The 114,779-nt window shown below is 39.9% G+C and overlaps 4 protein-coding genes and 1 pseudogene across 8 annotated transcripts; all 5 read left to right on the forward strand.

Moving 5' to 3' along the window:
• The first annotated feature begins 36,586 nt into the window (after positions 1 to 36,586).
• On the forward strand, positions 36,587 to 40,923 carry LOC131228892 (C2 domain-containing protein At1g53590-like; annotated as a pseudogene).
• Positions 40,924 to 42,784: 1,861 nt separating this feature from the next.
• LOC131229112 (geraniol 8-hydroxylase-like) lies at positions 42,785 to 47,222 on the forward strand. The gene is made up of 2 exons (XM_058224986.1): positions 42,785 to 44,260; positions 46,067 to 47,222. Exons 1-2 carry the CDS (start codon positions 43,310 to 43,312, stop codon positions 46,691 to 46,693), a joined length of 1,578 nt encoding a protein of 525 aa, XP_058080969.1. The 5' UTR covers positions 42,785 to 43,309; the 3' UTR covers positions 46,694 to 47,222.
• A 7,954-nt stretch (positions 47,223 to 55,176) lies between these two features.
• Positions 55,177 to 67,950, forward strand: LOC131229470 (3-oxoacyl-[acyl-carrier-protein] reductase 4-like). 2 transcript variants are annotated; one of them, XM_058225431.1, is made up of 11 exons: positions 55,177 to 55,580; positions 59,390 to 59,532; positions 60,724 to 60,777; positions 61,011 to 61,091; positions 61,184 to 61,229; positions 61,312 to 61,406; positions 61,495 to 61,527; positions 65,360 to 65,494; positions 65,603 to 65,696; positions 66,642 to 66,753; positions 67,439 to 67,950. In XM_058225431.1, exons 1-11 carry the CDS (start codon positions 55,388 to 55,390, stop codon positions 67,500 to 67,502), a joined length of 1,050 nt encoding a protein of 349 aa, XP_058081414.1. In that variant the 5' UTR covers positions 55,177 to 55,387; the 3' UTR covers positions 67,503 to 67,950. The 2 variants fall into 2 exon arrangements, with proteins under 2 accessions (XP_058081414.1, XP_058081415.1); XM_058225432.1 differs by having other exon boundaries at positions 55,179 to 55,580; positions 66,642 to 66,724.
• Positions 67,951 to 70,227: 2,277 nt separating this feature from the next.
• On the forward strand, positions 70,228 to 76,730 carry LOC131229165 (probable zinc metallopeptidase EGY3, chloroplastic). Its single transcript, XM_058225045.1, has 6 exons — positions 70,228 to 70,898; positions 71,434 to 71,631; positions 74,153 to 74,377; positions 74,474 to 74,712; positions 74,826 to 74,980; positions 76,232 to 76,730. Exons 1-6 carry the CDS (start codon positions 70,356 to 70,358, stop codon positions 76,585 to 76,587), a joined length of 1,716 nt encoding a protein of 571 aa, XP_058081028.1. The 5' UTR covers positions 70,228 to 70,355; the 3' UTR covers positions 76,588 to 76,730.
• Positions 76,731 to 92,302: 15,572 nt separating this feature from the next.
• Positions 92,303 to 98,021, forward strand: LOC131229113 (transcription factor bHLH74-like). Of its 4 annotated transcripts, none has more exons than XM_058224989.1 (9): positions 92,303 to 92,379; positions 93,841 to 94,274; positions 95,148 to 95,357; positions 95,441 to 95,506; positions 95,586 to 95,654; positions 96,506 to 96,577; positions 96,679 to 96,861; positions 97,280 to 97,367; positions 97,454 to 98,021. In XM_058224989.1, the coding sequence occupies exons 2-9, from the start codon at positions 93,927 to 93,929 to the stop codon at positions 97,474 to 97,476; spliced, it is 1,059 nt and encodes a 352-aa protein (XP_058080972.1). In that variant the 5' UTR covers positions 92,303 to 92,379; positions 93,841 to 93,926; the 3' UTR covers positions 97,477 to 98,021. The 4 variants fall into 4 exon arrangements, 3 of the variants coding, with proteins under 3 accessions (XP_058080972.1, XP_058080971.1, XP_058080970.1); XR_009163180.1 differs by lacking the exon at positions 92,303 to 92,379 and having other exon boundaries at positions 92,388 to 94,274; positions 97,454 to 97,556; positions 97,598 to 98,021; XM_058224988.1 differs by lacking the exon at positions 92,303 to 92,379 and adding an exon at positions 92,388 to 93,370.
• The last annotated feature ends 16,758 nt before the right edge of the window (positions 98,022 to 114,779 follow it).

Consider the following 114,779-nt stretch of genomic DNA (forward strand, 5'->3'; position numbering starts at 1 on the left):
ACCTCAACTGCCGAGTCGCAACCCTATCTAATGCAATGCAATGCGATCGTGTTAGCCGAGTTCTTAGTTAAGTCCATTTATCCAGCAGATTTGGAAATCTGATACACCTCACGTATCAATGCCCTAAACTGATTGCGAGGCCAAGGCCCCCCAACGTATGAGGCCGAGACCCCGCGATCCTTGATCCCATCGGATTTTTTCCATCCCCGACTTCAAGCACATGGGGGGTGCTGAAATGTGGGATCGCTCGCGGTCACTACGGGGAGGCGCGTCACCCCAGCGTAGGCCGACAGCTTGGACACAGTGTCTCATTCCACCATGCCCGGCTCACGAGACTGTGGATCAATATCTCATTCGTTATCGATGGGCTACAACGGTGGTAGGGTGTTCCAGATTCCATACATAAGTGAGCAAACATGGTTAACAAACAGGGTTGGACAGTAAATAGGCTAGACCGCACGAGTCAAGCGAGCACGTGACGGACGACATCGAGCACAAGAGGCCCATGTAGTCGAACTACTGCCGTCCATGCGCACCCGCCCAAACCCATGGGTTTAGCCCTGGGTAGCCCTACCAATGGGGCTGCCGTCTCTCCTCATGTTTCCTAACCACCCAAGGGTTTGAGAACGAATCATAACATGCCCACCATCAAGGTTATCAACTAGCATAACAGTATCATGTTCACAGACATCTCAACATATAATTCAAATACTCCTAACAAGCAAGATACAACATTATGAACAAGGTGCATGTGAATGGAGTAGATTAGGGAGGAAGTTAAGCACTTCCTACACCTCAACGGATCAAATTCACAAGAGTAATGAATCATGCACACTATGAAGCAACACATATGAGAAGAAATCAAACAAACATGAGCATGTAATCATCCATATATTAAATCATGTGAGGGGCAAGTTCAACATCAAAGGAGAACTAAACATGCAATCCATACAATTTCAACAAATATACCATTCCTAGGTTTGCTCTAGATTCTTCATTTCAACATCCCACATAAACAAAATCATTAAACTCCTACTATAATTGGTACTAAGCCACCTAAGGATAATAGTCCGCACCTATGAATCGTTGAGATCTTGGAAACGACCTAGGAGGGTGGATTTGGGGTCAATCGGCTGGAATCCCTAAAGCACACATTTGCATGTTAGAAATTCATGCCAATCCCTTCTCAACACAAAAGTTTTAAGAAAAAAGGATGAGGGATCTTACCTAGACGGTCAACGAAACGATACTTATGGTTGTGGTATAGGATTTTCCTTTGGAGAAGGGATAAGAAGTTGTAAGATTGAGTTCCCTTGGGCCCACCTCGATTTATGGTCCACCCTTGCTCTCCTTCACTCTCTCTTTCTCTCCTTGCTCTCTCTCTCTTCTCTCTTTACTCTCTCCCTCTTTCTCTCTTTGTCCCCTTTGAAGATGGAAAATCGTATGAGAAGAGGGGTGCCCCAAATGAGGCCCTTTTATAATGTCAGATTTGGTGTCAATGGCCCCAAGTGTTAGCTTTTTACTGTACTAACCCTATGGGAGGATTTTTCTAGCCTCTAAGGCCCACTATGGGGTGTACAAGTCAATATACACTGTTGGATAGTTGGCCCTAATGATGATCTACGTATGTATATGATCGGCCCGTCATTTAGATGCGTCAATCGATAGATATGATTATAAGTTTGTTCAACGGTCACTGATAGTCGATCGGGGCCGCGCCTATACGGATATGAGCAAGGAAATATCCTCACTCCACGTGTGAAGTTTGGTCGTAAACCGACGGTCCAAAATCCTCAACTTTACATAAGAGTGGATGACCCAATTCACTTAAGTTTCAGCTCCTTTCTTTGGGGTATTTGCGTTTCTCATGCACTCGTCCTTTAGCTCAAGTTGAGCGGTTTTGGGCATTACCCAGGTCCGACTCCCGCGATGGACGTCAAGCCCAGTAAGACGGACATTATTCTATAGTTTTGGAACTAGTGGCCCACCAACGAGCGGTCTAGAGCTTGTTCGGAGAATCGGGGCATTTCTGGAATGAATTTGATAGTGAGATTTCTTATGAAAAATTATTAGGGTTTGGATTAACTATGTTCATAGTGTGGCCCATTTATAACTAGTGAAAGTGGAGATTTAGTCATGATTACTCTGAACTGTCAGTTTTAGGCTAAATGAGTAACGAGGTTAATTTGGTCTATTAGACAAGATCCAGACAGATTCGTTGGCTTCCTACGGTTGATTAATCGGACTTGTGCGGTTCTTTACAGGTACCATCCATGTATAACTAACATTGAGTGCTAATGGTTAGTAAGTGATATTATAAGCTAATTACAGAAGAAAATTTTAAGGATTTTTGGAAATCCAAAACAATGAAAAATCCAGGATGTTACAATCTACCCCCCTTAAAAACAATTTCGTCCACAAAATTGCCTAAGGGTAGTAAGTAAATGTTTCATTATTTCATTTGCCTATGTTTGTTGATTTCAAGTTTATATGCGTGGTAAGGTGTATACTATCTATGATAGGCTGGATCATTTTAGTCTACCCCCCTTAAAACTTTTTCACCCTGATGGTTTACTAAAATTTATTTATTTATCTATTTATTTTTAAAGATTTAGATTCATGGCAACGATTTTCCTCTATCTAGAATAAAAATATTTGTTTTCAATGTTAGACCAATACGGAGAGACGGTTGTAGTGGGCTTGAACCCGATACTTCGATCATCTACCTGACCAGGGTAGAAGGCTCATCGCATCCCTTCTTCGTCTTGGTGGATCCTGGTCTTCTGCTCGGTCAAAGCAGTGAGTCCATTGGTAGTCGCCCAGGATTGAGAATTGAATCAAGCTGCGAATACTTCGCAAGTGTATACTTTCGTAATTCTGTAATCTGATCAATCTAAATGTTTAGGGAACGACCATCATTGGAAAGTTTAAATCTCATATTTATAAGGCTGTCCTTTGGGTCTTGGTCTACAAGAGTCCTCATTTTGATTTATGTCCAAATTGGGTTTAATAAACCCTTCACTATGCCTATGGTCAAATGATTATCTCAGAAAGGTTTCCAATGGCCTTAGATTGTATTTGTATGTTGCAGTTTCGAGCCTATGACTAACTGGTTATAAGCAAAGCATGCCTCTTTTTTATTAATTTCGAGAGGGGAGGAAGAATCAAAAGTTCTAAGGTATTTTAGAGGTTTGAAGTGCTAATAACACTAAGAAGGATGCAGAAGATTCCGGTGGGGTCGCGTTGAACGCCAACTAGAATCAGTATAATTCTTTTGTCTACTCTGGGCCGCTAAGAGTCGACGCCTGATAATATGTATCTTTTCTGAAGTCGCGTGAACCAATTCTAAACTGATTAAACTTTTATTGTCGACCTCCACCCAACAATGTGGGGCTCGGCATGGGCGTCCATATAAATTTACTCATTCTAACCCGTGTAGTTCTTAGTCTCCGTTGTGCATGACCAACCCATTTAAATTTACTTTCCTTCATCTTATTACTGATCGGTGCTATCCCTGAATTCCCTCGAATGCATCCACTTCTAATTATACCCTTCCTTGTCTTGTCACTCATCCATCTCAACATCCTCATTTTAGCTACACTAATCCTATGAACATGTTGTTCTTTAATTACCTCACATTCTATTCCATGAAGCATGGTTGGTCTTATATCCACCCTTTAAAATCTCCCCCCTTTTTTTTTCTTCTTTTCTTCTTTTCAATTTGAGTGGCACCTTGACAATCACATAAAACTCCATATGCACATCTCCATTTCTTCCACCTCGCTTGAAGTCTATAAGCAACATCCTTCTCAAATCTTAATCTCTCCACTCATGAATTATCAAACCAATATATCAAGGTGATTATTTGGGAAACTTCTTGGCCAACAATCTTAACAAATTCCTTATTTCCACTCCTATTGTTACTAGAATTGCACTCCAAGTGACATGACCATGCATTTAACAGTTACTATCTTAACTAAAATATTTAGTTATTTTATAAAATATATTTGTAGGTTTTTTTTTCTGTAAGCTAAATTTTATTTTTTATTTTTTATTTTTTATTTTTTTCTAAACATTCCATATAATTTCTTACCTAACAAAAATAAGTAAAACCTTAGTCTCCAAAAGCAACTAGACGTTGCAGCAGGAATTGAAGGAAAAGAGCAAGCCTTTTTTTTTTTTTGTGTTCTAAGGCATCTAGATATTTGAATTTCTTAAGGGACAATGCATCATAGAGTAGAAGATTCTAGAAAGCAGTGATTGGAGGAAATGGTTGAAATGCCTAGGAATGAAACACAATAGGACCTTGAATACCCAATCCACTGAAGTGCACACATATAATTCATAATCAGAATATGTGCAAAATCATAACTAACCACAAGGAAACAACACAGAGAGAAACATTGTGAAAGAAAACCTTCTAAGCTCTCTAAATCAGCCTTCTTGGAGGAAAACCCATCATTTGAAATGTATCCTTCAGTGTGCACAGGGTCTTTAACTAGAGGAGGTTCTATCCTGTCATCTTCAAGTGAATATTCGACTTCCATAACCTCGTCATCTATAGCAGGCATTAGTCTTCCATCACCTTCAGCCCGAACGAGCTTGTAAACAACTGGATCAACATCAATTGAGCAAGACTCAAAACAAATGATTTTTTTTTTCAAGAGAAGTCTCTTAAACGTGATCTCCACCGTCCGTCTCCACATCAACGAACACTTCTATTTAAAATCATCCACATGCATTGACAAATGTAAGATTTGAAATGTGTGGTTGGAGGGAAGGGAAATATGAAGAAGAAGAATATGGTTTTGGGATTTGGTGTTGAGAATGGGAGAGGGAGAGGTCTTTCTAGGGGTTTAAAAGCAATGGAGGGGAGTGATAGGGGAGGAAGGATAGGTTTGGGTCCTTAAAATGCAATAGAAATGGGCCTCACTCATGTGTACATTGAAAGGGAGAAGGGGACCCATCTTGTAATATTTCTTATACTTTTAGTAATGATATCATTTTTAAAAATTTTATAATGATTTATCATTAAGTTTAAAACCATCTTACAAAATTTCATCTTATTTGGAGTTGTAAATAAATTATTAAAATTTTAGGAGAAATAGCTGTCCGAAATTAATAATTTTTGGATAGAACATCTTAAGTTTAACTATGTTATAATTTTTATTTTATTTTTTACTTGTTTTTATCTAAAACCAGACTCATCAAACTTCAATCTGAATTTTGAATCACCTAAATCGGTGTTATAACGAAAGAGATATGAATTTTTGAAGTTAACTAAAAATTACAGGAATTTCCAGTGGGGTCCCGCCGGCCCTCTGGAGGTCCGGGCGGGGTCCTGCCAAGTCGCTGGACACCTGGGCGGGGTCGGGTGGTCGGACGGGGTCGTACGAGAGGGGTCCCGCCGGCCCTCTGTCTCCCGGCATGGGCAACTTGCGATGAGCATATCTTACAAACCGAAATGAGTTATTCGACGTGCCATATATGAATTTGGGGTAGGAGAAGATACTCTACGTAATGGACCTATATATTTCATAAAATTCATCCTTTTTAGGTGATAAAATCTAATTTTTCTTCAGTTTCACTATTTTCGGTAAATTTTTATTCACCCCTAACTCTTTACCCTCAAATGGGTTGAAACCATCAAATTTGGCCCGATACTCGCTCATTTGATCTAGGAAAATATTTTCGACCGTCAAATCTTTCGATTTTCGACTCATTCCTACCAATGTACTGGGGATGTTTAAGAATAGGGTGATGTCAGGTGAATATTTAAGGAGATATGTTAGAAAGAGGGATTTCGACTTAGGCCTATCTGGCTAAGGGCATTTAGTTGTACTAAATGGGATTGAAATGCTACTCTCAACTCAATATTTGGGAATGGCATGTGTGGAATAGGTGTAGGACGGAATTTAAAACTTATTTTATAGGCTTTGTAGAATGAGTCTTGTGTTAGAAGGTGTGATATGGGATTTCCAAGTGTAATTTGAAAGGAAATCCCGCGATTTACCTTTAATTGCATGCATCCCAAACCTGGTATTGGAAAACATGAGATATAGACAATCTAGGGATAATACCTTACACATGTATGTATTGCTACTCTTACCATTCCATTCACCTTAATCCCACCTAACGCAGTTGGCCAAACGGGCCCTTAGGGATTAGGTGGCCTAGACTACCTAAATTTTCTAGTTAGTCGGATCGGGTCTCGCCGTTAAGTTCCCGACTTCTTACCTAGGAATGGGCTGAAACGTGTCGTAAGGCTCCCATGTCGAATTCTAATATTGTTATCCTCTCTCTCCTCAGCCTGAGCCATTCGTAAGGCTCCTGGACTTATTTCCTAGCGTTAGTATTTACTCTTGCTACCCAACCCTAATACTCTGGGAGTCTTACCTTCCGTCTAGGAACGATAGTTCAGGGACTAGGGTGATTCCTAGTATTTTCTTATTTTCTATTGTGTTTCTTCTCAAGTCAGCGGACGCGTTAGTGAGTTCATGACCCATGGCCCAATTGATTCAAAACTATTGCTCTGATACCATCTTGAAACGCCCTAAAAATCGGGGGTCATGCATACACTCGACTCCCAAGTTCCCGGGGTCACTTATAACCGGTTTTCATTAATTTATGTTTAATCAGTTTTAAATGCACAGCATGGAATTACTTAGAACATGAAGCACAATCACCACCAGTCTACTAAAATGAAAATGACAAATATATACAAGTCCAAAAATGTAAATGGGTCGCACAAGACGTGCCCAAAAAAAAATCACAAAAAGAATAATATGTCCAAAAGAATAAAGTTGAGTGTACAACTCAGCGATCCAATGTCCCATCTACTGAGCCGAGGAACACCCGCTCATCAACTGGAAGTAAAAGAAGTCGTCTTCCTCCTCGAGGCTCGCGTCGCCGGGCTCCTCATACTCAGCATCACCTGCAGCTACGGGCAAGTCTGGTTGGTGTTTTAAAATACCGTCCCAAAGTGGGAGTAAGTGGTCAACTCAGTGGGTGTTATTAGTCTTAAGTTGTAACAAGCATCAATTATAATAAGAATTTAATGAAAAGCGGTCAATCATAAACACCTAACTAATCTTATTAATGTATATGCATGACGGATGATATGATGCATACCCTCGCGACAACTCTCCCTTGAGCGACTCCATCTAACGATCGCGCATGACCAACACTCCCTCAGAGCGACCTCGACTGCCGAGTCGCCACCCTATCTAATGCAATGCAATGCGATCGTGTTAGCCGAGCTCTTAGTTAAGTCCATTCATCCAGTAGATTGGGGAATCTGATACACCCCACGTATCAATGCCCTAAACTGATTGCGAGGCCAAGGCCCCCCAACGTGTGAGGCCGAGACCCCGCGATCCTTGATCCCGTCGGGTTTCCCCCATCCCCGACTTCAAGTACATGGGGGGTGCTGAAATGTGGGATCACTTGCGGTCACTACGGGGAGGCATGTCACCCCAGCGTAGGCCGACAGCTTGGACACAGTGTCCCATTCCACCATGCCCGGCTCATGAGACTGTGGATCAATATCTCATTCATTATCAATGGGCTACAACGGTGGTAAGGTGTTCCAGATTCCATACATAAGTGAGCAAACATGGTTAACAAACAGGATTGGACAGTAAATAAGCTAGACCGCACGAGTTAAACGAGCACGTGACGGATGACATCGAGCGCAAGAGGCCCATATGGTCGAACTACTGCCGCTCATGCGCACCCACCCAAACCCATGGGTTTAGCCCTGGGTAGCCCTACCAATGGGGTTGTCATCTCTCCTCATGTTTCCTAACCACCCAAGGGTTTGAGAACGAATCATAACATGCCCACCATTAAGGTTATCAACTAACATAACAGTATCATGTTCACAGACATCTCAACATATGATTCAAATACTCCTAACAAGCAAGATACAATATTATGAACAAGGTGCATGTGAATGGTGTGGATTAGGAAGGAAGTTAGGCACTTCTTACACCTCAACGAATCAAATTCACAAGAGTAATGAATCATGCACACTATGAAGCAACACATATGAGAAGAAATCAAACAAACATAAGCATGTAATCATCCATATATTAAATCATGTGAGGGGCAAGTTCAACATCAAAGTAGAACTAAACATGTAATTCATATAATTCCAACAAACATACTATTCCTAGGTTTGCTCTAGATTCTTCATTTCAACATCCCACACAAACAAAATCATTAAACTCCTACTATAATTGGTACTAAGCCACATAAGGATAATAATCTGTACCTAAGAATCGTTGAGATCTTGGAAACGACCTAGGAGGGTGGATTTGGGGTCGATCGGCCGGAATCCCTAAAGCACACATTTGTATGTTAGAAATTCATGCCAATCCCTTCTCAACACAAAGGTTTTAAGAAAAAAGGATGAGAGATCTTACCTAGATGATCAACGAAACGATTCTTATGGCTGTGGTATAGGGTTTTCCTTTGGAGAAGGGATAAGGAGTTGCAAGATTGAGTCTCTCTTTCTCTCTTTCTCCCCTTTGAAGATGGAAAATCGTATGGGAAGAGGGGTGCCCCAAATGAGGCCCTTTTATAATGTCAGATTTGGTGACAATGGCCCCAAGTGTTAGATTTTTACTGTACTAACCCTATGAGAGGGTTTTTCTAGCCTCTAAGGCCTACTATGGGGTGTACAAGTCAATATACACCGTTGGATAGTTGGCCCTAATGATGATCTACGTATGTATATGATCGGCCCACCATTTAGATGCGCCGATCGACAGATATGATTATAAGTTTGTTCACCTGTCACCGATAGTCGATCGAGGCCGCGCCTATACGGATATGAGCAGAAAAATATCCTCACTCCACATGTGAAGTTTGTTCATAAACCGAAGGTCCAAAATCTTCAACTTTGCATAAGAGTGGATGACCCAATTCACTTAAGTTCCAGCTCCTTTCTTTGGGGTATTTGCGTTTCTCATGCACTCGTCCTTTAGCTCAAGTTGAGCGGTTTTGGGCATTACTCAGGTCCGACTCCCGCGATGGATGTCAAGCCCAGTAAAACGGACATTATTTTATAGTTTTGGAACCAGTGGCCCACCAACGAGTGGTCTAGAGCTTGTTCGGAGAATTGGGGCATTTTTGGAATGAATTTGATAGTGAGATTTCTCATGAAAAATGATTAGGGTTTGGATTAACTATGTTCATAGTGTGGCCCATTTATAACAGGTGAAAGTGGAGATTTAGTCATGATTACTCTGAATTGTCGGTTTTAGGCTAAATGAGTAACGGAGTTAATTTGGTATATTAGACAAGATCCAGGCGGATTCATTGGCTTCCTACGGTTGATTAATCGGACTTGTGCGGTTCTTTACTGGTATCAGCCGTGTACAACTAACATTGAGCGCTAATGGTCAGTAAGCGATATTATAAGCTAATTATAGAAGAAAATTTCAAGGATTTTTGGAAATTCAAAACAATGAAAAATTCAGGCTGTTACAATAAGTAGCAGCAGCGAATGATTTTCACCATTAAATATTTCGTGTGGTCCACTTGATAGTTAGATCTGTCTTATTTTTCATCTCAAGCCTTATGACGAGCTCACCAAATGAATGGACGGTTTAGATATAACACATACCCCATGATGAGACCCATATAACTTGCTAAGGTCGTTACAGCAAGTCCCCACTCACTGCATAAATTTTATTTTATTTTTTAAAAGTCACTATCACTGTGCTTTCGTGCAGTGCACGTTAATATATAGTTCAGTAAAAAACATGAATGCGGTAACAGATAGTTTTTTTAGAGCCATGTGGGCCCACCTTGATGTATATGTTTTATCTAAGCCGTTCATCCATTTTGAAATATCATTTTAGGCCTTGAGCATAAAAATGAGATATATTAAAGGCTGAAGTGGACCACACTACATGAAATAGTTGGATTAAATTCCTACGATCTGAATCCTACCGAACCCGATCTGACTCGGCTCCTTGACCGAGTCGGATTTGGTTCGGGTCAGACTAACCACGTATCGGATCGGCCTGAGTCAGATAACCCGGACTCGGTTCCATTTCAGATCAAGTTCGGGTCAAGCCATTAAGTTTTCGGATCTGGTCGAGTTGGACCCAATCTGGGCCGATCCGGACCGATGCCCAGCTCTACTTTGGGCAGTGTGGTGCTCACCTTGAGCTTTGGATTTACCTCATTTTTAGGTCAGTTCCCTAAGTTAGAAAAACAGATGGATGGCGTGGATTTCTAGAGAAAAAAAAAGTGGGCCCCACATACAGTAAGGGGTTAGGGTGGCACCAGATGATTAATCCAACATAAATAAGAGGAGATTGCAACTGCAGCAAAATGAGAATAGTTTCATCAATACCAAAATACATAAACTCAACAAACAGATTAATGTCTAACGGTGAAAATTATAAGTAGATCTTGGAAAATAGTTAAAAGCACGACCTTTTAAGTCCATAGCCCAAAAGGCAGCGGCCATATGAGAAAATTCATAAAAGTAAAAAAGAAAAAGAAAAAGAAGGGTGACATGAGATGTGCTCACCATAAGTTAAGATGGTGCACACAAGATGTGTGAAAGAGTACATCCAACGGGTCCATCAAATACTTCACCATAAAATACCCCTATGGCCTAAAAAATAGGCCACTTAAAATAGATGAGCCATATGATTAGGAATAAGGTGAGAGGGTTAACCTAGATTTGAGCCTGTTTGAAGTCCGGGAGCTGAGTGTTGCGGATTTGAACGTGATTGGAGTCCGGAAGCTTCGTGGAAGGTGCTATACTTGTCTTTTTGTTGGCGGATATAGTAAATCAATACTACAATAGTGACTGCTACGGTTGATTGCTACAATATTTTTGTCGATTTGTCTTTTTATGGAGCTGGTATGCTACAGTACTTTTTGTCAATTTTGTTTTCTTGTGGAGCTAGCATCTCTAGAATATTCTTAGGAGATCCAATATGTGATTACTGTTGTAATTTACTAGTAATGTGCTATTTACAATTGGGGTATACCATATATCTCATAACAATTATCTTCATTTTATTTCAAATAGTGAGTACTTGAAATGTCACAGTCTTCTTCTGGTCCTAAGGCTGATGCTGCTTCATTTAATATTGTCATGTATTCGGCTTTTGTCTTTACTACTGCTAACTTTGTTTGTATGGAAGTTTTCAAAACTAAGAACTGTTGATCTTAGGTAGAGATTGATTAAGATTTTGAAAGATAAGGATTGTTTTGAAAAAAATTGTTGAAGAGTAGATTTCAAAAGTCTATCTAATTTAAATTGTTTCCATCATTTACTTTTAAAACGTCTAACTAAATAAGGTACTGGAGATGAAGCAATTCCTCAAATATGGTATTCCCAAGTACTAATCCATGCTACAGAAAATAAGGAGAAAAAAGTTAATAATTTTGGAGACTGGTTCTGCTGGTTGGAAAATTTGTAATTTTCTAAAAAATAAGAAAATCCTTCTTGTATTGCTGGAGGTAAATTTTTTGAATCTGGTCCAAAGTAATTTCAAAATTGATAAAACCATAAAGGAACATTTAAGTTTGCTTTTTGATGAAAATAGAAAAACCATGAATGTGAAAGATTTTGATTTTGGTAGAAAAATGCATATAACCATGCCTTTTGATAATCATAATATGTAAAACTGGGTGGACTAAATTCTTGAGAAAATTGTCGTGTTGAGTTGGGATTAAGTCCCCAGTCTAAGAAAGTAAATACTTTTAAAATTTGACATTTTAAATAAGCGGCTTTTATATTATCGTGCCTATCTCTTATATGGGTGAAAATATAGGAATCAGTATCTATTAAAATAAATTCATAATACTTTTGTATTTTGCTTCCTATGGTTGCTAGCCAATGCCAATTTAGAGAAAAACATTGCTGAATAATGAGAAGAATAAGCTTATTTTTGAATTTTGATTCAATGGGTATTATTGGATAGACTTCGATCTTGTAAAAATACTGTGGTTCTATATTAAAGATGTTTGTGGGGGATGGAGGAGAGTGAGGAATCAGTTAGAAATAGCGACTATCTTGTAGTTCCGGATTGGTATCAACTAATCTACTTACAAATGTTTAAGGAGTAGAAGAGAAAGAAGAGGTTAAAGAAATTAATGAACTAAAAGAATTTGTGGAAAGATGAATACTAGGTTTTAATCTTGTTCTTATTATAGATCCTCATTGTCCTCGACAAGGACTCCCAAATCTTGTTTTTCTGGAGAAGGTGTGATTGGAGAAGGAGAAACTGGTCTTAAATTTAATCGTGGGGTATAGCATAGTCTTATTTGCTTGTAGGCTTCAGTCTGTCAACCATTATTGCCTTATAAATATTTTCTAGATAAGAAATCTGGTAAAGAATAGGAATCGCCTTTAATAAATTCAATTTGAAAATCAAAACTTGATACAATAGCTTGTCATCTAGCAAAAATCTATTTATGAGCTAAATTTTTAACATCCTTTTTCAAAATATATTTTGCACTTTTACAATCTATTCGAAGAAGAAAACACTAATTTAGAAATATAATATAATAGATAAATTTTCTTTTTTTATATTACTATAATTCTTTTGAGTTTCATTTCATAATTCAGAAGTGAATCTTATTAATTGTTCTAAGTCATTTTTCTTTTGTTTTAGAATTCCTCCACATCTTAAATTTGATGCATTCGTTTTTATGATTTTAGGGGCTAATGGGTCACCTATTTGTAATAACTATAATTGTTTAATTTTAAGTTTTACTGATTGTACTATATCGGTGTGATGTTAGGTATATGGAGGGGGATTCTTTTTTAACCTATCATGTAATGGTTTACGTATTTTATGTAAGTCTTGATAAGATTATAATCAAATCTTGAAAAATAGTTAAAAGCAAGACCTTTTAGGTCCATAGCCCAAAAGGCAGCAGACATATGACAAAATTCATAAAAAGAAAAAAGAAAAAGAAAAATAAGGGTGACGTGGGATGTGCTCACCATGAGTTAAGATGGTGCACACAGATGTGTGAAAGAGTACATCCAACGGGTCCATCAAATACATCACCATAAAATACCCCTTTGGCCTAAAAAATAGGCCAATCAAAATAGATGAGCCATATGATCAGGAATAAGGTGAGAGGGTTGCTCGCATGGAATCCAAGTTGCTCGGTACATCTGGCCTAAAACGAAGGTGGTGCATCTGATGCACGGGTTGGATGGGATAGAAATATCATTTGAGCTACACATCTCCTCGGTACAACCATTAGATTACGATTTACCATAGGAGCACAACCCTCAATTAATGGTACCGGGTATCTCCATCTTCGATTTAAAAAACGTAGTTTAAATGTCTTTATAGTTGACTTGAGGCGGCCACTTATTATTTATATATAATTAGCGTTTCCATCAGGTGGTTGTAGTAGCATGGCTGGGCCGCCTGTTGTCAGATTAGCCTGATTTTGGTTCGTCTGCCATGATGGTGGGACGCAGCCGTTGGTCTGGTTGGATGCCTCTCACACACAATATGTGGGCCCAAAATGCTTGATCAATCCTTGAAAAATGGTGGGCCACACCATCATGGTCGCTCGACATGAAACTCAGGCGGTTCCACTGATCAATCAGGACACAACATCAAAATCAATGATAACAAATGGTATGACTCAATGCACTGGTACGTTCACTATATCTGCCTGATTTTAATATGAGGTGATAGTTATGATGTGGCCACCTTTTTCACGGACTGGATACTCTAAAAATTGACATATTGTTGGAAAAAAAAAATTTGTTGTATCATAACCTATGATACAGTTGCTGTATCGGATCATTTCTCATTTCAAAGATGGAAAAAACATGCATACGAACTTGTAATGCAGTACTCGAATAAATGAACATGGCTATGGCACACGTGTAAAATAGAAACATTACAAACTACGTGTGAACGTCTTGACTCTAGGGCTGGCCTGTTTGACTATCGGGCCTGTGGTTTGTAGGCAGAAGTTATTGCATTTTCGTTTGTCATTTTTTGTCACGTATGGGGTGTGCAGCATTCCACAGTCAACTACTCAGTTCAATTCAAACATACCAATTTTGACCCCAAGATAGGTAACTACATTGAACGCAATTATATATGGCTGAGACACTTGAAAAGATCAGTAGCTTATTTTTAATTATTTTTATTTTTATTTTTTTATTGGTTAGCATATTAGTATACACACCCCACTATTAGCCACACCCCCACCTAAGAACTGATGCTAAGACGGAAGTTGAAACGAGGTTATCTTCACTCAATCTATGACTTCATCTATGGATTGGTGATGAAGATTGATTACCCATTCAGCCACTCGTCATTCACCACTCGGACAAGATTGTTATGAGACGATCAGGCAATTGTCGGAAGGTGGGGTTTTTCCTCTATGTATGGATTACAATTTCACTTTCATATGAAAAGGCTTTTGGTATACCAGGTAATAAAAATAATCACATAGAAAATTAAATATTCATGATCAACCGCAGGATGTAATCACAAGTAACTTTTTTTAATGAAGAATTATTTTGTACTGAAATGGAATTAGTCCAATGTAAAAATGTAGACTTGTATTATAACTAATGATTACCATTAAAGATTATCACTACTCTTAAAATAAAAATTCCATCATATTAAGGGTTAAAAATCCTATTTAATTTCATTTTTACTATAAATAATAAGTTTTAGTTCAAGTATAACTTTTAATCCAGTGAAATGTAGAAATCATGCCCAACATGAGAAAGGGTTTAGAAAAGTTAAGAGAATAACATGGTTAGGCAAAATTGGACACTTTTTTATTTTAACACACACAAACACACCACCACACACTCACGCCATCGTGAGTCTACCACCTGAGCAAGAGCAAGGACCCGCAAAATTGGACACTTAAGTCATGTTTGTAGGGTATTTAAGTTGGAGTCCGTTGTAAGTTTGAATTTCTTATTTAAAGAATTGGTAATTCGGGCTTTTTCATTCGGTCGGTGCTGACGCTGTCAATCCGGACTGATTATATATTTGGGATTTTTTATTCGGTCGGTACTGACACTGCCAATCCGGACGTGGCTGCTGGATGGTACTTTATGAGCGTCACCATGGTGTATATGGTTTATCCATGTCATTCAGATATTTTAGATCTTTATTTTAGTTTATGAGGCCAAAAATGAGTCAGATCCAAACCTGATCACATGGACCACACAACTAGAAAACAGTGATGGTTGAATGCCCACCTTTAAATTCTTCATAGGACCCAGTGTAATGTTTATTTGACATCTAATCTGTTGATTATGTCACAAAGATACGGAGGAATGGAAAAAACAAATATCAGCTTGATCCAAAACTTGTGTGGCCCCGAGAAGTTTTTAATGGTGGACATTGAATCACCACTGTTTCCTTGGTGTGGTACACCTTAGAGTTTTATTTGAAATTGTTCAAGCTTATGTCCTAAAATGAGCTGTAAAATTGAAGGGCTTGGATAAAACACATACATCAGCGAGTAGCCAGTACAGCCAGTTGCTACTGACAAGGTCAGTAGGCAATCCACGTAGGCTGGATTCATAATAATCAACCAAAACAGAAATGTTAATTAACCATCTACATTCCGGAGTGGATTAGGTGCTGCTTTAACTGTGGGGCCCATTAAATGTATGTATTTTATATTTAGGCTATCCATTCATTTTGCTAGATCATTTTATGGTATGAAACTGGAATAAGAAGAACCAAATCAGAGAGAATCATTCTATTAGAAATAGTTGTGATTGTAAAAACTTTCTAGGCCCTATTGTAATGTTTATTAGCCATCTAACCTGTTGATAAGGCCAGGCAGACATGGATGAAAGGAAAAATAAATAAATCATTTTGATCCAAAACTTTATGGCTCATTAATGGTCAATCACCACTTTTTCCTATAATATGGTCCACCAGAGATTTGGATCTTCTCTTTTGGGCTCATGCCCTAAAATGATCTGAAGAAATGGATGGACAGTGTAACTATAAAATACATTTATCAAGGTGGGCCCCATGATAAGGGCAGCACAGTATTGGGTGAGGCCCAGGCGCACCTAATCCATTCCCCAACTATAAAAATGGCATCGTACAATTAGTGGCCTGTGCTGATGGAGCATTGTGAAAATTTTAAGTGAAAGTCTTAATTATCAGATTGTGCACGTCCTAATTATCAGATTATGCAGGTTGAATGTTAAAAGCTGGCCATCTTATTTATCAATTCATTTCATCCACCTGGGTTAGATGCTCAGTAGGATTACCTAACCAGTGGGGCCCATGATTTGGATGACCTGAATAACTTTACATATTTGTCCCTTAATGTTATAATACTTATTAATTTATTGTTGGTAAATATTCTGAAAAATAAAGAATTTGGATACCAAAACATAAATTAGAAAAAAATGTTTCGAGTGAGGCTGAAGTACATATTAGATACACTATTCTTAAAAGCATATATAATTCGCCCATTCTCCTCTTAGATTAGAGATCGTTAATGAATTGCTAATGAATTGCTTTCAAGATGCGACAAGCCTTATTTGGTCATGCATGCAATAATCACAAAGAAACCACCTTTGAAACTCAACTAACGCAATTATTATCTCTTGCGCACTGAGTGAGTAATTGGACTCTAAAATTAGTGAGTCCCAGTACTAAATGCATTACTAAATTGTTAAAAGAAAATGAGAGATTTTGTATTTTTATAGAGAAGATTGATTGAATTTATGATGTTATGGACCTAAACGGGTCCAATTTATAAAGATGGAGGGAATTGACGCATTGCACATAGGCCATCAATGATTAAAACATTACAAAAACGTTTTTAATTGTTGACTCATTAATTCATACGTTTCAGACCATTGGATTAAAAATCTGACCATTTCTAGAAACTCATATAAAGTCTTCTTCTCACACTTCGCACCTTTCACATAAGATCGCAGTAGGTCGTGACAAGATGCGCATGTGTGAAGTGAAAACTGTACAACTAGTGCCTCACAGCTCACGCTCTCACCCACATGTGCTCCGTATTGCAACACACAATCCAATCTATCTCTCTATCTTTTCCAGGTAAGTGAGCTATTATCAAAATCATTTATAAACCTAAAAAAATTTCCATCATGTAGGACAAAGTGAAATTTATTTTTCTCACAATTTTCAAAATATTTTGGAGGAAAAATAAATTTCAAAATTTTTTATTTGAATTTTGAAATTGAAATTGAAATTAATACATTTAATTTAACAACTAGTTCTCAAGTCCAAGTTCAGTTCATAACCTCTTATGTCGGCTATTGAATCCATTTGCCACCCACTGAATAGATGGTAAGGATTTTCCAGCCAAAATAATTTTCATCATATTCTCCATCCACAGTGGACCCATCATCTGGAAGGTTTGGGTTGACATAAATGCTTGCACCCACGTGAGTCAAGTAACAAGCGGCAGACTAAGTGAAAGATATCTTGTTTCAACACTTAGGTCTTGGTATCGACCCTTAGTAGGGGTGGCTAACAGTGAAGCGTGAACCGACAGTGGTGTATGAGCTGCCATGCGATCCATATTAACAAGCTAACAAAAAAAAAAAAAAAAAAAGATTGCCACTAATACGGTGTATGACCTGCCATGCGATCAATGGCGAGTGTCTTGATCTCCACTTCTCATGTGGGGTAGTCTACTTGAGCTTTGGATCCCATCATTTCTGGGACCATATCATAAAGTGAGATGGGTGAAACATAGATGGAGTGGATACAACACATACATCACGGTGGGCCCACAAAGCTTGGGGCGGCAGGCAATCTGTGTCCTTTAATAAGTGGCAATTAACGGATAGTTTAGTTAGCTCTTTAGTGGGCCACACCATAGATAACAATGTACACCACCTAGAAACCTCACTCATGAGTGGGCCGCCTTATGTCAGGTCAGCCTGATTTTTGTTCATCTACCATGATGGTGGGATGCAGTTGTTGGTCCGATTGGATGTCTCACACGTACTATGCGAGCCCATAATACTTGACTCAATCCCGGAAAAAGTGGTGGGCAACTGACGCAGGGATGAATGTGATGAGGTTGATCACCCCTCTTACTTACTCTTCACATAGATTCCTCGTGTACACGAGGAAAAAAAAGAAAAAAATAAAAAAATAAATTAAAATTTGAAATTTCCTTAATAAGTAATAAAAACGAATTTACAACCCTTAAAATAGTTACACCAAACTTTGGAAGAAGTTTTAGCGCCAGACTCCAACTCAAATTCCCTAAAATTTTTAACTTACTATATAAAAAAATAAATTTAGTAATTATTCTATTTAGCTTAACCACATTAATCTCCAAAATTTTCTAAACACTTTTTATGTTCCACACAACTCCCGGAGCTCAAAGGATGAAGAGATATAATCAAACTAAAACTTACTATAAATCATAAATGGATTTTTGACCATTGATCTGATGGAATCTCCCAAATTCGGCATGGGAAATTCAGCTTAACTGAGTTGGTTGGCTAAAGTAGCTTCTTCTACCCAAAAATCATGTAAGATACATCGAGTAACTCATTTTGATTTGCAAGATACACCTGTTGTAAGGTTCTGACGGTCCAGATCACTTCTGCCTCCGATCGAGCCTTCTCTAGTCCATCTCAGACATGAAAGTGTCCGTGACCCGCTCTACATTGGCCATACCGTGATGATGGCTTGAAATGAAACTCAGGCAGTTCCCCCGATCAATCAGGACATAACATCAAAATCAATGAGAGGTAAATTCACTGGATCTATCTGATTCTTATATCAGGTGATAGTTATGGTGTGGCCCACCTTTTGCATGGACTGGATAGTCTAACAATTGATACATTGGTTTAAAAAGATGGCAGTATTATAACCTATGATACAGCCTCCTCTCTCTTTTTCGAGAAGTGGAGAGCAAAAACATGCACTGGAACTTGTGAGGCAGTACTCACGTAAATAAACTTACAATGCCACAAGTGCGAGATTGAGTTACCTGTGAACATCCTGACTCTAGGCCTGTCAATGGACCAGGATAGCCCATTGGGCTTCTTGGCTTGGCTCGCCTTCATCTGGGCTTGGGCTGGAATATTAGGCCCAAGTGCTGGCTTGAACTTGGCTGGACTTGGACTACATACAACGGCCCTTCAGCTCAGCCTGGAAAATTAGGGTATGGTTACATGAAATTGTTTTTTGAAAAATTCATACTGCCACCAACCATGCATGGCTCTCTCTCTCTCTCAAGAAATGGTTAGTTCCAATTCATTCATTGAGTGGGCCCCAACGCATAGATTGTTCCCAACGTGCAATGTATCTCTTGAAGGAGAAGGAATTACAAATGTGGGTTTTAAGCTTGGGTTGTAGGCCAAAAACTAAAGGAAATATTGTGGGCTGGGCTTGGATAGGGGTTGTGCACCCGGCAAGGAGAGAATTTTTTTAGCCTAGACCGGCAGCCATCAATGGTGAAATTTGGCCAGTGATACAACCAGTATTGGGATTCTTCGAGGTCTGGCCCTTAGTGTATCTCGGGAAGATTTATAAACCAGGGAAGGATTTCATCTCCAAGCGATGTAGGACAAAGACAAAATTTACTTTTCAATTTTCAAAATTATTTTAGAGGAAAATTGAGAATTTCATTTGAAATTTTGATTTTTAAAAATCAAATCTATTTATTAGATTTAACCACCATGAGAGATATTTTTGCATGGGCTAAGCCAATTTGTTGATACAAGATGACGCGGGCCTAATGCTAATTAGGCCCAAATGTTCAAACCAATAGTGCTTGTGTAATATAAATGCTAAAGAGATACAGCATGACACACATGCAAGATCCACACCTTGCATTATATGGGGTCTACATTGAACATGCACAAGCCTTAAAATCAAAATTTAGGACGATCGAAACATGAAGCGGGCTGCAGAGGTGCATTGAATCTACATAGTTGGGGGTGGACATCAGCCCGAGCCCAATTAGATGACTACTCAGGCCAAAAACTGATGTAGAACGTGTCACAGATACGTTCCGAGCATGGTTGAGCCAAAAGCAGATGGACCGTGAATTGACCATAACTTTTGATCCGGGTATTGTTATGGGGCATACAACCTATCAATCTTTACTGAAACGGGCCATCCAAGGTGAACCGACCCACTAAGTGGGTTGCATCTGTCCGTTTCGTCAGAAAACGTGCGCTTTCAGCTCAAAAACGAATTTTTAGAAAAATTTTACTATTTTTAGTAATTCCTATTTTTTAAATATTTTTAGAGTTTTAGATTTTCTTTTCTTTTAAAAATAACTTTTAGTTATACTAGAACTCTTCTAGAGAAAGTTTATTTACAATTTTTATTTTTAGAAATTAGGCCTTAGAAGAGTTTTATTAGAATTAGAATTTTTATTAGAGTTAGAATTTTGCTATTTTTGGTAATTACGAATTTTAGTTTATTTTTTTCTATATTAATGGTGTAAGGAGACACATTAGAGAATTATCAATGATCAATTAATCAATTTCGAATTTCTTAGAATTTATTTCTATTTTCTGCTTTCTTTCCTCGTGGATTCGAGAAGTCTCTGTGAAGAGTCCAAAGAAGCTCCGTGGATTCGGAGTAGTTATCCTCATCACGTTCATCCCTGCGTCAATTGGTATCAAAGCGAGGACTTCCCTCGGGCCGATGGAAAATAATGAAGGTATGAATCAAAATCTTGTGGACGGTGATCCAGGGATTCGTTATCTTTTGGAAAGAATGGAAGCTTTCCACCAGGAGAGTCAGTTGACCATGCAAGGGCTGCAGGCAACCCTCAACCGTATTGCGGATGCACTAATTCCGCCCCGAGCTCAAAGTGATGCTCAACCGCTTGTAGCTGTTGTACGACACAACCCCAATTTCTACAAAGCACCATCAGATGATGGTAAATCACAGACCACCACTTCAATTATGAGAAAGCTGTTATACATGCCAAAGGTAGAAATAGACTTACAGCGAGACAACATCTTTCGAACAAGGTGCACTGCATACAAAAAAGTCTGCAATGTGATCATCGATGTCAGGAACGATGAGAATTTGGTGTCGAAAATAATGGTGGAAAAGCTACAACTGAAAACAGAAAGACACCCATCTCCATACATGATTGGATGGATCAAGGAGGTCAACAAAACAGAGATAACTGAACGATGTCGTATTATAAGGATGAAGTAATGTGTGACGTGGTCGACATGTAAGCTTGCCACATGTTACTTGGTCAACCCTGGCAAAATAATATTAATGTTACACATAGGGATCGGGATAACCTATTTATCTTTATTAAAGATGGTAAAAAGATTATCCTCAGCCCTATGGGAAGGGAGAACCAAGCCAAGACTTCTAAAGTTGAGGAACAGTCTCTTACAACTGAACAGGCTTTTGTCAAACAATCTGAGGAAACAAGACATATATATCCATTAGTTGAAAAGAAAGAATATATGGAGCCTGTGAATATCTTAGAAGATTTGAAGCCAATTTTGCAAGAGTTCAAGAAGATTGTGCTCGATGAACCCCTCGATAAATTGTCTCCCATAAGAGATACACAAAATCATGTTAATCCCGTCTCAGGGGCAAGTTCGCCTAATTTCCCACATTATCAGAAAAAATATGAGATCTTGAAGACAGATGTGAAGGAACTGATCAATATTAGTCAAGTCAAGGAAAACATGAGTACATGTATTGTGTCAGCTCAAGAGCTTAATGCCAAGTACAAAAAAAAGGCTAATGAAAATTGGCGTCAGAAGTTATCTTAGACTCATGTGTCAAGTCTCTTGCGTAACTCGAGGACGAGTTTTTTTCAAGTGGAGGGGTCTGATGTAGAACGTGTCACAGATATGTTCCCAGCATGGTTGAGCCAAAAGAAGATGGACCGTGAATTGACCATAACTTTTGATCCGGGTATTGTTATGGGGCGTACAACCTATCAATCTTTACTGAAACGGGCCATCCAAGGTGAACCGACCCACAAAGTGGGTCGCATCTGTTCGTTTCGTCAGAAAACGTGCGCTTTTAGCTCAAAAACGAATTTTTAGAAAAATTTTACTATTTTTAGTAATTCCGATTTTTTTAAATATTTTTAGAGTTTTAGATTTTCTTTCCTTTTACAAATAACTTTTAGTTAGAGGTGCACATTTTTTAACCGATCCGGCAGATCCGACCCGATCAGACCCGATTAGGCCCGTTCCGAACAGAACCGACGGTCAAGATCGGGTTGGAATTTCCAGATCCATTTCTTTTCAGGTCGGGTCCGGATAGCCCTATGTCCAGACCGACCCGACTCGACCCGAACAGTAGGCGGGTGCTATAAAAGATCTTTTTCAGTTTTTTTTTACCTTAACTTTTCTAACCTCGTTTTTTCTTACTGCCTCTCCATTTTCCCTCTTTTCTTACCCTAACCGCACTCGAACGACGGACGAGCGTTGCTGCCCGTCGTTCTACTGCCTGCCCGACGGACAATCTTCTTCCTCTCCAGTCTCCTCTTCTTCTTCAACGTTCGTTCTGCTACCTGCCCGTCGCCCGACGCCAGTCTCCTCTCCTCCTCCTTGATTGAATCAGGTTTTGGTAAGGATTCTATTTTGAATCTTTGATAGTTTCTTCTTATAAATCCTCTTCTTATTTCTTCTTATTCTAATAAATCCCTGACTGTGGAGTGAATCTAATGCATGTGATCTGCCTTATATCCACGCCGTTCATCTGTTTTGACAGATATCCATGCCATTCTTCCAGTGTCAAAGGACACACCAGTGTCCAATTTAGGGATAAAATTCCTTTTATTATCCACACCAGTGTCAAAGGACATACGGCGCAAAGCGTCTACTCGTTTTCTTTTTTTTTTCCTTTTTTTTGGTACGACTGAGCGGTTTGTTAATCTCGGCCACTTGTGGTGTATGGCAGACACATGATTGGAAGTAGAGCCTATCAGTCTAGTTAGGGCATTATGCATTAGTTCGATAAATTAATAATCAGTGGCTATAAAATATAGGCAGGTGCTCAGGGGAATCTATTCTGAGAACGATTGAGTAAGTATTTGTGACACATGCGCAATTGGCATCTCGGACGTGTCGCTCATCAGATGGGCCCACCCATGAACATGATCTGGTCAAAAAATCAGGTCAATCCATTCATGGGGTGTGATGCAGCATATGAGAAAGGTGAGTGGATTAGGTGAGACCCCGACCTCACCCAAGACGATGCTGCCCTTACCCTGAGGCCCACCTTGATGTATCTATTCTGTATCCATGCCGACCATCAATTTTTGGTGGTTGGCCGGCATATATGACTAGCTTAGAAGATACAATAAAGAGTAATTCCAAAAGATGATATCCTGTTTTAGTTGATAATTATTTAGCTACTCTAAAAGTGGCCCATATGGAAATGGATCCGTAATTGTGATCGTTTCTTGTGTTTGGTTCCGTGGAAGTATTTAGAAATGGTTTCAAGAAAAAGAGGTGTTTTTTTGTTTTCTCCATAAAACCTAGCTTGTGAACTCCAGGGAAACATATTCCCTCACAACGGTCTAATGTTTTTAAATTCCCTCCCTCCCCACACCCAAACACAGTGTCCAAAATCCTTAGATTATTAGTTTCTCAATACCTAAACATAATTAGCAAAATATCTTTCTCATAGAATGATTCCCAGATTCCAAGGAGGCAAACAACCATAGAATTTTCATCACTTCATCTGGTTTATGCATGCAGGGTTTTGGGTCTTGTTGCCAATCATTATAACTAATAAGACATGATTGCCTTGTTTTGCTATTATTGCTATTTCCACTTCTGTTTGTTTCATGGAAAAAGACATGAAAACTCTCTCTCTCTCTCTCTCTCTCTCTCTCTCTCTCTCTCTCTCTCTCTCTCTCTCTGTTTTTTTTTTTTGTTTTTTGGTTTTTCGTGCAATGGCATCTCAGGTTTTTGCTTGTTGAATTTCTCCTTGAATTTTGTGCTGCTGGTCACTAAAATTGAATTATGGCTATGGCAATTACCTATTTGATTCTAGATTATGAAATATCTATTAGAGTTGCAGTGTAGTTGATATATCTGAAAACTAGCTTTGAATGTTTTAAGTTACAGCTGAGGTAAAGTGAGAGCAATGATTGTAGTTGATATATCTGAAAACTAGCTTTGAATGTTTTATCTTGTCATGTTTCTTTAGAATCTTCGAATTTGCCAAGTTTCAGTGATGGACTCAGTTTATTGCTAGTGCTATAGATTTATCTCAGCACCAAGGAAAATTTTACTTTCTTGACGAAATTTGTGAAATTTTCAGATGCAGTGCTCAATTTCTCATGGTGGACTGATTTCTCTTTCGAAGTGTTAGCTTTTCAACATTATTAGAGAGTTTTTATTTTAATTCCTGGGTTGTACATGTGCCAAGGCATATCAAAATGTACAATGTTCCACATTCACAGGTAGCAGTCACTAGGTTGAGCATAATTAAGATCATTGAATTGTTGGAATTGTTGTGTCGTGGCCCATTGATGCAACCAGATGGTTACAAATGCTGTTAGATCAAAGCTCGGCTACTTAATCAGATATCAGGTGCAAATTAGGATAATCCAACTGTCCTAATCAAATTCACCTGTCTAAATCATATGTCATGATTCTGAAATGATCTATAAGAGGGAACTTGTACGCCTTCCTCCCAAAAAAGAGCATTTATTGACCATCTAAAAAGCTATACAGGAACTTTTGCTCTTTACCAGAGTGAGTCTAAACTTAGAAGATGTGTTTTGCCAAGGTGACTCTTAATCTTAGAAAATGTTAGTTACCATAGTGACTCTAATTCCTCCCTTACTCCCATCTCTATAGCAGAGAACTTTCATTTGCTAGAGGAAAGGATTCAACCCAAAGGCCCTTACAAACAGATAGAGTATCCATGAGTCCAAACTGCAAATAAGCAAGGAAATAATCAATCAACAGACGAGACATGCGTGAATTTTCAAACAACTTCCTGTTTCTTTAACAAGAAATGCATTTCAAACAACATGGCATGCACTTTATGCTTCTTTAAAAGCATGACACAACTTCCCATCCAAATTAAGTGATCATAACATGTTATACAGGACACATATGAGAAACAATGGAATACCCAAAGTACAGAATGTAAATTCCCTCTATAATGGAGAACAGAAAACAAAAGGCACTGATCAATTGGCCAAATCACCAAAACATGAACCACCATCAAAGATATGCATGTCTATCTGAACATAACTATATTAAGAACAGAATGTGGATTGCCTTAACAAACAGCACATACCTGGGAAACAATAAAATAGTCAACAAAGATTGTAGAATGCCTCTACAAAGGACTGTTTGATTGTTAAAACCACCAAGGCATGCATGATATGTGAACATTAGAGTATTTAGAAAAGAAGATGGAATAGAAACCATTGATGAATGCACCTCCTTAGAACTGAATTGCAGGAGCCTTACATTCCTCGGAACATAAAATTCCTCATGTTTTCTTTTATTTTATTTTCTAGTTTTTTTTAACAGCATACTGGGGCCGATGTACCCAGGAATATCAATTAAAATTGGTGCACGATTTGCCTGATTTTTAGGCCTGTGGACCACTATAGAATGGCATCTAATTGATGGGGGTGGATGTCTATCACGTATCATGGTGGGGCTCACAGAACTCAAACTCATGGGAAGCTACCATGATATCGACCACATGGTACCATTTCCCCATGTGTGCGTGTGCATGTGTGTAAGGCAAAAGTTACAATCCACCCAACTGATAACTTCCAATTTATCAAGTGTAAAGTCATCTTGTGTGTGTGAGAGAGGCAAAAGTTACAATCCACCAAGCAGATAACTTCCAACCTAATCAAGTACAGAAGACAACCAACCCATCCAGTAGCTTGGCCCCACCAGTCATATTGACTCTTGTATTTTGCCGTTGATTAATGGCTAGACAGTTTTCTATGGTGTGGTCTACTCAATGAATGGACGGCTGATTCTTGCATGAGGAGATTTGAGTGGACTGTAACTTGTAATCCACACACACACACACAAAGCATATTCAGTTTGTGCCTTACCTGATGAATGGCCCAGATCTCTGACACCTGTGTTCTACACAGGTGTATGTGATGCGGTATTCTGTCCTCATTAACGTAGAAGCACCTAAGAAACGTCCAAAGTAGAAATTCAAAAATGCCAAAAATGGCTTAAATTTGCAATGCCCAAACAGACACTTAATTGCTTACCAGACCAAAATCTGGGTGGGCCTAATTTCAGAAGCCCATGAGTTGTAATTTCAAATCTTGAGCTCTGTCATTTTTGTCAAATGCAAATCGTGCACCAAAATAGAATGCCACAGGAAAACAACGGATCTGAATCTGGCCCAATCCGATCCGACTCAGTTTTACTGACCGAGTTGGACTCGGATCGGTCCAGGGGAACAAGTGTTAGGATCTGATCGAGTCATATGACCCGGACTCGGTCTAGAATCGGTCCGAGTTCGGGTCAGGCCATGCAGAACTCGGACCTGGTCGAGTTGGACCCAATCCTATTCGACTCGGTCCGATGCCCAGCTCTACTTTTAGTTATACTAGGACTCTTTTAGAGAAAGTTTATTTACAATTTTTATTTTTAGAAATTAGGCCTTAGAAGAGTTTTATTAGAATTAGGATTTTTATTAGAGTTAGAATTTTGCTATTTTTTGTAATTACGAATTTTAGTTTATTTTTTTCTATATTAATGGTGTAAGGAGACACATTAGAGAATTATCAATGATCAATTAATCAATTTCAAATTTCTTAGAATTTATTTATATTTTCTGCTTTCTTTCCTCGTGGATTCGAGAAGTCTCTGTGAGGAGTCTAGAGAAGCTCCGCAGATTCGGAGTAGTTATCCTCATCACATTCATCCTTGCGTCAAAAACTCATCACTCCCGTGTCGTGTTTAATATTTGGCCACCAATTTCAAGTCTAATACTTAAGTTCATTAAAAATCTTTAATGGGCTTGCTCTTGATTTTGGGTCTACCGTTTTAATAGACAAATATGTGGAACCTAGTTACAAGACCTACCCATTTACCAGGTGGGCTTAAACTCAAGGCTATATCCAAACCATTAACTTCGAGTACAAGCTCTAGCAAGGGCTGAAAGTCGGACGTGTTGGGTCAGGTTAGTGCTCAACCTAGCCCAACCCAATGTTCCTATATCTCAACCCTAATCCAACTCAACCCAACCTCAAGTTGGGAATTCTCAACCTAAGCCCAACCCAAGCGGGCTTAGTCGAGTTGGTCAGGTGGATGCAAGCTAATATTTTTGTTATTACGTTAGTCTATTATATTTCAAAACACGTATTATTTTTTATAACTATGATTTTATTAATTATATATGTAGTTATTTATCGTAAAGAATATATGTTTTTTCTAAACAAAGAAGCTAAAATATAGGACAAGATTGTGTAGGACACAATCTATTTGAGAGAGAAATCTGGCATATCTTGTTAGCTTGAGTCATCGCAAATGACGTGAACCAATGAGACCCGAAGGCATTGAAATTTGTTGTGCCTTCAACACAAACGATCCACACTCAATTATAATTTATAAGTAACATACACACACACACACACACACACACACACACACACACACACACACAATCACACCTAAGTTTTATTCGGTTGGTGTTTGTATGACCCAAGCTTGAGACTGAAGCCGATACATCCTGCCTGAGCCCAATCGAATGTTGGGTTGGTCACAGGTCAGTCGGGTTGAACCCACCCAACTTTCAGCCCTAGCTCTAGCTAGACCCACTTCTTGTGTTTTTGAAAACTGTTGATGGCAAGGATTCTTTAAATAACCTGAGCTCACCAAAGATCTAGCAATTTTAAGAAAAGAGTATGTAGAAGGAAAGAGGAAAATAGTAGGAAGAATGAGAAAAGGAGTGCAAGCAAGCTGGTAGCTAAGTCAAAAACTTCTCGAATCCTTGATTCACACAATCGTTCATTCGGGTATATGGACTCCATTTGTTTTGAGAATCTCATACTTATGAGAGTATGGAGTTGCGTACATGTATCATAGTAGTGTGTTAGGAATCCCAAGGTCTTGTAACTGCGTCTTTTCAATGTTGTTATTGCTTGAGTTTGATTACAATGATGAGTGGGTCTTACACAGGTAGAGTTAAATATATATGCTACAAACGTGACGCAGGGGAGGACGTGAGGTCGAGCACCTTCTTCCTCAAGAGGATAACTATTCCGAATCCACGGAACTTCTCTGGACTCCTCACAGAGACTTCTCGAATCCATGAGGAAAGAAAGCAGAAAATAGAAATAAATTCTAATAAATTCGAAATTGATTAATGAATAATTAAAAATGAGTTCACAACCCTTTAAATAAGAGTATCAAGCAATGAGAAAGAAATCATAATCAAACTACAACTCAAACTCCTAGAATCCATGACTTACTTACTATTTATAGACGGTCGTGATGTCTACTAGTGCGCAAGGTTTACGGCCAAAAATAGTAAGTGTCCTATTTGGCTTCACCAAACCGTTCTCCTAATTATTCTAAGCTCTTTTCACGTTGGGCGCAACTCCTAAAGCTCAACGGATGAAGAGTTATAATCAAACTAAAACTTATTATTTATAGTAAAAACGAAATTAAAATAGGGAAATGACCGTCGATCAAGGAGTTTTTTACAATTTCGGGCTGCGCAACCTGGCATAGCGGGGTTGGTTGGCTAAAGTAGCTCGTTCTACCCCAAAATCATATATTTTACGTCAGATAACTCATTCCGGATTGTGAGATACGCCCAATCTAAAGTCCGATGGTCCGGATCACTTCTGTCATCGACCGGGCCTTTTCTAATCCATCTTAGCCATAAAACTATCCGTGACCCGCTCTACATCAGTCCCCTCTACTTCAAAAGAACTCGTCCTCAAGTTCTCATCCTGCGCTGGTTCATGATACTCGGTCAAATCCGCGACGCTGAAAGTCCGTGAGATTGCCATGTCATCTGGAAGATCAACAACATAAGCGTTGTCATTGATCTTTCGGTTGATTGGTACCGGTCCAATCTTTTTATTCTTCAATTTGTTGTACGTTCCGGTCGAAAATCGTTCTTTGCGCAGATGGACCATTACTTGGTCACCTACCTTGAACACTTTTTGTCGCCGATGCTTGTCGGTTTGCTCCTTGTATTTTTCGTTCGAGGCATGTAGCTTGGTTTGTACTTCCCCATGAATGCCCATGATCTTGTCAGTCATATGTTCCGCTGCAATGCTCATGCCTGGGAGCTTGGGTAGAGGGACCAAGTCTAGTGTGTGGCGAGGTACGCGTCCATAAATAACCTGGAACGGGGATTTCCCGATCGAGCGGTTCACCATATTGTTGAATGCAAACTCCGCTTGAGATAAGGCCAAATCCCACTGCTTCGGTTTTTCTCCTAAAATACATCGAAGGAGGTTTCCCAACGTACAATTCACAACCTCAGTTTAACCGTCAGTCTGTGGGTGGTAGGCGCCGCTGAACTGAAGTCGTGTATCGAATCGAGTCCACAAAGTCCGCCAAAAGTGGCTTATGAACTTCGTGTCACGGTCAGAAGTAATAGTCTTGGGAACCCCGTGTAGCTACACAATTTCTCTGAAGAATCGATTCGCCACGTGTATTGCATCGAGAGTCTTCTTGTATGGAATAAAGTGCGCTATCTTGGAGAAACGATCTACTACCACGAACACCGAATCCATGCCGTTTTGTGTTCGTGGGAGACCAAGTACGAAGTCCATAGATAAATCCTCCCAAGGGCCGTCAGGCACGGGTAACGGAGTGTAAAGGCCCGTATTATGAGATTGCCCCTTAGAGGTCTGACAAATATAACAACGTTGGACTGCCTTTCCCACATCACGTACCAATTGCGGCCAGTAAAACCGTTCTTCCACAAGAGCTCGCGTCTTATCTCGCCCAAGATGTCCAGTGAGGCCACCTCCATGTATCTCTTGGATTATCTATTCCCTTAGCGAACTGTTTGGGATGCACAGTCGATTTTCCTTGAAAAGGAACCCGTCTTGCATATGTAAGTCGCCAGGGTGACTATGCGTCCTTGAAGTCGTTGTCATCGGCATATATGTCTTTAAGGTGCTCGAACTCGACAACCTCATTACTCATAGTGATTAACAAAGTTGCACGGCGACTCAGTACATCAGCTACTTTGTTCTGTTGTCCTGACTTATGTTTTAGTACAAACGTGAATTCCTATAAAAACGAGATCCATCTAGCATGCACACGGTTAATGTTAGCTTGACTATTAATGAATTTGAGAGCTTGATGGTCCGTGTAAAGTATAAATTCTCTTTAAATCAAATAATGTCGCCAGTGCCGCAGTGCCTGGACCACCGCGTATAACTTGATCTCATATGTATACCACTTCTTACGTGCATTGCTAAGTTTCTCACTGTAAAAGACTACCGGCCTACCTTCTTGAGACAAAACTCCTCCAATTCTGACTTATGAGGCATCACATTCGACTTCAAACAGTTTTTTGAAGTTGGGAAGTACAAGAACTGGGGTCGTGGATAATCTGCGCTTGATTTCGGCAAAGCTCCTGTCGGCTTCATCAGTCCACTGAAACTGTCCTTTCTTCATGCAATCTGTGATTGGTGACACAATGATATTGAAATTTTTCACGAACCGATGATAGAATGTCGCCAGTCCATGAAAACTTCACACTTCGTGAATATTTGTAGGAACCGGCCATTCTCTGATTGCCTTCACATTTTTCTCATCCACCCGAATGCCCGTGTATGTGACGACAAAACCCAGAAACAATAGACTATCAGTCATGAAGCTGCACTTTTTTAAATTGAGGTACAGTTTATTTTTAGTGAGCACTTAAAGGACCTTCTTGAGGTGTTCCATATGGGTGGCTTCGTCTTGATTGTATATCAAAATATTATCGAAGTAAACCACAACGAACCGCCCAATGAAAGGTTTCAGAACTTGGTTATCAATCTCATAAATGTACAAGGCGCATTCGAAAGACCAAAAGGCATGACCATCCATTCGTATAATCCTTCCTTGGTCTTAAAGGCTGTTTTCCACTCATCACCCGACCGTATTCGAATCTGGTGGTAGCCGCTCCTTAGGTCCAATTTAGAGAATAATTTTGCACCCTCTAGCATGTCCAGCATATCGTCCAACCGTGGTATAGGAAACCTGTATTTTATGGTGATTTTTTTAATGGCTCGGCTGTCGACAAACATGCGCCAACTCCATCTTTCTTTAGAGTTAATAAAGCTGGTACAGCACATGGACTCATGCTCTCTCGAATAAAACCCTTACGGATCAACTCCTCTACTTGTCCCTGCAGAATGTCGCACTCATTCGGACTCATTTGATAATGGGGACGATTCGGTAAACTGGACCCAGAGACAAAGTCGATATGGTGTTGGATATCCCGCATGGGGGATAACCCATCGGGAAGGTCATCGGGCCAGATTTCTTTGAATTCATGTAACAAGGGCCTAAGTCTTTCAGGGATGTTGGTAGGCTCAAGTTCTTCCCCTTTTACAATTAATGCATAAGTCTGTCATGTTTCCTTTGATTCTTCCACGAAGTCCCGTATGGTTAATAGAAAATGGCCCTCCACTTTAGAAGTTTCAAGTGGTCCCTCTGGATCCATAGGGGCCAATATGGTCTTCCGGCCGTCCTTGACGAAGATATATATATTATCTCACCCTTTATGAGTGGCATCACGGTCAGATTGCCAGGGCCGACCGAGTAGTATGTGACATGCTTCCATGTCAACCACATCACATACTACTTCATCCTTATAATGTTTACCAATTGAAAAAGATATGGTGCACCGTTCAGTTACCTTTGTTTCGCTGACCTTCTTGATCCAATCGATTGTATATGGAGAGGGATGACGATCCGTTTTCAATTGTAATTTTTCCACCATGACCTTGGAGACGATGTTCTCGCTACTCCCACTGTCAATGATCACGTCACAAACCTTTCGATTCACCGTACACCTAGTGCGGAAGATGTTATGTCGCTGTAGATGCACTTCTTTTCTTAGCGCATATAATAGTCGCCTCACGACGAGCGACTCGCCGTGATCTTGCTGAATTTAACCTGAATCATTTGCCTCATCCTCGGTGGTATGCTCTTGTTCTTCAATATCTGGATCTTCATAAGCGTTATCAGCACTACCATCATTGATGGCGAGGTTTGCCACTTTTCGCTGGGGACGAGTATTTGATAGGTGGCCCGGTTGGCCACAACAATAGCAGTTATCGAGCCTTGGCCGAGCATAGGGGTTCGGGATTCTACTTGGACCAGCAGCAGTCGATACACCCCTTTGAGGTCTAGCTTGCCCGCTTCCCTGATCTCGGTTCTCAAACATAGAAGGTTGAGTGCGTGCTCCTACGGGTTCCATCCCCTTAGGCTGTACAGTTCCCTGGGGCAGACCTGCCAAAGGGATCCTTGCAGTAGATAGGTCCGTGTATTAGGACGTTCAAGTTGTGCTTCTGCCCGAGTAACCAACTTGATCGCATCATTCATCGTCTAGATGGACTGCATCTGAACCCAATCCTGGATAGCCATACGCAATCCACCGTTGAATCGGGCGACTTGCTACTATTCAGTCTAGACCAAATCGTTACGCGCCGCCAGGCGGTAAAATTCTTCTGCGTATTCTCTCACCGACTGACTACCCGTCGACAATTTTGGTATTGTTGGAATAATACCTGATCGTAATCGCTAGGAAGGAATCGGGCACGTAGTAGCTGCTTCATCCGCTGCCAGGTGCGGATTGGTGCTTTCGTCTGCCTGGTTCACGCGAGTTGCAGTTATTTCCACCAAGCTGAAGCTCCTCCTTTCAACTTGTAAGCCACAAGCTTGACCTTCTTTACTTCAAGGATGTCCATATAGTCGAAAAATCGCTCAACTTCAGAAAGTCAATCGAGAAAATCCTCAATGTGTAGTTGGCCATTGAAGCTAGGAATATCAACCCTCATCTTGAATTCTCGATCCGTTCGATCTACTCGATCGCCGCCATGTCTGGGGTGTTGGAAGATTATGTCATCGATTTCCTCCTCATTGGAGCCCCCTTCCTCAAGAATGACCCTTGGATGCACTGCCGGTACTATCCTGCGATCAGGGCGATTAATTGGGGGTGGAGGATTGCCACTAAGAACATGGAGTTGCCTTAGGTTTTCCGCCACAAGATCCGATATGCCGTTGATGGAAGCCTGCAGCCCTTGCATGGCTTGTTGATTCTCTCGTTGCGCTACTTCCAAAGCTGTCGCCGTTAAAAGTAAATTCCCTGGAGCACCACCCATGGGATTGTTGCCCGACTCATCGTTAGAAGTCATCAATCCGAGGAGAAACCTCGCTTTGATACCAAACTGACGCAGGGGAGGACGTGAGGTCGAGCACCGTCTTCCTCAAGAGGATAACTATTCTGAATCCACGGAACTTTTCTGAACTCTTCATAAAGACTTCTCGAATCCACGAGGAAAGAAAGCAGAAAATAGAAATAAATTCTAATAAATTCGAAATTGATTAATGAATAATTAAAAATGAGTTCACAACCCTTTAAATAAGGGTATCAAGCAATGGGAAAGAAATCATAATCAAACTACAACTCAAACTCCTAGAATCCGTGACTTACTACAAATAGTAAACTTACTATTTATAGACGGTCGTGATGTCCACTAGTGCGCAAGGTTTTCGGCCAAAAATAGTCAATGTCCTATTTGGCTTCACCAAACGGTTCTCCTAATTATTCTAAGCTCTTTTCATGTTGGGCACAACTCCTAAAGCTCACGGATGAAGAGTTATAATCAAACTAAAACTTACTATTTATAGTAAAAGCGAAATTAAAACAGGGAAACGACCGTCGATCATGGGGTTTTTCACAATTCCGAGCTGCGCAACCCGGCATAGTAGGTTGGTTGGCTAAAGTAGCTCGTTCTACCCCAAAATCATATATTTTACGTCAGATAACTCATTCCGGATTGCGAGATACGCCCGATCTAAGGTCCGATGGTCCGGATCACTTCGGTCGTCGACCAGGCCTTTTTTGATCCATCTTGGCCATGAAACTGTCCGCGACCCGCTCTACATCAAAACGTTAGGTGTAATAATAAATTAAATATATTGAATTTATTTTTAGAGCAGGCCGGATGGCAAGAAATGTTACGGTGGACCATAAGAAAGTTTCAACGGTGGGCGTTATTAGACCCACTGTTTCTTATGGTGTAGTCCACTTGAAATTTGGCTCCATCTCATTTTTCAGTTCATGCCTTAAAATGATCTGGGAAAAGCGGATGGATGGCATGGATAAATTACATATACATCATGGTGGGCCCCACAAAGTTGGGTGATCACCAGGCAATCCGTATCCAGTCCATACATATATACCTCTCTACACGTGGAAGAAATAGGAGTGCCATCTTTCCACACGACACATGCTATCATGGACTATTATTTCAAAGTGTCCATCTTGTTGTCCCACACCATGGATAGAAAGTATTTCAAACTTAACACGGATGGGATAATCTCAGATATCTAATGAGTGGCCTTTGAAATAACAGTTGAAAACAGAAATTTTCAACGGTGAAAATTTTAGCATGGTATAAGGTCGATAATGGTGATAGATTGGATGGCTTTATTGCAAGAGGATACATCAGTTGTGGGTCCCATTACATGGGCAACCTTCATTAATCTCTCACCCAGCACCGTTTACTGGGGAGAAAATGGCTTTACCATTTTAGTTGTTTTGGTTGTTCCATATCATAATCCTTTACTCGCACCTCTATCTCTGCAACCGGTGATGAAAATGTCCATCAGATGAGGTGGGTCCCACTTTAGTGTACATATTGTGTATCCATGCCGTCTTAGAATATGAGACAAAATGTGGCAAATCCAAATCTCGTGTGGACCATATCATAGGAAACAATGGTGTTTGAACACCCACTATATATTAAAAACTTCCTATGGGCCACCCACTGTTGGACGTAGGCCAGTAGGGCCCACTGGCGAGCAATCACTAGTGGGTTGGTCCCATTAGTTTAGGCTTCTTCCAGTCTTTTCCTTTTCTGTTCTATTTCAAATTCAACTTTGAATTTGATTTATAATAGGAGATAGTGATATGATCAGATGATATGGTCTCATCCAAACTCTCATGCCTTCTTATATAAAGGATGAGACTCTCTCTCTCTCGTAAAAGGCATCATACGAAATACCGAGAGTATACGGAGAGAGATATAATGCGCACAGTAGTCTGTCCATTTTGGCTTGTCCTTGGGACGATCTAATCCGTAGATCATAATCCAGGGCCACTTATACCATAGGATCAGAGGTGTGAACAGATCCATCTGCTCTAGTAGTAGATAGGCGAACCGTTGGAGCATTTATCTTCTGCTTTGTGAGAATTCCAAAACTCCATATTCTCTCTCTCTATAAATATATATATATATATATATATATACACACCCGCGCGCGCGCGCACACACATACACAGTCGACTTCCTACACACTATGAGGTCAACCTCATGGGAAGTCTCATGGGAACTTCGGATGAGGTTGAGCTGTGTGGGCCCTACCATGGTGTGTGTTGAACATTAGCACCATGCATTTGATGGGCCCCCTTTAGGTGATAGGATATCAAAAAATCAGCCGTATGTGGATCTCAGGTGGGTCATACCATTTAAAACCAAGCAATGACATGCCTAAAACATATAAAAGTACTTGGTGGGGCCTACCTAAGTTTTTGGATGCAGCTTAAACTTGGTCTGACCCCTCATCCAAGTGGGACACACACAAGGGATGGGCTGGATTTGTGAACCACATCTCGATGAGCCCAATAAATGGTTATGAATGTTTTAATGGGAGGACAACCCCTCTCAAATGTTGTATGTGGTGTAGCCCACGCAAGTCTTGGATTAACTTATTTTTAAGCCCATGGCCCACCATGGAATGGTGCATCTGACTAATGGTGTTGATGTTCAACACACATCACAGTGGGGCCCACACAGCTCAACCTCATGAAAAGTTCCCATCAAATCAACCTCATATTATCCCATGTGTGTGTGTGTGTGTGTGTGTGTGTGTGTGTGAGTGAGTGAGTGAGACACACACAACTAGCTGGACCATTCAAATTGGTCCAACTAGGTGTGCATTAAATTACATAAATATCTTTCTTTATTTACATATAATGCCCACCTATGAGAGAGTATGTAAGATAAAGTCTTATAGGGGTATAGCAAGAATACGCGTCAAAGATCTACACTATTCATCAAATATAGTCTATTAATTAAATTTTATTTGCGAAAAATTAATAAATGAATTTCATTCTCGGATCCATATATGCAAGTTAAATTTGAACTGTTAGAATGGATTTTTAACAACTTACTTTTCTAACAAGTATAAATATATGATCATGCGACTCGTTGAAATACATGTATTGCTATTTAATTCTTCATTCTTGATTTAGTTCCATGTTATTGTATGCAATACACACATTGTTGAAATCTCTCCATGGACAACTCTAGCTAAGGAGAGTCCGTGCTTGGGGTATAATTAGACTAGTTGTAATGTAAGTAGACCCCTAACATGGAGGTTGTGGTTAGTGGCATTTGATTATGGAGTTTACTATCCATGTGTGATTTCACCTATCTGACTATGGAATGAACCTTACAATATTTACAATCACCGTTGTTTATTCGTCTTTGAATCATAATGCTGTTGAGGCATAAAAATGAGAAGAAAGAATTGAAGAAAAAGAAGATTAAAAGTGAAAGATGGAAGGAAATAGAAAATGAAGAAGAACAAATACTTTTAAAGGAGGTTTGCATGGGTCCACCCAAACGATGTTGGTTGCGCGGGTCCGTGCGACCCATATACCAATTATGCGGGTTCGCACAACTGACTTCTGGACTTGTTCTCTGTAAATGATCTGAAGCAATGAAAGGTGGGTCCCTTAGCACCAAAATCGAGGTTTCACACGTACGGAGACCTATAAATACTCCCTTCCCCCCTCATTTGGGGGATCGAAGATTTTGGAGGAGCAGAGCAGCAGAGAGGACTGAAGAGAAGCCAGTGGCTTGCGCGGACCTGCGCAATGCAACCAGACTGCCATGCAGTCTATAATGGTGATCAAGCCGAAATGATCACGCTCCAATTCTTCTTTTATTTAAGCTTCAAGGAGAGAAATCAGCTGATCGAATCTGCGCAATATTCCTCTTAAAGAGATGATCAAATTACGAGTCGAAGTGGTGCCGAACTTTGACATCCGGCTTGGACATTTGAACTTTGTCAATTTCTGTATTCTAAATAACCTATCTTAGAATCAAGGGATTTCTTGAAATGGTACAAAGTATCATAAGAAGTATGAATGTCATCTTTATAATTACATCTAAAAAAGGAAGTTGAACTGTCCAAAATTATGGACATCTTTGGAATTACTGAGACGTATGAATGTCATCTTTGGAATTACTTAGAAATTGCGTACACATAATTCAAATAGAAATATCCAAAATTATGGGTCCACAGTTTAGATGTATTATGATACAGTCGCTTTACACATCAACCCAAACCAGCCCCTACAGATTCGAAAATACCCAAGTTTACATGTGATCGAATATGTGACAGCAATTGAGTTGCCAGTTTTTTTTTTTTTTTGTTCTATTATATCTTTGCAATTTGTTGTGCACAAGCTCCTCTCTGTGTGTAGGTCTTGGTGGGTGTGAAGTTTCTTCGACAGTGGCCTTTCCTTGGGCGGCGGCGTGTTTGCTTTGTTGAGGCACCCTACTTTCAGATGACAGTGAAAACCTATAATCAACCATGGACTTGATGTTGCAGAACTTCCAGGGATTGCAGGATGGCTGGTAAGCTTATGTAGAGTTCCATATGAAAATGATGATGCATCTTGTTTATTTTTTGAAGGTAGACAACCCTTTTCCCGATGCTTCTTTGCCATTCATTGTTTTGGCAGGATAAGATTCTCAGTGTTGCATTTGAACAGACACTGGTTGAGGTTTGCTTTGCTATTATGGTTGTTGGTCCTCCATTTGTTAAGTTTGTGATATACACCTTGAAGCTCTTAGAAACCGAGACCCGTTATTGTACACAAGGATTTTAGGATTCAATGCATGCAGGCTTATTTTTGGATGATCAAGACTCTGTATCTGATGGGCCCCACCATGGATGGGGTTGCCCCAGAAATTTCCCTGCCGGGAAGACCCTATTCATTCCAAATTGGTCGATTTTCCATTTAATATGGACACCATTGCCTTGATCAGGGTTAGAGCCTTCCAATCTGGGAGGTTTTTTGGGATTCCACCCTCCAAAATGTGACCCATCAGATCAACTGTCTAGACCACCAAACCAGGGAACCCACATGTACGAACTTCTACACCTCTGAAAACTATACACTTGTTGAGGGTCTAAACCTTGTGATACTCTTCAGTATGCATTGTCGTGTTGACTTGTGCATATGTTAAAGAAGACTATTCCATGTGAAAGCTAAGGATTTATCTACCTGTGAAAACAAGTTGGGTTGTTCAGTTCAGCAATGATGATGTGGAAGCTGGAATCCCAATGACAAAACTCTCACAATTAAGATTTCAGTAATTCTTGGCAGCCAATTCCTAATTAAAGCACTCCCTTGCAGCCTAATATGCTGGTTGTCGATGTGGAGAAATTTAGTTCCTGCCCAACAGGTAAACTATGAAGAAGAATCTTCTATATCAGGTTATAAATTCCCTTCTACTTGCAGTCCATAGATTGTTGTTATAGAGTAAAAGCATATCTATCTCAGTAACTCTAGTCATCATGATTCAAATTGCTACATCTTTCATACTGTCAGCCAGTCTGTGCAGTTCCGAGGTCCTATCATTCATTTCCCTCTATGGATGATGAGATATGCTAGTTTGTGACTGAGGAACTCCATATAGTATTAAGTTGGTATTTCATCAGAATTCGAGCGCTTTCTTATTGGCACCTTATGGCAATCCAAATAGGTCATCAAGACATCAATGCAAAGCACCTTGGTAAGGCAATGAACTTGTGAACATTATCTTCTATCTTCAAGGGTGTGTTTGGTCATATCAAATATAATGATATTTCATGATTAACCAGTCTAATTTGGATCAAAATATCATGAAATTTCCCAATATTTGGTGCAACCAAATGCACCCTAAGCTAGTACATACCATGGTAGATGCTTTAAAGCATGACAATAAGCATAAGCTCATGGACTAGGGAACTCTCAAGACAATACTTTTGGCAGCTGTACCCACCAACAGTCCCCAACTATCTACCAAAAATAAGATAGATGCATAAGCTGTTTCTCTGCCATGCAACCTGAGTGTGACAACAAACAAATTATTGGCATTGCCATAAACATCGAACATGGATTTTCATCAAAGGTGAAATGCTGCACGAATCCGAAATTCAGAGACAAAGCTGCAATTCTAAATGCGTGTGATGTCATCACAATCGAAAGAGTTTGCCATTTGCAGTTAATGAGAGGAATATTGTGTGATTTTTCCTGTATGAATTTTTACTGAATCTTGAGTCCTTTTCCAAGCATGTGTGCCATGTAATGTAGCAGTTTTTTCTCTTTCAATTAGTAACCGAGAATTCTGATTATTTAGAAATTTATGGTGGATGAAATTTTCAGGAAGTTGGTTCTCCATGGATGAGAAACATCCCATTGCTTATGCCAAAGTGGAAATTATTGAAGCAGCGGACATGAAACCATCTGACTTAAATGGTTCGTTCCACACTAGACCACACACTAACCAAATCTTTCATTCTATTTCTAAGAGAATCTTATCGTAATAGACCCATCTTGCAGGATTGGTTGATCCGTATGTGAAAGGTCAACTTGGTTGTCACAGGTTTCGGACAATGACTCAAGGAAAACGCTGGCACCCAAATGGCTTGAGGAATTCAAAGTCCCAATATGTACTGGGGGTGATTGATGCAAGGGCATTTTCACACTGTGTAAGAGTTTGATTTGTGATCTTCTTTTTGATAAGTTTAAGATCTAGAGTCCAGTGTTTTCACTCAAAATGTTTTTAACATTAGTTTGAGGCATTAGGCTTCAGTTTCCTGGGCATTGCTTTTAAGTTTACTATTTACGCTGCAGTCTTTTTTTTCTTCCTTGCATCTTTGCTACCCATACTTTTGCAGGTGCATGTTCTGAGGATCCAATTCTGAGCATCCAATTAACTGAATGAAATTACTTAGATTTTGCAGAGATTGTTCTGTAAACATCAACAATCTTAGGGGTGGGCAGAGGCATGACAAGTGGCTGCCTCTGAGAAACATTAAAATGGGAAGGCTGCATCTAGCAGTTACTATACTTGATCACAGAGAGGTGCATCTATTTTATTACTTTTACTTTTAAAAAAATATTGTTAGTATTTAACCTGAACTTGAACAGAATTTAAACAGGAGAGAGAGCATCTCAGTGACAAAGAAGCATCAAACAAGAAAGAAAATACAAAGTCAATGGCAAGTGAAGCTGCTCATCAGGACAGCAATGGAAGTGTAGCTTTTGAAGAGGCGCCAAAAATGGCAGATGAATTTGAACCCATCAACGTTCGTGGCAACAAAAGACTAGCGTATGGGTCTACACCCCAGGAACTGATGTTTCCCAAACTTGGGAGACCAGAAAAAGGGAATGCAGGTGTCCTAAAATCCAAATCTGTAGAGAGGAAAATTCTTCCAAGGATGGCCCTGGATCAATAGCAACTAAATCCTGCTACAATGATAGCAGCAATGATGAAAATCTAGAAGGAAATGGATTACGTTCCCCTGGGACAATCTGACAAAGTCTGCAGAAGATCAGTTCAATATTTCAAAGAAGTCCTAGAAATCAAAATCCCAACAACATGGAAGAGGCTATTCCAACACCACGTATCAACATCCGACCAATCTGAGACATGACCTTCAAGAACACAGAAGACCCCAAAATGTCACAAGCAGTCGCCTTCCAATCAAACTCTAACCTCTCAGTCTACTACCGATGTGGATTCCATAGTTACCAAGACACTTTCTATGCTCACTTTTTTCTCATTAAATGAAGGATTGTAATTGATTCATTATTGAATGAATGAATGATTGTAATTGAATGAATGAATATTATAATTTTCTTAACGTTGGAAATAGCTACGGATATTAACTGTAGCTTCAAATCTACTAACCGTAGCTGTTTTCAATTAGGCATTTTGCTATGGATCATCACTACCTTTAGCTACCAATACTATCCGTAGCTATGGATCATCACTACCTTTAGCTACCAATACTATCCGTAGCTATGGATCATCACTACCTTTAGCTACCAATACTATCCGTAGCTATGGATCATCACTACCTTTAGCTACCAATACTATCCGTAGCTGTAGATATTTGTAGTTACAGAAATTCATACTACGGATAAAATCCGTAGCCATAGATTTTGACCTATAGCGACACCCACGACGGCGGTCGTGCTACGGATGAAACCGTACGTAAATAGCTACGGATTAAATTCGTAGAAATTTCTGGTAGTTACAGTATACACCTGGACCATGTAAACAACAGACTTGAGTTTTACGCTCAAGTAAACCAGCTCGAGCCAGTCCTCAGGCCTAACGCTCCAAGCCCAGCCCATTAACAGCCCAAGAGACATGTTATTCACACTGTAACTCATAAGACATTACGTCTTACACGTGCAATTACCATGTTTACTTGTACGAGTATTGCATTATAAGTTCCTGTGCATGTCATGTTCTCTTGGAAAGGAGAAATGATAGATACAGCAGCCGTATCATCAGTTATGATACAGCCATATTTTTTCCACTAATGTATCAACTTTAGAGTATCTAATCCGTACAAAAAGGTGGTCCACCCCATAACTATAACGTGATATTAAGATTAGGCTGATCCACAGAATCATACCATTTCTTATTATTATAGATTTTGATGTTGTGTCCTGATTGATCAGTAGAACTACCTGAGTTTCATCTCAAGCTACCATCATGGTGTGGTCCACCATTTTTCAGGGATTGAGTCAAGCATTATGGGCCCACATATTGTGTGAGACATCCAACCGGACCAACAACTGCATCCCATGATGTATATATATATGTTTTATCCATACCGTCAGTCCATTTTTCCAGCTCATTTTAGTCAAGGAGACCAAAAATAGGCATATCCAAAGCTCAAGTGGACCACACCACAGGAACCAGTGAGGATTGAACTATTACAGTTGAAAACTTGTTGAAGCCCACCCCAATGTTTATTTGCCATCCAAACTTTTCATAAAGTCACGTAACCAGGGATGAAGGTAAAATACAAATATCAGGTTGATCCAAAACTTACGAGCCCTAGGAGGTTTTCAATAGTAAGCGTTTCAATCTCCACTCTTTCCCATATGGTGTGGTCCACTTGAGCTTGAATGGCCTCATTATTGGGATCATGCCATAAAATTATATGGCAAAATGGATGAATGGCATGGATAAAACACATGTATTATGGTGGGGACCACACAGCTTTGACATCAGCTAGCTGGTGTTGGATCAGTACCAGCCAAACCTAGTCCCATCCCAATATTGTGGTAGACGAACCAAAATTAAGCTGATGAGGCCAGCGGCCCACCTACGCTACTGTAACCACCGAATAAAAAAGCTGAAATATATAATCAGTGGCTGCCACAAGTCAACTAAAAAGACAGTTTTACTCTACCTCTTTGGATCCAAGATCCAGATGCTCTAAGGATGTGGTCCCAAATTAATTGGGAGTATTCCTCACGGCAATCTCGTGGCCGTACAAAGGAGATGTGCATCTCAAATGATGTTTATGTCACATCCCATCCATCCATCAGATGCATCACCTAAATGAACCCGTAGGGCCCAAAGTCCAGCTCGATGCAAAACTCAAGTGTACCATGGCGCAGGAAACAAGGTGAGGGATGCCAACCCTTGATTTTCACTAAGGCCCATATGAGGAAGCGGGATTGCGTGGTGTGCCACACACCACCCATCTCAATGGTGTGTTGACATCATCAAGTTCTGTGGGCCCCAAAATGATGTATGTATTGTATCCAAACATTTCATCCACTTGCCAAGGTTATTTTAGGACATGATCCTAGAAATAAGGCAGATCCAAAGTTCAAGTGGACCACACCACATAAAGAAGTGGAGAGAATGATTCTCACCGTTGAAACTATCCTAAAAAATGGTAAACTTACAACATAAAGCGCAACCTCTATAAAAGTCCTCTCAACCAGAACGATGGATGCTATGATTTTGAACTTCGAGATCGTGTACAAATATCGTTAATACCATGACTCAAGATCTTGCTCCTCAGATAATCTCATGGTGGTGGCCACAAGAGATCAACGGTCCCGAAGCAGCACTATCTTTTTCCTTTATACTTTGTCTGATCTCTTGGTACACATGGGTTTTGATCAAGAGATCACGTAACGGGTCTCCTCCTTTGCCACCTGGCCCACGAGGCCTACCGTTGATTGGCAGCCTCCCATTCTTAAATCCAGATCTCCACCTTTACTTCGCCAAATTAGCCCAGACCTACGGCCCGATCATCAAGTTACAGCTAGGTAGCAAGCTATGCGTTGTATTAAGCTCACCAAGCGTAGCTAAGGAGGTCCTCAGGGACCATGACACCATCTTCGCCAACCGCGACGTCTCCGCTGCAGGAAGGGCACTTACGTACGGTGGGAATGACATCGCGTTTAGTCCCTACGGTCCAGATTGGCGGATGATGCGCAAGGTGTGCTCACGAGAGATGATGAGCCCTACGGTGCTTGACTCGTACTATGACCTACGTAGACGTGAGGTGCGCCAGATGGTGCATGATGTGCGCACCCAAGCAGGTGGGCCGGTTTACATAGGCGAGTTAGCGTTTCGAACATCGCTCAATGTAGTGACGAGCATGATATGGGGTGGGACGGTTGATGGAGAGGGCAGGCGTAGTGTGGGGCATGAGTTTCGAGAGGTGACCAACGAGGCTATACGGTTAGTAGGTAAGCCTAATATCTCAGATCTTTTTCCTATAATATCAAGGTTTGATGTACAAGGAGTGGTGGGCCGCATGAAGAAGGTCGCATCATGGTTGGATAGGATCTTCCAATCGGTCATAGATCAACGGCTGAAAATGGACAGAGGAGAAGGGGAGAAGGAAAGCAAGGATTTTTTGCAGTTGCTTTTGCAGCTTAAGGAGGAAGTCGACTCTAAAACGTCCTTGACTTTTACCCACGTCAAGGCCATGTTTATGGTAATTACTTTTCTCTTCTGTTAAAATAAAATTAATTCCTAAGCTTATTAGCCGTCCTTTTATCTTTTATACGCTAACCCACCAGAGGCCCTGCCTGAATTTTGGGCGAGGGCAGTTGTGCTGTAGAGAACACACCTGATGGATAGCTCTAAATAGGCCACGTAAGCAAAACTGGAGGTCAACTGAAGGGTGGATGCATATGTAACATCTCTCTTTCTTTTTTAATCATGTTTTTTTTTATAAAAAATAAAAAATAAAAAATCATGTGTCACTCTTTTTTAAGAGTGGTTATTGGAAGCCCTAGCTATGGAGCCAGATCTTGGTCCGATGACTAGACCTAGGCTTGAAATTTAGGTCCGGTACTGTTCAAGCCAGACCAAGCTGGGGCTAATGATGACTGGATGCTTGGCTGGCTCAGCTCATTAGCTGATCTAACTATTAAATAGGTAAGCATCCATAATTCTCAGGCTTTTTTTTGAATTGGACATGTTTTTATAATCAAAATCATTTTTTATATTTCTATAATGATCTAGGGCTGAAAGTCGGGTGGGTTGGGCCAGGTTGGTGCTTAACCTAGCCCAACTCAAGGTTCCTATACCTCAACCCTGACCCAACCTCCGATTGGGAATTCTCAACCCAAGCCCAACCCCAAGCAGGCTCGGTCAGGTGAGTCAGGTGGATACATGCTAATATATTCACTATTACATTAGTTTATTATATCTTAATACACATCTTATTTCTTTTACCTATAATTTTATTAATTATATATGTAATTATTTATTGTAAAGAATTTTATTTTTTCTAAATAAACAAGCAGGACAACTACTCCTTTAAAGTCGTATTGTGCAGCACACAATCTATTTGGGAGAGAGAAATCCAACGTATCTTGTTAGCTTGAGTCATTAAAAATGAGGTAGACTAATAAGACCTAACAGCACTGGAATTTTTTCTGCCTTCAACATAGACGATTCACACTCAATTATAATTTATAAGTAACTTATATATCAATCGGGTTTGGTTCGGGTTGGGCAACCTGCAACTTCAACTCGAGCCTAACCCAAGTTTTATCCAGTTGGTATTTGTATAGCCCAAGCCTGAGACCAAACCCGATACATCCTGCCCGAGCCCAACCCAATGTCGGGTTGAATACAGGTCAGTCTGGTTGAACCCGCCGGACTTTCAGCCCTACAATGAGCCCTCATCTCATGGAGAGAATCTTCAAAGAATCTATTGAATTTGACGAATTTCAAATGTTTAATGATTCTAGCCAAAGTTAAGCTCAAAGGCTTTGTGGCTTTTTCTCCCTTCTGGTATCAGAAAGGCGTGCATATAGAGCGGTTCTCATCTACACCAGTGCAGATTTACAGAAATGAAAAGAATGTGTAAGGTTGACCTTTCCCTATGGTTGGAAATAATGCTCACGTGGTCTGCCTAATTATAAAACATTTGCATCGTTTTATGTAGTCTGCCTAATTATAAAACAATTGCATCTTTTGGTGGAACACGTTTTAAAAAATTATAAACAATTGCATCGTTTCATGTAGTCTGCCTAATTATGAAACAAATTGCATCTTTTGGTGGGCCACGTTTTTTAAAAAATTGTTTATTTGTTTTGATATGTTGTGGCCCACCTGAGATGTGAAATGACTTCATTTCATGTGAGAAATTTAAAAGGTCCCTTACCTCAAGAAAAGTTTAGATCTCACACATGTGTCACCGAGTCATTTAACCATGGTCCTAGTAGCCTAGTGGGACAACTTAGACCCAGTGCTATGCTTGACAAACCAACTTTCATTCTGTTAACAGGACATGCTGGTAGGTGGTATAGACACTACGGCAACGACAATAGAGTGGGCCATGGCTGAGATGATGAAGAATCCAGAGATAATGAGAAAAGCCAAAGAGGAATTAGAACAAGTGGTGGGGATGGACAACATGGTTGAAGAGTCACACATACCCAAATTGCGTTATTTGGACGCTGTGCTGAAGGAAGTCCTACGTTTACACCCTCCACTTGTATTCTTGATCCCCAGGTCCCCGAGCCAACCATGCACCGTTGGTGGTTATACAGTCCCAAAGGGCACTCAGGTCATGGTTAACACATGGGCAATACATAGAGACCCTGAAGCTTGGGACAACCCCTTGGAGTTTTGCCCTGAGAGGTTCTATAATGCTACAAGCAAATCAGATTACAGTGGCAATGATTTTCGTTATATTCCATTTGGTTCAGGAAGGAGGATATGTGTAGGACTTCCCCTGGCGGAGAGGATGCTAACTTACGTGTTAGCTTCACTCTTGCACTCGTTCGATTGGCGATTGCCAGAGGATGCAAAGCTCGATCTTTCAGAGAAGTTTGGACTTCTTCTGAAGAAAGCAACACCGCTTGTTGCCATTCCCATGCCAAGATTGTCAAATCCAGAGCTCTACTCTTGAAATAATTATTCATCTTATACTATAGTTTACTTATGCTGAGTTAGTGTTTGTTTTCGAAGGCCGAGTTACATTATTTTGAGTAAAATAGAACTTCCCTGATGTGTACCTAGTTTTTAGATGTGGGGGTTGTGACTAACTCATTGATCTGAAGGCCAAATGGACCATGCCCAAAGAATATCCTCAATTAGCCAACTCCAACTTTTCCATTGCTGGTATGCAAATAAATGGTTAAGAAGAGATTGACCGGCATTCCTCATTCAATGGAGAAAAGACCAAAGATTCGATGGTTAGGATCTTCTAATCTGGGGGAATCTTTTGGGCTTGGTCCATCATGGCCTTACACATACATGCAAGCTATGTACACAACAAGTTCCCAGTCGATTGCAAAAGGAAAGTCGGCCTCTTGTTTTTATTTTTGTGGCATCGTCTTCGTTGTTTTGGTGCTATTATATTATGGTTTTGGCTCAATGTTATATTTCCATAAATATCAATATCAGACTCTTTTTTATATAAAGGTGATTATGTTTTTGCTCCAACTCTTTCAGTGTGAAATGGTTATGACGTTTCGCCGCTTTCTTTTGTTTTCATGATATCAGAGCAGCTAAAATCTCAGAGTATTATATATATTGGCTATTTTAGTCCCAATGCTTGGACCACTCAATCGCCTGGTGCTCAAATCCAAGCTCATGTAAAAGCAACTCAAAGGAACAAGGATTTTTAAGAGAGAGAGAGAGAGAGAGAGAGAGAGAGATTAAAATCAACTTCCATATATTATACTATATCACATATAACATATATAGCATGAATATTTAACTCTACTTGCATAGCGCCTACTCACCATTCTAATCAAATCCAAACAAAAACAATGGTGAAAAGACAGTAACTAAACCTTAGGACTCCTAACACACTACTACCATAATACATGTACATAACTGCGTGCTCTTGTAAGCAATGAGATTTTCAAAGACCAACTAGTACTGTGTGAATTCAGGGACTTGGAAAAGTCCAAGTCATATATGCCTAACATTATATGAATTGTTGCATTCACCTTCATATGAATTGGATGCGGCGACTTATCATTTCACGTTTTGTGGCATGCTCAAATTAAATGTCCAAAATATTTTTTCCAACATGAAGAAATGAAAACCACGAAGATCCATAGAGGGTATTTATAGGCTTGTGGGGCCTGGATTTCTCTTCCAAGAGGCGGTAGATACGTGGTGCCTCACAATTAAATGGAGAAATACACAAGATTCATTGATCATGTCCCTCTTCGTGTATTCGATACCCTCTTTCTCTCTTTGCGTAATGCTCGTACCCTTTCCCTTTAGATCTCTCTCCCAATCTTCTAAATATCAGTTGTATCTTTTGTTACCCACTCACATGCTACAACTTGTCTGCATGTGTGACGACATGTGCCCACACTGGTCCCAACCATTTAAACTGAGGTTAATGTTTGTGGATTGAGAGGAGCTTGTCAATCGATTTCATATTATCTAAACCATATGAACTTCACCCACAATATTCCAATTGATGACCATTTTACACTTTTTTGATGGTTGCCAATTGGATGGTAAGGATCATCTAATTACTAACAAATTTCAGTTAAGCTCCATCTACAACATGGCCCATGACGTGGGTGTTGGGTATTTTTAAGATAAAAAAATAATTTGGTGGTTTACTAAAATAAAAAATAAAAAAATGATAGTGTAAACTTCAAAATGAAAGAAAAAAAAAAAAAAAAACTTTTTATTTTCATTTACCTTCAAATTTTGATTTGAAACTTTTATTTGAAAAGTTGTCTTTTTAATCTTAAAAAAAATTTACTACCAAAAATGAAATATGTTAATATGTTATGTTGGTTAGACAAGGCCACACTATCATCTAATTACTAACAAATTTCAGTTAAGCTCCATCTACAACATGGCCCATCACGTGGGTGTCGGGTCTTTTTAAGATACAAAAATATTTTGGTGGTTTACTAAAAAAAAATGATAGTGTAAACTTCAAAATGAAAAAAAAAAAAACTTTTATTTTCATTTACCTTCAAATTTTGATTTGAAGCTTTTATTTGAAAAGTTGTCTTTTTAATCTCTAAAAAATTTTACTACCAAAAATGAAATATGTTATGTTGGTTTGACAAGGGCATTTTGGGTGGGACCTAAACCCTAGTCAAACCATGGTGTGAACCATGGGTCTGACCTTGGGTGGTGGTTGATTGTGCCTCCCTACATGGTGGGTTTAAAAGATGGTTATTGCTGAAGCGACAATTGTTTGTTGACCACTAATCAATATAGTTTGAATGATCAAGATGCGTTTTGAATGGCTAGGTGTGCCATAAAGAAGTCTGAGCCTGTTTAGAATAGACACAAGACCCAATCCAAATGCTCTTAAATGTCTAAATAAATCAGTGTCTGGAGGCAGGTTTTTCCATCAATACCAACACAATTCTCTTCAAAATTTTACTTTTCATAAATCTAGTGTTCATGATATTTTTCATGCCACAAGTTTATATTACTTTCAATTCTCTACCTCTATCCGTGGTGCATAAACAAAATGCAGCTGCTCTTTCTATTAGATTTGTTGCAAGGGTGTTCAGGATTAATCACCAACAAAATTCGTCATAGATCGATTATAAGAAATTGGACTTCATTTCTCGAGGACATATTACCAGTAATCCATATAAGCAAAGTCAGATTCAATCTGTGGTGGGGTAAATACTGTATTAAGGAAAATGACTCGCGACTTCAAGCCGCTTTCCTTATACTCCGGTTTAAATTCTACTTTTATAATTATTCTAATAGTGGGAGGTCCAAATTGGTGTACATTTCAGCCATCATATGCTTCATGGGTCCAATAAATGCCCATCAATCCAATGGTCAGATAATCAAATAAGCACAAGGTTTTGTTCGTCATATATCAATCAGTACCCATAATTTGAATGGTTTAATTTGAATTTCTCACATGCCAATATACGATTTCTAAGTGCTCACCAAAACCGATTTTTAATCCTCGAAATCGATGTTCTAAGACTTGGACTGGACATAGACTTAGGTTAGTTAGGTTGACCTTTGATATAAGGATATAGTCATAATTAATTTAATAGAAGTTCATATCATTTGCTGGAGTCACCATCTCTCTACAAGCCCATAGCGTTGCAAGGATCCAACCTATGGCTCAGTGGTTGGCAAGGGCATTTTAGCAATAAGGTCATTGGTTCGAGTGCCCATGTGGGGGTGTGTGTTCGAGCATGCATGTTTAAATAAACAAAGTACACGTTGTGATGTCTTAATCAAGATTGTCCATCTAGCTAGCCTCATTACAAATACTCTATCCTTGAAAGGCACACTAATAAAATGATCATGGTGGTCACACCCCAAGTATAGGGTTGTGATGTAGTAATAATCTCGGTGAGACTGAGGTCGAATCCATAGGGACTGAACCTTGTATTAATTTGAAAGTAACCAGACATAGAATTAGACGAAGATGTAATCTAAATCAGAGGAATACGAGGGAATAATGGTGAATAGTAAACTAAAATTTGTAAAATTCAAAGGTAGAAAACTTGGGATTCAGAGGATCCGCTTGCAGAGATCAGGGAGATCTATGCTTGATTCATGAATTCAACTAGACTTCGAGTCCCATCTTCATCCAGTTGGAAGATATATTACTAAAGCTCAATCTAAACTTCCTTTGATCTAGTTTTCAAAGAGATGAAAGGTGTAAGAATTAGAAATGATTTCATCACAAAACTATGTCCATGAGAGAAAGTAAATAATAGAACTAACGAATCCTCAACCAATCAGGAAGATATATAAATGTTAGAAGGGATTCCATCATCCGACCATGTCCAAGGGGCAATGATAAACAACAGGGCTTCCTAACTTCACAATCAAAATAATAGAAAAAGAATACATAAAGCCATCATAGATCTATTGTAATTTCAGTTACAACAAACTATTAAAAACTGAAAATATCCCTATTAATCAAAAATAATATCAATATAGTTCATAGCATGAATCAAAGTCGTAAAATCAGTCCTATCACGCCACAAGCTTCACCTTGTAGTCCTAACTAAGAGGTTTAGCCCAACATAATAGGACTAGATCTCTCAATAATTATAGTAAACAAAACAAATAAAAAGAACTCTAAACTACTCTCTCTCTCTCTCTCTCTCTCACTAACGTTCCAGGGCTGGATTCTTGAATGCTTCTCCTTCTCTTCTCCTCTCCTTTTATAGCTGATGGAGGCGGTGGAGAGGTCAGTCTGCAGCTGGGTCGGTTCACGCAGACAAGAGGCGGTGGAGAATGCCCTTTACGCAACAGAGACTCCCCTGCGTAAGTTCTGTTACGCAGTTAAGAAGACGGTCCAAAAAACACTCATTTTCCTTGCTTTCTTCTCAAAGAAATAACGTTCCTTGGGACTTTTTGGGGTGGCCTACATGATGAACGGATCGGATCTGCCATCCGATCATGTACATGATCGTGCAATAACCCCAAAACCGGTCGGTTTCGGACGCTGAAACAGGGGCTGCGTAACAGGACTTACGCTGTGACGTTGGTGGGTCCCATGATCAGTGTCAGTTGAGAAATCCACACCGTCCATTACACTATCCTCGAAAAAAAATTGGAAATGGCTGGTTTTGGATTAAATTCAGTGTGGTCCACTGGATTTCTCACTTCACCGTTCATCCTACGTTTGAACGGTTGAGATCCGATATATGCTGTCTCTAGAAATTTTTTCACCTAGGAGATGGTCAATCCCACCATCTGGAGTGAATGAACGGATAGGATCATCAAATATAGCGACAAGTGGGGCCCACTAGTGATCAGAGCGTCTGTAAGGTGTGGACGCTGTGTAAAAACGGAAGGCGGTTGGGTCAGCGCCCGTGTTGACCGGGGGGCCAGCCTGGTGCGCTGCGGGAGTGCACCGCCTGTGCACTCCCACATGTATATGTGGGGTCCATAGTGATTCATGTAAGAAATCCTATCCGTCATTTATTTTATCATATCATTTTAACAGTTGAGACCAAAATTAAAGTATATCCAGACATAAGGTGGGCCCCAAATCAGAGATCCATAGGCTGATATGTCCATTGGCCCACTTTCACAAGGATATAATGGCTAAAATTTGACGTGTACGGTTAATTTATGGTCCTCAGGCCATATATCAAGTTTCAAACTGAACGGATGGTGGGAACCCCGTGATCTTGCATTCTAGAAGAATTTTAAGCCTTTTTATCGTGAAATACTGAATTTTCTCGAATCCTAGGCCAGTGAATTCTTCGATCTCAGTCCTTGCTGTTTATCCCTTGCCTTGGTAATTTATGAGCATTAAGTTCATGTTTTTAGTACATTTTTTCAATCCAAGCTCCTAAGTACACCCTACATCATTAACACGATTAAGATAGGCGATTAAGATAGGCTATTAAACAGTATCATGCCCATAAAATCCAGTAATAACTGGTGTCTAATATGTAATATTTGACCCTCAACACATGGCCATCAATTTTCTTCATTTTCTTTCACATGAATTCAACCATTAACCATTTTTCTTAAGACAATCACCTTGTAAGCCTCTATTGGATGAATGGGATCATTCCATCTATACATGTGAACTATTTACTATCCATAGAAGCACCAACTAGATGGACGGTCATGAAGAAGTGGGCCACACCGTGAAGATCATCAATCAGGCCCAACAACTCATTGGGTGGCCACAATAATAAAAATGAGCCATACCATTTGGCTTTTCATTGATTTTGACCTATGTCCAATTCGTTCATTTTCTTCCATTGTGTCATATTTATAAATATTCAAAATCCTCTAATTCTTTACTACTAAAGGATCTAATAAATAAATAATAATAATAATAATTACAAATTCCTTTGATTATGCTGTCAAATGAGCCCTTGAGATATGCTCCATCCAGAGTGAGACCAATGGTTCAGATGGTATGGATAGCTGTGTGTCTGTGCCACATGTAAGGATGAGTCAGCTGAACTAACATAAGGGTCTATCCTAATATGATGTGGTCTACGTTATTGTGAGCAAAAGTCAGACTTCAAACTTTTTATTTTTGAAAATTCAATAAATTTGTGATTCAAAGTTGGCTTGCCAAACAGTCATATACAAAGGGAAAAAAAAAAAAAAAATCTAAACAAAATTTTGTTGAATTAAGAAGATTTATTTTTCAATTAAAAGGGAAATTTACCCCAAAAAAAAAATCATTTTAAACTTATTTTTTAATCTAAAAACTTCAAAAAAATTAAAATTTTATTTAAACACCTTAAGCTCATAAAAATTCTAATCAAAACACAACCCTGTACTGTGGTTCCTTCTCTCTCTTTATCTAAAATCAGAGCTGAATCCCCTTCCACACGTTTTACAACGGGTGACAACCAAGCTTGCAGGGACCACCATGCTATATATATATATATATATATATATATATATATATATATATATGTATGTAAAATCCATTCAGTCCATCACGTCCTAGCCTTGATTCTAGTACCTGGAGAAAAAAATCAGCGACATCCAACTCCACTGGACCACACCACAAGGAACAATGGAGATGGAAGGCCAACCATAGGGGTTTGTGTATGGGGCACCTTGGTGTTTATCTTTCATCAGATCCATTAATCATGTGTAATTCACTAGGATGAAGTGAAAATGAAGGGCTTATCACCCTGCAAAAATAAGAAGCTTTTAGATGAGTTGCATACGCTCAGGGTACCTGGTGCACTCTGAGCCATGCTGGTGGAACTTTCATGAGATCCACCCGTCCATTAGGTACATGACCATCCAGAACTTAGGTAGGTCACACTCTAGGAAAAACCTTGAAAAGGGGATGATAGCAAAACACTTAATATATTGGATCACCTATACAAGTGAAGAATTGATTGAGGCAAAAAATAATATTGACCATGTATTTAGTTACCTATGTACACTATGACTCATGCACATAGGAGTTTTTATCATTTTAATTTTAATTTTATATTTTAATCTTATTTATATACAAAAAATGTATATTTATAGCCATTTTTACTCATTTTTTAGTTGAAACAAACCCAAACTGTTTTATTCTCCAAATTTCTGATATTTCTATTTCTTTGATTGAATTTTTATCTATCTTTTGAAGGATTAAGACTGAACAAAACAAACATTATTTTCTAGTTTTTCCATATAACATTTTGTTAACTATGATATGATTGGGCTGTTTGGAAGAGAAAATAAAAAATAAAAATAAAAATAGAGAGAGGACTGGAAAAATAAATGTCCACTTTTCTTATAAAAATCCTATCTTAGAAAATGTTTTTTTTTTTAAAACTAAAAAGTAAACTCACATTTGTTGAAAATTATTTTACAAATTAATATTGAAAACTGAAGGATAAAAAATAAAATTAACACCATGTTGAATAATGTATGTAATTCTTTGTCCTTAAAGCCTAATTCATCTCCTTTTCTTGTTGAGTCAACATTGCCGTGGGATATGGGGTGTATTGCTTCTCCAATAAGAAAAGCTTTTCATAAAGGTCCTACATGCAATAATCACAAAAGGACCTACATGGGGATTCAATTAACATAGTTTGGGTCTTTGGCAATTTGTTGGGTGATCAAACTCAATCACTCAGCTAATTATTGAGTAATTTTAAAATAGAAAATTATTTAGAGAGATCAGATCAGATTTTGATTGAATTTGTTGAACGTGGATTGATTTTGAATCTAAAGGGTGCAGTTAATATCGCATCTGGGGTGTGGACCATTGTTAGGTGGTCATCAAGAGTTCAGAATATTTGTGAAACATTTCTCACCGTTGGCACTAAATTTTGAACGTTTCGTAATGTTAGATCAACAATCTGACCAACCATTGGAACATAAAAGGCTGTCATTTTTCACACCATTTTAACTATTAAGACTACTAGCATTTCTTAGTAATGGTTGACGGTTCCGATCCATTGATGTGACCATTTCACTGTTGAAACTTTGTTACGGCCCATTGTGATATTTATTTATCATTCAAATTGTTCATAAGATTGCATAGACATTGATGAAGGGAAATCACAAATATCAGCCTGATTCAAAACTTGTGGCTCCTATGAATTGCTCACCAGTCGATGTTCAATTCACACTGTTTCATGTGGTATGGTCCACTTGAGCTTTGTTTATGCTTCATTTTTTAGATCAAGCCCTAAAATTATCTGATAGGATGGCTGGAGTGGATAAAATACATAAATTACAGTGGACCCACATAGTTTACTCAATATGCAATCCACTTGGGCTCCTGTCCATCTAGCTGAAATGCAAGGTCTGAGCTTTACATAAGGTGGGACAAACCGTTGAGATCTTTAGACCACGAAATAAGTGGCCCCACTTTTTATTTTCTTTCTCAACGAAGGAGAAAAGGAGTAAACAAAGATAACGTGATCCTGTTAGGTGGAACGGTTGTGCTGGTAACCCGGGTTTGCTCCTGTATTCATAACGGATCGTGGAAGTGTACGGATCGGGTCCGGGCCAAACCGCTCCAACGCTCGGGTTTGAAAAAACGTTCTTGGAATGATCGTCCATTCCGTGCAACTCCGGAGTTTCCAAAGTTCTCGCAGCAACGGAACATCTCCCTCTTCTTTAAAACTAGCATTTCTTTCTCCTTCTTCTGGAGATCGTCGCATTTCATAAGACCTTCAGAGCTGCAATGGCTACTGGAGCCGCTGCCCTCGCCTTCAATCCCGCCGGGATCTCTTCCATAACCGCCCTGTCCGGTGCCGGAGCTTCTCAGAGGATCTCTCCTTTCCGGCACTGCTCTCCAATCTCTGGCGGCAGCGTTCGGTCGATGCAGCTGCTTAGGCCTTGCTCTCTCCTGCATTCCAGATCAGAGAGTTTCTCCGGTAACGATTCATAGTCTCCGGAAACTAGTAGCTCTTTCTTCAGCTTTCTGTTATCTGTATTTGTTTTTGTGTCTTTTATTTTTTGGATTTTTCTTGTCAGATCTTGCTGTTTGATTCTTATTGTGCTTTGTATCATTGGAATTCTTAATACTAGTTTAGGCCGATTTTTTGTTGTTGTTGTTGAGATTTGCAATTAGTTCAAATGCTTGGTACAAATGAGAATCGGCAGAAATAAAGATTCGAGCAGTTGTAATGGAAATTTAATGTTGAGTATTTACGAAGTGATGGAATTTATGTATAAATTGTATTGTATGAAGTTGACGGCTAGGATTAATTGATGTTTTTATATTGAACTGCATTACATATCTCAAAATTGGTATAGACAAGCTGAATTTGAATCTCTCTTATACTATGCTGCTTTGTTAAATTTTAGCTCGATTGGACTCTAATTTTCAATGTTTTTCACCTCCCAATGCTTCCATATCCTTTGCATTCATAAACCCAAAATTTCAATTTTCATGCATCCTATGCTTTAAATGCATCAATGGAAGTCCCCTTTGAAAGAATTGAGTCCAGTACAGGTTCAAAACATGAATTGCATTTTGGTTGTCGTATGAGCTGTGAACCCCAATTGTAGCTGTTTGGACTCCAATGTTAGCTGCTGGGAAGCTTATTAAAAAGTAGATTTTTACTTAAAAATGGGGTAGTGATCAGTGTTAGATCAGCAACACTGATCTTGGTGTCAGAGGCATTGATGTGAACACATATGATCATTCCAAGGGATGGCCAACTGGTGCTAAGGACACTCACACCAATCTTTAATATTTGCTAGTCAGTGTTAGAGGCATTGATGCCACTCTTCAAAAATCATGGCAAAACAGTGATAAAGAATCGACTACACTGCCACTGACACTGATTTGCCTCCTATTTCTAGTTTTTATATGAACTTTCTAGAGATTCATGTCTGCGCATATTAGACACATGTCCTATGGTTCCTACCAATTTTGGGGATGTTCCCGAGTCTATAAATACCCTCCTATGCCTCCTTTTCACCGAATGTATTCAATAAAGGTAACAGTGGCCGTTACCATCATGGCCATTTAAAAATTAAAGAAAAAATTGTATCAGCCCCATAACGCATAATGATTCCTACCATTACCTGCCATTAAGTAACTGTTTTTGAATACCTTGTGTTAACTCCATCTTAAACCTATTAAGGGCATGCTAGCATCACTTCCATGGATACCTCTGAAGCTGCCTCGAGTACCGCTGTGTTCCCCTTTTGCCTTTGATTCCCTGCTTTTAGTTCATTTTGATTTACACTCTGTCATAGTACCTGCCTTCTCTTCCATGTTCTTTGTACCAAATGGAAGATGCTACGTATAGCCAAACATACACCGGTAACTAAGACCCCACAAACATACCCTTATACCTGAGGCTGGTTGGCATCATTTCCTCGGATGCTTCTAATGCTGTCTCGAGCACAGATGTATTCCCCTTTTGCTTTTGATTCCCTGCTTTCAGTTCATTTTAATTTACACTTCGTTGTAGTACCTGCCATCTCTTTCATGATCTTTGCACCAAATTAGAAGATACTACATATGGCCAACCATGGCTAGTAACTAAGACCCCACAACCATAGCTAGTACTATCTGCAGTATCTTCCAATTTGGTGCTCGAGGCGGCATCAGAGGCATCCGAGGAAATGATGCCAACCCGCATCAAGTATATGGGTATTTGCACCAAATTGGAAAATACTACATATAGCCAACTATATGCAAAGTAACTAAGACACTACAAACTTACCCATATGCATGAGGCAGGTTTTGACATTTTCAGTCCATTGGCTGAGATCAAACAGTGGTGATCACTGATCCGAGGCTACAAACTAGTTGGACGGATTGTCCTGGGTTTCTCCTTAGTGGGATTTAGTACTTTTTCAGACCAACCCAGAAAATCCAAGTCCTACAATTGGTAGCTGCAAAATTTGGATTTCCTACCTAGTATGAAATTTCAGCGGCTCATATGAAATGCTGGCAGCTGTCGTGGCTTATTTCAGAGCTGCCAATGATGCTCCATGCTGAGAGCTGAATTTTTTACATCACTTGTTATCTTTTATACGGTAGAAATGTCACTTTTCAAATCTTGAACCCAAACAGGGCCCTAGATTGGAATGCTTGGTGAAACATGAGTCGTAAAGCTGGCCCCAATTAGTTGGGAAGGCTTTGATGATTACCATGGCAGCTTCTAACTCTATTATGACATGAGAGTGTGAAGTTTTCTCTCCTGCATATCCTTAGTTTGACATAAGAATATGCACAATATACTTGTGTGCTAGTGGTGCCTGTGCTTAAGTGATAAAGACCATTGGTCTATTGGGCTCCGCCTCACTTGGACCATGCCCCAAAATTTTTCTCAATAGGAAATCCTAATTTTCAGTTTGTACTTTGTAGCCTGCAAATAGATGGTGAACAAGATTAATACAGCAATGCTCTTCATCCTTTTTCTTCTTCTTGTTCCTTTTTCTTTTTTATTTTAAAGATAGCAATGCGCCACATTCATTTGAAAAATGGCCTGAGATAGGTGGCTATGATCATCTAAACTGGGATTCTTTTGGCAAATGGCCCATCCTCAATAGACCTAATCTCCGGATCACTGAACTATGTCTCTATGTGCACAAAATGAAATCTTAGTATACTATGGGTGCCCTTGGGTTGAGGATCCTACAATTCCTCTAAAAGAGCTGAAGTCTTGAAACAAAGGGGATTACAACCCATTAATGAATATGTCAATGGTTTATTCTTCTAAGGTCGCAATGATGGGTTGTATATTGCTAGTACTCCACCAATATGCGGGGCCTGTAATTTTGCCAATATAGCCCATATTAATTGATTGATGCTGATTAATGAGGGCCAATATTGGCCAAATTTTTTGGGGTGAGCCAATTTAAACTCGCATCATGTATTGTATCCTGATTGATATGGATAAGATATGGCTATCTGCTGAAAAGATACTGGTATTCCTAAGCATGGGTGGAGTCTCTCTCAAACAACCAGAAGAGTTGCATGTTTAGAATTTCCATTGCAGGAGAATTAAAAGAAAATGTTATTTTCATCAAGTGTGATCCCAGAAGGCTCCATGTTTCATGTACATAGAGTTTTTGTGTAGTCAAAACCATTTCAAAATAAAAGTCATATTAGCTTGGGCAACTATAATCAGTAAACTCTTTAACTCTTGCTAGGCTAACAGATTCCTAACTTTGCTAAAACTGCACTAGCACAGCACCGCAGAATGTTGTAGCAACCCATATTTACTGAAAATTTGTTAAAAGATCAACCGAAACTGCAATTATTGAAATAAGCCCTTTTGGTGAACTTCAACATGTGTAATATATTTGGGGCATATTGGACAGACCCAACATTTTTTCGATTTGATCATGGCTGACTTATGTTCCATACTGATGTCAATTAACCTACAAAGCCCGCAAGAAAAAATTACAAAAATTGTTAAAAGTCTTTTGAGATGTGTTTTTTTATTGTGGATAATCTGGTTTTACATTTCATGGTACACCTAATGCATTCCTCTGGCTTAGTTTCTTCCGAGAGAACTGATAAATGTGTAGCGTTGGAAATACTTTTAATTCTTTATACCTATGTTAGTACTTGGTACTAATCGAAGTTCAGGATTTTTCTTCTTCTTCTTCTTTCGAGCTTCTCTTGATAAATGCCTCTTACAACTCCATATGTTTAAATAATCTGCTTATCGATTTTGTAAAGAACTGCACTCAATGGTTCAAGTGGGACATACAGGTGTAAGAACACAGGTTGCAGCTGTTGAACAAGCAAGTATTGAAGTGCCTCAAAGTGTGGAATCGCCTGTTGTGGTCATCACTGGAGCTTCTAGAGGAATAGGAAAAGCAATAGCATTGGCCCTGGGCAAAGCTGGCTGTAAGGTTAGCGGATTAATCTCTCTTTCCAAATTTCATTACCGTGAGCATTAGAATATAATTTTTTTTTTCCCAGTTTTTGCTGTCAAAACAGTTGAAAAGACCAAGTAGAATAATTGTTAGCCATCGAGTAGGTGAGATCTATTGCAGATGCCACCCACCTGAGCTACAAAGAAATGCTCAGATGGTTGTTCCAAAGATAATGCTACTGCTTGTAATATAGAAAAGTCAGAATCCATGCATCTCGAAATTTGCGAAGTTTGATTTGGGTTATTCCAGCAATAGCAAAGTTGTTGAAGCACATGATTTGTTGCGAAAAAAAAGGAGGAGGATTCTTTATTCTGTAGAAGGAACTTTTTATAATTTCTGGAGCCATTTCTAGGAGCATTTTGGCAAAATTTGAAGTGATTGGATAGATGGTATTTTGCTCATGTAAAGACAAGAATGCATAAATCTTGGGTATTTTGATAAGTCATTATTTGGTCATCATCATAGCCTTGCCCTAGCTATTTAGGGTCCGTTTTATGATCCTTTCTTGCCAAAGGCAAGATCCAAAATTAGAACTCTCATGCTTGATTTTTCAATCATTTTTTAAATTAAGGGATTGTCTCTATTGTTAAGGATACTGGAGTTGTCTTTGTCTTTTCCTTTTTCTTTTCTTTTGGAAATATAGATGCTTTGGGCCTATTATACGAAGGTATGATTCTGGTATTTAAAAGAAATCATTTGTACACTTGCCTCTGCGATGAGAATAGTGCCATAGGTTTTTTTTTTTTCCCTTAAATTTTGAAGGTTTCAAGAATTTCTAGAAATAAAGGGCCATTGTGATCCTTAGTTGCACAATCCTTCCAACCATGTGCAGCTCCCGCTTCAAATTGCACTCCAGACTCACACTCCCACTTTCTAGCTGTTTATACTCACTAACATTTTGAAACAGATGCTTCACTGCTCCTGCTCCTGAATCTATTGCAGCTTTGCTTCATGCTTCCCACAATCTTGTCCTTTACAGTATGGTAATTGGATAACTTTGTAGCAGTTCTATTTCACACATTTTCTGCTAACTATTTTATCATCATCAAATTTACCATAATTTTTGCTCATTCTCAAATTACGCAATGTGGAGTGGCCCATGTGACATTTTTCCATTAACATTCGAACCAGTCCCGAATTATTTTTAAACTTCTGGTTCCATTACAGATACTTGTAAACTACGCAAGGTCCTCAAAGGAGGCTGAAGAAGTTTCCAAAGAGGTGAGCCTTACGCCCTTACCATCTTTTATTTTCATTTTTAAGCTCTGGGAGGTATTTGGCTTACTGTTGGCTTTCTTGTTTATATGCTGGCAATAAGAGCTTGTGATGATGTATCTTTTAGTACTAATAAAAAACTATAAATTGTCTGTTGTGTTCTTTAAGCATTATCAATTTCTTATTCACATGCTCTGGACATCAGATATTACCAGTCATTGCATCTAATTTTACTGTAGATTGAAGCATCTGGTGGTCAAGCCCTTACTTTTGGGGGAGATGTTTCAAAAGAAGCTGATGTGGATTCCATGATCAAAACAGTGAGCAACTCGATTGATCTAAGAAAGACTATTTAGCAAATTATCTCAGTTGCTAGTTCTAATCTGGTGTCATCGCATCATGATATCTACAGGCAGTTGATGCATGGGGAACAGTCGATGTATTAATAAACAATGCAGGTCATTGATGGTTTTATTTTCTTTTTCGTTATCTAAGTCTTTCCTTTTTCTGTTTGTCCCAACTGTTTTTTATTGGTTTCAGGAATTACTCGGGATACATTGATGATGAGAATGAAGAAATCTCAGTGGCAGGAAGTTATTGATTTGAATCTTACCGGTGTCTTTCTCTGTACACAGGTATTTATGGTCAACGAATTTTTTATTGTTTAGTTGCCCTGAGGCTTAGGTTCCCTTATTCATGATTGGTGTAATGTATTCCTTTCAGGCTGCAACCAAAATTATGATGAAAAAGAAAAAGGTAATACTGGGATTCGTATTCTTCAACTTTTTGGTGTTTATGCTGGTCTTGGATTTTATTTATTTGGTTAAATCCGTTTGCTCTGGGACATGTGAATTGTTCTCACTTAATATAGTTTAGTATACCAGGAACTAGTTCTAGAATTAGATTAAGATGATTTACTGACATTGTCATTCTTGTAGTACTAACAAGGATGCTTGATGCCCGCAGCTCTACTTTTTGTGAAATAGGTATGGCACATGACGTTCCACCCATCTTCCTTAGAGCTGTGGGATATCAGCTTTGTTTTGTTGATGGAGAAGAGTATCAAATCCCCACTACACCTTTCTTGGATAGTGATGGCCTCAATCATCACACCCATCTGGTGAAGTGGGTTGCCATCCCCAACTCAATTCTCATAGAAGTGGAATTGACACCCATCCGTTGATCCCATGGTTTTAAGTACCAGTCTCAAGACCGTGACTTGTTCCGGAACAAAACTGAGTTGACTTGCTTGTCTTGGACAAGCAAAGCCTAATCTGGCCTGAAAATGATTGAATGGCTGAGACAGACGACCGGGACTGAAGTGGAGACAAATTGAATCACTCACGTTCGATGTTTAAAAATTCAAAGGCCTTCTAAGAATGACCCATTTACGGGACACCTAAGAATGCCTTGCAAGGATACAATAAGAACATGGCTGGGGACACCAATAAAGTTGCGATGGTCTGTCTAAGCATGTCCTTTAAACATATCTCACCTTAGGCATCATTACTAGCCATACAATTCTTGTTCTCATCAAGAATGACCCATTTACAGGACACACCTAAGAATGCCATGAGATGATACAATAAGAACATGGCTAGGGAGACCAATAAAGTTGCGATGGTCTGTCTAAGCATGTCCTTTAAACATATCTCACATTAAGCATCTTTACTAGCCATACAATTCTTGTTCTCATCAAGCTATTCTGTGCAATATTGCCATTTCGATTGTTAAAGTAGCTCCTGTTTGGTGTTGGTGGTTTTGGCAATGAGTTGATGCAACAAACACTACTTTATGCACTTTCAAAATGACTACTTCTGTATTACAAAACTTCTGAACCAGTGTCGTGGCAGTCTTGGGGCTTGTTGCATACAGTTATGATAACAAGCTCGCTGCTGATATCTTGTCACCTTGTGTTGGTAGTTGGTACTTAGGCATAAAGTACTTAGGTGCTGGAAATGTGTGCAGTTTTTACCAGTATTTGTAATTTGTTATAATAGAAACAGGTGATACCTCAAGGCGAGGGCAGAAATTGCTTAATACATAAAGAGTTACTAGAAATTTATTCTCATGCTGGGAAAAGCTAGGCTATCACCTATTTTCTCACTTGTTAGATTCTCAAGCCACGTGAAAAAATGACAACCACATCCTTAGATCCCAAATCTACTTATGAATGCTCAAAAGTTTCCATAGACATAATAGTCTCCTTTCATGACAAGTTTTCTTCGTGAATAAGATGAAAAAATAATAATTTACTAAGCCCTTCTAGTGCTCTCACTTCTGTGTCATAATAGATGTCAAAAGAATATCAATCCATTATAATCTTCTTTTTACATCACTGCGTTATTTTGTCAATTCTCTAATAGCCTCTTGCATTACCATCTAGCCATCTGGTCATTGTTGCTTGAAAAGGGGGAGCATGGTCTTCAATAGAGACTTTTCAAACCATCTTTATCAAGACTGCATGTCTTTGCATTCTTACTTTTTCCAGTTATTGAGATAATATGTGATTTAAAAGGTGAGAAAACAAGTTGAAGGCTCTGAAAGGGCAAGGGGAAGGCCCAAAAGGATGTGGGTAGAGGTAATAAGATAAGACTTGATGACGTATGGTTTAACTGAAGTTATGGCCTCTGATGGAGTGGAATGGGAGAAAAGGATTCATGTAGCCAACCCCATTTAATTGGGATAAGGTTTAGATGATGATGATGATTGAGATAACAAGGGAATCAATGGAAGGTATTGGTAGCTTTATTGGGGGTCGAATAAGATGTGTGTTGTTGTTGGGATTCAAAGAAATGAGAGTAAGGTGTGCTATAACAATAACGGTGTCTGTGATGGCCACCACCGTTACCGTTACCGTTACGATACAGGCTGTGAGAGTCATTACAGTCTCTCTTAAAATAAAAATTAAATTTAAATTTTAAAAATAAAATAAAAATAAAAATAAAAACTGTATTGGAGGCGTAACAGGCCGTAGCAGGGACTATAATGGCTGATATGGGTCATGTTTCTGCAACAGTTACAACCCCGTAATGCGTAATGGTTGGCACCGTTACAGTTATGTAATGGCCAATACGGCCCCATAATGGCACACCATGAATGAGAGGCAGCATCTTTGGGATCAAGGGAGAGTAGCACTGCGGAGTAGGCTTCCATTTTTCAGAAGCAGTGGAGGCCAAGTTTCTTTTTTGATGCCCCACTTCATGAGAAATCCCAAACATTTGTCTCAATTGATATTTGAAGGACTGTTTAAATCCTTCTTGCTGTAACAATCCAAACAAACCAATCCCAAACCAACTCAGCCCGAAATTCACCCAAGACTATCTGAAATCCCATGTAAGCCTATCAAAAACCCAACCTTAAATCCTCAAATAATCCATACTAAAGCTCCACAATAATTGAGCCCAGATATGGAAGGTGTAGGACCAAGCCCAGGTTTGACGCATGGGCCACACACATTTATTAAGCATTGCCATGGCCGATGAAGATTCTTTTCCACTGGACAAGGAGCTTATTTTTTAAGTGTGCTCTCTAGTTGGGGGAAATTCCTTTTTCACCAGACCAAGAGCCATGATTTTTTATTTTTATTTTTTCCTTTTTTCTTTTTTTCTTGAGTGATAATTAACATGTGCTTTTTTTTTCTTTTTTTCTTTTTTTCTCTAGTTGGCAGAAATCCAATTTCCACCACCCTAGCATCCTTTATTGCAAACCTTTCATTTTTGGGCTCAATTTTCTATGGCATTCGGTGCCTGATTTTCATGATTTTAGGGTCCATTTTGTAGCCCATTGCACATGCTTTCCAATGAGCCCTAGACCGCTCTAGGTTTTCTAGTAAACTCTCTCTAGCAAGAAGATATCCTTGATCTCTATATCTTACCATCCTTTGTGCAAAAATTCAAATTCGAAGAAGGTAAGAAGAAGATCCTCCCTGGAAGATTGAAGACAGTCGGAATCGGAGCCTGAGAAGACAATCCACACATCAATAAGCTTTCCTTCCTCTTCTTTTCGTTTCCCTACCATTTTCGTTCAAATTTTGTAGCATTTTAAGTTGTGTAGAAACTCATTTCAACAGAGTTCCGCTTCCTTTGGATGGAGTAGAGACTGCATTTTGGCGGTTGGGGAAGGGCGAATAACACTGTTCCCCATCACTGACGCTCTTGCCTCTATTTTCTAGGCATTTTGGAGCCAAATTTTTACACATTTTGGGTGTCTAGGGCCTAGAGTAGATCTGCTCTAAATCAGCTAGCAGGAACTCCTTGTCACTATTTTCTTCAGCATTTCTGCCAGCATCTTTTGAGTCTGCTGCACTCATATTAACACATTTCAATCCTGCCAACTGGCCTTTTTTTCCACCCAGATCCATAGCTCAACTGGCAGACTGAGTGGAGATACGTCGTTTCAACACGTGAGGTCTTGGTATCAATCCCTAGTGGGGGTGGCTAACATGGAGTGTGTGTACTGACATGGGTGTGTACTAACAAGCTAACCCAAAAAAAAAAAAACTGGCCTTTTTTTAGTGTCATTCTATCAGTTTATTCATTCTCCATTGTCAGCTTAGTCTATGTCAGTCTGACTATCGATCATGTAGGGAAGAGTTATCAACATAGCATCTGTGGTTGGTCTCGTTGGTAACATTGGGCAAGCTAACTACAGTGCTGCAAAAGCTGGGGTAATTGGCTTAACCAAGACTGTTGCAAAGGAATATGCAAGCAGAAATATCAATGTGAGTTTTCAAAGTAATTGCTTACTCTTCCTCCTATGCTCATCCCAAGATACATCATGTGCTAGTAGTAGGGAAATCAATTATATCTCTACAAGATATCTGGCTCAGGTAAATGCTGTCGCCCCTGGATTCATTGCATCTGATATGACTGCCAAGCTTGGAGAAGACATTGAGAAGAAATTCCTGGAGACCATCCCCTTAGGTAAGATTAAAAGTTATCACTGTGCTGCTTCTAAAAGCTCAGATTTATTTATTCATGTATTAAAAAAAATAATAATAAATAATAAATAAAAAAAATTAATGAATAAGATGCATAATTTAAGATTACGGAGGGCATGTGAAAGTTGCAATTCACGCATTTGAAACACCTGTAGTTAGTTTAAGGCCCTGTTTGGGATTAGGGAAATGAGACGGAGTTTTTTAAACTCCAGGAACTCGTCAAATTCATGGATTTGCTTTGGATTTGGATTGGCTGAATCCCAAAGTCCAGTGTTTCGAAATCGAGCTACAAATCCATCGATTTAGGAGCACTTATTGCAATGTTAGAGCATCCATTGCAATGGAATAACTTTTATTGCCCTAGTTCTCAAGGGTACATTTAGGCCTTCCTGATCTCAAGGTTGAGCTACTACCAAAACGTGGTTGAGACTATTGTAATAGGAAAACAAAAGCATGCTTGATGATGGTTCCATTTCCAATGCCACACGGCCTGCACGAAACACCAGCTGTATTGAGTAAGACTGTAAGATTGGGAAAGGCCCGTGCAACCATGATTTGGAGGAACACCCGAATGTACCCTCAGCTAAACCTGGGCAACAAGGCTCAGTTTTTATTGCACCTACACTTTGCACAATCACCATTGCAGTTATTGCTTTCCACCATATGCCAGTTTACCCTTGATATAATGGGTGTGCTTTGAAGCCATGGGGCATTGGTGAATGAAACAGACATATCCTTCTATGTTTTTTGGGTTTCTTTGTGCTAGTTTTTATTCATTTGGTTTCCCTACAGTTTTCTATCTTCCTGAGCTTTGTTTGGTGTGATGGGATTCAAAAGTCCCTACAGTAACCTCATTTCCCTTGCCAAGTAAGAGAGAGAAAGAGAGAAGTGAGAAATGAAAGTTTACATCTTTTGTGTGGTTCCGCAGGGAGGTATGGCCAACCAGAAGAAGTTGCTGGACTGGTAGAATTCTTGGCCCTTTCTCCGGCAGCCAATTATATTACTGGACAGGTATGCTCAGCTATATTACCGATGTCTAGGTATGAGTCACTGATTTTTTACATTTCATTTTCAGAAACATCTTCAAATCTGCAGAGTTGAAGAAAAAATGGGTAAAAACCACTTGTGTGTGAATGATGAAAATGCATGAAAATGGGAATAGATAACAATAGGATTCGTGTAGCCGACCCCAATTAGTTGTGATAAGGCTTAGATGATGAGGAGAAAGAATAGATAAACCAAAAAATGCCCCTAAAATGGAGCCCTTGCCTCTGATTCTGCTCTTGGGATGTGACTTGGGGAAGGAAACGGTTGATAGTGTGTCCCACAACTATGATATCAACAAGATAAGAAAGCAACTCAAAACTTCTATTCCGTTAAGTATCATTTACAATTAAATCGAATGCACAAGTTCTAAATACATAAATACATTGCAGAATCCAAGAGTATGAAACATCAGAGTGCATAATATAAAGTCCATGCTAAACTGCTCTTGCTGCTTGCAAAAAAAAAGTGTGCACACATGCACGCATGTCAAACAGGAATAACATTATAAAAATAAAAAAAATGTGATTGCGCTCGGGTGTGGATGTGGGTGTGTGGCTATAGAACATACAAAAATATTTTCAAACTAGGTGAGATGCTAACAGGACAATTGTTGGAGTGGTGCATCCAAGTGTGGGTCTTTTCTTCCACTGCAATTGAAATTTTAATGGGGCAATGCAGGTGCTTACCATCGATGGAGGTATGGTCATGTAAGCTTTTGGGCATTCTCTTAGAAGATGGATGATAAAAGGAAGAGGCTTCCTAATTTGCCAGCTTCAAAATGACATCATTGAAGTTTGAGGTTTTAATCTCGAATGAAGACTAAGATTTTCTGCCACGGTTACTGATGGTCGGCTGCTTCTGATACAACAGAGGATCGAGTCTATAGATGAGTTATTTGCTCAAGGTAGTTAGCACAAAAAAATGAATTCTCTAGCGGTTTCTGTTCATTTAAAGAAAACCTTACGGAAATGAGTAATCAATGCAGCTCTGGAAGCTGGGTTTGGTTATATTGCTGATTCTTGTGTCTTGTTCTGCTCACCTGATCTGAGCTGGTGGAGTGGCATGCTACCCACATCTGATTCTTGTGCCTGGTGGTGTTGCATGTTTGCCAAATGCCTGTTTTAGGCTACTTGATATCTTGTTAATTTGAAATGAAGCTAATATTCAGCAGTAGACTGTTAATAGGATGGGCGCTGCCGTGTATGGATTGATTGTGCCCCAAAACTCTCCCAGATTGGAAGATCCTACCCACACAACCTTTGATCAGGCTCTGAGCCTCAGCTAGTCTATTGTGTGAGGTGTAGGATTCCGTACACATACAGCCCACGGTTCGGCAATCTAGGGGATTGATCCAAAGGGGCTGACCGTGGATGGAGGACGCCCCTAATTTCTCCCAGATTCAAACCTCCTAAATCTCCAATCCATGGTCAGTATTCCATTCAATGCTGCTTCTTGTTGTTGTTGTTGTTGTTGTTGTTGTTGTGTTATTTTTATTTATTTTTTGGTCTTGGCCACTGATTGAAGGGTTGTGGTCATGGGTTGGGAGTATAGCTGGGCATGGGATGACTCGACTTGTCCGACTCGTTTAGACCGAACTCGACCCAAGCCAAGTGGGTGAGTCGATCCGAACCAAGTAGACTTCATCCAATATGAACTCAAACCAAGTCGAGTTTGGGTCACCTAATAACTCGACTCGTCTTGACCCAAAATCCAACTCGGTACTGACTCAACTCAATCCTAAACCCGACACACACACACACACATAAACCAATTCGATGCCTCAGATCTAAGATGTCGTATAGCTGATGGAGGCTGCAATTCTGGCAGGTGCACCCGTGGATGGCCACTGCACCCAACCCAACTCGGTACATCTGACCGGGTCGGACTCAGTTCAGATTAGTACAGGCCAGACTCAGACTCGGATTGGGTCAGGCATGATGGACTCGGTACCGAGTTGGGTCGACTTCACGTTAGGTCTATTTCAAAACCGGATCGAGTTTGGTCAGCCCTAACTCGGTCCGACTGGACTCAATGCCCAGATCCAGTTGGGAGCTGGGCTTTGGTGTGATCCCCTGCAGCCAACTAAGCATGCTCCCTGGTCCTTCCTGCCAACGTATGGCATGTTTAGGACATCCCATCCACTGAAAAGGCAGCACCCACCAGGAAGGCCACCTGTTGCATAAATCAGGACCATCCATTCAGAGGTGGGCCAAAATAATGCGCTGACAATTCAATGATTTTGATTGTGGCCTGACTGATGACTGGAGCCACCTGACATCAATCAGACCATTCTAAACAAATAATCAATGGTCTATGATGGACGGTCGAGATCACTTATAAAAGATGAGTCCCAACCTACAATTTGAATCATCTGTCTTGGGCTCACTATCCATCGTTTCTGGCTCTAAGGAATTAATTATGTTGGACAATCTAAACAGTCGGGCGTGTGGATTATCTGATATGTGTGATTTTTGCCTGCTAGCCTATGAAATGTGTGCTGCACTAAATGGACAGTATGGATTGATAGATTTGGATAGTATGGATTGCTAGCCTTGACCGTGGGGCCCACCACACAGTAGGGATTGAATTCCCAACATTAAATACTTCCTGGGGCTATAAAAGTTCTGGATCAAGCTGATATTGGTGTTTTACCGTGGACTCTAGGAAGTTTTTAACGGTGGGAATTCAATGACCACTTTTTTCTGTGGTGTGGTCCACTCAAGATTTATATCTGCTTCATTTTAGGGACATGCCCTAAAATGAGCTGACAAAATGGATGGACAGGCGTGGATATATAACATATATTGAGGTGGGCTCCACAGTTAGGGCCGCACCCACCTGGCTGGATCCAGGGTGAGTCTCATGGAGCTGTAGTACTCAAACCAATTCGAGCGTGGCACCATCGGCTCGACCAATAGTTAACCCCAGCTCGAAGTCAGCTCAGCTCAGTCTTTAAGCCTGTTTGGTCAGCTTGGCATGATTCAGTCAACAGCCTGGGCTAATTTGAGCCAAGTTTGAGCCTGTATAACATTTGAGAATGCATTTTCAATTTCTCATATAATGCAAATCAGCACTAATATTTTACAAGTATTTCATCAAACACGCATTAGAGTAGCATCAAAATCAAACACCTAATTTGTTGAGTAATTTCATCGAACACTTAGTGAACAACATCCGTATCAAAATAACGAGTCACTGAGCTGATTTGATTCGAGTTGAGTCAAGCTTGGGCGAGCTCAAACTTGGATCGAAAATTTTCAAGCTCCGAAACCAGCTCAACCAGGGGAGTCCGGATTTTTCTAGTGGAATCGAGCGAGCTGACCGAGCTAACTTGATTCGTGTACAGCTCCCCGGGGTCACAACTAATCCGCGTTCATATTTCTCTAAATAACAGACAAATAAAATAACCAACATCGAGTGGATAATAAGAGGTGGGCCACCATCTCTAGCCACCACCAGTTCCCGCTCCACCTGTGACCCTTCTCCATCTTTCTAGACCCATCTCCCCCACCAGTCTAAATCTCTCTCCCATCATCCATTCCATGGATTCTCCATCATCATCTCCATCTATTCCACGTCATCGCCACCTTCTCCCATGGCCTCCTTTCTGCTCCATCCTTCCTTATCCTGGCAAAACAAGATCCTCCCACATTCCATTTCCTTCCCATCGAAACACCCATTCCTTCAAACCACAATCCCCTCCTCCTTACTCCCTTTGAAACCCCGCCCACTTAGAAAACACCCCAAATTCTCCGCTAGAGAAGAAGAAGAAAGAGAACCCATTCCTTCTTCCACTCTAACCGTTGCCCCCGAAAGAGAATCGGATGAAAAACAGACCGTAACTGCTCCCGGAACCGATGGAAGTGGAGAAGGAGAGTCCGAGGAGAAGACCCAGAAGCAGGAGATTGATTGGAAGGCAGATGAGGATTTCAAGAAGTTCATGGGCAATCCGTCGATCGAGGCAGCTATCAAATTGGAGAAGAAGCGAGCTGATCGGAAGCTCAAGGAGCTCGACATGGAGACGGATGGTAACCCAATTACTGGGTTCTTCAAGAACATCATCCGCGACAGCTTGGCGAGGGAGAAGGAAAGGTTGGAGAAAGCCGAGGAGGCTTTCAAGGCATTGGATCTTAATAAGGTGACTCCACATACAAGTCTTCTTATTTATTTATTATTTATTTTTTTTCTTTGTGCTTGAATTTGGAGAATGTGGTCTGAATTCTGGTGTTTTTTGAGGTATTATATCGATAGATGATACTCAATCAAAACAGAATGTATTTCTTGCTGGACCCGGCATTGGTACTGGTGGGCCCCACATGTAGTTAATAAACTAAGCCATTTATCTCTTGGACCCCATCATGGTTTTGGTCAGTGTTGTCCCTATCAGTTTATCCTAAATACACAATCACAGCCAATGGTCCATGTTTAGCGGGTACCACATTGAATGATTGGGATCATCCCATGGGGATGATTTTTGGGGCATCTCCCTCCACTAAGAACCCACCATATGAACGATGCTGATCCCAAAAGATGGGCCTCACATGTAAAGTTCATTAGGGGAAGCAAATCCTCAATTGAACAGTTCATATTTCATCATTTTTTTTTTTTTTGGTATCGGAATGACAAAAGAAGGTGGAGAATGATTCTGATTTTTGAATTTTCTGTATGTGCAGTTAAGGAGCTGTTTTGGGTACGACACGTTCTTTGCCGTCGATGCACGGAGATTTGGAGACGGTGGTATTTTTATTGGGAATATGAGGAAACCCATTGTAGAAGTCATGCCCAAATTGGAGAAGAAGATCTCTGAGGCGGCCGGGCGAGAAGTCGTCCTATGGTTCATGCAAGAACAAACAAATGATGTAACGAAGCAGGTAATGACAAAAAAACATCCGTTTTGTTATTATCTTGACCTGCATAAATTTTCATTACCACAGTATAACTTCTGTTATACATTGATGAAAATTGTGTTTGGAGTAACTGTAATTCCAAGAACAGTGCTCTTATATCATGTTTTTTAATTCAATCCAATCACATTATTTCAACATTGAACAAGAATATTCATTACAACTTCCGTTAGTATAATTGTTCTTTATAGTTTAAACTGGTCAGGATTCTATTGAGAATTTGGCAATAAGGACACTATCCTTTTTATATGTTTTTCCTTGTTTATGGTAGTGGAATAAGTAATTGCAGATAACTGGCTATTTGTATTGTTTTGTTTTGTTTTTGTGGTGAAAATTCATTATGATGATTATTGATGCTATTCGCCCTTCTGATTTGATATTGATTTATGTACCAGAAGCTATGATTTCCACCACCACTTTAGATGCACACACCCCTTTTTACTGTTTTTGGTAGTTCTAAAAAATGTACTATTCTACTACCAAAGTTGGAAAGGGGGCGTATGCATAAAATCGTGTTGCGTTGATGTCATTTCTGTTAAAGGGGGGCAGTGTATTCATAGAGCCTCTGTTTGTGGGGCAAGTTCCTGCCCATTATATTTGTTTTCTCATATCTCCCTTCTTTTGGCTTATAAATAAAGAGTTATTATTTATAAAAGAACAAAATCATGGATTCTAATCAACTCGTTATTAGTAATCAATGTATGCATAGACTATTAGATAGCTCTTGATTGTAATCAACGTATGTTATAATCTATTACATAGTGCCTATGGGAATTTTGTGCTCTCATTGCCAGTCCCAACCCCAAGTAAAGTAGGGTTGCGTAAGGTTGCAGCTGGCGTCAAAGTTTTGCCCTTAACTTCGATCATGAATCTGAACAAATATGACATCCAACCCTTGATAGAGTGGAATGACAGAACATGATTGATGTAGCTAACCCCAATTTCTTGGGATAAGGCTTAGTTGGTGGTGGTGATGGTGATGATTAATAAAACAAAAAAGAAAGTGACTATCATTTCTCTTATGAAATGTGTGATTAAAAGACGAGTGTTTGAAAGGGTTTCATAGAACTACACCTAAAGGCAATCATATGAGCCAAGTTTGAGAGATCATTTTGAAGGGTTTTTTTTAAATTAAAATTAAAATAAATAAATAAATAAATAACACTTCTAATTTCTACCTTTTTGACTTCCGATAAAGTGTTGTTTTATATAATAGAAAAAGGGAAACTAAATGTCATTTCCCTTGCATTTAAAGTGCTTGGAATTACAAGCACAACACTTTTACATAGTTTTTCCTCCGGATTTTTTTTATTTTTATTTTTTTTAATCATTTTAGGGTTTTGGACATATAAACGCCTGCCTTATGGCATATGCCCAGATACCCGCCCCCCCCCCCCCCCCCCCCCCCCTCCGGGGTTTTAAGTATCCTTAAATAAATCCATACCTTTTGTCCATTAGTCAAAACCCCCTCTAATAAGAAGCAAGCATCACCTACTTTTTCAAAAGTGCCGAACGAGATTCAAGAAGAATTCACTCTATTCTACCTTAGCAAAAGATCGATGATCCAGTGTCTCTTCTTCCTAAGAGACCCACTTTGCCAATGCCGCAGTTATCTTCACTCCTAAGTAAGAAACTCCCTTAGGTTGTTGACCTGGGAGCTTTGAACCACATGGCTAGGTCAACTGACGACTTCTCTTATCTTTCAAACGGTGTCATTAATGTTTCAATTTCCCGTCCTAATGGTGAAACTTTTCCTATTCAAGACAATGAGCCATATGTGCCATTAGTGTATCTTCTCATGAATGGTTTAGATTACATGGTCTAGATTGGTCTAGACCATTGCCGATGGCCTGGACCAATCAACATTGGTCCCACATGCTACCCATTGATCGGTAAATGTGCATCAACATCTAATCATGTGAATTGTCTAGATTGCATGATCTAGACCATTGACCAATGGTCTGAATCAATCAATGTGGATCCTAAGTGCTTCCTATTGATCAGGAAATATGCACCAACGTGCCACAATTGATTGGGGGAATTCCACCTTTAAAAACACAACGGAGGGGCAAAATTTTGTTTTCATTCCCTTGGTAGAGAGAGTAATGCAGGGGTATTTTCACCCCGGGCTCGAGTGGGGTAGCCTATGGTATGCGGGGACACACTCAAGATAGGTGGCTTATGTGAGGCGGTACCCATGTGATTTGGGGCCCACGAGGGGGGGTTCAACAAAGGTCCTAACTCATGAAATGTGAGGCCTGGGCTATAAGATAAAGGGATTGATTCGCCATGCTCTAACAGTTCCAGCTTTTAGAGCAAGTGGTTAATTGTCCTACGACAACCGTAGTTTAAAGAGGTCTGGTCTTATTTAGGAATTCTTAAAATGTAGAGATGTATTTGGGTATAGGCCAAAAGGCAGGGGTTTATATGTCAAAAGCCCTTTATTTTAATGTAAATATATAATGGATATAAATATGTAATGTTTCAGGTTTGTGTGGTGCAACCAAAAGCAGAAATAGATCTCCAATTTGAGGCGACAAAGCTGAGCACTCCTTGGGGATATGTCAGTGCAATAGTCTTATGTGTTGCAACTTTTGGGACAATTGCTCTGATGAGTGGATTCTTCCTTAAGCCGGATGCGACATTTGATGACTACATAGCTGATGTAATCCCTCTCTTTGGCGGCTTCCTTTCTATCTTAGGGGTTTCTGAGGTATTTCCATATATCTGTTTCATTGCAAGGGCTTGCTCGATTTGAAGTGGTACAAGTCATGTTCTTATGAAATCCACTGTCATTTATACATTGCAGATTACAACAAGGATAACAGCAGCTCGCTATGGTGTTAAACTCAGCCCATCTTTTCTCATTCCATCCAACTGGACAGGATGCCTAGGAGTGATAAATAACTATGAGTCACTGCTGCCCAATAAGAATGCCCTTTACGATATTCCTGTTGCCCGCACAGCTAGTGCATACTTGACATCGTTAGTGCTTGCAATCACAGCTTTTGTGGCTGATGGAAGCTTCAATGGCGGTGACAATGCTCTGTAAGTCTTCTCGGAGTCTAGAATGCCTCCAAAAGTGTACATGTTTTGAAGTTGCAAGCTTGCCTTGGCTGGCAACTTTCTCATGCCTTTTGTGCATTTTCCTTTCTTTGCAGGTATATTAGGCCTCAGTTTTTCTATAACAACCCTTTGCTTTCTTTCGTTCAATTCGTAATTGGGCCTTATGCCGATGATCTTGGGAATGTATTGCCAAACGCAGTTGAAGGGGTCGGAGTGCCTGTTGATCCTCTTGCTTTTGCCGGTCTTCTAGGTGAGTCTACTTTACTGCAAGTGAAAAGAGTAGAGGTATTATAAGTGTTTGGCTGTGTTACCCATGTTGCAGTAAATAAGCTGTTGATCAGGTGGGTCAATAATGGGATGGACCATGCTCCAATATTAGGTTGGCAAGTGGGCTTGGCTGGCCTGACCTGGCGAGGCCTGAGCCTAGCTCATGTTGAGCTGATCCTCATGGGCCTTGTCTTTGACCCAGGCCTGAGTTTAAAGTTCATTAACTGATTGGACTTTTACTAAAGGCCCAACAAGTAGGCAGCCTATTGTAACCCAATCCAGTATCTCCCCTATCAGATGATCCTAACCATCTGATGGAAATGGACAGTTACAAACAATGGTCCATGCTTATTGGGTGCCCAATCGAATGGTTAGGATAATTAGATGAGGAAGATTTTGTTTTTATCTGCAATCCACCATGGACCAGCCAGTCCAGTTGCAAGCCTATCTGCTATTCCACCAAATGTGACATGTACCGTTTGTAGTGTTGAGCAAATGCTCAACTGAGCATTGCATGCTTACTGAATAACAAGTAATATGATTGCTGGGACAAATCCTTTTTTTTTTGTTAGCTGATGAGAGTGTAGGACATCAGTTAAGAGGTTGCATTTGGATGTTGTTAGTTCTCTTTGAGCAGGGTGGACTATTGCACTCATGTCTTTCTTCTTCTTCTTCTTCTTCTTCTTTTTCAAACAGAAGAAACGTGCTCGGTTGCCATTTTGGGCTGCTTTGATGGAGAAATCCCACTCCGTGGAATGCCCTTTCCATAATTTCCAAATGAGGTTTGCTAAAATGCATCCTGATTCCTGACCTATTGCTATGGAACACATTAGAACTTCAGCTTTTGAATAAGGGATCATCTTTGAGTGATCCAAACGTTTTATATGATACACCTCACTTTGGATGGGGGGATGGACAAAAACTAAAATCTCTTCGATTGGAATATTTTCAATCCTTTGATCATTTCTCTTTTCCTTGAATATGGATGGTCTAGTTAACCTTTGAATAACCAGAGGTTTTAATTCTTTTAATACAAGGTTTTTTATTTTATTTTGTTTATCCACATCCAGAATGAGGCCCATCGTATAAACGGTTTGGGTCAGCACAGATCCAACGGCTAGTCCTGAGGCATCCATTTGCAGTACATCAAGATGTATTCTAGCAAACCTCATTTCCACTCCTTTGAAAACATAGGAGATGCCTAAATATAAGTTTGTGCATTCCAATTGTTCAGGGATGGTTGTGACTTCTTTGAACCTATTGCCATGCGGAAGGCTCGAAGGGGGTCGGATAGCTCAAGCTTTATTTGGGAGAAGCACTGCGACACTTCTCTCTTTTGGGACATCACTGCTGTTGGGAATCGGCGGCCTGAGCGGCAGTGTCCTTTGCCTGGCTTGGGGTCTGTTCGCGACCTTCTTCAGAGGCGGAGAAGAAATACCCGCAAAGGACGAGATCACACCGTTGGGGGATGACAGGTATGCATGGGGACTTGTGCTGGCCATTGTCTGTTTTCTCACTCTCTTCCCCAATGGTGGAGGCACATTTTCAAGCTCATTCCTTAATCCACCATTTTTCAGAGGGGATGTGTAAATGGCAATGTAGATAGTATGTATTCTACAAATGTGTATCAGTAAATGCACAGCAGCATTTGTATCATATACCCACTTATACCAACCATCCAGGACCACTGGTTGGTGGGTTCTTGTGAAATGCTAAGGGGATCTAGTCGTTCATCTGGTGGACCACCCTATTAACATGCCATGGCTCGAAAATCAGGCTGGCCACACTTGTTTAGGTGGGCTCCAGGGGGTTGGATGTGGACCTTTTGTCCTTCTTTTCTAACCATCCACTTCTCTTTTTTGTTGTACACAAGCAGTGTTGTGCATCTGATGAGTGGACCAACCTGATTTTTGGGCCAGGGCCGCACAGCTGGATCTTTCATTTGTGTCATGTTGGCCTGGGTGCCTCAAATCTCTTCTGCAAACTGTGGTGCACCATTGGGCATTTTCTGGGAAGTGGATTGTGTACTGAGTAAACTCTATGGGGTCCACCATGGATGTATGCGTCTTATCCACACCATACATCTGTTTTTACAGATCATTTTAGGGCATGATCCCAAAATCGAATCAGATCCAAAGCTCAAGTGGACCACACCACAGGAAACAGTGGGAATAGTGATTTCCACTGTTGAAACCTTCCTAGGGCCCACAATGATGTTTATTTGTCATCCAACCTGTTCATAAGGTCACACAGAAATAAATGGAAGGGAAAACACAAATATCAGCTTGATCCAAAACTTCCATGGCCCATAAGAAATTTTCAACGGTAGGCATTCAATTCACACTGTTTCCTGTGGTATGGTCCACTTGAGCTTTGAATACGCTTCAATTTTGGGATCATGCACTAAAATGACCAACTAAAATGGATGGAGGGCGTGGATAAAAGTACAAAAATCACGGTGGGCCCCCACAGCCTACTGAGTTAGTCAAGTATGGAATACACTTCTAGGCTCAATGAAATCTACATATAGGGCCCACCTATTGGTTATCCGAGTCTGAATAATTATTTTAACCATCCAATCGGCCCCGATTGAATATTGACCATTGGTAGGAATCATCCACCTTCATTGACCTCTTGTGCTAGGCCCCGTCTCAGGCCGGTGCAATGAACCACTCAAGCAATGGGTTTGGGATATTTTATAATTCAAAAGGCTAGCCGCTTTTAGAAATTAAGTAATTGCCCTTTTTTGAATATTATTATTATTTTTGGGGCCATGCGTATTTTCTGCATTGCATATAATACAGTAGTCATGGTCACGAATCCAGACCGTTCAGTTTGTGGAGCAAACATAGCCTGACAATGTTAGCGATTCGATTTTGTGGGCTGAGTGAGTTGTCTTTGATAACTGTCCAATCAATCTTTGGATTATCCGACTGCTCTGATCATTTGCATGTGGTCTCACCTCAACCTGGCCCACAATTTCAATGGTCCTGATTGGTGTGCATGTATACGATGGTCACACAAGGGGATGTGTTGGACTACTTAGATGTGACAAACGTAATTTATCTATGGAAGGTGGACCAAAAGATTGTGGCGCCCAGGAAAAGGTAGAATGCAAGTGTTGCATTATTATTAATGTTGGAGAGAAATGGGTAATGAGTGCTGAAGAATTTTCGAGATTCTTTCTCAAGGTATCATCCATGATTGCCACAAAGGGGACCATGTCTTTTGATCTTAGGCAACAGGTTATGTGTGCATAGCGCACGCTGGGCGCATGATAGCGGGAGTCTTTCCGTTGTGGTTTGGTAGTTGGATGTTGGTACGGATCTTTGACATGTTCTTCAATGACCGCGTTCATGTTTCGGGAGAATGATCAAATGCCATACGCTCAAGCTATGTGGGGCCCACCGTCACGTGTGAGTGAAATCCAACCCGTCCATTACGTGTGTTCCCCAACATTACATCTGGGTCCAAGAAATTAGCCTTATCCGTAACTCAGGTGGGCTACGCCAAAGGGAATGATGAGGAACATTGGGGAGAGGGATGCCCGTCTTAGAAACCTCCAGATGGAATGTAGGGTCCACCGTTCTGTGTGTATGTCATCCAATCCATTCATCAGGTGAACACCACACCACCAGGATGAACGGATACAGCGGAACTCAAGCCATTCCACAATTCAGGTGGGCCATACCAAGTGATAAATAGGTTTTAGGCGTGTTTGTAAATGTTCCCTGTGGTGTTCACCACATGATTTTTTCTATTTTATTTTTATGGATGATTATTGGATGTCCCGTGCCCATGGGATGGTGCACCGGATTCACGGTTTGGTTTCCACATACACATCACGGGTAGGCCCCACATATCCGAACGCATGTGATCATTCCTCGTTTTTTTTTTTTTTTGAATAGCATCTTTTACAGATGTGGCCCATCTTTTAGTTGATCCAGACAGTTCATCTTGTGGGCCATAGGAGCGCGTGTTTTAAAAGAAAAAGTCCCATTTATTGAATTAATCATAGCCACCAAACCAAAGGTCAACATCTGAACCGTTAGCTAGTTTTATTATTTGTTTAACAAAAGTTTCTGACAACAATTTGAACCTTTCACTCTGTGGGTCCCATCTTAGATTGCTCATGTTTCTAAAGAATCAGTTCTATCATATAATGCTAACCATCCCATCCGTTAATTGAAAAAGCGATGAGGTGCAGAACCACACCATGGAAAGCTATTGACAACTACATAAAACCTCTAAATTTAAGTGGTTGTCGGATGATAGATGGATTCTTTGGGCACCCAACTTTCACAATGGGCCCACCCTTCTAGACAGATGGGATGGTCCCCAGGCGCAATCCATGCAGCTACAAGAAGTTGTAGATGAACAGGTTCTTCTCTTTTTTACTTTTGGGAGCGTAATCGTCGCTCAAGCTTTGTGGGGCCCACCATGTTAATGTAAAATCCACTCCATCATCAGGTGTGAGAACCATTATTTGAACCATGTGTGCTAAATAAAAGCCCGATTAAAAATTCATATGGGCCACACCAATGGGAACCATGAAAAATTGCTCCGAAAATCGCTAAGTTCACATGGTGTGGTCCACATAAGATGTTTTTTATTTTTTTCTCGCATCTGCTCTTCATCTACATGATTTCCACCTGATTGACGGATTTGATGAAAGATAGATGCCATGGTAACCCTCCACAAAAACCTATGGTCAGCACTCCGTCCCATTCCATGTGGCGTGGCAATATGAACCGTGGATCTAGCTGACTTTTGTCATCAATCTTACCGAGTAGAATCTGATGGACGGATAAGATTTTACAATTACAACACGACGAGCCCACTGACTTGGGTGTTTTACACGCTGAATGAATAAACGGGTGCTGCAGTTGAGTGGGGTCTTTTTGGTTCAAGGAAAAGAACCGAAAACGCTAGCGTGATTTTCACGGACTACGATTCGGTGGTGACCACTCGGTCACCGAGGTCAGTGCTGTCCGGTGTTCCGTGGGCCCCACTATGATAGATGTATTTTATCCACTCCGTCCATCCATTTTTCCAGCTCATTTTAGAATATGCACATAATAATAAGGTAGATCGAAATCTCAGGTGGACCATACCATAGGAAACAGTGTTGATTGAAGGCTTACTGTTAAAAACTTCTTGTGGGCCATAAAAATCTTAAATCAATCTGATATTTATGTTTTCCCTTCATCTAGGTCTGTATGACCTAATCAATAGGTTGGATGGAAAATAAAAATACAGTGGATCCTATAAAGTTTTAATGGTAAGAGTTCAATCACTACTTTTTCCAGTGGTGTGGTCTACCTGAGATTTAGTTCTATCTAAATTTTGGTATCATTCTCTAAAATGATTTCCCAAAATGTATGGACGGCGTGGATAAAACGCATGCATCATGGTAGGGTCCATAGAGCACTGACCAGTACCGGGGAATCTGAGTCCGATTTTCACAGGGGCGGGGCGCATGGAACATCCAACGCGGGATCCATCATATCAACGTAACCATGGGTCCCACTTGTAGGAAACTGACAACACGAGCACGGTTTAGAATGACACTTTCCTCATTTCCATCTTAGCATTGGCTTTATTTCACACGTTCATACGAGATCTAGGCCATCCATCATGTGGACACACCGTGACGATGGTCTGGCCAGAAAATCAGACGGTCGAAACACCAGGTAGGCCACTCTTGTAGGAGATAACTAACGGTTAATAAAATGATGACCAAAGATCCAATTTCAACGTACACGTGTATATTAAAGACGACCCCACATGATGAATGGCTGGGATTTTGCACATGTGCTGACCTTTGATCCCACGTGAGAGAGTAGCTCCAACATCTCTTAACAGTAATTACACGGCAATGTTGTCAATCAAACATTGTTCTCTGAGGTGCCGATTCCATACATGTGGGGCCCATGATTTGCGGATCCAGATAAACGGACGCGACTTCAGTGGATTCCCGGATCCACCGAGGTCGGGGGATCACTGACTGTGGGCCCCACCGTGATGTATTTTCTTCACATCCATGTTGACCATCCGTTTTGACAGCATATTTCAGGAATGGCAAAAAATGAAACAGATTCAAATCTCATGTGGACCACGCCACTGGAAACAGCGGTGAATGACCATTCAAAAACTTCCTGTGCGCCACGAAAGTTTTGGATCAAGCTGATATTTGTGTGGTCCCTTCATCCATGTCTTTCCGACCTTATCGATAGGTTGACCTTATTGATAGGTTGGATGGACAATAAACATCCCAGTGGCCCCCAAGAAGTTTTTAATGGTGGGTATTCAATCACCATGGTTTCCTGTAGTTAGCTAAGATTTGGATCTGCTTCATTTTTTATATCATCCCCTAAAATGAGCTTTCAAAATGTATGGACGGCATGGATGTAAGCTACATAAATCAAGGTGGGCCCCATGGTCGGCGCCCCTGAAATCGGATTGCGTACTAACTAGAAGGCTTTTCTCGTACCGAGTAAACTCTACTGAGCTCACCTTAATGTATGTGATTTATCACGCCGTCCAGCCGTTTTTCCATATCATTTTAGGTGTTGAGCCCAAAATTAAAGTATATCCAAAGATCAATTGGACCACACCACATGAAACAGTGATAATAATGATTTCCTCTGTTGAAACCTTCCGAAGGCATACATTGACGTTTATTTATCATCCAACCTCTTCGTAAGATCACACAGGCATGGATCAAGGGAAACCACAAATATCAATTTGATCCAAAACTCCATCCCTCTCGAGATTTTTTAAACAATAGATGTTCAATTTACATTGTTTCCTGTGGTGCGGTCCACTTGAGATCTAGTATAATTCATTTTTGAGGTCCAGCCCTAAAATTATCCAGTAAAATGTATGGACAGAGTGGATAAAATAAATAAATCACGGTGGGCCCCACAGACTTTACTCAGTACGCAATCCGCTTCCCATGTAAACGATCTTCCCACTGTTTTTGTCTGATGTGTTGGAATATTTAGTTGAATTAAATAGACTATTAAAAATCGAGAACCAAAAAAGGAAAATAATTTTGAGAAAGAAGAACTTATTGAATGAGTCGAGGCGTGACTGAGTCACTCGGCTTGAAATCGAATTTGCTCCCCTTGGACTGCGTCCCAAGTGCAACAGGTTTCCAGAGCAATCGACCTCCAGGATACAACGACTATGACCCGGTCCCAGCGGTGCACTCACTGTACACGGGCTCGAACCACTTGCAGTTTAATCCGAAAGTGCTGAGTTGACTCAGCGATGAACTCAGCAGAAAATGCTTAAAACCGAATATCAGAGAGTGTTTTATAAGAGAAGGATTTTTCATATATTTGAAAATGGAATCGGATGTCTTTTTATAGACTCCGAAGTGGTGCATAAGCACCCTTTTCAAAAGGTTAGGTCCGTTGGGTTTAAACCCAACCGAGGCGACCAACCGGAAGGGACGCATCTCTCTGGTTTAAAATGAAAAGGCGCAAGTGCGAGTACACTCCCGCATATACGGTCCTGCGAGTACCCATACACACACCCACGCGAGTACACATACACCGCACCCGCACCCGCGCCCATGCCCAGCCCGTCCCGTCCCGTCCCATCGCGTCGCGCACGCGCACGCGCACACGGACACGGACTCGGACTCGGACTCGGCTCGGCTCGGCACGGCACGGCTCGGCTCGGCTCGGCTCGGCGCGCGCGCGCGCGTGTGTGGTCAATGGCATAGATTAGAGCTATTGGCATAGCCCCCCCACAGGACCAAATTCACATGCCCCCTGAAAGGGGCTCAAGCCCTAAGCAAAAATACTTTCTTATATACAAGATAGTTAACTTTGTGAAATCCGATGTGGGACAAAACCCCAAACTCAAAAGAACTACAATTTCAAAAATGGAGGGAAATTACCGAAAATTTAAAAATTCAAATTTTACTACTATTTTAAAACAAAATATAACAATCCCCCACATGTTTTAAAATAAAACCCTTTCGGATTAAAGCGTAATAGTTGTGCAATGGTGCCGGTGTCACCATAGACTTGAACCGACATTAGAGTAAGCAAGACAGGTCTACAGGAATTAGGTGACACCATAGTCTTGAACCTGAATCCTTTTAATGTAAATCGCAAGTACATGCCACTCACACAACTCTTCCTCTGCAAGTGATTCTGTGGTTCGGTGCGTTTCGGCCATACACCATTACCTGGATTTCATGAGTGCTCTAGAGAATTCGCCTAGATTCTCATAGGAAGCGGCCTCCACCTCCACACCCATATAGGTGAATTCCATCAAGTGTATGCAGCAACTGTATACACCACCAAATATATGGCTATGGATTCATTAAGAGTTCTAACAACTCATCCTTCTACGTTACTGCTCGCACTGTACACCATAGAAGGGGCTTATACAACTCAGTGCAATCGTCTACCTCGTGTCTTGTTGTTTACCCATTGAACCTATCTCATGGGATCTCCACTTGTATAGGTTGGGTTGCCGACACTGGCAGCTCATATATTAGGTTCAGCCTCATTCCCTTCGATGTATCATTAACTAACCTTTTAGATAGTCCTTTGGTTAGAGGATCTGCTAGATTCTTTTCTGACCTCACAAAGTCAACAGATATGACTCCATCACGCAACATATGTTTCACTATGTTGTGTCTGAGTCTAATATGCCCGGTTCTTTCCATTATATATTTTACTCTTTGCTTTCGCTATACGACAGTTACAATGAATAGATACGGCCGATATAGGCTTTGGCCACAATGGTATATCATTAAGAGATTTCTAAGCCACTCCTGATCAACCTTTTCTAAGGCAATAAACTCGGATTCCATAGTAGCCGAGCGATACATGTCTGCTTGGTAGACTTCCAAGAGACTGCTCCTCCACCTAAAGTGAAGACATATCCACTCGTGGATTTTGTCTCATCTGAATCACTAATCCAGTTAGCATCACTGTATCCTTCTAATACAGCAAGAAAACCACTATAATGTAAACCATAGGCTATACTGCCTTTTAGGTATCTCAAAATCCTAGACAAAGCATTCCAATGCTCTTTTCCAGGGTTATGTGTATATCTACTTAGCCTTCCTACTGCAAAAGCTATGTCTGGTCTAGTGCAGTTTGTTAGATACATAAGGCTACCAATTATTCTGGAATACTCCAATTGAGACACACTATTTTCTGTATTCTTCATGAGAGTCACACTATAATCATAAGGAGTACTGACAGGTAAACAGTCAAAATGGTTAAACTTTCTCAATATCTTCTCAATGTAATGAGATTGAGATAATATAATAACACCATTTTTTCTGGTTACTTCAATACACAAGATTATACTAGCCTCTCCTAAGTCTTTCATGTCAAACTTAGATGACAAGAATTGCTTAGTTGTATTAACTAATTTAATAAAACACCATTAAATTTTTCATGTCATTGTTTAGGAGCCTGTTTTAAACCATATAATGATTTAATTAGTCTACATACTTTATTTTCTTTTCCTGATATCTTATAACCCTCAGGTTGTTCCATATATATTTCTTCTTCTAAGTCTCCATTTAGGAAAGCTGTCTTAACGTCCATCTGGTGTACCACCAGTTTATATATGGAAGCTATCGCTATTAAGACCCTGATAGTTGTAATTCTAGTTTATATATGGAAGCTATCGCTATTAAGACCCTGATAGTTGTAATTCTAGTTACAGGAGAGTATGTATCAAAGTAATCTATTCCTTTTTTTGTTTAAAGCCTTTTGCTACCAACCTAGCCTTAAACTTATCAATAGTCCCATCTGGTTTTAGTTTCTTTCTAAACACCCATTTACAACTTATTGGTTTATTTCCAGGAGGTAGGTCTACAATTTCCCAAGTGTTATTAGATATAATAGATTATAATTCATCATTTATTGCTTCCTTCCAAAAGGTTGCATCTGGAGAGTTAATTGCTTCTATATAGGTTGTAGGATCATCTTCTACTAAGAAAGTGAAAAAACCATCTCCTAGGTTAGTTTCTCTTCTAACCCTAGTACTTTTTCTTGATTGTATCTCTTCTACTACTTTCTTGTATGCATTTTTACTAGTAGATGCATTATCTGATTCACTGACTTCCTCTATTCCTATAGATTTAGATTTCATAGGGAATATGTTCTCAAAGAACTCTGCATCCCTAGCTTCTATAATTGTATTAGGATCTAGAATATTATCCTTAGTTTTTAAAACTAAAAACCTATAGGCCGCACTATTTTGTGCGTAACCTATAAATACACAGTCGGTCGTTTTAGGACCTAACTTTCTTTTCTTAATTTCAGGTAATCCTACTTTAGCAAGACACCCCCACACTTTAATATATTTGTAACTAGGAACATGATTCTTCCATAGTTCATATGGTGTTTGTTCGAAGATTTAGAAGGAATCCTATTTAGAATATAACAAGCAGATAGAATTGCTTCTCCCCACATATTTGAGGGTAAGCCTGAACTATTTAACATAGCATTCATCATCTCTTTTAGAGTTCTATTTTTACGTTCTGCTATTCCATTCTGTTCTGGTGTATAAGGAGCTGTAGTTTCGTGAACTATTCCATTCTTTTCACATAATTCTTTAAATTGAGAAGATTCATATTCACCTCCTCTATCTGTTCTAAGTCTTTTAATTTTTATATTTAACTGATTTTCAACTTCAATTTTGTATTTAGAAAAAGCATCTAAAGCTTCGTCTTTGTTCCTTAACAGATAGACTCTAGTGAACCTAGAGTAATCATCTACAAAAGTTATGTAATATCTTTTTCCACCTCTAGACATGTGATTTCTAAAATCACCTAAGTCACTGTGTATTAACTCTAATAGAACAGATGATCTTTCTATTTGTTTAAAGGGTTTTCTAATGAATTTTGATTCGACACATGTTTCACATTTGTCAAATTCTTCATTAGATATATTAGGTAATAAACCTAATCTTTTCATTTTCTTCAAAGATGCTATATTCACATGACCTAATCTACTATGCCATAGATAAAAAGGTTCAACGATATAAACAGAACTGAATGTCTTTTTATTATTATCATTGGATACATTTATAATGAATAAACCATCGCTACAGTACCCCTTACCAACAAAAGTTCCATTCTTAGTCATTACAAGCTTATCTGAATCAAAAACTAACTTAACACCAGCCTTATTGAGGAGTGAACCAGAGACCAAGTTTCTTCTAATGTCGGGCACATGTAGGACATCATTCAACATCAGAGTATTTTCAAAAGTGAGTTTCAGAAGTACTTTCCCTTTCCCTATAACTGGAGACGTTCTAGCATTACCTATGAACACCTATTCATCATCTCCTGATACTTAGTAGGAGGTAAACATGATACGATCCTTGCACACGTGCCTAGTTGCACCAGTGTCTAGTACCCACTTCAAATTGTTTATAAGAAAGACTTCTGACACCACAACTATTACCATGTTAGACTCATTGCCTGTTTCTGCAAGATTAGCCTGCGACTTATCTTTGTTTTTCTTAAGCTTGCAGGTTTTAACATGATGCCCAGGCTTTCCATAGTTGTTGCAGTTTTCCTTTTTCTTGAATTGATTATTTGCATTCTTCTTTTTAAGCCTGCATTCATTTGCGTAATGTCCAGGTTTGCCACAGTTATCACAATTGCCCTCTTTTTTTTCTATTATTTGTCCGACTTGATTTCATAAGATTCGCCTTTGAATCTATCTCATTTTTATTTTCTTTTTGATCCCTGATTCTATTCGCCTCATCTATTCGTATGTGTACGATAGTGGTTTCAAAAGAAACGCCGTTCTTTTTATGTTTCATTCTATTCTTATATTCTTTTCAGGAAGACGGTAACTTTTCTATTAGTGCTCCTGACAGAAACACCTCATCCAACTTAATTCCTTTTGTTGATAGTTCGTGAACTAGACTTTGAGAATCATGAATCTGATTTGTGACAGGTTTATCGTCTGTCATTTCATAATGAATGAAATTAGCAATTGCATGTTTCTTAGCGACTGCATCTTCCAATATGTATTTCTTTTCTAAAGCAGTCCATATGTCTTTAGCAGACACGTAAGAAGCATACACATCATATAGTTCGTTGGATAAAGAGTTTAGAATATAATTTTTACAATTATTTTCATCTGTTACTTCAGTTTGATTTGCTAGATATATAGTAAATGATTCAGATAAAATGTATGAAACTTTAAGGGTGGTCAGTGCGAACATCAGTTTCTGTTTCCACCGTTTAAAGCATATATTGTCCAGCGAACGGTTCAATTTTGGCTAACTCAGTAGAAGCATTTCTGTTACTGTAGCTATAGTTTATGTAATTCAACAATTCGATTTCAAGATTGTTGGAATATTTAGTTGAATTAAATAGACTATTAAAAATCGAGAACCAAAAAAGGAAAATAATTTTGAGAAAGAAGAACTTATTGAATGAGTCGAGGCGTGACTGAGTCACTCGGCTTGAAATCGAATTTGCTCCCCTGAGCAGCGTCCCAAGTGCAACAGGTTTCCAGAGCAATCGACCTCCAGGATACAACGACTATGACCCGTTCCAGCGGTGCACTCACTGTACACGGGCTCGAACCACTTGCAGTTTAATCCGAAAGTGCTGAGTTGACTCAGCGATGAACTCAGCAGAAAATGCTTAAAACCGAATATCAGAGAGTGTTTTATAAGAGAAGGATTTTTCATATATTTGAAAATGGAATCGGATGTCTTTTTATAGACTCCGAAGTGGTGCATAAGCACCCTTTTCAAAAGGTTAGGTCCGTTGGGTTTAAACCCAACCGAGGCGACCAACCGGAAGGGACGCATCTCTCTGGTTTAAAACGAAAAGGCGCAAGTGCGAGTACACTCCCGCATATACAGTCCCGCGAGTACCCAAACACACACCCACGCGAGTATACACACACCGCACCCGCACCCGCACCCGCGCCCACGCCCAGCCCGTCCCGTCGCGCACGCGCACGCGCACACGGACTCGGACTCGGACTCGGACTCGGACTCGGACTCGGCTCGGCTCGGCTCAGCATGGCTCGGCTCGGCTCGGCTCGGCTCGGCGCGCGCGCGCGCGTGTGTGGTCAATGGCATAGATTAGAGCTATTGACATAGCCCCCCCACAGGACCAAATTCACATGCCCCCTGAAAAGGGCTCAAGCCCTAAGCAAAAATACTATCTTATATACAAGATAGTTAACTTTGTGAAATCCGATGTGGAACAAAACCCCAAACTCAAAAGTACTACAATTTCAAAAATGGAGGGAAATTACCGAAAATTTGAAAATTCAAATTTTACTACTATTTTAAAACAAAATATAACATGATGCGCAGGACTTGCTCTAGATCAGATGATCCCAACACCTTGATGTCGAGGCTAGCAACGGTTAAGATATAAAATTCAAAAAACGATCCACATTCAGAGCCCAGGGACAAACATTGAATTTTCATATTTTAAAAAATAAGAATAATAATTAAAAATAAAAATAAAAATTGAAAGTGAGGCCCCAGATCAACGTCTTGGATCATCGAACAATGGACCCCAGATGTACGGACCACGGAATCCTATAGAAAATTATAGGTTTGCTGGTCAGTGCGATGGAATTGGACAATCACAAAACCAACCAAAGGTCCACATTCAACAAGAGAAAGTTCTACGCTTAAACGGTTGAGATGGTTCGGGCCATCCGTGGTGGGACCCAGCTTAGCTTATCACGAGAAGACAAGCTCCCGAGAAATTGACGAGAAAAAGAAAATGGTTTGACTGTTTGTTGGAAGAACAGCTCTCACAGCTGGAAACCGTACAAGGACAAGGAAGTAAAAAGATGAGATTCCTTATGTAGCTGTGGACTGAGTAAAAAAGAAGGTGATAAACCTTTATACTCTGGCAGAGGGTGATGGACGATGCTCAGCCACTTAGAAAGTACTTATAAATTGTACACGTGGCATAAAAGTACTCAAATTAAACACTCCAAATATGGAAAGCGGAGTAGATGTATCACGAACCAAACATTAAGCTTATTTGATTATTCAACCATCGGATTGCTAGACATTTATTGGACGGTTGAAATGAAAAGTATCGTACGGTCCTATTTCGACAAAAAAGTGCAGTCGAATCAAAGGTTAGGACTGTTCCACCAACCCGATCTTGAGACTTGAAGAAGCTCGATGCACAATCTAGTCGGTTTATTTGAGTTAATATCTGCCACGTGTACAATTTCTGAGTGCCTGCGTATCAAGCACCATGCACAGCCTCAGGACCATATAACTCCTCAGAAAAGAAAAGAAAAAAGAAAAAGCGGTGCGAGTGAGAATCACACCCAAGCCCAAGGAGAGATATGCCCTGTGTGGTGGGAGAGGAATAGGTGTTGCCCGGGTAACACCTTATAGGGTGTTAGCCTGATCGTGTGGGGCCTATCTTGATGAATATATTGTATATCTATTCCTTCCATAAATTTTTTTCAGATAATTTCTAAATCTATAAATTAAGAAGATCCAGATCTCAGTGGACCACATCACTGGAAACAGTGATAAATGACCATTAAAAAAATTTTGTGAGCTATAAAAGACTTGGATAAATCTGATCCTTGTAATTTCCCTTCATCCATGTCTTTTTTACCTTATCAACAGGTTGGATGACAAATAAACTCTATGTAGTTCCTTAAAAAAATTTTAATGGTGGATGTTCAATCAAAACTCTTTCCTGTAGTGTGGTCCACCTGAGATTTTTACCTGCTTAAGTTTTTAATCAATAAATAAAATGATCTGAAAAAACAGATGAACGTCTTGGATATAAAAAAAAAAATCATCAAGGTGGGCCCCACGATGAGGGTAACACCTGATCCGCTCCCTATTGTAGTCCGCGAACTACTGAAGTAAATCCGTATTCCGGTAGTTGGGCTATGGGTAAAGTGGATCTGTACGGTTCAAGTGATGGGTCCCACCATGAATAAGGCACGGGAATGTATTAGAAGGCTATCTTAGATATTCATTTTCTGAAGGACAAATCAGAGAATTGTCAATGGTTCGCATTCAAGTCCATTTTGTCAATGGTTAGGATCATGTTTAAAGGAAAGAGGATCTTTCATGATGATCCATGGTGGGCCCTTCTTGTCTCTTGCTGTATCTTACACTGGTCACATGGCTCAGCCGGCGGACTACGGTTTCACTTCCGTAGTCCGACGACTACATGCTATTTGCCCAAATAGAAATGAAGGCTACTTGCGAAATGTCATTTGAATCATACTCGCGGGTGCACAGGTCAGAGTCTACCTCTTTAAAAAGATCAGATCCGTTCATCAGTTTATTATTCCCAAAATATCATGATTTTACTCTCAATTGGTGGACCACACTTGTAAAATGAACATGGGCTGTTGGTCACTTATCCTTAAAGGGCCACTTTCTTCTTTACTGGACATGCTGACCTCAGTGAACATGGAAGGTGGATCTCGGATAAGGAATAGCTGCATTACCCACACATCCACCCCACTGGCACACGTACCTGAGAGTAGAAACATATCATACTCGCGCGTGTCGCCTAGTTGCGATTATAGCAAAAAGAGATCTGGACGGGGAAAAAAGGGAACGAAGGGAGTGCAGAACCTAGCATCGACATCTAGGTTGCCATTGGAGGTTGCTAGAATACATCCCGACATATTAAAATATGATACATCGCAACTTTATTGTTAGGATCTTGGGCCATATTTTAATGATCCAAACCGTTTATATGATGGATTTTAGTTGGATGAAATATTTTCGAAACATTAAATTTTTATATTTGAATATTTGAACCCTTTGATCAACTATTTTCCTTTGTATGGACGATCTTTAACCTTGAATAATCGAAGGGATAAAATATTTAAATGTTAAAGTGTTTCTGCGTATCCCCAGCCATAGTGAGGCTCATCATGTAAACGGCTTAGGTCATTAAAAAGGACATCTAACAAACGTAGAAAGTCCGCATGTATCCAATTGCAGTACATCACGATGTATTCCACCCAATCTCAATTGCGTAGCTGGCAGCGTATCAGTTCATCGCTTGGAGTTGAAGAGAACAACCACGAAAGCGGATTGCGTCCTGCCCCAGGGGCTTTGTGGGGCCCACCATAATGTAGGGGTTTTATCTACGCCGTTCATCCATTTTCCAGAGAAGTTTAGCGTATGATCCAAGAGGCACATCGCATCACAGGAAGCAGCGATGATAATATGCCAACCGTTGAAATATTTCTATGGCCCGTCGCGATGTTTATTTGTCATCCAACCTATTCTTAAGGTTACATAGAACTGGATGAAGGGAAAACAAAAAATTCAGCTTGATCCAAAACTTCTGTGGCCCCCAAGAAGTTTTTAATGGTGTACGTTCAATCCCCACTTTGTGATTCAGTTGAGAATCGGAGATGATTCGTTTTTGACCTATCAATTTAAAATTATCTGTAAAAATAGATGAACGGCTTGGATAAATCCCATACGTCAAGATGGGCTCCACAGATACCTCGCCTGGACCGTTTCTGTCCAGCGGGGGCAGGACACAATCCGCTTCCAACAACCCCAACCAACCTTCCTGTTACCACGACCTCTGGATATTATGCAGTACATCGCGGTAGGACAGCGTTAGAGTAGACCGAATATCTCCACGGACAGATTGGCCTGGATATGTATCAATCAAGACCGTTCATCTACTGTACTACTGTGTATGGTGTATAATGCCTTTATACGACATCAATTTCCTTTGCTTTTCAACACTGAATGTAGACACTTAAATTGTTTTTCTACGGTCAGATTGAAGGTCACTGATCAGAGGGTCAGGATTACCCGATTTATGCTTGTTTTGTATGAATTTTCCATCCATTGTAAGATAAAAAAGGTGGAGGGCGCCGATTACTGAATAATGAGTCAGCCTGCCACGTGTGCTGCCTAGAGATAGCAATGCATCTCATCTACCAAGCGAGCAAGGTTCGACTTTTGATCCCTCTATTTCATGATCCAAACCGTTCATGTAGAAGGACCCATCATACATACCAATATTTATGAAATACAACTAATCAGAGATTACCACCTTCCATAAAAAGGCGGTTAGAAACATTTTTCCTGACCGTTGTTCCTAAACAGCTTTGAATCGACAGAAAAATCAATGTTACTGAGGTTTATCATTCATATGGCCATCGACAGTGAGATATTGTAGATGAACGGTCTAGATCATCAGTTTCTTAGGGAGAAGAGGGGAGCAGATTGGGCGAGTCTTGTGACCATAAAGAACACGTTTTGAAAAAAAAAAAAAAAATTTTAAAAACTAGATTGAATTTTGAACAATTTTACAGAGAGCAGTTGGCAGTAGTTGTCATTCAAAATAAGTATTTTTTTCATCCCCTTTTGCTGGTAAAAACAGCTCTCTTCAAGCTCTCAATTTATCGACATTTTCCTCATTTTCTGTTGGAGTTTGATGCCATTTACTGTCTCTGCACAGATCCAGTTGGTTTTTTTTTTTTGTTGGATTTTGGATTTTTGTGGACATTGGTAACCAGAAGTTGATGCTGTTTTCGTTTCTGTCAACACCGATTTGGGAGAAGTTTTGCTTTTTTTCATAAATCAGTCCTACCCATTACCATTTCTGTTGAATTTCAATAGAATTTGATGCTTTTAGTGTTTCTGGAGCTGCCCATTGTTGGAAATTTTCTAAGGGTGCCTGTTAGTGGCTTTTTTTTTTCTTGGGTGTCTGTTAGAATCATAAATCACTCCCACCCATTTCAAGTTGTTTTGAATTTCATCAGAATTTGATGCTTTTAGGGTGTTTGTAGGTTACCCAATTTGAGAAATTTTCAAAGGGTGTCTCCTACTTCCCTTTTTTGGCTGTTGGGTTTTGATTTGATGATATAAAATTCTTATGTCGGGAGATTATTGTGGAATTTGGAACTTTTCTTTAAAGATTTATTATGGGAAAGAAATTCAAAAATGGTATTGTGTATTTTGAGATCGAATACCCATTTGGTGAGTTTTGTTTTGTTTTTTCGTTTTTTTTAATTAATAGATTTTTATGACCAGAATTCAGACACCCCATTTGGCAAAAAAGTACTATTATTGTGTCTGCTGTAACCATAAACCAGTCCTGCAAATTTCCATTTCTAAATAATTTCAGCAGAAATTGATGTTTTTTGGGGGTTTTTTCTAGATACCCATTACAAGAAATTCCAAAGGGTGTTTGGTTTGGTGTGTTGATTTGGAGCTTCCAAAGCTCTAATGCTGAAAGGGTCATTCTAGTTTTGCGCATGGAAATGGAAAAGAAGCTGTAGTAATGAAATTCATGGTATTGTGTTTTTTGAAGTTATTGAGGAAAAAAGAGAAAGAATCTACTTTCCATTCTGCTAGTTTGGTGAGCTGTTAACTAATGCCATTCTTTTCTTCTTTGTCTCCTTTATGCTCTGAAAGTTTCACTTTCTTGTCTGTGGGGCATTTGATATTATAGTAGGTTTGATCTTAGGGTGGTTTTAAAGTAACCAGTTGGTGGATGGATGGTAGATTATATGCCTGGTACAAGGGATTTCCCTTTTCTTTGTGTATGTGTGTGTGTGTTGGATGCTGCTTCTGATGAGGATTTTGCTTTTGCTTTCCCCTCTAAGTATAAAGCTGCCATTGCTGTTTGTTCCTTGTTGAGTCTTGCAAGAAATTACCAGCTTTTGTTAGTCAAACTTTGTGTCACTTTAGTTAGAGATCTTCTTCTGTTTTGGGGTGGCTTGTGATCGACCGTTCGAGAGCTGGGCAGTAGAATTCGGAAGAGTTTTGAAGTGGGCGGTTTCTATAGCTTGTTTTGAGGGGTTGTTTGGTTTTGGGAAATGGGTGCAGGCAATAATGGTGAATTTGGGTTGGAACAGAGAAATCTGGATTGTCAATCTTTCGGGGTGTCTCCGCAGTTTGAAAAAGTTGGTGAAATGACGATGAACTCGGATTCGTTCTTTGTTACCAGCTGGGATCCGATTGTTTCGATGGTGGAGGATATTGGTTGTAAAGGGTCAATGGGTTCTCATCATCAGACAGATCTGGCTCCTTATGATGTTGGTATGCTTGGAAGCCCCTCTCACCTTGTTGAGTATCCATCTGGTGCTGGTTTCGGGAAGCTAACTCAAAGATGGGAGGGTTCTGATCATGGCATGCCCAACCTAGAGCACCGCCCAATTTCAGATGACAGGAATGTGGGGTCGTCGCCTACTGGGAATAAGAGAAAAAGGATGCCTGAGAGTCACACAATCGACTCCCCTTCTCAACTCGACAGCATTCAGGTAAAATCAGTTATGTTTGATTAGTCTCAGCTCTCAATGCATTAAGATTTATTGGTGCCTTCAGATATATGTGTATGGGGCTAGCCTAGGGTCTGCACTCAAAACCAATTTCTAATACCAAATCACTATATATATGGCATACGTGAAGGGCAATCCTAACTGTTTGAATCTTGGGCCCCTCTGTGGATGGAGAATAGCCCGAAATTCTGACCAGTCTGGTGATCTTAACCATCTGGATTTGCCCATTGAATTTGGACCCCCCGAAAAGCTATTTTTTATTTCTCCATTTGATGGCCGCTATTGGCTAGTTCAGGTTGTTCAATCAGCATGGTTGAGGCAATAATCTGTAATAATGGCCTACAATTTGGATGGTTTGGATCAACATACATATATGCACATGTATGTTGTATGCCATGAATAGGGGTGCAACTAAGGTGGGTTGGGTCAGGTTGAGGATGAAGACGAGCACGAACCAACTGCAGCCTGCCCCAACCCGAATTCCTTTGTACTCAATCCTAATTCAATCTAACCCAACCTGACCCAAATAGATGTGGCAATTCCCAACCTTACCTAACCCGAGCTGATTTTGCTCAACCTGAACCCAGCCTGATTTTATACCGGGTTGGAGTTTTCCAACCCTAACCCAATCCATGGTCCTTGACAACATGGCCCAACCCAACCCAACCCATCCCAACCCAAACTCGGGTTGGGTCAGATGGGTTCGGCTTGACCCAAACCCAGGTTGCAGCCCCAGCAATGAACACAGACCACATTCTTGCCCATTTTTAAGATTTCCGTTCAAGATCCTGATGTTTTCCAGTACAGTAACGAATTGATAATTTTATTTTGCTCCCTATAATATGGTGGCTCTAGAAAGATGTTCCACATGCTGCAACTGAAAGTTCGAAAGAGAGAGACGAAAAGAAACAGAAGAGTGAACAGAATCCAAGCGCAAGCACACGGAAGCTGACCTCAAAACAAGCCAGGGACCATTCCAAGAACGGGGATTCTCCAAACGAAGATTATATTCATGTGAGGGCCAGGCGAGGCCAGGCAACCAATAGCCACAGCCTTGCAGAAAGAGTAAGTTTCAACACGTGGGGTTGATTTTATAGGAGTTCATGTTTGGCAACAATTTCAAGCCTGAAATTTTCTTTGCATGACAGGTGAGAAGAGAAAAGATTAGTGAGCGAATGAAATTTCTTCAAGACCTTGTTCCGGGATGCAATAAGGTAATCCAGTGATACTATACTTACAAGTCTTTCTATCGCTCATGAATCCTGATTAACATGCTGTTCTTTACTACTGTAGATTACTGGCAAGGCAGTGATGCTTGATGAGATTATTAACTACGTCCAATCACTGCAACGGCAGGTTGAGGTATGCTCATCTAATAACTAATCAAGAATCAGATCTTTTTATGCTAGTTTTGCAAGTCCATCGGTAGCTATGAGTCTCAAACTTTAGATGTCATCTGGTTCGTCACTCAATATGAGAGCCAAATTGCACCATATTAGTGGCTTACTTCTACAAAGCTGAGTAGATAAGCAAGGTATTTTTGATTGAGGAATTGTATTATTTCCATCCCAAGGAGAATGCATAGTACCTTGTACAAATGTGGCCCATGGTTCAGTGATCCAGACTATTGATCTGAGACATCATACGTGTCACTATGAATGGACCATGTTCCAAGAAACACCCAGATTGTTAGGTACTACTGCGAACGGATCATGTCCCAAAAAACACCCCCTTTTTTTTGTGAGCAGTAGTATCCTAGGGTTTTCAGTTTGTACAAATGGGGCCCGGTTTAGTGATCCAGACTATTGATCTGATAGGTGCCACTATGAATGGACCATGTCCCAAGAAACACCCAGCTGTTAGATCGTTAACCATCCAATATTTAGCCATTTTTCAGTTGTATGTGGATTGTTGTTGTATTTTTTTCTTTATCATCTTTTACTGTCAGATAACAACAATCTGGGTCACCAAAGCATGGGTCCCACTCACACAAACTACTGACCGAAGGATATAATTCTGCTCCTACCTTCCTGAATCCAGTTAGTGACAAAACCAAACATAGCTGAACTCATGTAACTGGATCTGAATCTTCTGTATTTCCATTAATTGAATGACTAGAGAGAAATTACAATGAGAAATTCTTCTTTTCAAGTAGATGGTTTTTGCCCCATGACTAAGATAAAAGCAAACCTCTTTCTGTTTACTTTGCGTAGTTTCTGTCAATGAAGCTTGCCGCAGTCAACCCGGAATTGAACTTCAACATAGAAAGGATTCTCTCAAAAGAAGTAAGACCCATGTGATGATAGAACAGCTGAGCTAAATCCGTTTTGATTCCTTTTGATTCTTATAGTCAGTCCAATGACAAGAGTTGTTATGAGCTTTTTAGATTCTCTATTCGCAAGGTGGTGGATCTGCTGTTCTTGGATTTTGCCATGGAATGAATACCTCCCACCCTGATTTGAATGCACCAATCCAAGGGGCCATACAATCAGAAATGGGAATCTGCAGTATCGAGAATTCAAGAAACATGCTGAAAGCGACCAACTCCCAGTTTTCTGCCATGGCTCAAGTAATGTGAACAATATTATCTTTGCTAAGCTGCCTCTTAAAACGTGCATCCGTGCATATCCACCTTGCATATGTACGTGATATAAGAACCATGCATGACTGGGCCCACTGGGTAGATGTCATGAACAAAATGAGGTGGTCAGGCTGCACATGTATAAAAACAATAAGCAGTTTTAAAACAATGGCAGTGGTCAAAATTCAACTGCACATGTGCCCTTCCTGATGAATGAACCAGCCTGATCTTTTGATCCATGTCATTGATGGGGCTCACCTGATGCATGGCACGAATGTCCCACATAAGTCCCAGGTCGGCACGTGTCAGCTTAGCAACTCCCTTCGTATCCATTATAATCCCCACCTTTTCTTTATCAGAAACATCCATACATGTCTTCTCCTAAGTTTTTGGCATCTAAATACAGATACCAAATGTATGGGATGGTGAGCTTCAAGGCATTGTTCAGATGGGCTTCGGCTTCAACATTCCTCCTGACAGTCATGAACTGCATGGTAAATGGCAGAAGTCAATTGTGGATATTCCTTCATCCTATTTTGTAAATTATATTGGATTCTTGAAAGATTTTTTCATGTTGCAGGTCGCATGAAGGCGGAGCTTTGAATTGTTTTGGGGACAAAACATCCATCCTGTCTAACAGATGTGCATTGCAGGTCGATCAATGTTAAATCGATCAATGTCAAGTGTGCTTACCCATCTAGCCTGATATCGATTTCCAATAGAGGGCTCGTTAGTTGATAACAGTTCATAGCGAAAGATTTCATGACTCGCTCCAAAAAGAAATGAGAACTTGTGGATTGTATAGTCCACATCTCCTAACCCTTCGTTCTTCGACTTTTATCAGAAGAAATGACTTGACAGATTGAGACCCATGTATAGATAGTCTAAGAGAACATAGGAGATTGTTCTGAAGTTTAAAGAAATGGGTGTTAAAAAAAAGGGGAAAAAAAAAAAAAAAAACTGCTATGTGTGTGATTACAAAAAGATGCCTTTCAAAGTTCGAGTTGAGATTGGAAATGGAGTTCTTGATTTGGGATTTTGTCAGTTGAGTTTCAATTGTCCTGATGAAATTTGGGTTCATCGTTTTGAGTGTAAAAACTTCATGGTGTTGAATTTGCTGATATAAATCTTTTCTTTTCTTTTCTTTTCTTGTGTATTGGAAAGAAACATTTTATTTTGTATTGGCCTAAAAGCATTTATGAATGGGACTCTTTAGGATTGGCTAAAAACATTTATGAATGGGACTTTTTTCCATCACTCCATAATTTCATTCTTCTGGAGCCTGATTCTCTTCAATCCTGATGATATGTTTTGGCCATGTTTGGATGCATTATCAAATTGATTTCAACAATTAATTTAAAAGAAGTGGAAATGAGGAAATTTCCAATTCCTTCAATAGCATTCGTATCGAGGGTCTGGGCTCCAAATTGCTATTACATTAAGTCAAGTTCAACATGAAAGAACTCAACTACAATTTATATATTAAAAAAAAAAAAAAAAAAAAAAAAAAAAAAAAAAAACTTTGACTAGATTTTGAGGGCTACTAATTGAGAACCACTGATATATATATATGCCATTTCCTCTTGATAACTGTAGCATTTTTGCCTATGCATCCAAACATGGCCTTTATGTTTTGCTTGTGTTGTTTGTATGACCATGCTGGGTTTAGATGATTTTGAAGCTGTAAATAGTCTCCTGGATCACTCACACATTAGAAACATCTCATGGTGAAAGCTTCCCAATTAGGGATGTACATCGAGCCGAGTCGAGTCGAGTCGAGTTGAGGTGGGCCAAGCTTGGCTTGACTTGTTCGTGCTCTCCAGGAGCTCGCCTTCAAGCTTACCATTGGAGCTTGGTTTGTTTGCCAAACCTTTTGAGGTGAGCTCGAGGCAAGCTTACCTTGAGTCGAGCCAACACCCAACCCAACCCAACCCAACCCAACCCTAACCCTAACCCAGCTTGACCTAGCACCAAACCCGACCCAACCCAATCCAGCCACCTGACCCAACTGACCTAACCCGCACCCGACTCAATCCCCAATGAATATTATATATATATATATATATATATATATATATATATATATATATATATATATATATATATATATATATATATATATATATTTGATAGAGGTACCTTGATGTGGTCGGGGAGAGAGAGAGAGAGAGAGAGAGAGAGAGAGAGAGAGATATGAGCTTCTTCTTCTTCTTTTGGGTAGGAACAAAAAAAAAAATTGGTAAAAATGGATGAACGGAGTAGACAAAATTTTTTAAGATTCAAGTTTTATTAGTTTTATTTTTTAAAAATATGATTATATATATATATATATATATATATATATATATATATATATATATATATATATATATATATATATATATATATATATATATATATTCAAGTCGAGCCAAGCTCAAGCTTCAATCCCAACTGAGTCAAGCTCCATTATGCTTGACCTTGGTTCGTTTTCAAAACGAACTGGGTCATATGAAGCTTGGCTTGCCTCGAGTTGTCGTTCAAGCCGAGCTAGATTGAGCCAAGCCGAGTGAGCTTTTCAAGCTAGCTTGACTCTAATACAATTCTATTTGTAATTCACTTTAGACGTAGATCTGGGTTTATTTAAAACCATCATGTGAAGAAGTGAATGCTAGAACTTAAGGGGAAAAAAAGGGTAACCTGTAAAATACCCTTGTTAGCGGGAGTCGATCTCTAACACACCTGCCTTAACCTGTAAAATACCCTTGTTAGCGGGAGTCGATCCCTGACACACCTGCCGTGCTGGGACGTGCTTCTTTAGATATCTCACATGTAATCACACTAGGCCCTGTCTGATTGCCACTTAAAATTGAGTTCCATCTCATTTTTTTATTCGTAATTATGCATTAGAAGTCATTTTTTTAAAGGAAATAAAGCAACAATCAACAGGAGTGTGTTTGGTTGTACCAAATATAAGGAAATTTGGTGCAACCAAATGCTCCCTAAACTAGGATATCTAATGGTAATTAATATTAACAAAAATGAGATGGAACGCATTTAAATGGCAACCAAACAGGCCCCTAGCATTTCTCAATTAAAACTTCTCACCAAACAAGTACATGGCAATATCAAAATTTATGCTATATTCCTATAACGAAAATTTCCTGGAACTTCTAATGAAATTTTGATGAATGCTAGTCTTACTCACATTGGCCGTGAATAAAAATTACTTGCCCCTTGATTGGACACAAAATCAATGGACCCCATGTCATTTCATCCAAGCCTTCTGCAAATTGGTTACAGGAACCTTTTCTCATATTTTTTGAAAACTGCTGGTGTTAAGGATACTTTTCACTTGCCTGTGAGCTTATCTACAGGACATGGCAATTGAAGGGAAAGAGAAGAAGAAGAAGGGAAGGGAAGGAGAAAAGGTAAAAGAAGTGTGGCCAAGCTCGTAGCTAAATCAAATGAAAGTAAAACCAGCAATGCTTATAATACACATTATGGAATAAATAATATTGAAACACTAGGCTGTTTGGGATGAGGCATTTGCGTCTCAGGGATTTGTGAAATTCATGGATTTCTAATCTCTCCAATTTTTTATTTTTTATTTTAAGGTGGATTTTCCAAATCTACACCTCCACAAATTTATGGATTTTGGGCAAATAAAATCTCTAAAAAAAACTAAAAACTTGAAAAAACCTTATAATAAGTATTGTGAAGATTTTTTTCTTCTTTTTTCTTTAAAAAAAGAAAGAAATCCATTGTAATAAATGCTCTTGCACTATAAAAATTGCTCCACAAAATTTATGAATCTATAGTTTGATTCCTAAACAATAGACTTTGAAATTTGTCAAATCAAATTAAATTCATGAATTCGACAAGTTCATCAATTTCTTATTTTCTTGTTCCAAACAGGATCTATAAGATCTAATTTGCTCTGATACCATGAAAATAAAAAAGATCTAATTTGCTCTGAAACCATGAAAAGATATTAAAGAGGAGAGAAACATGACAAATATTTCATTTCAAGTGGAATACTAGGCCCAAGGGTCCGGCCCGTGAAGAAAATGGAAGCCGTTTAGTTTGGTAATCAGGCTGGGCTGAAGCTTTGATGCCTAGCCGATGTAGGACTACAAGGGCATTTTTGTCATATATCATGCACGATGGGGCACACGTAATGAACAGCTGAGATGTTGCACAAAAGTAGGTGTGTGGACTCAAGCCTGAGCCATGCATAATCATCGCGGCAACCGGATTTGCATGGACAGATTTCGGCCAGGCCCAAACTCGATCCAAGCCCGGCCCAAACTCGATCCAAGCCTGGCCCATTGTTAACGGCAGAGACAGAGAGATTCCAACTGCACCCCACACTTCAACCAGACGTCTGATTATGTACTGTGGCCTATGTTTAGAACATCCAAACCGTCCATCAGGTTTGTGCAACTATATGGGTGCCCTGGTCCAAAATTTATGACATTCTTCTCATCTGATGGGTCACAATGGACAGCTAATAAGCTTTGGAATGCATATATAGTAAGGTGTGAAAAAATTGTTGGGGGCCGTTATACAAAACCTTAGGATCTAGCCTTCCAAAAACACTAGAATTATGGGATAATAAAGCAATGAAATAAATCAAAGCACAAACCACACGATACGAGAGATTTTTATGCGAAAAACCCTCAATAAGACAAAAACCACGGGACCTCATCCAGATCAACAATATACTATGAAGTAGAACGTTACAACCGATCACAAGCATACACCTCTTGAATCAAACCTTCTTCACTCATGCAGGAGTGGATAAACATAAGAGAATAAAGAAAAACAGAGATATCTCACCGATCACAAGGACATACAAGCGCTGAGATGTTGATTGCACAGTAAATCACCTCCATTAGCATAACCCTCCCTTCCACAATCTTCCTCTCTCTCACACCTTTGATAGCCTTAAACCCATTAGAAAATCCTTGCAAAGCCTTAGGAAACTCTCTTGCATTCCCTATAAAAGCCCTGAGGACTTTTATTTATAGTTTAGGCAACTCCCTTTCGCACCTCTAAGAAAACCGCCTTAAATTTACGTAGTCCACACAAAATCCGGACATGAATCTATATAACCTCGATTGGTCGAGCAGAGACGGACTCCTCAACTGGTCGACCAGCGCAGAAGAACTAACGCAATTGGTCGCTGGACTTTGAGTCGAGCCAGGCCTCGACCGATCGAGCACCGCCCTCGACCGGTCGAGCAGCCCACTTGACCGGTCGGGCAATGCGGTAAAACACATCTGATTTATACCATGCTGCCCAATCTCCCTTTAGTCGAGCACAAATATAGCCTTGACATGGTTGAGAGTCACGGGCGTTTTCGTGCTCCCTTCCTTCTTAAGCTACAAAACCAACTGCAAAAAATCTTTTCTTTTGCCCTTTCCCTCTCCTTCCCCTCTGTCCATTTTCAGTCGTTGATCTATGACCGAATCAAAGATCCAGTCTAACCATGATGAAAACCTCTTTATGTGGCCCAACATGCCTTGTACATCAAACCATGATATGATAGGAATATGATCTGAGACGTTAAGCTTACCCAATAAATCTATGGCCTCACAGGCCACACGTCGAAACTCGTGGCCCACACTGCGTCTATCGTCCCCATATCATGCTCGTGATCACATTGATCGCTAATATCGATGAAAAAAATTAGCACAGTAGACGCTTACTTTTTATGCCTTTTTTTTTTTTTTTCTGAACAGCCAAATACTTATGTTACGAAAGTAGATTTTTCAGCTACGGAAAGAAAGTTTTCAGGTATGGAAAGAGAATTTTGGACAAAAATATCCCTGGTTTTCAAGTAAAAGCAGTTGAAAAAGGGTTTTTCATCTTTATTGGGTTGTCCGCACGAATAGAGGTCTAGATTGGTAAGTAGGTTTTGTTCGGGTCGAAAAAGGGAAGGTGGATGGAAGGTCGTGTCTATAGTAAAAAATTACCCGAGGCTACATCTTTTAAGTTAACCGGTGCACCCACTTGCGTGTGCACGTAGCACACCATCTGGTCCACCTCGCGTCCACGCCAGCCATAGCACGCGTCCAGCACTGTGGGTCTCATCATCTCTCATGAGCAACCTTGCGCATCATCCTCCAATCTGAGTTGTAGGGACCGAACGCAATGTCCATCCCACCGTACGTGAGGGCTATGGCTGCAGTGGAGATGTCGCGGTTGGCGAGGATGGCGTCGTGATCCTTGAGGACCTCCTTAGCTACTTTAGGCGAGCTCAATACTATATAGAGCTTGCTACCTAGTTGTATCTTCGTGATCACGCCATAGATCCGGGCTAATTTGGCGAAGTAGTGGTGTAGATTGGGTTCCACGAATGGGAGGCTGCCGATCAACGGCAGGCCTCATGGGCCCGGCGGCAAAGGAGGTACCCCATTGCGTGATCTCTTAACAATCACCCATGAAACTATACAAGTGTAAAGGAAAATGTGAGTGATGCTTTGAAGTCGTTGATCTTGCTGGGCCACCATGAACGGATTTGATGAGCAAGATCTTCCTTCATGGTATTCACACTATTAATCTTGATCTCAGCAAAGTTCTACGCTGAATTCCAATTAGAGTTGGGCACAGGACGACTCGACTCGGCAAACTCGGCTCGATAGACTTGATCTAAAGTGAGTGGGTGAGTCAATCTGAGTCAAGTTGACTTCACCTAGTTGGAACTCAAACCGAGTCGAGTTCGAGTCACCCAGTAACTCAGCTCGACTCAATCTAACTTGGTACTAACTCGACTTGTGTGTGTGTGTATTAAAAAATAAAATAAAAAATAAAAATAAAAAACTCAGTCTAACCTTTTAGATCTAAGATGCCATGTAGCCGGTGGAGAGGTTATAATTTTGACAAGTGAATCTAGGTTTTGAGTTGTGATAATTTTGACAAGTGAATCTAGGTTTTGAGTTGTGATTTCAGCCCGTGAATACCCGTTGCACCCGACATGACTCAGTGCCGCCTCGACCGAACTTGGTACTTGTGACCAGGTCGGACTTGGTCTATAGATTAGTCCAGGTGAGACCTGAACTAGGATCGGGTTAGGCATGTTGGACTCGGTACCAAGTCAGGTTGAGTTTAGGGTAGGCATATTTCAAAACCAGATCAAGTCAGGTTAGCCCTAACTCGATCTGAGTTGATTTAATGCCCAGATCTAATTCCAATGCTTGCTTGAGATACCTTGTACAGGTGCTCTTTATGGTGCGAGTTTGTCACTTCATCAAGGTTGCTCTTTATTTACCGTCTCACCACTTTGTTTCCTTTCGTCTGGCCCACCAAAATAATGAGTGAGCCTTTCATGGCCCTAGGCCTAACGTAGGAGGTCACATCTAATAGTCTGGCCAAAAATAAAGGGTGTGTGGCCCTCTCCCAATTGTTTAAGAAAATGAGAGGTTTTGGAACAAAAAATTTTAGGATGCTGATGTAGCCCATTATTATGTGTATGTGAGATTTGCTATGAGCCCACTGATGTATATGTGAGACTTGCTCTGGCCATTAAATATGAAATCTCATTTTTCGCCCAAAGCTAAAACAAAGGTTGATGTACAATGCAGGTGGGCCACGCTAAAGGAAACAGATGGGAGATGTACATCTCCTCGTTTAATTTACAAGCCCACTATGATGATTATATAAAATTAACTATAACCATAAGATGCCACACCAAATTTTGGGCTTGGATAAAAAATTACGCCCATTTATTCAATCGACCCATACTAAGGTAAACAGTTTGAAGTATTGTGAGCATTGTCCTTTACACTATTTCTAATCATATAGTCCACCTGAATCACGGATGGGGCTGATTTCGAAGTCCTAGACCAAAAATAAGGTGACACACCTAGTTATAAAGTGGACTTCATATAAACATTATAAGGTAATCCACTTGCGCCGCGAACCCATTTGCTTCCATGTCCAATGTGAGACTATTAAAACAATCAAACAAAGGAAATTGCCCGAATTAAGGGGTGACCTGCATTAAGTTAGCCACCCTACGCTTGTTCGATCGACCCGAGTCGAATAAGGGACAGTAGCTGGATTACGCAGGATGCTTACACCCAATGTTGGTTGAACAAGGGTTCTCACATGTCAATTAAATTAGTCTAATAACCACGAATTGATCATATATGTTTTCAATGTATGACAATGACTAAATTAAATTTAGGATACCCCGTTCTCATTGTACGAGTCCATTCATAACTGTTAGTGTGTTATGATCCTACAAAGACTCATGAACAAGACATGGTGGTATAGGACACTAATGTAGAACGTGTCACAGATACATTCCTAGCATGGTTGGGCCAAAAGAAGATGGACCGTAAATTGACCATTACTTTTGATTCGGGTATCGTTACGGGGCGCACAACCTATCAATCTTTACTAAAATGGGCCATCCGAGGTGAATTGACCCACGACGTGGGTCGCATCTGTCCGTTTCGTCAGAAAACGCGCGCTTTTAGCTCAAAAACGAATTTTTAGAAAAAATTTACTATTTTTAGTAATTCCGATTTTTTAAATATTTTTAGAGTTTTAGATTTTCTTTCCTTTTAAAAATAACTTTTAGTTATACTAAGACTCTTCTAGAGAAAGTTTATTTGCAATTTTTATTTTTACAAATTAGGCCTTAGAAGAGTTTTAATAGAATTAGGATTTTTATTAGAGTTAGAATTTTGCTATTTTTGGTAATTACGAATTTTAGTTTATTTTTTTCTTTATTAATGGTGTAAGGAGAGGCATTAGAGGATGATCAATTATTTCATTAATCAATTTTGAATTTATTAGAATTTATTTCTATTTTCTGCTTTCTTTCCTCGTGGATTCAAGAAGTGTCTGTGAGGAGTCCAGAGAAGTTCCGTGGATTCGGAATAGTTATCCTCTTGAGGAAGATGGTGCTCGACCTCACGTCCTCCCTTACGTTAGTTTGGTATCAAAGCGAGGTTTCTCCTTGGATTGATGGCTTCTAACGACGGGTCGGGTAACAATCCCATGGGCAGTGCTCCAGGAAATTTATCTTTAACGGCGGCAGCTTTCGAAGTAGCGCAACGAGAGAATCAACAAGCCATGCAAGGGCTGCAGGCTTCCATCGACCGCATAGCGGATCTCTTGGCAGAAAACCTAAGGCAACTCTGTGTTCTTGGTGGTAATCCTCCACCACCAATTGCTGAAACTCGTAATCGCCCTTATCGCAGGATAGTACCGGCAGTGCATCCAAGGGTCATTCCTGAGGAAAGGGGCTCCAGTGAAGAGGAAATCAATGACATAATCTTCCAACACCCCAGACATGGCGGCGATCGAGTAGATCGAACGAATCGAGAATTCAAGATGAGGGTTGATATTCCTAGCTTCAATGGCCAACTACACATTGAGGATTTCCTCGATTGGCTTTCTGAAGTTGAGTAATTCTTTAACTATATGGACATTCCTGAAGCAAAGAAGGCCAAGCTTGTGGCCTACAAGTTGAAAGGAGGAGCTTCAACTTGGTGGGAACAACTTCAATTCGAGCGAATGAGACGGATGAAGGCGCCAATCCGTATGTGGTCGCAGATGAAGAAGTTATTGTGCATGCGATTCTTCCCTACCAATTACGATCAGGTATTATTCCAATAAAATCAAAATTATTGGCAAGATAACCAATCATTAAAGGGTTATGTAGAGAAATCCTATTATTTGTCGGCGAGAGGTGACCGGGTCAAAACGGAGTTGCAACAGACCACAGGATTTATCAGTGGCGAACATGTGACCCCTATGGGAACGGTGAACCAACTTCAGACTTCTAAAGTGGAGGGACAATCTCTCATGACTGAACAAGTCTTTGTTAAACAATTTGAGGAAACGGGAGAGATATATGCATTAGTTGAAGAGAAAAAATATGTAGAGCCTGTGAATATCCTAGAGGATTTGGAACCAGTATCGCAGGAGTTCAAGGGGTTGTGCTCGATGAACTCCTTAATAAATTACTTCTCATACGAGATATGCAAAATCACGTTGATCCCGTCGCAGGAGCAAGTTCGCCTAATTGCTCACATTATCAGAAAAAAATATGAGATCTTGAAGGCAGATGTGAAGGAACTGATCGATATTAGTCAAGTCAAGGAAAGCATGAGTACATGTATTGTGTCAACTCAAGAGCTTAATGCCAAGTACAAAAAAAAGGCTAATGAACATCGGCATCAGAAGTTATCTCAGACTCATATACCAAGTCTCTTGCGTAACTCGAGGATGAGTTTTTTTCAAGTGGAGGGGTCTGATGTAGAATGTGTCACAGATACGTTCCTAGCATGGTTGGGCCAAAAGAAGATGGACCGTAAATTGATCATAACTTTTAATCCGGGTATCGTTACAGGGCGCACAACCTATCAATCTTTACTGAAATGGGCCATCCGAGGTGAACCGACCCACTAAGTAGGTCGCATCTGTCCGTTTTGTCAAAAAACGCGCGCTTTCAGCCCAAAAACGAATTTTTAGAAAAATTTTACTATTTTTAGTAATTCCAATTTTTTAAATATTTTTAGAGTTTTAGATTTTCTTTCCTTTTAGAGATAACTTTTAGTTATACTAGGACTCTTCTAGAGAAAGTTTATTTGCAATTTTTATTTTTAGAAATTAGGCCTTAGAAGAGTTTTATTATAATTAGGATTTTTATTAGAGTTAGAATTTTGCTATTTTTGGTAATTACGAATTTTAGTTTATTTTTTTCTTTATTAATGGTGTAAGGAGATGCATTAGTGGATGATCAATTATTTCATTAATCAATTTTGAATTTATTAGAATTTATTTCTATTTTCTGCTTTCTTTCCTCGTGGATTCAAGAAGTGTCTGTGAGGAGTCCAGAGAAGTTCTGTGGATTCGGAATAGTTATCCTCTTGAGGAAGGTGGTGCTCGACCTCACGTCCTCCCCTACGTCAGACACCATGACCCAGTTGTCATCCCATACTGGGGTGATGAGTCTCTCTATAGTGACCATTGAGCACTGATTAAGGTGATGGATTATTGTTTGAATGACCCCCATCAAATACTCGGCCGATGGTTCCGCACCAGAGTACCATTCGAACGAACCGGGCATGAATGAAATTAGGCGACGAGTTATTTTCTCTGTATTAATTTAGTTTTAAGTGACAAACTCATACTTATGAATTGATTATTCATACTCAGTATTTAGGTTGACCATTACCACATTGATTTACAAACTTGTAACACTCCGAAAATCGAGGGTCGAGCATAACTCAACTTGTAACGCCCTGAATATGGGGGTCGTACATACACTTGACTCCCGAGTTCCCGGGTATCACTTATAACCTATTTTCTTATTAAAGTACGTTTAATAAGGTTTAGATACGTAGCCTGGAATTACTTGAAACATGAATCACAATTCACAACTAGTCAACTGTAATGGGAAAGTTTAAATGTTTACAAGTCCAAAAGAAAATTTATAACTATGGGTCGCACAAGGTGTTGCCCAACAAGAGTACAAACAAAATATATCCAAAAGAATGATTCACCAAGTCCCCTACTTAGCAATCCAAGTCCGCCCAGAAAACTAGGGCGAGCCACCCATCAACTGGAAATAAGACAACTTGTCCTCCACATCCTGTCTCGCACTGTTATGCTCCTCGTACCCTGCATCACCTACATCTACTGAAATGTCTGGTTGGTGTTTTAAAACACCGTCTCAGAGTGGGAGTGAGTGATCAACTCAGTGGGTGCTATTAGTCTTAAGTTGTAACAGGCATCAGTTATATTATGAACTTAATGAAATGCAATCACTCACAAACATCTAACTAATCTTATTAATGCGTATGCATGATAGATGATATGATGTATGTTCTCGCCACAACACTCCCTCGAGCGACTCCATCTAACGATCGCGTATGTCAACACTCCCTCAGAGCGACCTCGACTGCCGAGTCGCCAACCTATCTAATGCAATGCAATGGTAATGTTAACTGGGTTCTTAGTTAAGTCCATTCATCCACTAGGTTGAGGAATCTGATACACCTCACGTATCAAATGCTCTGAACTAGTTGCCAGGCCAAGACCCCCTAACATGTGAGCCGAGACCCCGCGGTCCTTGATCTCGTCGGGTTCTCCATCCCCGACTTCAAGCACATGGGGAGTGCCGAGAGAAAAGGATCGCTCGCGGTCACTACGAGGAGGCGCGGCACCCTAGCGTAGGCCGACAGCTCGGACATAGTGTCCCATTCTACCATGCCCGGCTCACGAGGCAGTGGACCCGTTTCAATTTGATTATCAATGGGCTACAATGGTTGTAGGGTGTTATAGGTTTCATACATATGTGAGCAAACAGTGTTAACAAATAAGGTTGGACAGTAAATGGGCTAGACCGCATGAGTCTAAGCAAGCATGCGATAGACGACATCAGGTACGAGTGACCCATGTAGTCTAACTACTGTCGCCCACGCGCACTTGCCCAAATCCATGAGTTTAGCCTCAAGATAGTCCTACCAACGGGACCACCTTTATTCTCCTCATTTTCCTGACCAACCCAAGGGTTGAGGGTAATTTCATAACATGCCACAATAAGGGTTATCATCCAATACAAGTAGAAGCATACGTTCACATCTTCCAACATAAAATCTCAATGTCTCTACCAAGCAAAGCTAATCATGATGTGAACTAAGGGTGCAAGTGCGTTGTGTGGCTTAGTGAGGAAGTTAAGCACTTCCTACACTTCATAGAACCAAATAACACAAGAATTAAGGAATTATACATGTTATAAAGCAACACCTTATGAGAAGATCACAAAAGACATGAACATGTAATCAACCATTGTAGCAAATCATGTGAGAGGCAAGAACAACATCATGTAAGAACTAAACAAAACATACCATTCCGTGCAATTCCAAGTAAGACATACAATTCCTAGGTTTCTCTAAAATTTTCAAATACATCATTCAAGCAATCAAAATCATTAGGCTCATAATATAGTTAGTGCTAGACCACCTAAGGATAATAGTTCGCACCTATAGATCGTTGAGGTCTTGGGAAACAATGTAGAAGCGTCGAACTCGGTATGGTTCGGCTGGAATCCTAAGACAATACTCTTGCATGTTAGAACCTCATGCAAATCCTCTCTTACATAAGGGTTTCAAGAAAAAGGGGTGAGGGATTTCCCTATACAATCAACGGAAGCGGTTCTTGCGGTTGTGGTGGAGGATTTCCTTGAAGAAGAGGGAGAGATTTGCAAGATGGAACTTTCTTGGGCCCCACTTCAACTATGACCCACTTTCTCTCCCTCCTTCACTCTTCCTTTCTCTCTTCTTCCTTTCTTCTTTCTCCCTTTTATCTCCTCTCTTTCCTTCTCTAGGGTAAATTCGTATGGGGAGAGGGGTGTCCCAAAGGAGCCCCTTTTATAATGCCAGATTTGGTGCAAATGGCCCTAAGTATTGGGTTTTTACTATACTAGCCCTATGAGAGGGTTTTTCTAGCCTCTAAGGCCCATTATAGAGTGTAGGAGTCGATACCCATCGTTGGATAGTTGGCCCTAGTAATGATCTACACATAGACACAATTGGCCCGCCATTTGGATGCGCCGATTAACAGATATGATTAGAAGCTGGTTCAACGGTCACCGATGGTCGATCGGGGCCGCGGCTATACGGATATGAGTAGGGAAATATCCTTACTCCACAAGTAAAGTTTGGTCATAAACCGACGGTCCGAAATCCTCAACTTTGCATAAGCGTGGATGACCCAATTCACTTAAGTTTCAATTCATTCATTTAGGGTATTTGTACTTTTCATACACTCGTCCTTTAGCCCAAGTTGAGCGGTTCTGGACAACACCCAGGTCCGACTCCCACGATAGATATCAAGCCCAGTAAGACGAACATCGTTCTATAGTTTTGGAACTAGTGACCCACCAACGAGTGGTCTAGAGCTTGTTCAGAGAATCAGGGCATTTCTGGAATAAATTTAATAGTGAGATTTCTCGGGGGCAATGATTAGAGTTTGGATTAACTATATTCATAATGTGACCTATTTATAACTAGTGAAAGTGGAGATTTGGTCATGATTACTCTAAACCATTGGTTTTAGGCTAAAAGGATAACGGGGTTGATTTAGTTTATTAGTTAAGATCCACGCCTTATTTGACTCAGCCCCGGTTAGATCTTTAATTTAGTCATGATTGTCTTGATTAGTTAGCGATGGGTCGGTTAAATTTAAGTCCTATGTGAGTAAATCATGGGGCTATACTTGATGTTCAAGTGATCGGGCGGATTCGTTGGCTTCCTACGGTTAATTTATCGGACTTGTGTGGTTCTTTACTGGTACCATCCCTGTATAAACTAACATTGAATGCTAATGGTCATTAAGTGATATTATAAGTTAATTAATAAAAAAATTTCAAGGATTTTTTTTGGGAATCCAAAACAATGAAAATCCTGGATGTTACACAACTCCCAAGGTCCGGTGCATCACTTATGCAATATGGATGATAATGTTCAGATTTCACTCATATTAATGGGTTAAGCATGAGTGAGATTATACTAAAACAACATATCATACTCTGAATATAATTAAATTAAGCAAGCGGAAGACTGAAACATATATATTTAAATATGTGGGTGTTTTACCAACTCCAGAGTATGAGTATGTAACCAGGTTGAATATATACAAGTATTGTTTCAAAATATACAAAAAGAAAAAATGTAAAGTGTTCAACTAAACCAAAATCCTAATGTTCCCTGCGTATCAGCACGAGGTCTACATCGACCCGCCTGATAGCTGAAAGTAGGAAAACTCCTCCTCCTCATCTATGTAGTCCTGCTCCATAGTATAGACTACTTCAGTACCGGCATCTAAACCATAGTCTGGTTGGTGTTTTAAAACACCATCCCAGGTGGGAATGAGTAGCTAATTCAGTGGAACTATAAAGCAAAGGTTAACATGTTATCAATTCAGTCAAGTTGTAATGATAAAGCAATACAACAATCATTTCCTACGTACTCTTATTAATGCTGGAATAGTATGCTGTAATGATGCATGCCCTTACCTGCACTCCCTCAGCGACTTCATCTCACGATCGGGCATGACAAACTCCCTAAACGTGCGCTTCCTCGCCAAAACACATGTAATGCAGTGCATGGTCGTGTTAGCCAAGTAATTTAGTAGGCTTATTCATACAATGGATTTGGGAAGCTAAGGTACCTCCCTTTATATCATTTACCCAAACAAATGATCCATCTAGGGTCGTCAATTCTAGTTAATTGCATACGATAGGTAAGTTGTGGGGTCATCACTCTCAGTTAAAAGCAGTGGATAGGCGAGTTCATGAGTTTATATTCGAGATCACTCCACCAACGCCATACCAACTAGAACGTTATTTTCGAAGGGGGTCCAGATTACACGGCTCACCCCAACCCACGCTGGGACCGCAGCCAGGCTACGCCGGTGTAGGCCGATAGTTCGAATATAGTGTCTCATACCACCGTATTTGGCTTATGAGTTTGGGTTGCTCACTGGTCACTACGAGGAGGCTCGTTACCCTAACGTAGGTCGACAGCTCGACCACGATGTCCCATACCACCATACCCGGCTCATGAGTCTTAGCGGATCATGGTACCATAGTTGAAACGGGCTTTTGCATTGGTAAGTGGTACCTTAGATTCAAGAAGTAGCGTCCATACATGGTAAATACATAATAGGCCAATCGGTTTATTAGACAAGTTCGACTGGTACGAGCATACGCTAAATTAATCGACATGGAACGCATAAGCACTCCACGTGGCTTAACCACTGTCAACAATCATCGTACGACTTGGATTCACCGAACGCATCAAATGTGGCGAGACTAATTCGGTCACTCAAACAGGAATTGTTACCGATTGCCTGGACTACATAATAGTCTCAATCGTACTCAAATGCAGCATGTGGAGACATGTGATAATCATATAGGCATTTAACAAATAATCCAAGTACAATACTCATTTGAGCATTTTATCAACATATTGAACATGCGACCGAACAATTCAATTCATCCATAAATTGTATAGTTAAAATTAAGATTTCCTGAAGAAAATTATATATATAGATAAGGTAATTGAGAATTCTATCTCAACACCCTTATTAAATACAATTCATCAAACAATATCCCATTCAGACATTTTTATCAAATGCATAGAACATGTTATTATACATATGCATTTTATACATAAATCACGTAGTTGAAATGAAGACTATATGAAGGAAATTATACATCTAGATAAGGTAGTTGAGAATCCTATCTCAACGCTCTTAATAAATACAATTCATTGGACAATTTCTCATTCAGTCATTTTATCAAACACTTAAACTACACATTACTACATATATGAACTAAATTAATTATAGCATATATTATGGAAAATCCTTTCACAACGGAGTTGTCATGCATACAACAATCATGTATTCTAGGTTAATAGCCATGACAAGCACAAATCATGATTTCATATTCATTCGAACATTTCAACAAACACATGGAATACATCATATATTTACATAGTTCACATACATGTATAAATTATCGAATACATCGTAACTAAGATCGTATGACAATAATCAAGTTAGAGATAAATCATTAGCTAACATTAAAAGCCTTGAAAACCATAACCTAAACGTTTATAGTCCGTACCTTTCGTCGGATAACTCGTTTCGAACTCGGTTCGAATCCTACGTTCCCGTATACAGAACAACGGTACCTAAATCATGAAATGAGTTAGCTATTTCGTCGATTCCTCTATTTTGATTCCTAAAATAATATTAGGGTTAAGATTTCTTACCCAAATCGAAGTTGGAACGGCTTATGTAGCGATGGTGGGGAGGCGATTCGGTACGTGGAGTAGTGGTAGTGAATCCCAGCAACAATCTCCCAATCTCACTCTCTTCTCCTCACTCTTTTCTCTCCTTTTCTCTCTTCTCTCTCCTAGGGTTTGTAGAATTCGTATGGGAGAGAGAGAGAGAGAGGTGGGTTTAAGGGCCTTGTAATGCAAATGGCCCCAGGGCCATGGTATACCTGGTTTGTATCCAAAGGGTGACTATTTTTGACAAAGAGGGCCCATAGGGAGGTCCACAACTTACATATGTTATAAGGTAAGTTTCCTGACAATGGATCTATGTCAGGACTGTGTTTTTGGTGTGATCTGCCAAACGGATCGGCCATGAAGGACATGTATCAGATCGACAGTCATCGTTCCTCAATCAGGGCTACAAGTATACAGATTGGTATAGGAAAATTTCCCTGACCCATGGGTGATGTTTGGTGAGAATCTGATGGTCTAAAGTCTTCAATTTCGCCCGCAAGTGAATGACCCAATTCACTTAAATTTCAATACATTTTTTAAAAGTATTCGTGTTTCTCACACACTCTACTCAGAGCTCAAGTTATGCGGTTCTCGATACTGTTTGGTCTCGATTCCCACGATGTTTATCAAGTTCAATAAGACTGACATAATCCTATAGTTTCGCGGTAATCAGACTTTCAACACGCGATACAGGTCCGATACGGAGTTTCAATGTGCCCCCGAGAGCAACTGGGTTTTGGAATTTCTCCTAAGTTTTCAAGTAATGTTGAGTTAGCGATTTTAATAATTTTGGGTCTTGTAGATTGTATAGATAGTGATTCAAGTTAAATCCAGCAATTATTTAGTTTAGTACTTAACCAAATTTCGCCCTAATTATGATAGAATAAGGTCCTAGGACAGTTATATGTCCCTTTTTGGTACTTTCAGTTAGTATATTATTTTAATTATTTTTTTAGTAGTTCATCATCAAGTCTACTTTATCTCCACCAAATTTTATTAAATTTCGTTTCTAAAAAAAATCTAAAAATTCTAGTAGTAGCTGTCTGAACTAATAATTTTTAGACAGTTGTCACATCAACCTATATTTAACTATATTAA

Source organism: Magnolia sinica, chromosome 16, assembly GCF_029962835.1.
Source record: "Magnolia sinica isolate HGM2019 chromosome 16, MsV1, whole genome shotgun sequence".
NCBI lineage: Eukaryota > Viridiplantae > Streptophyta > Magnoliopsida > Magnoliales > Magnoliaceae > Magnolia > Magnolia sinica.

Excerpts from the sequence above, each read along its gene's own strand:
- LOC131229470 (XM_058225431.1), top strand. The coding sequence starts at position 55,388 with ATGGCTACTGGAGCCGCTGCCCTCGCCTTCAATCCCGCCGGGATCTCT. Across the intron at positions 65,495-65,602 it reads ATGCAAGCAGAAATATCAAT|GTAAATGCTGTCGCCCCTGG; the intron begins GTGAGTTTTCAA and ends TATCTGGCTCAG. Across the intron at positions 65,697-66,641 it reads CCTGGAGACCATCCCCTTAG|GGAGGTATGGCCAACCAGAA; the intron begins GTAAGATTAAAA and ends GTGGTTCCGCAG.
- LOC131229113 (XM_058224987.1), top strand. The coding sequence starts at position 93,831 with ATGGGTGCAGGCAATAATGGTGAATTTGGGTTGGAACAGAGAAATCTG. Across the intron at positions 96,578-96,678 it reads AAAGGATTCTCTCAAAAGAA|ATTCTCTATTCGCAAGGTGG; the intron begins GTAAGACCCATG and ends TGAGCTTTTTAG. Across the intron at positions 96,862-97,279 it reads AGTTTTCTGCCATGGCTCAA|ATACCAAATGTATGGGATGG; the intron begins GTAATGTGAACA and ends ATCTAAATACAG.
- LOC131229112 (XM_058224986.1), top strand. The coding sequence starts at position 43,310 with ATGACTCAAGATCTTGCTCCTCAGATAATCTCATGGTGGTGGCCACAA. Across the intron at positions 44,261-46,066 it reads ACGTCAAGGCCATGTTTATG|GACATGCTGGTAGGTGGTAT; the intron begins GTAATTACTTTT and ends TTCTGTTAACAG.
- LOC131229165 (XM_058225045.1), top strand. The coding sequence starts at position 70,356 with ATGGCCTCCTTTCTGCTCCATCCTTCCTTATCCTGGCAAAACAAGATC. Across the intron at positions 70,899-71,433 it reads AGGCATTGGATCTTAATAAG|TTAAGGAGCTGTTTTGGGTA; the intron begins GTGACTCCACAT and ends CTGTATGTGCAG. Across the intron at positions 74,713-74,825 it reads AATGGCGGTGACAATGCTCT|GTATATTAGGCCTCAGTTTT; the intron begins GTAAGTCTTCTC and ends CTTTCTTTGCAG.